Raw genomic sequence first — 144,179 nt, forward strand, 5'->3', positions numbered from 1 at the left:
ATAGTTTAGATGAGATACAGAGAAGACAAGAGGATTTGCATGGAGCAAGTACTGAACAGGAAGGGAATGTCAAAATCTAATGTAGAGGGAAGAATGCTTGGGAGGCAGGGGGAGGAAAGGAAGAGGATAGAATTAATGGATGGAATGAAAGGTAGTAGGCCATATTGTGAATTGCAGAACCTCCATGATGGAGGGGGAACCGGCAGGAATGACTCACAAATTCTCCATGCAAATCTATTTTCATCCATAGAATACTTTAGTTATAATTAAAATAGCAATAATAGAAATGTTTATTTATTAAAGCCTTGAGAATTCCTAATATTGTAACATGCCTTGCATCCTTCCATGCAGTTGATACACTAATATATTTCATATCCTTGGTTGTTTACAGCATGAAATTCTAAATACTTCAACTGTCTGAGCCCTGAAAATACCAGTACATATGAAGATTATGATGATATGGTGATGCTTTCTGAGGTATTCACCATTATTCTCCATCCTTCCTAGGGCTCAAAGTAGGAGCTTTACATCTAGAGAATATCATCCTCAAATTTACAGAGATAAGAGAGCAAAGGAGTGGAATAAATTTGGCACATATTCCAGGATTTGCACAGTAAATGAGTAAGGGTGAAGGGTAGGAGGGTGACATTGAGATAACATAGAAAATGATAGCACGAGAAGGAAGACGGGAGAGTTAAATAGGACATAAATTTTAAAGGATATCAAATGTACCACCATTCAATTGACCAGCACACATTTTGCTTGGGGAAGGTAGGCAGGGGATATTCCTTCATAACTTTGGTTACGGAAAAATTACCATACATATTTGAATCTCCCTCTTCTCATTTTTAAGTGAGATATACCGTCAGAGAGGAAATCAATTTTCCAGCAGAGAAATTGTGGCAGTACTTGTTTTGTTGGGATACTTTTTCCCCATAGTACATGTATCCAATTTTATCCATTTATCCAATTCAACTATTTGTGCAACATACTAGTGAAAAAAAGTTACAGCCGTAAGGACATATGGAGAGAATTGTGTAAGCAAAGAAAGCATTCATGAATAAGAAATAGCTGATGAAAGGATCATAATGTGAGAGCTTAAATGAAAAGCTAGTGAAGAGTCTGATCTGGAGTGTAGCTTCCTTTGTGCAGAAATATGGAGACTTAATAAGGAGGATGAGATAAGGCTGGAGGCCTTTGAGATACGGGTGTGTATAGGCAGCTTCTAGATGAGATAAGGAGGAGGGAAGAGGTTTGCAAGGAGCAAATACTGACAATGAGTGGGAAGGACATGTTGAAAACTCTGTTTGGGGAAAGGACATTGGGCAAGCAAGGGAGAGAATAGGATTTTTTGAACAATTGAAGGGGAGTCGGCTTTGTTGTGAAATGTATAGGGAAGTCCATTATGTGAGGGGAGACTGCTGGAATTATTCGTAAATACTCCATGCAAGCATGCATAAATCAGTAAAATACTTATACAGTAGAACCTCTTACAGTGGCGGCTTGCCCATAAGGACTCTCGGACGCAGCCCCTCCCAAGTATTTGAAAAAGGAAAAAAAATTATATACCCATTCAATTTTAATAATGGGGCAAAATGGTCTGACATGTAAACAATTACCCTTACTTGAGATTAAAACAAGTTACGACAATTACAGCACGAAATGTTCTATTCATTTTAATTAAAGTTATTGATATGAAATTAAATGAATGAGGCTCCGTAATACACAAAATAAACGAACTTTGTGATAACCATACTAAAAATGTTGTCTGTTTTTTAAGCGTATGCGGGGGGGGAGGGCACGTGCCCCCCTGCCCTCCCCGCCTTTGGCTACCATGGAAATATACCATCCATGGCATCCATTTGAATTCAATCCATATTCCATGATGCAATTTTGCCGAAGTCTAAGGAGATTTTCGTAAACACTTTAATGATGGGTAATTTCTTTGTAAATTTTAAATTATTTAAAAAAATATGGACTAATTTCATTTTAAATTTAGCTTTTTCCCGAATTCCACGTTTTGAACAAAAATGGTTTCAACCCGATGACTATTCTTTTCCGTTTGGGTTTTGGCAGAAAATTTTGTCCACTTCCGTCCTAATCTTCATAAGTTCGTGAGCGTGTGCTGATGGCGTTGGTTGATTTGAAGTTCTACTGCATAATCTGCAATATCTATCTTTCAAAGAGTATGCGAGTATTGGTAATGATATCAGGGGCACAGCCAGGAAATAGGGGGGAGGGGGGGTTTAGGTGCAACTGATACCGGGGTGTGTGGGGGTTGGAATACCCACCAGGATAAGCGGTAGGTGCGAGATTATTAAATTGCGGAATTTTAAGATAAATGGTTCAAAATGGTGAGTTTTACGGCTTTCTGAGGGATATTTTATTAATCCTTACACTATTCTATTAGTAATATCAATCCAATTAAGTAAAATGGATTAAACTTATATATTTCTCTGACCTCTGGAGGGGGGGGTTTAACCCCCAAAACCTCCCCCCTCGCTGCGTCACTGAATGATATCACTGTATTTGCCGACAATTAGGATCCTGAAATGTCGATGGAGACACAAGATGTGAGCGATAAAAAGAGAGAAGAGTTCAGCAATAGCACAGTGCGCTCCGGTTGGAAGGAAGTGGTGATGCTTTGGAGTGAGTTTTTTAAATGTCAGATGATGGAGTAACGGATTTAAAAATTCTGCGGTAGGTTGAGCAAGCAGCCAGAAAAGAAATAAGGAAAAGTATGAGACGTACAGCATCAGAAAACTACTTTTAAATAGAATATTTTGAATTAAAATGACTGAAAAACTGCAACACTTTCTTATTCATTAAAAAAATGTATTTTCTTGAAATTTTTTTTAACTTCCTGAAATATAATTAATTTCAAGAATTATGGAATGTTTCGGCCGAGGTAAGCCGCGGGACAGATCACAGTGTACGGCAAGGATGGTAGATGGAGGCTGGTAGATGGTCCTGTATACGTATATATTTGCAAGGAGGTTAGTGAAGGAGGGGGAAGTAGGTCAAAAACCGGATTAAATATTGAAGGAAATATTTGTACTTCTTCTGGGTGAGTGCATAACTAGGTGGGCTGTTTGAAGAGCGGTACCCCACTGGGCCTCGTTCTATCGGAAAGATATGAGCTTTCGGTTAAAGGTAAAGAAAGGAATAGGTGAGTTAGGTCTTCCCGAAGGAACATGGGAATTGAAGAGGGGAGATAAGGACAGCTTTGAAGAGAACAACATAAAGTCAATAACATATACTTTTACGAATTTAAGTATACCGGGACTAGCCACGGTGATAACTTTTACGGGAGTCACCCGCAATGCACAATTGTGCGAAAAATCCACAGAGAGGGGAGAAAAAAAAAAATCATTCGCCTTGACCGGGATTCGAACCCGGATCCCTCGATTTCCGGCCGAGTGCTTTAGCCAGTTAAGCTACCGAGGCGATAACAATTTTTCAATGGGATTCCAAAAATGCGTTTTAATTGGTTAGTTTCAAGTTTCCGTCCCCGTCTTTCAACCAAAATTGTTGCATAAAACTGCTAACTGATATTGACTTAAATTGTTGCACACCAAGAATAAAATCGACTAGATGCCCAGGAAAATTACGGAGGAATTTAAAAGTATGTAAACCACAGGCATTAATTTTGGCATTTCTTTCATTTCAGACAGCAAATAAAGTAAGTGATGAGACATAGAGCAGAATGGACGATAAAAACAATAATTTTATTTAGAAACACGCAGATAAAAAATCATAGGGAGAAAGCCACAGTAATTGATGTTAAGTAATAAAAATTGTTTATCATCACTATAGGAAAGGTTTTTATGGTGAATAAACAAAGATTGAGAAATTTACTCGACCTGTAAACGGAACACTTGGATGCCCCTGCGACGATGCAGCCCCCACATCACCTCCATAAGAAGAGACCCCCAGCAGCTAAGTCATGATTTTTCTGGTCCCAACAAATTCGTTGTACGTAGGTTTTACTTCAGGTAGGAGAGGTTACTGGGCACATTGTTAGGGGGAAGGATGTTAGGTAAGCCAGGGATAAAAAGAAAAAGAATGCAGTTTATGCATTGGAAGATCCTAACTGTGCATTAAAGAGGGAAGAAATGTTATTGAGCTAGAAACAAGCTTATCTGGCAGAAAATATTTAATAGTTATGTTATCATACTCATAACGCTTTAAAGTAAACATTTAATCAATAACCACAATAATTCCCCTTCTTCAAAACTTCAATTTAGTAAGACCTTGATTGGGATCTCATTTCCCCTTTGAGGTACATATAACCAGAGATGGGCAAAATACACGTCAAATGTATTTTAGATACAAAATACAAATTACTTTTAAAATCTGTATTTCAAATACAAAATACAAATTACTTCTAAAAATTGTATTTTCGATACTAAATACAAATGTAATTTCAAAATACATTCTTAAAATACAAAATACATACCTTCACCGAAGTTCTTATCTAATAAAAAATTTAAATCAATTCAAATATGAACTATTTTTAGAATGAGAGGCTCAAACATTCTTACAACGTATTTATAAGTAACTGGCAATCAGACCATTATCCAGGGCAAAATCTCTTAAATAACATGGGGAATATATGGTAATAATTTGTTTATTTCACTAGTCTCACTTACTCCTCCTTTCCCTTCAAAAGCAATAATGTTTCAAACATAGAGACTGCTAAATTACTTCTTTTGCAATTGTGAATAAATCCTGCAAAAGAAAATAACCTTTCCACAGGAGCACTGGATGTGAGGCCAGAGTTATAAAGTACAAACAACTTTTTTACAGCCGGATATGCACTTGCACATATCGATTTGTCACCTAGAAATTGCAATACTTCAATTTCATTTCTATTTAAAACATTGAATGAGGAATGTCCCGGGTCATTTGAAAAGGTATTTACAGAAGTAAATTAAGGGGCAATTTATTGTCCCATAGATGGCAGGCTAATACCGATTCGGTATCCCTGCCATATCGTCGTGCGCTCTTACAAATTACACACAAAAAATTATATGTATTTTGATTTTGAATGTATTTAAAAAATACAAATTACTCTTTAAATGTATTTTCATTACAAAATACAAAATACTCTCAGAAAATGTATTTCCGATACAAATTACAAATGTATCGAAAATACGTATTTCAAATACAAGTATTTTCGATACTGCCCATCTCTGCATATAACGACACAAAAAAACCTCCATACTGTGCCACTATTAAAATCACGTACTAATGCACATTCCCTGAAGCACTTAGCTTTTTTTACTTCTCCAGGAAAAATGCAATGAAACATGAATATTAGACAAATAGGTAGATAAACCCATTTTTCATTCTCTCCCCCAAATTAATACATATTTATCCTTCAATGGTAATAGCATAAAAGTAGAGCTACATACTACACTCAGCAAAGAAGAATACTCCTATGAAAATGGTTGATGGAAAATTGATGTGTTCCAGGCAGTTATGTTTGGGAAGCTTTACTATCAAATTTATCTGATTTATATATCTTTCCATTTATAATGTTGAATTTCAAAGCTAACTCACGTGGCTTGTACATTTTTATAAGTACAATAAAGCAACTTCTTAAACTCTGGAAATTTAAGACAGAATCCTATTATACAATTACCAAGTAGGACAATTGAAAGCATTCGTACCCTGGGCAGAGAAAAATCTATATAGGTGGGATTCAAACCTGAGACTTCTCAGATAAGGACTTAACCCTACTCAAAGCCTGCATAGTAAAACAAAAATTTATAAAGAAATAATATGGATACTGGCTATTCCTGAACTCCCAGAGGACTATACAAATTTTATAAATCTCCCTTCAAAAATTAATCAATCCACAACAAAATGCAGAAGCTTCTCATTAGAAGAGAAAACCAGAGGGTGTTTTTTCATTAACTGATTTAACACGTTGCGTACCAGGGTATTTAAATTCCTAGGAACGCCGATTCTGGAAATATGTGCCTATTAGGGCGTAATGCCTTTGGTTTAAACATGGTTAAAAAGCTAATGTTTACAATATAACTTTACCCAATCAAACGTTATGATGTATCAATTCATTATGAATAACGAACAACAACTGAAAACGTACTAACGAATACGTATAGTACCCTTTAAAATTGTTTAGGTTGACGCGCCTAAGCGACGAGAATCTTCGTCATCTGTCCGGAATGTTCGGGAAAAAAATGACGAGAATTCTCGCCATCCGTATGCAACGTGTTAAGTTGAGAGACCAATCAAATATAACATTGTCATTTACAGATATTAAATTGTTTAATGTGACAAATTTTTCAAAACAATTACAAAAATAAATACATCACTTATTCATACAAAAATACGGCTCGATAAATTTACTCAAATGCAATAATAAATGCTGAATACATTTTATGATACAGATTCTATGTACAGACCTTGCTTCCTCTTTGTACCACTACCAATGCTTGACTGGAAAATATTTTGTTAAAATTGGAGGTCATGAAGTCAGCATAGATGTACTGACTATTGAATTTTCATTATCAAAATATAACTTCACGGCAGACACATGGATATCTTCATTTAATACCATCAAGAACACATGACAAACTTGGTAGCCTTTATTTTCACCAAATTTCTGTCAGTAGCACTAAGTTTTGAGAAACTTACATCACACTTCAGAGTGAAAAATTCCTACCAAAAGAACTGCATATTTTCATTACTTTAAAAAAATTACTTCACATATAAAATTTGAGCATCACACAACGTCATGGAAATAAATATGTGCTTGAATCATCAGTTCAATTTCTCATGGACATGAGAAATATACAGAGCTTGAATAAACATAACGGTTTCCATGACATTTACAAGAAAAAATCCTCTTATTACACATTATTGCACTTACATCTGAAATATTGGTAAACGAAAGATGACATGAATTAACATAAAAAGATAAGTAAATACGCCTCAGGTACACTTATTCTGCCAGAGAGGTGGGATTTCACAGTTCTACGAAAGTATCGTAGAGCCTTAACATCATGATGTCTTTCCAAATAATCAACATACTTCCTAGCAGGGGACTTGGAAAAGCCAGACTTTCTAAAGATTTTCTTGAATTTTTCTGTGATTCCATAGAGGCAATGCACCTCAAGGTAGCAAGTCAACAACATACAACGCAAGCTAAAACAGCTTAGATCACTTGGCATGAAAGGAATGTGTGTGGCACTTAATTTCATCTCTGATAACCATTTCTTTTCTACTTTTTGGCCTTCAAGTTTCCTGTCCTTCAGAAGATACTTCATCCGCTCATCACTAGCCAGATCAAGGGCAGTAAGGCCAGCGTTTGTTGTGTCATTCAACAAGGAGGGCCCTGGAAAAATAATCAGATTTCGGGATGTCAAGACAGTGGAAGCATTCCCATTACATAAAGCAAACAAGGACTACTTATTCATCATTAGTAGCCATGACTGAGAGTTTGAATTGTTCCTTACTGGATATGGGCTCTGGCATCATTTTTTTTTAATTTTTGATTGTAGAGAACCATATTTTTTTGTTTTTGATGCACCTACTAACCCTCTACATTTCTTACCTCCATATTTCAGAAGTATACTAGCAATTTGTAAGTTGTTTCGCATTACCGCTTCATGCAATGGCGTAATTCCCATTTCTCCTCCTTTTGCATGCAAATTCACAGCCAACCTGTTTTTTTTGCTTGATTCATCTGGTAACAGGGAAGAAAGCAAAAAGAAATTGAAAAACAAGTTTTAAAAAGAATATTGGTAGCATCTTATGGTTGAAAACACCCTGAAATTTCCATAGCACCTCTATGGTTGATTTAATGGTTATTTCAAAGCAAATGAACATTCTTCCCTCTTAATAACTATTGAAATTTACAACTGCTCTCGGATATCCAGCTGTGTCCCTGCGGCATCTCTGGCAATACATATAATGCCGTATCACAAGCAGGAAAACCAGGCCGATTTCACTCCTGCGTTGCTGCACAGAGTGAAGAAACTCCCCACCCATAGATGGATTAAGAGGATGGGGGAAGGGGGTAAAAAAAAAATAGACAAGATTTTAAATATGGCCATCATCAATGACTGTTTTGTTTTGTGCATTACGGAGCCTCAATCATTTAATATTAATAACTTTCATATTAAAATAAATAGCAGTTCATACAGTTATTGTGCCCCCCCCCCCTGAAAAAATCCTGGATTCGCCCTTGCCCTCATCTGACCACAACCACCACATGACCTAGTACATAACCAGGGCCAGTGTTTTGTATCACTCGTCTTGAAAATAGTACAGTGTTTCAAACTAGCCCATGAGTAAAAGTTAAACTGTAGAAAGTAGTTTTTTTTATTTTTCCTAGCTCAAAATGAATCCTACAAGAAAAGGTCTCAACTATTCACTGCATCAAATTGACTCATGATGGAAGCTTACATAACATATAACCCAAACGTACAATTCTCATTACCGTCATAAAAGTAAAATACAATGCTATTTTATGGTGCTCCATTTCAGAGGACTTGATCACTATGCATGCCCTCACAAACTACAGACACAGAGAGATACAGTAAACTCTTGATTTTACGAAGCAGGATTTTACGAAGTTTTCGATTATACGAAGTGATATTGCGGTCCCGGTGAAAAGCCTATGCTAAATACATGGCGCTATTCGATTATACGAAGTTTCGATTATACGAAATTTTTTGAATTTACGAACCTCGGCTCGGTCCCTAGGAGCAAATGGCATTCGTTTATACGAACTACGGCGAAAAATTTGTCAACAAAACTAGTTACGCCGGCGTAAGTAGCTAAAAAATCAGCGCTTCCAACTGTGGTCCATCAAAAGTGCGAAATCGTAAATGATAATGCAACTTTGGAGAGAAATGGGTCGCCAAAAACCTCACTAGGAATTTAGGGGGAGTAGGAGTTCAGTTAAAATATCGCGGCTGACATTATGCCCCTATTTACGTGCCTGTTCGTAAACATAGCATCGACAATAATTCGTAGTTTAACATGTCAGGAAGGTCGCGCGGAGTATTTCGAACACCCCTAATTAACCCTTTACACTGCTGTGAACGTACTTCGAAGACTACTTGACTACTTTTCGCCGAAGCACTTCGAAGGGTCCCTAATCCGGGACCCTTTCCTCGACCAGCTCACCCTCGCTGGCCCCTGAAACTGAGCTATTTTTTAATGCATTACCTGACGCAACCCTGGGTTTCAAAGGGCAAAGGTGCCATGGGGGGAAAAAGAGTAAAGTGCGTGTTACTGTGGGGCTGTGCGTCAACCAAACGGGCACGGACAAAATAAGCCCGTTGTCATTGGGAAATTTGAAAGGCCACGGTGCTTAAAACATGTAAAATTGGAAGCCCTCCCCGTTTTTTACCATGCAAATAAAAACAGCTGGATGACCCGAGAAATTTTCCAGCAAACGGTTATACGTCTACACAGAAAAATTGCTGGAGAGAACAGCAAAATTGTTTTAATAATGGATAATGCCACCGTTCATAAATACGTGGAAGATCTAAAATTGGCTAATGTTCGAGTCCTCTTTTTACCCCCGAACTCGACTAGCAAGTCCCAGCCCTTGGACCAAGGCATTATCCAGGATTTTAAAGTCCTATACCGGAAGAAGCTTGAGCGGTATTACTTGCGATGGATCGGTATGTATACATTCATCTATTTTGCTCATGTGCGTTTGGATATCGATTTAGATATTTTTATTAATGATTATCATTCTTTCAAATCTATTTGCTACTTTTATAAATGGGAACAGAAATTAATAACATCCCGAAATGGACGTTGATACATGCAATCCGCGCCATAATATCTTTTCGTGTATATATTGGCCTTTGTGAATGAACAACTTAAATATCTTAAGTACTGGGCTCTATTTACCGCCAATTTATATTTCAGGCTTCTCGTAATGAAGACGCACTTCCAAGTCTAACCATGAACTTTCTTCTCACGCGCTTCCCTGTTCTCCCATGCTGGGGTTCTATCTTTCCAAAGCCGTCCCTTCCCTCCTGCCGCCTTTGGCTGATCTTGCTGACACCCACCTTACGCATCCCAAACCCCTCCTTCCCCAGCATTTCCCATTCACTCCCTCCCTAAGGAGACTGAGCTTGTGTGCGTCGCAAAAAAATACGGCCCCCAAAAGTAGACTGAGGCAGAGCTGAAGGCCATTTCCCCACCCTTCTTTGTCCTGCCCCCTTCACCAGTCCTTGTGCTGACCACACTTCTTCCCTCAGGCAATCCCCATCCCACTCTTATTCACCCCACCCACTGGGAACGTTCCCCGATTGTGGAGAAGGGCATGGTTCATCTTTACCTGCAACGGGGGGAAGTTATTAACCGGAGAGAGGCGGAAGAAGTATCTTCCACTATCGGGAAAATGGTGCCGCGCTTATAATTGTCTCTCTTCTTCTCAGCTGACTTTTCAATTGAAATTAATTTCTTTGCTCTTTCCACACTATATTTATTTACGATTATGGCGCGACTATTTTTTAGTGCTAAAACTAAGAAAATCTTTTCTCTATGTCAATGATCCTTTGCCTAACTTTCAATACGGCGGAGAAAGGAACACGAAAACTAAATGAGGTGACGGTACAGGTTTTTGCGTGTCATTTTTTGGGAATTCACGCTAGCGAACCAATACTTAACCACGTTGAGAAATGATAAAACGTCTCTTGTAGGAAAACAATCAATGTGGATAATAACGTTTCTATCTATATTTCTCCGATACTGTAAGATGTTTCTCCTGTCGTTTTCCGGTTGGAACCTTGCTCCTGTCGGCATAAAAGGAGAGAAACATACTACAGTAAACTCTTGATTTTACGAAGCAGGATTTTACGAAGTTTTCGATTATACGAAGTGATATTGCGGTCCCGGTGAAAAGCCTATGCTAAATACATGGCGCTATTCGATTATACGAAGTTTCAATTATACGAAATTTTTTGAATTTACGAACCTCGGCTCGGTCCCTAGGAGCAAATGGCATTCGTTTATGCGAACTACGGCAAAAAATTTGTCAACAAAACTAGTTACGACGGCGTAAGTAGCTAAAAAATCAGCGCTTCCAACTGTGGTCCATCAAGAGTGCGAAATCGTAAATGATAATGCAACTTTGGAGAGAAATGGGTCGCCAAAAACCTCACTGTGGGAATTTAGGGGGAGTAGGAGTTCAGTTAAAATATCGCGGCTGACATTATGCCCCTATTTACGTGCCTGTTCGTAAACATAGCATCGACAATAATTCGTAGTTTAACATGTCAGGAAGGTCGCGCGGAGTATTTCGTACACCCCTAATTAACCCTTTGCACTGCTGTGAAAGTACTTCGAAGACTACTTGACTACTTTTCGCCGAAGCACTTCGGAGGGTCCCTAATCCGGGACCCTTTCCTCGACGAGCTCACCCTCGCTGGCCCCTGAAACTGGGCTATTTTTTAATGCATTACCTGACGCAACCCTGGGTTTCAAAGGGCAAAGGTGCCATGGGGGGAAAAAGAGTAAAGTGCGTGTTACTGTGGGGCTGTGCGTCAACCAAACGGGCACGGACAAAATAAGCCCGGTGTCATTGGGAAATTTGAAAGGCCACGGTGCTTAAAACATGTAAAATTGGAAGCCCTCCCCGTTTTTTACCATGCAAATAAAAACAGCTGGATGACCCGAGAAATTTTCCAGCAAACGGTTATACGTCTACAGAGAAAAATTGCTGGAGAGAACAGCAAAATTGTTTTAATAATGGATAATGCCACCGTTCATAAATACGTGGAAGATCTAAAATTGGCTAATGTTCGAGTCCTCTTTTTACCCCCGAACTCGACTAGCAAGTCCCAGCCCTTGGACCAAGGCATTATCCAGAATTTTAAAGTCCTATACCGGAAGAAGCTTGAGCGGTATTACTTGCGATGGATCGGTATGTATACATTCATCTATTTTGCTCATGTGCGTTTGGATATCGATTTAGATATTTTTATTCATGATTATCATTCTTTCAAATCTATTTGCTACTTTTATAAATGGGAACAGAAATTAATAACATCCCGAAATGGACGTTGATACATGCAATCCGCGCCATAATATCTTTTCGTGTATATATTGGCCTTTGTGAATGAACAACTTAAATATCTTAAGTACTGGGCTCTATTTACCGCCAATTTATATTTCAGGCTTCTCGTAATGAAGACGCACTTCCAAGTCTAACCATGAACTTTCTTCTCACGCGCTTCCCCGTTCTCCCATGCTGGGGTTCTGTCTTTCCAAAGCCGTCCCTTCCCTCCTGCCGCCTTTGGCTGATCTTGCTGACACCCACCTTACGCATCCCAAACCCCTCCTTCCCCAGCATTTCCCATTCACTCCCTCCCTAAGGAGACTGAGCTTGTGTGCGTCGCAAAAAAATACGGCCCCCAAAAGTAGACTGAGGCAGAGCTGAAGGCCATTTCCCCACCCTTCTTTGTCCTGCCCCCTTCACCAGTCCTTGTGTTGACCACACTTCTTCCCTCAGGCAATCCCCATCCCACTCTTATTCACCCCACCCACTGGGAACGTTCCCCGATTGTGGAGAAGGGCATGGTCCATCTTTACCTGCAACGCGGGGAAGTTATTAACCGGAGAGAGGCGGAAGAAGTATCTTCCACTATCGGGAAAATGGTGCCGCGCTTATAATTGTCTCTCTTCTTCTCTGCTGACTTTTCAATTGAAATTAATTTCTTTGCTCTTTCCACACTATATTTATTTACGATTATGGCGCGACTATTTTTTAGTGCTAAAACTAAGAAAATCTTTTCTCTATGTCAATGATCCTTTGCCTAACTTTCAATACGGCGGAGAAAGGAACACGAAAACTAAATGAGGTGACGGTACAGGTTTTTGCGTGTCATTTTTTGGGAATTCACGCCAGCGAACCAATACTTAACCACGTTGAGAAATGATAAAACGTCTCTTGTAGGAAAACAATCAATGTGGATAATAACGTTTCTATCTATATTTCTCCGATACTGTAAGATGTTTCTCCTGTCGTTTTCCGGTTGGAACCTTGCTCCTGTCGGCATAAAAGGAGAGAAACATACTATATGAACAGGTCACCTCACACCCGGTATGAAGAATACAGTCCTGATGAAGAATTAAGTCTTTTATGGCAACGTCTGCGAAGATGATGGAACACAGTAGTCGGACGGAGAACTCAAACAGAATTTAATTCAAATATTCGCCAGAAGATAATCACATCCTACGTTATTTATGATCGTAATTGAATCTCAGTGAAAATAGAGCACATTCTGCTGAAAATACGAAGTAACTCGAAATATTAACTTACGAAGGTTATTTTGGAAACGGGCTAAGACCCTTGTTTTTCTTTTTTTCTCGTCACTGAGCGATAGAGGGCGACATAAATGGCGGTTAGGCCGGCTGCCGCTAAAATTCCGTGGGTGTCAGAAACAAAAATCTATCTTTTGCATACTTAATAGTAGCTATTGGCTCCTAACCACAAATTTATTACTGTTAATTCTTATAATAAACATTGCAATTCATTATTTGATTACGTTTTCTAAACTGGTCGGGAATTTCTTCAGCGATCGTTGACGTTGAAGTATGAACAAGAAATGGGAATTTTATGGTGGTATAATTATTATACGTGACTTGGTATAATTATTTAACGATTTTTCACATCATAAATCGATAGCAAAAAGCCTTTTCTATGAATTATACCGAGAATAACCACCGAAAACATTTAAATAAGACCACTAAAGACAAAAAACGGCGGAAGAAACAAAAGCGAACATTTTTTTCGTGACTTACGAAAAAGGTTTGAATTTACGAAACTCGATTTTACGAAGTGCCAATTTTCCGGTCCCACTGACTTCGTAAAATCAAGAGTTTACTGTATAGCCTATTACACTAATTGTAAGAGAAACCTAAAAAAATGAATCAATAGTTTGTTCACTTCATCAGCGCAGTGATTGTGCAATTACATACCACTTCTTGTCTGAACCTGAAATGATATTTTGTTAAAATAGGTATAATGTTTTAGACTCAAAGCAACTCAGTGGGTCAAATGATAGTTTTTCAATTGAATTGGAGTGGTGGTTAAGAAGATAAATGCCGCTTCTCGTCTGAACTGGAAGTGATACTTAAGTTACATATAGCCTTTGGAACTTATGGAAATTCAAGGAGTTGAATGATAATGTGCTCACTTAAAACAGTACAGCAGTTGGACTGATACATGCATGTATGCCTCTTATGTACCCAGCCAGCACAAACCATCAAATTTTTCGTTGGCAGCTGGATGTCATCCAGATGCAAAGAGTATGAGTGCATCCTTTCTCATGGATGCCATCCATATGCCGAACCGCTGCCGAGGGGATGCGGAAGAGAGATACCGCCGCATGTAGAGAAATGCCGGGAGGAGAAGGTCCGTAAAGGACGAATGTGCTGCCATCTAACGGCCGAAAACTGAATTTGGTCGAAATAATATTTCTATACAGCTTGTTTGGTTCTCTTTATCTCATGATTGTTTTGTTGATGCCAGCGTGACGCTGGCATAGGATAGCCAGCAAAACTGTTGTCCGCAAACAAGCTGACGAGGAAGAAAACCCTGAAGAAATGCAGAGATCATTGCATCCACTTCACATATAGATGCAGTATGGGCTGTGCTGGCTGGGTAGAACCTTTGATAAAATACGTCCTTTGCTACTCTCCCAAAAGCAACATTTCCAGGGACAATTTGTTTATTTATACTGCTGAAAACACTTTGCAGCCAAAGTAGGAAATCATACACATACATATACATGCATGCCCAGTTGCTAAAGAAATACACTCTTTCTTCCTTGGGCAGTTGAGTTAAAAAGTCTTAACAATAGAGAAATACAATAAAACAAAGAATCACAATTCACTTGTCATGACATGGATTCTCCAAGATGCTTGGGATAAAATTCCCTGACTTTTCCCAGGTTCCATTGACCCATTTCAAATCCCCTGAGTTTTACCTAACAACACTGATTTTAACACCCCTTCTAATGCAACCAGCAAAGTAAAGCTCACCTGATTTTCTACGCTGATTCCGAAGTTTTCTTCTGCCTTCATCTGGTTTGTACCGGCATAAAACTTTCACACATTCCACTTGCTCATGGGAAACTGCCTCGTGCATAGCAGTCCATCCAGCATTATCAGCAAGATTGATATTCTTTCCTTCCTTGGCAAGAATCTGGGACAGTTTTTCGCTGTTACCACATCGAGCCTGTACATGGATTTGAGTTTCCCCTGCAAAAAATTAGCCAATGGAAAATTAGCACTAAATATTTACTTTTTCACAACCTAGGCGCTTTGATATCTATGGAATAATTATGGAAATTTCTATGAGAAATTCCAATGCTGCTACAACATTACATATATCTATGCACAGATTATAAAGGCTATATGTCTTGTAAAAGATGTCAACATTATGGATGCAATGAAAATGCTTTGCCATGTTCTTTTTATCTTTTGTGTCATATTGCACTATCACCAACATAGATCTGATCAACAGTTGATTGCATGTCAGAGAAAATACCCATGTTCTACACATTGATGAAGATTATTTCAAGTACGCGATTGATGTGCATTAGTTTTATTCAAATTGGTTCACGAATGAACATACTTCATTAGGACCCTTGACACCTTGCCATAAATGATAAAAATAGAGAGTGACTTCTCCACTTTCCAGGTTGAATTAGAATCAGAAAAAAACAATAGTTGCCAATAAAAAAATACAGTAAAACCTCTTTACATCGTAATGGAGGGGACCAAAATTTGGGCAATTTGATGTATGGAGGTTCACTATAGAGAGGTTTTAGTGGAAGGCACCATTTTTTCATATCCTTGGGAAATGAAAGGTGCTACTGTCTTTTTAATCATTAAATAACTATATTTAAACATATATGCATGCATAAGTGAACATATATTTACAGTTATACATTAGGAAAAGGATTACACAAAGGTAAAGTAACTAGTTAAAGAGGCCTTTTTAGAAAATAAATTAGTTATTCGTTTTGCTTAAAATTTTTTTCAAACTCTTTCGAAATAATGTTTTCAATTACATGAGCACTTTTTAATGTCATTTTCACGATGAATAAATCACTAGCTGTTTTCGTTAATGCCTTTTGACCTAAGAAATTATTCAATTTACTAATAGTGTTCGGAGGAAAGTACAATAGTTTTATATTTCTCAACATAATTTCTTCATCCTCGAATTTCACTTCCTGATTGTTTTAATTGTGCAGCCTAGATAGACAGTTTCTTATGTTTTTCCTTGGTTGTTTAAAATAGATATCAGGGTGAATGATGGCTTTCCAAAGGTCACTGCTACATCTTCCTTCTGCCAGCCCTCGTTGATGGCTAGAGAAATTGCTAATTATGTGGTAATGCCAAGTAGTCGCCTTCTTTTATTTCTCGAATCCATCATCAGCCTATGATTAATTAAGTAATTTTTATATTTTATGGGCAATAATTGAAAATACTCCTGATAATATCTGTCAGAGAACTTATTTATCATTCTTATAACATGTGACTTGTTAAAAATTATAAAAATATTAATAAACATGTGACTACTGCAAAAAATAGACAAGAAATTGAGCACAATTTTGAAAATTTCATTGAATTCTCTCTCTCCAAAATATAATGCAAGTAGTGTTCCGAAGAAAAAATCTGTCAGGGGCACACAAAAATGCTAGGTCTGCGAAAGGACGTGATTTCCCGGCGAGAATGCTGGGCGAACTACTTTAGAATGCGGCGGCGACGGTAAGAAATTTCATTGCCCTACCTCATATCAGCTAATTAGCTGTGTCCTTCACCTAACATTGTCGTGCATGGATTGATGTTCGTCAGTATTGCTAGAAATTGACATCCCGGACTCCCGATGGAAGAGTCAGATTTTGCGGCATAAATACGCAGGCAAGACATATGTCGCTAAGCGCAATAAATTATAAACTACGATCGTTCACGAAAGCATCGAAAAAATTACCAAGGCGGTAGTAAGAAAGTGCTACACTGGGAAATGTGGGAATGAAATAATTGCAAAATTGTATTTGATTTATTTCGAGTCGCAGTATATTCATGAAATATTTTCATTTTAGAAGCAGAAGTAGCAATGCGGTCGAGTATTTCTGTCTCCATGGATGGGAGTGAAGTTGGTTGAAATATTTTCGCCAGCAAGTGATTATAAGCTGCGCTGGTCGCCTCTTTTATTAACTGAACATTGTATGTAGGCACTTACAAGAAAATAAAGCCATAAGTAAATGAAAGCGATTGCTATCGCAAGATTTTGACCATGATTTGAGAGAAAACAATGTCTTCTGTCATCATCATCATTAACTACCACTTAATATGATTAGGAGAGTTGGATGCCTTTTTCTTATTTACTGTTAGGTATGCTCTCATATGGAACAAAATGGCCCAAACTAATGGTTAACGTGAAAATTATTAAAGGTGTATAAGAAAAAAATAAGCGTGAAATATTTATCGCTGATAATGTCATTCCATGTTCGTTATCGCGGCTGCATTGATGGTCTCTAGTTGTCTCGGTACGAAATGCGGAGGTAATTAGGCCGTCTCGGGGGTGTCTCGTTGCTATGATATATAGAGGTTTTACGATATAAAGAGGTTCACTATAGAGAGGTTTGCCTATAAATTTACATGTAAAACTGACGGGACCAGAGGGTTGGTATGATGTATAGAGGTTTTCGATGTAGAGAGGTTCACTACATAGAGGTTTTACTGTACTTGTTTACAAGAATATCTGGCACTGGAACCTTAATCATACACAATGTTTGATGGAATCTATAGTTAAAGCTGCCACAATTTCTTTGATTTTGCAGTGATCTTTTATAATGTATTTTTTTGGAACATTTCTTTGCCCGAGCCTTGTTCCGCTGCAGACACCCTTCAGTTTCATTCAAATGAGCTTTTCAATTTCACAGAAAGCTCTTCACATTTTGGGCAAACACCTATAGTCACCGGGGTCATGACCCCCCACAATGTTATCAACATTTTTTAAATTATTATTAGTTTAATAGTTTTTGTATCCTTATGTGCCAAAAAGTGTTCAATTTCATCAATTGTAAAGAATAAAAATGAAATTTTAGGCCCCATAAATGTGCAAAAGAAATGAGTATTTTTTTTAAATTTGCACCTGAGAACGCCTCTCTCTTCTAGGGGAATTCCATACTTTCCGGACCCAGGTCATTACCCCCCCACCCAAATTTGTAGCTGAATCCATCCCTGCTTCCGTTTCAATATTTCCAGTGAACACTGCCATTGATGTATGGGTACTAGAAACTCATACTAAGTATTCCCCACTGAAAATTTACCACTAACTTTTTTCCATACAGCAACCTATATGATGATACATTACGACTCTGACATCACTATTTTGTTATCTTAATGCATGTGTCTTTGGTACTGACAAGAAATGCATTTATAAGGAAGTTCGAATAAACCCCAGGCTACTATGAAGCATTTTGTAACCAACAGAACTAAAGCGAAGAAGATATGAGGGCTAAATCACCTTTGGCATTCCTTTTGACACTCTTCTTTTTTCGTCCTTTCTTCTCTGGGCTGGGATCCTCCTAAGGATGAGATGATGGAAAATTAAAATCAGCAAGTGATCACAAAGCTGATTTAGAGGTAGGTAATTAATATACAGCACTTACTCAGAAAATATCAAGACCAAATTCAAGAATAGAAAGTAATAAAAGTAAAAAATGAAACAATCTGAATATTTATCAATTTAATGATGAACACTCAGTGTAATATTTGAAGTTTTTGAAATGTAGGTACCTAATTTTACATTTCAATTCCAAAGAGATAAATTTAATAAAAAATATTCACACTTAATCTTTACATGATGCAATCCAGACGTAAGAAAGGCTTTAAATATTATGCAGGTCCACTTGATAAAATATATTTACATCTACCTACGAACCCACCAGCCAATTGAGGTAGTTTGCAGGTAGTGCATAGCTAGGACACCAGCCATTTGAATGTTTTAGTTAGAGATGGGTCGAATAGCAGATTTCTCAAACTCGAATATCGAATTCGAATATTAAATCATTGCTCCAATATTCGAATACCTCGAATGCTAGAATTGCGCAAAGCATATCAAACACGTTTTTTCTTCTTTTTCACTTGATGAATGTATAAATAAAAAGGTATACAGTGGAACCTCGATCTATCGTTTTTCAGAGGGGCCGAAAAAAACGATGAATGCAGAAATGCTTGACTAGGTTGCCTATGCAGCAGGAAACCCAGGATTTTGGCGAGTAATTGAGATTTCCTTTAAAGGATTCATACAGGAATTTAGCTGATTAATGGAATACTTCAATTTTATGGAAATAATTTGGGCATATAGTTGATTCAACTAACATCTCTTTCAAATATCCTAAGGGGACACACCACCTCCCAAAAAAATGATTGCATGCCGTCTTGGCTTTTACAGGTGCACTGCTACGATGGATTTCTGTCTGATGTATGTATTCTTATCTACCAAACGCCATTTCAGCGGCACGCCGATCTGACATCGGATTCATCCAACTTCTTATTTTCAACAGGTAGCTCGCTTTACCCTCACTCCTTCTGTCAAGTGCTAGCGGACAATCCGAGGCGTTTTGCAAAATACACTCGCTTCTCCACTGGATATTCTTTTTGAAATTACGCGCAAATTACTAATATTTCAATCCAATAAAGGTGTAATATCAATTGCCGAAAGTCATTGTTAGACACCTTTTGTGCTAATAGATGACTCATGCAGTGGTTGACCTCCAGAAATGGGGAACTTCGAAGCAGGTAGGCAGAAAAAGGTCGGTGGGGGAGAAAGAAGGAAGGGTGAAAGGATATTCTATTATTCTCCTGTAACTTGATATTTTCTTTTGAAGCTTTTGATTTATGGTCTTCGTAATATGAACCCTGCGCGAGCTGGGGCCTTTTGTTTGATTTCGGAGAGGAGGAAAGCGTCGGAGGAGGGGCCGAGGATTGATGGATGGAGGGGTTAACAGCACGAAAACTAATGTTGCGCTATGCACTTATTAAAAATTGCATCCTATTGTAGAAAGAGATGCTGCATTCATTGGTTCCAATAGTTTTTCGATAAAAATTATAACAAAAGCTATAAAAATATTTCCTTAAATTTCCGTTAGAAACGTTTATTTTTTTACTTTATCTTCTTCTCGCAATTGTTACCTGACCGTTGATGTATTGAATTGAATCTTCTGCACAAAATTCTTTATACTCTTTTCCCTTTGAAGGTCTTCAGCTATTTTACAATGATCGAGTAAAAATGTTGTTATGCCGACCTAACACCCTTTAGGACAAGAGAAATTTGATTTTTGCAAGGTAAAAAGTAGTCCCTTACTAACTTACGTTTCTTACGTTGTAGGTCCCCATATGCTGCATGTAAAATTGGAAGAAAACTACAAAGTTATTTTTAGTGAAAAAATTATTAACTTACATCAACTCTGAAGGGAGTTACAATGTTTTGATCTTAAGAAAAAATATTACGGCGCCGCTGGGCCGGGCTTCTTGCTTTTTCTTGCGCGCAGAGGGAAAATTCTCCGGCGGAAAAGGAGCTTTTTGTCAATGAAATGAAATATATATCTATTCGTTTGATATCCTGAACAGAGTATACTCATACGTCGTAACAGCAGTGTTTTCATTTAAATACATTGATATACGAAAGCAAGCAAATTTCAACGTCTTGGAAATAAGACGCAAATTTCGCCTTGGGTGTTTCGGCCCCGCCGCAGAATCCGAGAAAGAGATTATCTCATTGTCTGTGCGAAACACTATCCATTCCAGAGCATGGCTTTTACAAAAGGGAGCTTGTGTTTTTCCTCAAGTTCCGTTCATAGGGTACCATAAAACATCTGCGTCATAAGCGACCCTAGCGGAAGGGGCCGTGGTAAGAACTTACCGAGGCATTCAGTTTGTCGTTGCATTTTTTGGAGTGAACAAGTGTTGTGTAGTCTGCTGAATTTGAGAGCTGTGAAGTGTGTTTTACACTTAACTCTGCTGTAACGCACCTAATCACCATGTCCGATACAGAGAAGAGAAGGTGAGAAGCTCAGAAGCCGTGAAAGACAGCTGGAAGTCTTCTCGCACTTCAGGAAATCTCCAGCATTAGTGAGGCCTGCCGAGAAACTTCGAAGGCTACTGGGTGCTCGGAGTCTGAGACTGTTTACAGAGTGAGAAAGGAAAGCTCCCGTGGTCCATTGGTAACTCCTTCAAAAACTAAAGAAATTAGACAGCCTTACAAAAATTCGAGAGCGGTGATTTTAAACGATTTTGTGAGATCGGGAATTAGAAGGAAGGTACATGAATTCTTCGTGAAAAATATTCCTCCGACTTTAAAATCCATCTTAAACTCGGTAAATATGGAAAGTGATCTCCCAGATTACAAAAGGACAACACTATATCGTCTTCTTTTGGACATAGGCTTCGTGTACGAACGCAGGGGGAAAAGAAACATCCCTATTGAAAGGGATGATATTATTCGTTGGCGGTACAATTATTTAAGAAGCTAAAAAATATCGTCGCGAACACAGGACGATTGTATTCAAAGACGAAACTTGGATTAATGTTGGAGAAACAGTGAACATGACTCGGCGAGACAAACAAATAGAAACTCCGCGTCAAGCTTTCTTTTGCTGGGACGGAAAAAAGGTTCATAAAAGGAGCATCGCATGTGTTTCTGTGCAAAAAGAACTCAATGGATGAGCATGACGAAGTGAATGGCGAGTGTTACGATATATGGTTTGAGCACTCACTTCTTGCAAACCTACCCGAAGGATCAATTATAGTGGTAGGTAATGCCTCTTATCACTCAAGGAAATAGGAATCCTACATTGGATCTTGCCTACTACAAGATAATGCCTCTTATCACTCAAGGAACTAAAATTGGAATCCTTGCCTACCACAAGCTGGAGGAAAGAGAACATTAAGGAATGGTTGGCTGGTAAAGAAATTAGCTTTGATTATGACACCTTGAAAAGAGATCTTTTATGTACAGTAAACCAAGTACGAGAAAAATTTGAAAAATTTAAGATTGATGAATTAGCAAAGGAATACGGCTGTACAGTTCTAAGATTACCACCATATCAATTGCGAATTAAATCCAATTGAGATGGTTTGGGCTCAAGTGAAACATTACGACGGCATGAAGAATTCAACGTTCAAGAAGACTGAAGTGGAATTACTGATATCAGAAAGCTTTGATACTATTACTTCGGAGAACTGGAAAAACTGAAGAAGACATGTGGCATGCAGACAATTTGCAGGATGATATAGAGGAGTTGATTGTTCGTCTGACATCGTTTTCATCATCTCAGTCGACATTGTCTTCAACCGAGGAGCCAGGGCCACAGCCGAGCACATCACGCTAAATGGAGGGAGTGGAAAGTCTGTCGGACTCCTAAACGAGAAGGTATGGAGGGACTATTACCATTTATTACATTTTTTGTGTTTCTGCTGATTACGACGCTCTTGTACTATTAATCCTCAGGCAAGTAGTATTTATTGAGATTTGAAAGATTATTGCTATTCATAATTTACCTGCGTAACAAATTGCATCATAATGCTGGCCAAACGATAGCCAATAAATTTAAGAAGAGAACTAAGCTTAAAAAACATGAGCACTAGCCCTAAAAGGTGCGTGAGTAGGCAATGCGTTACAATACTTGTATTAAATATTATCAGTAATGTTATTTACTTGCCTCGTCCTAAAATTTTGCTGGGTGAAAATAATTCTGGTGGTAGTGAATTATTTTACTAACATAATTACGCATACATTTATTATCGTTTCGTTTTCATCGAGGTTTTATCTCCTTGCATGAGTCGATAATGTTTGGATACCTATATGAGAGAAAATTTCAATTAGATTATGGATGGTTTTTCAAGTTGGACGTTCCATGGTTAATCTTTGGAGTTAATAAGAAGAGTAGTAATAAGAATCGGCTACTACTTATTCCTGACGGTCTGTTCGATTTATCCTTGAGTTTTTATTGACGCTCTCCGAAAATTAAGGCAAGAATGAATGCTTAGAAGCAAGGTATCAATACGGTCATCTATCTTACGGCACACGTCTTACAGCCTACGTCAGACGAAATTATAGACGTTTCGCATACAGTAAATTTTCATGATATCATTGAAAAGCCAATTATCCGTCTGATATAACCATCTTTGTCTTACACAACATCGCCTTTCACGTAATAGCTCGTAACTAGCCAAAGCCAAAATATTGTATAATGTGGAAGGAATGGATATTTGTCGCATCCACAAGTGGCGAAAAATTTTATTATCCTTCACTTGTTATTTTTTACATTACAGATTATTCATTATTCAGCTTGTGCATTGAATAAGTACATACATAAAAGACTTTTCCTTTTATATAGCAGCAAAGGTATTTTAGTTACGCTAAAAAATTTCTTGATTTACGCCGTCTTTCGTGCGATCCCAAACTCCTTTCTGAACTACACCATTTTGGCGCTCAATTAAGTGTGGTTGCATACACTGTCAGGATGCCTGCCGGCAGAGCGGAAGCTTGGCAACATTGTTCTCCATGAGGCCCGTACTATCAACTAAATGTGGAACGCTCTATAGTAGTTACTGTAGCGCCGGTTCGCTGGAGAAGGATATTCAAAATAACGTTCGCTCACTTCGAGGTTCAAACCACAACTCCTTTATTCTCTCTCTTTTACAACGGGCCCCAAAAGCCCTTCTCCCGTCGAGGGCTTCACGCCCCCACCTCCTGGGTTTCCCCCAAGAGTCCATGTCCTGAGTAGCGGACAGCGCTCCGCTACACTGCCCCCTCCTTTCAAAGGCGTCGCGCCCTCGCGACGGTCAGCATAGCTGGAACCTTCGCTGTCCTCGGATCTCGGAAAGTTGGCGCCTTTATCTCCCTACCTCTGAAACGAAAAGAAAAGAGACCACCCCCCCGGAATTACTCCTTCCTCAGAGCCCGGCTTGAAACCTTTCTGGCTCCCTTGTCACCCGTCTGGGATATCGCATGTTCGGCTCAATAACCGCTTCAGCTGGTGGCTCCTCTCTCGCTGCCGGAGTCGCTTGGCCCTCCTGTGTTGGTGGAATGGAGAAAAACTTCCATCCACCCCCTCCGCGGACGACCGGTTTTTCCCTCGCTGTCTCGGCCTCTCTTGGCCCATCTTTTGTCTCTTCAACTCCGTCCGTATTCTCACATTCCTTTTCCGTGTCTCCTCCCGGTCTTTCCTCCCACCTTTTGAGTCGGTTGAAGTGTACCACTAGGCGGCGGCGAGGATTATCCACCTTCTTCACTCGGTACGTGACCTCGGACAATTTCCGTATGATTTGGAAAGGACCCGTCCAGGGGCGATGGAATTTGCGACACTTCCCTCTTGCCGTAGCGGGATCGTGGAGCCATACCCTTTCCCCTTCCTCAAAGGGTGCACCGTGACAACGGCGGTCGTATTGTTCTTTTTGCCGGAGGTGGGCCGACCCAAGCCTCTGCCGTGCGAGATCATGGGCTTTCTCGAGGCTCTCTCGCAAGCGTCTCACAAAGTCGCCTTCTTTCGCCACCCCCCTCTGCACGTCAGGGATCCCCCACTCTAACTCAATGGGAAGGCGCACTTCTCTGCCAAACATAAGAAAATAAGGTGTAAATCCTGTGCTGCTGTGTTTGGCCGACCGATAGGCTAGCATGACGGAATCCAAATGCTCATCCCATTCGGATTCCATATCCGTCCACTGGCTCAACATAGCTAATAATGTTCTATTGAACCGCTCGACTTGGCCGTCCGACTGTGGGTGGTAGGGTGATGTTCTTGTTTTTACCGCCCCAATCACTTTACACATCTCTTGGAAGAGGCGGGATTCGAATTGGCGTCCTTGATCAGTATGGATTTCCCGTGGCACTCCCCACCTGCACACGAAGCCCTTAACATGATGCGCCACTGTTTCCGCCTCTTGGTTATGCATGGCATACGCTTCGGTCCACTTGGTGAACTCATCAGCGACCACCAATATATATTTATTTCCCAACTTTGTTTGAGGAAGTGGTCCTAAAATGTCCATGGAAATCCTTTCCATCGGTCCTCCCGTCGGGCAATGACCCAGTGGTGCTCGTTGCTGGTGAGGCGGGGATTTCCGACGCGAACAATCTTCACACGTGCGGCACCAAATTTCCACGTCTTTTGTGTATCCGGGCCAATAGTAGCGCTCTCTCACTTTACCTAGAGTTTTCTCATACCCTAAATGGCCTCCGACGGGCGAATCGTGCAAAGCCCGAAGAATTTCGTCCCTAGCCTCCGCAGGCACAATTATCTGGAGACGGAAGGCGTCCCTTCCTTCTTCTTCCCACCTTCGAAAGAGAGCCCCATCCTTAAACACTAGTCTATCCCATTGTGTCCACAAAGCCTTCGCCCTCGGGCAGTCACCCCTCCTCTCTCCCTCGGACGGCCGAATTCCTGCTTCGAGTGCTTCCATTACCCTTCTCAGCACGGGGTCTTTGCTTTGTCTGTCTCTCACGCTTTCACTGGGGGCCTCTAAGACGGCGTCGATTTCCGCTGAAATCAGCTCCCCCTCTCCCCGAGCGCACTGTTTACAAACAGACCGGGATAAACCGTCGGCATTTCCATGTTTGTTTCCCGGCCGATGCACCACTAAAAAGTCATACTCCGACAATTGCTCAAGCCAGCGAGCAACTTGTCCTTCCGGTTCTCGAAACGATCTCAACCACTGTAGGGAATTATGATCGGTGCGCACCACAAACCGTTTGCCTAATAAATATTGGCGAAAATGGCGGGTAGAATTTACTACCGCCAAAAGTTCACGCCTCGTCACACAATATTGTTTTTCGGCACGTGAGAGCGTCCGACTATAATAGGCCACAACCCTTTCCTCGCCTTCCTGTCTCTGGCTGAGTACGGCCCCGATACCCATCCCGCTAGCGTCACAGTCGAGCGTAAATTCGCAGTCCATCCGCGGGAAGGCCAAAATCGGTGAACACGTTAGCTTTCGCTTAAGAGTCTGAAAGGCGTCTTCACATTCTGCACTCCATTTAAATAAGGCATGCTTTTCGGTCAACCTGTGAAGGGGGCAGGCTATCTGTGAAAAGTCTCTAATAAACCGCCTGTAGTAAGACACAGTTCCTAGGAACGCCCTAAGCTCCTCAAGGGATGCTGGAGATCGCCATTGTGTGATCGCGGCAATTTTATTAGGATCCGTCGCGACACCATTTTTGGAGACTATATGGCCTAAAAATTTCACAGATGGTTTCATGATTTGGCACTTCTCAGGCTTAATTTTCAGTCCCGCCTTCCTTAGGCGTATCAACACATCTGTTAGCCTTTCTACGTGCTCCCTAAAATCCCTTCCAAAAATTATGACGTCATCCAAGTACACCAAACAAGACCTCCACTGTGCACCCGCGAGCACTAGGTCCATTAGTCTTTGGAATGTACTGGGTCCGTTGCACAATCCGAAAGGCAGCACTTTAAACTGATATAGACCGTCACCAGTGGTAAAGGCTGTCTTTTCTCGATCAGCTTCCGCGACCTCGCACTGCCAGTATCCTGACGCCATATCTATTGTGGAGAAAGCTGTTGCGCCGGCGAGCGAATCGAGAATGTCGTCCATGCGGGGGAGGGGATAAGCATCTTTGTGAGTCACGGAATTCAGACGCCTATAATCAACACAAAATCGCGTCGATCCGTCTTTCTTTGTCACAAGAACGATCGGTGAACTCCAAGGAGATGATGATTCTTCGATTATATCGTCCCTCATCATTTCCTCTACGATTCGTCGCACTTCTCCGCGTCTGTGGATTGGCAATCTCCTGGGAGGTTGCCGAATCGGGGACACATCCCTAGTCTCTATTGTGTGCTTAAGAATGTTTGTACGCCCTAAGTCGTAGGGTCCTCGAGAGCACACATCTGAAAACTCATTCAACACTGTTTTGAGTTCCTCTATTTCCGCTTCACTAATATCGGCACAGTTTAAGTCAAAGAGGGAAGATGCTGGGGGGAGATGCGCGTTCTCCAGACTAAAAACGGGCTTTTGACATGTTTCCACTTGTTCTCCACAACACTCGTGCAATACGCCCACTTTCGTGTCTTTGTATAGAGTCACTGTCTCTCCCAAGGGATTCAGGAAAAGCATATTCACCGTATCCTTCACGTTATGCAAAATCCGCGCACCGAAAACGCCATAACGCTCTAAAAGTTTTGGGTTTGGCTCGATTATCCCCACTTTTTCTTTGAACCCCGGGTCCGAGCTCACCAAACACTCCACTACCACTTCGTGGTGAGGAGGAAGAACAACGTTCTCCTTCAACGTCACTGCGCAGCCCCACTCGCACTTTCCCTCACTTGAGAGAAAAGGCACCGCTTTTCCGCGGAGAAGAATGCAATTCCGGGAAAAAGCCACGTCACACTGATGTGCTCGCAGAAAATCGGCACCCAGGAGGCATCCCTTCGATAGGCGCGGGGCGATGAGCACATCATGAGAGAACTCTTCCCCTCCGATCTGAAGTATCACTTCACCCTTCCCAAGCACCCGTAATGGCTCCCCATTCGCCGTTATTAGTGTCACATTGTCTGTTATGATTTTCCCCGAATTTTCGGTGCGGCTCCATATTTCTTCCGATATCAGTGACACTGCCGCTCCCGTGTCTATTAGTATCTCGACGGGGATCCCCGAAACGGATCCGCGCACCAGGGGCACTGACTCGGACAAAATTGTCCAAATTTCCTTTACTCCGCGTCCTCCGACGCCCTCGAGCGGTGAAGTAGTGTCTCGGTTTCCTTTTCCGTCTGCGGCCGAGAAGGTTACCGTCTCCTCGGCCTCCCATCGTTTCCCGAGAAGGAAAGCCGTGGGCATTCGGCCCTCAGATGGCCCTCCTCGCCGCACATCCAACAGCGCGGCCGATCTCTGCGCCTCACACTGGAATTAGGGCGCCGCCTCTCCGGAGCGGGAGCGGGGTCGTGGTCCTCACCACTCGACATAACCATCCCTCGTAGAAATTGCAACACCTCTCTCATTGTCTCTGAGTTCTGAGTCAACGCGGCCTCCACTCTGTCCTCGCGACCACACCCTCGACTCCCCACACCGATATCCTGTGACCTGACGAGCGTCGCCGGCGCCAACGCATTCACTCCCCTGGTGGATGACTCGGCGAAATGGATTGCCTCCATCTCGATTGCAACGCCGATTGCTTCCTCGAGGCTAGCAGGTCTCGCCTGCTTCACCCACACCCGAATGTTCCCGTCGAGCCCATCGAGGAAGCGGTCGCGCACTACGGCCTTTCTCGCATCCTCGGGCCAGGAAGGGTATGCGCGCCGAGCAAGGCGCCCGAGGTCCGTGGCAAAGGCGGCGATGTCTTCTCCGGGGTTGCGCGCCCTTTGGACGAATCGCGCCTTCTCCTTCTCGCTCGCTTCCCTTGGGTTGAAGCGCCGCCCCAACGCCTCCCGCGCCTTTTCATAGCTCCCTCTGTTTTCCTCCGGCAGATCACGAAACGCCGAGAGAGCGTTTCCTGTGAGGCAGAGTCTCAGGTAGAGCGTCTTCTGCTCCTCAGGCCATTTATTTATTTCCGCCACTGTCTCAAATTGGAAGACCCAGTCTTCCCACTCCTCCGCACCACTAAACTTCTCCGGCATCACCATACCCGCCATGGCTGCCGCCGCCGAACCGCACGCAAAATCTCAGGAACGAGAACACAATCCTACCGACTGCGCCAATGTAGCGCCGGTTCGCTGGAGAAGGATATTCAAAATAACGTTCGCTCACTTCGAGGTTCAAACCACAACTCCTTTATTCTCTCTCTTTTACAACGGGCCCCAAAAGCCCTTCTCCCGTCGAGGGCTTCACGCCCCCACCTCCTGGGTTTCCCCCAAGAGTCCATGTCCTGAGTAGCGGACAGCGCTCCGCTACAGTTACTATCCCACGGCATTGAGGTTCTCCTGGTGGGGGGAATCGGATATTTTCGGATTTTTTCACCCGATAATTTTCGGTTCACCACGTCGAACTCTTTTCACCGGTCTAATCCGTGAATTTGATGTAATTCGTCAACTTGCCTAAAACGGCGCTGCATGCACTAAACGACTACAGTTTTCTACATTTTTCCGAGTCAACTACCAACGACGTGCGTACGACAGTGCATGACGTGAAATTCAAAGTATTTGAGGTATTCGAGACGGTACCTTTATCATAACTATTCGAGATCTCGAATATCGAATACTTTCTAGTATTCGAGGTATTCGCGTATTCACAGATACTATTCGCACCTCTCTAGTTTTAATATATGATAGCCCTTTAAAAATGATTAATTTATTTACCATTTATAAGGTTTTAAGAAGATGTTTGACATGAAGTTTATTAGAAGACCATTAAAAAAACACCAAAAATTGCATTTCTGGGACAACAATTATTTTAAAAATGCCAATAATCTGGCAATAGCCATTCCATTCAAATTCATGCAGGAGGTGCAGGTTCACCATCTGGGATCATTACCATAAAATATATGTTTTAGACACATAAGATTTACAAGTTTGCCACTTTTAATTTACTTTTTTTAATGAAGTTACACCCATTAAAAAAAACACTAAAAACCTTTTTATCTGGCAAGCCTCGCCTTTCTGGCAAGCTAAGGGAAAACAGATTAAAACGTAGTTTGAAAACAGCTTAAATTAACTAGCTAAAATAAAATTTAAAAAACAGAGGAAATAGCATGAAATAGAAAGTAATCCCTGCATTAATTCTAACAACATTACTTGCAATATGTATTATCCTTCCATTTCGATAACATAAGGTGGCCAAATTTTTGGATTGTGCTGAACAAAAGATTAAAAAATACCTCTGAGGAATTTGGGATTTATGCATGAAGAACTCTTCATGCAACGTAAAGAGTCGCTAGGATAGCCAGATTATTTCCTGAAGTCATTACAATCGAGATGGGTCGAATTGCAGATTTCTCGAACTCGAAAATTCAAATACCTCGAATACTAAAATTGTACAAAGCATATTAAATGCACGTTTTTTCTTCTATTTCACTTGATGAAAGTATAAATAAAAAAGTATACATCAAATACATTTTTAAAATAAACTTTTTTACTATGAATAAATTCCTCACATTGATTGTTGTTGATTTACATCAGCTGTTTTCGGTTGCATTTTTCCTAAGGTATCTGTTTTTGTTGGGTGGCTTCGTTTAGACAGACTTGTCAATTCCAAAGCCAACTGATTTTATATCACCTCAACTTTATTTGAATCTTCGAAATCACTGATTTCGAATCGTACATCAAGAATTTTGGCAAAAGTGAATAATTGTTCCTTTTCCAGAAATTCATTCCAACTTTTACTGGAAAACAGCAAATCATTGATGAAACCTTGAAGAAGACTATGGGAAAATACTTAGTTCCTAGGAAATTAATAATGCTATTTACAAGGGGGATAACTTAAGAAACTGCGACTGCACTTCCACTATTGAGAAATGTTGCTCCTTCAAAAACATCTAGAACATCCACCAATTGCTTGATAGCATCGTACTGTGGTGGAGCAATGTCTACATTAAACTCAGGTTAGAGGCAGCTAATGTTATTGGTTGCTTCTGTTCCAGAAGACGTCTCATCATTTGAAAAAGGGAGTTCCATCTCGTGGGTTCATCCTGGATGTGCATAGAATGAGAAGTGGTGAAAATAATTTTTTGAATGTTGGTGTATAGATGTACATTGGTGGATTGTATGCATCCAGCAAGGGGCCCGCCCATATGCATTTTTTTAATATTATTTTAACAAAAATTTCGATCCTTTATCAACTTTGACGTGTCATTGCGGAGCCGTCGTTCGGCATAAAGAAACAAAACTGACGTCAGGGGAAACCCGCATCCTTGCAGTCTTTGCATTCGTGATCCAATCTTTCCGATGAGTACAACAGTTTGGGAGCAGTAGCTCAATGCGTGATGGAAGGCACTCCAAATGTCGATATTTTTTCCCCAACATTTTAAATTTTTTTGAGGGGTTTTGTGGGGGAAACCAGGGATTTTCGGATTTTTCCCCCAATCATTTTCAGTTCCCCACATCAAACGATATCTTTTCACCACTCTAATCCATGAATTTGATGTAGTTCGTCAACTTGCCTAAAATGGCGCAGCATGCACTAAATAACTAGTCCTCTACGTTTTTTCGAGTCAGCTACCAACAACATGCGTGCAACAGCTTATGGCGCAAAATTCAAAGTATTCAAGATCGTACTTTGAGCATAATCATTCAAGATCTCAAATATTGAACACTTACTTCGAATATTCGCGGTCACTATTCGTGCATCTCTACATTACAACAGTAAGTGAAATCCCATGTTTTCAATGACCAAGCCCAGTTAAACTGCTGAAAGGCTCTTTGCAAAAAAATGCCATCTGCTGTAGTCATAAAATTATGTTTTGAGAGAGTTTTTGTGTGATAGATTAAGAGTTGTGGCACCCTATTGTATCTCCCGGTAGAGAAGAAAAAAAGTGCTGGGATAAATAGATTGGTGATTACCATGGCACTGACCATAGTGATGCAAGTCCCATAGTGTTTAGATATTGACTATAGTTGATACATTCAAATATCAATCTACAAAAATCAGCTGGAATGAGAATTGACTTTCCCAACTGAGCATGTTATTTTCGAGAACTGTTGCGTTGTTTACATATTACGTTCACTTCTCCTGCCTTTTAGAGGCTGTTACTTCACACGTTACATCAAAGTGGAGCAAGACACCCCATTCAGATATTGAGGCTATTATAAAGGATTGATAATACCAAATTCAGGCATGAATCTAGAATACAAAATAAATAAACTATTTATAAATGCATATCTTCTTTCATTTACTACTATTCTTAAAAACAAATTAAGAATTACTGGCAAGAATTCAAAATATCTAAACTGTAACCTCTATTTGTACATTCAATAGATATCTAAAGGTGGGAACTAGTGATAGGTCGATTCCAAAATTTTAGACATTCAAATATGTACCGATTCTGGTTCAGAAATATAGATTTCGATTCTACAAATAGGGATTCTGTCGATTCTGATGCCATAGCCATCAAGAAAAATATCACTAAATTCCAGGCAACAAGGCAACCACATGAAAAATTATTACTCTGGGAAAGAATTACATAGTTAAAAAGGCATCACTTGCAACATCGCTATGTAATTAAACTTTAATTGCTATATCTTAAGAACCAAAGTTATGTATTTTTAACATCACAATAGGACTACAGCATGGAAGAAACAATCATTACTCTGAATACAATTTTTACGATTACATGGCGCAAAATTTCAAATGATTGTTAGAAGCACGATCACAAACAAAATTTGTGTTTTGTAGTACTGCTGGAATCAAAATCGATTTAGGGCACTGAGTACTCATTTTCAATTCCAATTCTTGGAATTGATTTGAGGAATCAAATCATCCCATCACTATGGGGAACTTTGAATGTCTTGTGGATATTATGGGAACCAACAAATACTAGTCCAGTGAATATTTTACCAAATATCTATTAGATATTATATACATATATGACTGCTACTTGGACAACAACATTGGATTACTCACCTCATCAGAACACTCACTAGAATCAAATTGGTAGGCATCTTCATCCCCCCAAGATAAACCCTGGATGATCATTTTTGCCTGAAATTGGGAAAAGAGAGTATTCATACACAGACTTTTCTAATACATTACACTCACGATTATCTGGGCTAATGATGGGGCGAGATGGCACGAACAATTGGAAAACACAGATAACTTTCACTTAAATGTCTTGTAATATTCATAATTTACGTAAAAAAAACAATACATTATTATTTATGCAGTAATTCTATTATTTTAGAGTGCTTCCCAGACTCATTGAGAGCTTTCTTCGTCAGTTTGTGATCTTTTTAGCGGGGATAACATGGTTTTACTCATATTATTAATGCTCCATGTAAGGCCTGGTTTAGAAAACCACACATCCATAGCTTAGCGATCACGGATACAGAAAAGTGGTTTGCACGAACGCTTTAAAACAACTGCTCGACGTCGGAAACTACACTGTCAGGCACCACGCCACATAGTCACCTCTCGCACAAGCTGCCCAGGTAGCAACTGCCGCGCTGCGAGGCTTGGAAAACAGGAATGAGGAAAATATTGAGCGAGAGTGAAAATCATGCACGGATCATCCGCCACACGGATACACCGCAGCCGGATAGTCGGGAGTCTGCTGAATGTTATTTTATAATTTAGAGGAAAAGAAAATGAATATTACCCATATAAAAGGAATCACACCAAAACTTGATACATACACAGTCAAAGATGTAATACTAACGGCTGCCATGATTGACTTTTGAGGAAAATATGCAATTCTACAGAATAATTTAGAGGGATTGATAATTACCGTATTTCTCCGAATATAGTCCCACCCCCTAATATTGAGGCTTCAGTTTCGGGAAAATTAAAAAAAATGTAGAGTGCCCTTTCTCTTTACTCTTGCTCAATTGCCCTTTACTTTTAACACAGGCATTTTTGGAAAAAAAGGGGGGGCTATATTCAGACACATGTACGGCAAAAACTGAATTCACATCAATATCTGAAATCCATGAGTTTACATATGATTTACCACATATGTATTGCCAAGCTTATGCATTTTCTCATAATAGCATAATAATTAATCTGCTAGTAATAATTAATCTGAATACCTAGATCTTGTAATTAATTTACAGAAATTTTAGAGCCACCAACTTAAATTTCCTTTGAGTACAACATATTGAATGGTACATACCGACTCAAATAAAAATAAACCATAGGGAGTATGTACCACCCACAGCAGTAAGTATTTATGCACAGAAAGGAGCCACGACAATTACATATTTATGAATATGGAGGTTTATTTAAAATTTCATTACATGGACTTTAGGCTGGCACTTATCTTTCAGAATTTGGAAAAATTATGTTTTCCTAATTTCAAAATGATCAAAATGAAGTTTATGTCAACATGATAAAGTTTGGCTACTTTAAAATAACAAGAACCCAGCCCCAAGGGCCTGAGGTACTGCGGACAAAAAATTGAGTTTTATGGGGCTGAAAAAAAAACTCCATTGTGATGAAAATTTGAAATAAAAGCCCATTAGAGTAAAAATTTCGTTCATGTTTGATGTACCTCTCACCATTAACCCTTTCAGTGCGGATGGCATAGCATTGATGCCCAGCGTAGGTCCTGCCAACGGGCGGGTGGCATCACATTGATGCCACGCCGGCCTATGTCCTTCAATCGCTCCCTACGCTCCTCCGCTCTGTTCCATCTACTCTCATGATGGTTTCCCGCACACAAAATGGATTAGGCTACCTTCATATGCCTTCCGTTTTTGAAAAATAGTTTATATTTTTTGAGTAAATTTTTTTTACATTTATGGAGTACTTTTTTATTTGTAAGATTTTTCGCCATTACAAAAAATTTAAATGTTATATTTTCTTTACTTTTCTGAATATTTATACTAAGTGTTGCCACATTTGAAGGTTATTATTTTCGTTTTAGTCCTATTAAAATTTTTCAAACAATATTTCCTTTCATCTTATTGACGAAAAATATTTTCGTATTTCAAATTACGGTCACTATACCTACACACGCTAAACACAGTTGAATAATCTGTTGCTGTTTTTATTAATGTTTAAACTTAACATTTACATAATGCCGTTATAACTCCTAACATTCTTCCATAATATATTTGCCACTCATTTTCTGAACGATCCTTTCAATAGGGGTCTGATTATGTTGGCTACGGAAGAAGAAATAGAGTTTTCGACTTTTTCTCATTTATTTCGTATGAGTTAGTTAAAGTTACTAGGTGGGAATAATTACGACCACCAATTCGTTATTCACGGGAAATAATGAAGGTTCTAGGGAAACTTTTATATTTTTTCCATTTTGAAGGAGAAATTAGAATTGGGGAAATCCTTGGGGAAAAAATTATCGAATTTCGGGGCTCAAATAAAAAAGTAGTTTTCCGTCACCGCGGAATAGACTACAAGTCGCTCTGTGTCGCCGGTTATCTCTATTTTTAGAAGTATTTTTGCCATTCTTATTAGAAATCCATGCAACTATTCTGTTGTGTGCATGTCGTAGAAAAGGTCAGCTCTTCCTTCTCAGTTTTTGCGACTCTCGTTATTAGTAAAGTCTCTCCTTCGGACATCTTTCGATTGCGTGCATTTTCACTCTTCTGTAGAGATTTTTTTTTCTAATATGTATTACCGTATGGCCTTTTTCCATTGGACATTTTGGTATTTTACATATATTTAGCCACTTACGTGGAATATGGGAGACATCTTCATTTTTAACTTTATTCCTATTTTCAAACCCCAAAGACCGTTTATGTATCAGCCTTTGGTCAACTAGGCTTATAATATCTCCTCGCAATAAAACTACCTCTGGCACAATTTACTCAAGTGTATGCATGGAACACTGCATTGGGTCTTCTCTGCGAAGGTTTTTTTTTAACTTTGAAGCAATTTACATATTTTACTTCGACCAAATAGAGACATTATAATCAGAAAAGAAAGTCAGCAAAATTTCTATGCGCAAAGAAACAATTATTTTTGGATTATTAAACGTTGCCGTTTTATCTGGAGCATTCACGTTTAGATATTTCTTGTACGTCGGTTCTAAACTTTAACGCTTACATCTCTTTCTGACTGCAAAAGAGCAACCTCATCAGTCTTGTGCATTTTGTAAGTGTAATGTATTTTATTGTAGTATATTTTATAGGTGTTAACTGAGGTTTACGTTGAGGATGCAAGTATGTGGAGCTGGAGGAAATATTGTCGTCTGAAAGGCTTTGGTACATATTGCCAATGCCTCTCAACATGCAGTTCTTCAAGGATAACCGAGCATAGGAATCTTACTCGTGGGGTATGGGAGACATATTTGGTCCGATATACATAATGTATGATTGTATGAAGTATTGTAAGATGGCCATCCATTACAGATTATTGGAAAAGGTAGGAAAATATGATTTTTCCCTCCTTCACACCACTTTTTCCCGAGACCGATTTCAACTAATTTTCCGTTGCATGCAGTTTGGCAGGATCCCTTGAGTAGATAGTCCGATACCGAGAGACCCCTTGCATAAAATTCGACCCCTTTTGAAATTATTCACTCAAAGAATGAAAGAAATTTATTACACGTTTAAAGAACTCTGCTTCATTAGTCCATGTTGCTTTGGCGTCACAAACGCGGCATAACATTAAATATGCTTTCTGAGCCTAATGACCTCGTGCAAGATGCTATAATTTACACTGGGGCGAAGGATCCTGATGTTGGAGGCAGGGGACATGCCAACAAAGTCATGCGAAAATTAATTGATAGATTTCTCCTCAGTGGGCACAGTTTATACAGTCGCGTAGGCACGATTTTGAAATGGGGGTTTTTGCCGGAGGTTTGTGGGCCATTCTGGAGGGTGCGGGGGCCATTTTACCCGTTTTTGGCACCTCAACGGGGGTTGTTACCCATAACCCTCCCTCCCGTGGCTACTCTACATGGAAAATTATAATCATCATAAAATTATAATAATCTGTTCAAATATCTATTGAGTTACTCAAAAAGACACCCCACTGAAACTCTAAGGACAAACAGAAGAAATAATCCTCCTCACGTCCTTAGAACGACCAAAGTGGCGTATCAGTATAACACTGATGGTGTATGATGTGCAGATGTTCCAGGGCTGTGTTTGAACCCTTTTCCAAAGAATTTCACAATTATTAGTTAATATTTTCAGCATTAACGCAAAAGAAAATGGCAAAAAGACAAAATAACTTTCATATGTTTGCATCCAAATCTAAGTTGCTAGTAAATTTAAAAATTTAGATGTGAAAATTAAAATTCGAAAACTTTTATTTACCCAAAATTTGATGCATGGATAGTGGATGACATCTGAAAAATTATTTATCTTATTTTATAATTCAATTCCGCCATCATTTCAGAAATTATTTAAAGCTTCTTAGTTGCTATGTAAAAATATGTTGTCCGTCGTTTCTAATGTTTGTGTAACGGGTTGCATAAATATCCGGAGCATTTATCACATGGGTGCGGATGGCATCACTGTGATGCCATTAACAAATTGTTTAATAAATTGTCAAATTAATATAAAAATCCCTTTTTTATTGAAATTGTTTTCATATTTTCGAAAAACAAAGTGAATGCAGTGAAAAAAAATTCTCCGCCAATGCGAAACAACTCTGAGAAAATGCTACGCAATGAAAGGGTTAATGAGATATGGTCACCCATTACATGTTTTACCCCTCCGGAGCACTGTCTTCTAGAGTGGCACCACTGAGGCACACCACTTACTTCTGCTGCTAGAGACTTCCCCTTCAACTCTCCGAAAAATAAATAACCGGTAAATAAAAACGAAATTTCGCCTTTTTTTTTAGGTGTATTAGCGAAAAAATCATATCTGATGAGTCATAATTCATTGTTTAATGCTGCCGACGTTCATTTGCTCTATCTCATTACGATTCCAAGGTCAATTGGCTCGTTTAGTCTCGTGCATAACGCATTCGCATAATATCACGTACTGTACTGATTTCTCCGCCAGAATTTGCCGTTAAATTTATCACAGCCTCTCTCTTTGATTCCCATGTATCAATCCTGAAATATTTAGAATGAGGCGCTTTCTCACCTGAAGAATTAGATATTATGAATTAAAAATGTGCGGAAAGAAATTTAACGCGGCCGCGGAAGAGCGGAAATACAAGCTCACGCGCCCGGTACGCGTCAATGCCGAAAAGTAATTCCGGTGACTCACTGCGACGTATTAGAAGCGTTATTGGATAACTCGTTGCAGGAAAACCTTGAGTGTGGGTCTAATGTAACAATTTCGTTGACTTAAACACGGCCGCTGGCTGGGATCGTGCCGCCGTTCACGGCACGGCCCACAGCGTTGCTTAAAGTCTGAAAGCGGCCTGAATTTCACGGCGTCGTGACGTGAACAGCGGCCGGCGAAAAGTCGTTTCGTCAGAAAGCGGCCGCAATGCAGCACTGACTGTATTTCACACCTTAGACGGCGCACCGCCAGGCCGGATTGAAATGGGCGCCGTGGTGACGGCCGTCAACGGCGCCGTGCCGTCAACGGCGCCGTGCCGTCAACTGTGCGATTCGATTCGTTTAAAGACATCCAAAGAAATGTATGGTTATTTAAAAGCATGAAGCGCTAGCAGTTGGGGGAAGGGAAGGAAGGAACAGAAAGGATAGGAGGAGATGGGGTTCTCCTTATTAGCAGACGGATCGTCGAATATTCAGCTCTCCACTGAGCTACAATGCAAAAAAATCATTTCGACATTGGCCAAATCTAATATCTAATTCTTTACGTGAGAAAGCGTTTCATTCTAGATGTTTCAGGATTGATAAATGGGAAATAATTTTTCAAGTTTCTTTGAATTCGATTATGTTTTGTTGTGTGTGCTTCTTTCACTGCCTTTCCTGACCGATTGACAACAGCTGTGATCAAAACTAAGCGATTTTGTTGTATCTGGCTGCTGTCCTACCTTCCCTCAACACTTGGGTGAGGGGCATCGAAAGGGAACCCACAACATGAAACATTTCGGTCAATCTGTAAGTTATACAGTACTATGGTTATACCGTAGCTACCCAGCACTCAGTTTGAAAACACCATCATGTTAGGTTGTGTTTTGCGGTTGCACTGTTTTTTTATCGTAGTTCCAGCTTTAAATATCGAACGAAGGATAGGAATTTTAAAATGCCAAAAGCTAGTGATACCGTTCATACCAGGGCAAGTGAATTCAGCTCAGAAGGATTTTATGTGAAAGACAGAGTATTACTGTGCAAAGTTTATGATAAAAGATTTGAATTTGAAAGATGTGACACTTTGAGAAAGCGCATCAGTAGCGATACACATATACATGCCAAAGAAAGTGAACCCGCAAAACGACAGCTATCATTTGAACATACAATCACTCAGTCAAAGAAAGCGAAGGAAGACCTTGTTGTTGCTACTACTGTAGCTTTTTAAAGCCTTTATTTAGTGTAGAGGAACTTGACAATCCAAAAATTCTGGAATGGCTCTCGAAGTATACACATATAAGGTAGTGGGAATTTGCTGTTTGTCGATCGTATTCACCAAGACTACATACTTGAACCATTCATATACCTTGAAACATTTCTTTCATTAATTTTATCAGAAATTTTGTACAATCGAAATTGTGTTAAATGTTATGTAAAATGCTTCGTAAAAGTATAAGTATTCATGAAACGTGTAGCATAAAATAATACCATTTTTCTTATTTACAGTTAGATATACTCTCATATAGAACAAAATGGCAGTAACTAATGGCTAACATGAAAATTACAGTATATTAAAAGTGCATAAGAAAAAAACTAAGCGTGCAATATTTATCGCTGAAAATGTCATTCATGTATGCAATAGCGGCTGCATTAATGATCTCTAGTTGTCTTGGTACAATTTGCGGAGGTAGTGAGGCTGTCTCGCGGGTGTCTCCTTGGTATGATAAGTGGAGGTTTTACGAGATAAAGAGGTTCACTGCATAGAAGTTTGCCTGCAAATTTACATGTAAATTTGACGGGACCGTAGGGGTGGTATGAAGTATGGAGGTTAATGATGTAAAGAGGTTCACTACATAGAGGTTTTACTAAATTAGCAGAAGCTTAACGCGAGATGTCACATTTAAAATAACACTATTTTGACACAAATAATGCTCCTAGATGTCTCCAATTAGCGAGCAAAAGTTGCATTGACTGGAATTCACCTCGTAATACAAGCACAGGCAGTCCTAAACGACAAATTCTCTGGTACATAAGAATAAATGGATGAAGATATTGTATATAGAAGCATAGCAGACATTAGTAAACATCAAAATTGTTCTAATTACATACTTAATGAATGATATGCCGTTGATAACATCAAGTTACAATTAACGTATCCCCCTTCCAATGGCCGTGGCTCAGACTCCTACAACTATGTTATTTAGGTACCGTATATGTCTGAATAGAGTCCCCCCTTTTTTCCATAAATGTCCATGGTAAAAGTAAAGGGGAGACTATATTCAAACGCATCTTTTTTAACTTTTCCCAAAACTGAAGCCTCAAAATTAGGGGGGGGGGGATTATATTCAGAGGGAGTATTGGGAGAAATACGGTATTAAAATTTTTTTGGTTTAACTGCTCCAGTTTTATATTTTATGCACTTACTCAGATATTAATATTATAAAAAATACAAAATATGAGGGCTTCTGAGCCTCTATCGTCGGATATTTATCTTTAAATTGAAAATAATCAACATGTCTCACAAACGAAGCTCTCACAACTGCTGGCAACTATTACAAACAATCACAACAATTGCTTTGTGTGATGTTAAGGCACCTTTGATGTCATCTAGGCTTCGTCGGCAGTGGCTTGGGGGGTGAGTGAGTTTTTCGCTCACTTTAAATTCGTTATATTTATCATTGAATATCTTGCGAAGGAAAACTCAGATTTACATGCGGTTTTCTTTGTTGAATTCAGAAAATAATTTTCTGTCCGCCAGTGAAATAAAAGAAATTCATGCAAGTTCCCCATTGCCGAAATTTTGGTCCCCTCAATAACGATGTAAAGACCTTTTACCATACATGCATTGAAGTGAAACTATGTAGAGCTTGCATACTTACCAGTTGGACCACATTCAATGGTAAATCCCCATGAGATTGCTCTGAGCGATGATTATGAACTTTGGTGCTGACCAGCAGCCTGAACCAATCAGGAGACAGCCGAGCAAGGGCTGCTTCCACCCTATTATCACTGAGACCACTATCTGCAATTAAGATCATGTGGATTCTTTAAGAGGATAAACAGCGAGAAATACAGGGTTTGCCAGTGAAACCGGACGATTGTAGGTGGCCTTAGGGAGGAGTTGGAAGTAGTGGGAGGGAAAGGTAATGATACATCACCAATAGGGTGGTTTCCTATTATTTTTTTATTGCCAAAATCGAAAGATTATTACTCCTGGAGTACGTATTTCACTCTTTTAGATTTTTAAATGACGATATCTATTTTTTGCGATTAAATGAAAAGGGAAAATTTTCAAGCGCGCGAAAACGCGACGCGTAAGTATGAATGCCGGGAAAGCACTGATATGACGCAGGCTGCTAATGGGTAGCTGAGTACCCTGCTGGCTGGTAGCGCTTGGCTTAAATAAGGATTATTAATACCTTATCAAATGAAGAAAACTTTCCGACCTTAGCCAGTTTTAATAAGTGATTATTAAGACACGTTTCCCTGAGCTCTGTGCCTCATGCATGCATTGGTAACCTCAGACGATGTATAACTCCCATCTTCTCCTAAAGAAACTAGGTCCCTGTGACGTCACGTGGAGTGGCATCGCATGGGCGCCAATCTGGCCCTTTTCAAATGAGGATAAAAATGGACCATTGCCTTTCGTCTAAACCGGTATTTCTAAAACGAAATAATTCGTATATTATGAATACACTAGTGGTGGGTAACGAATCGCAATCAATACCTTTCATTTTATTTGATGAAGGAAACTACCCTATTGCACAGTATGCCATTTCTGTTGCCATGGATAGTTGGACTGAAGAACATCGCCGCTTTGCATTTTATCAGAATGGTGGAAGCTTTGTGAAAGTGCGACAAGTTTTTTGTCATTTTAAAATTTCACGTAAATGGTTTGTTTTGAAGGTTTTTCAAACCGATCAACCCAGAACCATCCAAGTTCTCAAAAACAGACTCACAGATGAGATAGCAGCAATACCTGTCAACATTTTACGTGAGTTTGTGCAAAATTTCCAGGCCAGTTTTCAAGAATGCCTGGGATGGTGGACATTTAGTGGACATGATATTCAGAAAATATTTCAAAAGTCATTATTCAACAACCAATTACTTTGCATAATCATCCTGTTTCATTGGCGGACCCTGAAAATATTCCTAAATATATCTGCCTGCACAATTAACTAACGAAGGAATGGGCCACCAAGCTGCCACACTTTAGAAAATATTAAAACTGCTACACATTAAGTTAAAAAGTAGTTTTAAAAACATTTTCACTGAGCAGACTAATTTTTTCAGACTAATTATATTTATGTTGCTTCATAGCGAATGATCAAAATTCTATTATGCCCTAAGAGATTTTATTTTCAACACGCACAATGGGCTTAAATAAAATTTGTGTGGATATAAAAAAGCCTTGATTATTGATTATCATAATCACATACCAACAAGTTACTCCCAAAGTAATCAATTTCATAAAATTTTTAATATGAAGGATTTATGCCATACTTATGTACTCATATGTACTCATGAATACTTTATTATTGTAAGTATGTACTGAAAAAGTAAACAATACATTGGTGAAAAATGCATCATACATGATGTTTAAGCATACAGTGAACAAATTGTTATCTTACACTCTCTGAAGCTGGATTAACAACAGCAAGGTTTTTGGGCATGACATTCCAGCAAGAATTTTCCAAAGAAAGGGACAAGCCGACAGAAAATGTTTCAGATGTTATTATTAATAGATTGCTGGTAACTAGAAACACTACTCTTCCATTTACGCGAAGCAGATATCATGAATTTCCACTGTTTACGACAGAAGTCCCTTGCAGAAGGTAACTTGCATAAAAAAATGTCAGAGAAAAACAGCTTAAAAGCACATTGGATAACAGTTCAGTACTCATTACAGTGAGTCCTCGTTCTACATCACCCCGTTTAACGTCATTTCGCGATAACGTCACGAACATTTTGAGACCATCATTGGTTTATCGCACCTTCGCTTCGCGATAACGTCAAGGCTTTTAAATTTCGCGCGAGAAAAAAACGCAAAGCAGCGGGCGTTTCAGGTTGTTCGTTTTGTGGGCAGTAATACAGTCAGTCAAAACGAAGTGTAAAACGGTGTGTTTATTGTTATTTGCGATTACGGTTTTAGCAAATTTTCTGCAAAATGAATTATTAGGTAGGTGCGCAAGGTTTTACTTGACATAATGGTTTTCAGGAACCTAAAAAGTGATTTCAAGGATTTTTTCCGTGTAGAACTTGGAGTTTTTGTCGTCACTTTTTTCGCCGTGTTCACAATAATTTTGGTTCCTGTAACTGCGACGATGTTTCAGCGATGATGATGCCCAGGCGACACTCGCCCGGGCGACCACCATAGCAGGGCCGAAAAGCAAATGCGGGAAGATACAAAAATGGAGAAGGATTTATGTCAGTGCTGCTATTGTCGTCGATGAAGACAGGAACTTTATTTATGCCATAGCTTGGCATTACCATCGTAAAAAATGCCCCAAATATGATACGCTATATTTTTTTTGCGTAGGAATTGTGAGGTCTAGGAGCCGATATTCACTTTTTACATTGTTTCTTATGGGAAATTATGCTTCGATTAACGTCATTTCGTTTATCGTCACATTTTTCAGGAATGGTAAGTGACGTTAAACGAGGACTCACTGTATACAGAAATATATATGCACATAAGCATCACTCATAACCTCAAAATATTTTCATCCCTGACTTTGAAGAATAAATCCAAAAGAAAAATATTCCTATGAGAACCTTACAGTTAAAACTTCCGGAACTGCACCCATTCCAGAAATTTATATTAACTATCCCATTCAATATTAATAATAAGAATAAATTTTTTTCCAATAAACCAAATGATATTCATTTTGTGCTCCAAAGGCACATTAACCTAACCCTAGGTTAAAATAACAATCAGCCTATAAATTACTTAATCAAGTGCAACATAAGAAAATGTAACATCAGCCAGTTATAGAGGCCTCAGAACAAAATGTTAATGACCACATAAAATGGAAGTTGTGGTGGTCAGTTCCTGTCAGTTGGCTTAGATGTTGAAAGTTTGAATCTAGGCTTGGTGGGTTTGTCACTAACAATGCCGTGGATGATTACAACTGAGGGGGTGAGAAGCCAAGGGTTACAGTGATTTTTTCCTAAACGGAGATACATACAATTAGTTGTTAGAAGAAATATACAAAAACTCGGTTGCTGAGGGATAATAGGGAGTCTCCATTCTGTGCTGATATCTAATGGAAAATCAAATGCACTACTAAATATCTAGTTGCTCTCGTTTCTTTTCTTTGCCTAATTTTTGTACTTCACTCTGTTTAGAAAAAAGAAATCACTTGTACCCCTTGGCTTCTAATATCCTCAATTGTTAGCCTTGTTTTTAGTTATAGGGGATCATCATAAATTGATGTGTCCAAAGAAGCAGCTATCTAATAAAAAAAAGCAAAAAAATCAGGTAAACTAAAACAGTAGGTCCAGTGCTGAATTATGTCACATGCTAATGTAGAGATTTCACTTTCTATCACAATGGCAAGTAAGAACCAGATTTGTAGATGACACTTGCATATCTACCATAGTTTATAGTATTGAGTAAACTCACCAATTAATGCTGTAGCAACATACTGGGCAAACACTCTTCTTTGATGAGAATCAGGAGGAAAGCCCTCCCCTTCGTCCCATGGACTAGACGGTAAAGTCAAAGCAATGAAGTTCAACAGACGCTGTAATAAGCCAGAAATTTTTAAGCTTTAACTTGGGTGATGAATAAAAAGCATACAAAAGCAGTGACAAGGGCAAGATAAAGATTTACATAATGAGAAAAAATCATCCCAATAGAGGGAGCAGCTTCAACAATTACTGAAACAGTGACTGACTGAGTGACAATGTTTGAAAATGCTACAGTGTAGAAGTCTATCAGGTCTGCGAATTACTTTTGACAATGTTTTCCAAGGCCACCAAAGTGCGTCATAGAAGACCAAGCCCCTCCCCCCTCTTCTCTATCATTCCCCTCTGTCCACGTATACAAACAGTTTAGGTGCTGAATGGTTCAAACGCCTTAATATATAGAGCAGGTGTTCAAAATACATATTTGGTTAGTTTCCCCAGGGCATTCATTTTTCGGAGGATGTTCGTTTCCTCTGGCTGTTCATTTGGGATCTCTCGTTCATTTTGATTTTGCGTTCATTTGAACATAAGCATTTGATGAACAGGATGCGATGGTTCAGGTTCCCTGTCAATTTACGGGTCAGTTATCCGTTTGTAATTTTTGCTTTGGTTCAAAGTTAATTTAAACATTGGGATAAAACTTTATTTTGAATTGTTATTTGAATATCTGTTTCAGCAAGCAGAGAAGTTAAACAGAAATTGTTATTTTATATCCACTATATTCTTTGTAAATAAATTATTTGTGGTGAGATTAACTTTTTAACTGGGTTACTCTATATTTTACCCTACGTTGCTTTAAGAGGCCTGAACTGATGATTTTGTGAAACAAATTTGGCTCCAATTTCCCTCAAATTACTTGTTTGTAGGGTAATTAGACATCAAAGTGGAAGGACTTCGTTCTCTTCCGGAGAAAGTCTACAGAGGCATATATCCATCATTTTCAAAGGAGAGAAAAATATATTTTATCTACGGCGATTTTATTTGATGACATTAGGTTTTTCACATTGCGACATTTTATGTATTGCATTGCGACCACTTAGCTTAATTGCACATAAATACACCCAAAGCATTAACTCCTCTTTTGTTTTCCATGTTTAGATTTTAAATATGTTACAGATTTCCATGGCTTTTACTGTTTTTTTTTACATTCTACCAAAACTACTATGGCAATGAAACTGATTACTTCTCACTGTCTCACGCGTGCTATTATTGCCTATTAATCGCATTGCTAGAGTGGATAGATACCCAACATAGGCTGTAATGAGGAGAAAAAAATGATATCTTACCAAGGAGTCTAAAAAAGATTCACAAATGACATTAATACCCAAAATATTTATAAAGAACAGTTACAGTAGACTCTCGTTAATATGAACAACTTTGTTACTAAGTTCTCGTTATTAAAAAGCAAATAGGCCTATCCAATCTATAGTAAAAGAAATGTTATTGTGAAAATTTCGTTTTCATGAAATTACAAACCTCAGTCCCGGTCCTGGCAGTTACAAAATGAACTTTATTACAAAGTTCCACCAATAAGCAAAGGCATTTAGGTGGATATACTCAACGCAAAGTTTTAATAATTTGAGTTTTCCTCGTGTACTGTGCCCGAGAAAATGAATTATGGTTCTTTCTTCAGTATATGCTTGCCTCGGTGGCGGCGGGGTAACGTTCTCGCCTGCCAAACAAGAGGTCGTGGGTTCGAGTCCCGCTTGGGTAGGTTTACCCGGTCCAGGGCATGGTTTTTTGTGTACGTTTACTTGTTATGTTACATTTGTTGAATACCCCGGTGTAAAATGGCCAATAAGAGCTGTATCCGGTGGTTTGAGAATAAAATAAATAAATAAAATAAAAAATACATGAAACATCATATAATAAGCTTCATTCCTGTGGAATCATGATTACCCCCTCATAGCTGCTCGTAAATTGGATGTACAGTTAGTCCTCTTCCTATGCACATTCAATTCAATGAACTGTTAAACCCGTCAAATCATTACTTTGGCAATTACTGGTGATGTAATAATTACTTTAAAGTACAGTAAAATTAGCATACAATGAATTCCATGGGGCCATCGTTCTATTTTGTTATAAATGGGATTTTGTTACATCCATATTAGAGGATTTTGCTCAATATATCACAGGATTGCAGGCTAATATTCCGTAAATCGTCTTTACTAAAGCAACAGTTCTGTAACATTTAACCATCGCCCCACCCTTTCCATCAAACAGATGTCAAGGGAAGGATTTTAGATATCAACAGTAGAACTATGTGGTAATGGTCACACGCAAGAACATCTAATGATAAGGTAAGAAAAAGTTAAGAGTGAGGATGGCTGTAATTTCTTTATAAAAGACGATATAGTAATGCCCCAAGGGACCAAAGAATAGTTCATAATAGCAGGGTTTTCTTATCACCTGAACTCGTAACATGTGGGGAAATTAACATAGGCGATAATAGCGAGTTTTAGTGTATTTCATAACTGAGCTCAGAAAACTATGCCCATACACATAAAGTTTTAAAAAGAAGAAAATGCTAGGCATAGAACTAAGACCCCAAACAGGCATATTTAAAGGGAGTTATTATTATTAGAGACTGAGCTCAGAACTTATTTTGTCAGATACGTTCCATCATCCAGGATGGTTTACCAATTATCAATTAGAAATAGAAAAATGGTAATTAAATAAAAAGAAATTAAAAATTAATACCTCCATCTGTTTCATGCAATCAAAGAGATCATTCTTGTGGCAAATAGCATACATGCTGATGATCATCCTCACAATCATCGCTGATGGGTTTATATCATTCCTTTGCCATATTAGACGGCTAATTATCGGCCGGGCTAAGGGATGTTTCTGAGCCTCGGGTGACCTAGAATTAGAACACAAAAAGTAAAACAGGGTTCCAAAACCATTTCCTATCCATTCACAGGAAATGGGATCATGTAAATAAACCTTTGCCAAATTTCAGAAATGGCTACTTCTAGATATGTACACGGGCCACAATTTTAGTTCCAGTGTATGTAAATCAGTTAGGTTCAATGCCATGACCATTCAAATAAACTTTAATTCTATTGCTTGGTTTAAATAAGCATCTTTAGAGAATCAAATTGGAGTTAATAAGAAAAGCAAATTAATAAGAATTAGTGATGGGTCGATTCCAAAATTTTATCGATTCCGATCCTGATTCCGATTCTGACATTTCGATTCCGATTCTACCGATACCGATTCCATCGATTCTGATGCCATAGGCTCCAAGAAAAATATCATTTAATTTCAGGCAACAAGAAAACCACTTTTAAAAATATTACTCTATGAAAGAGTCAGTTGACAAAAGCATCTTTCATATCATTACTATGTAATTAAAATATAATAGCTAAATTTCAAAACAGAACATACCTGAAAAGTGGTGTTACATTATAGGTATTACTTTAGAATATTGGCACTCATAATATGTCGACTATATATATATCCAAACTACAAGGGAGATCCCTGAGTACAGAAATTTTCATAGCTGTAATAAAGATTACCTACTACGTATATGAATCATGTAATATTTGGCCCTTTCAAATTCTCAAGCAGAAAAACCAATTATTCTACATGCTCAGCCAGCAGGTTTTGACGTCTCCATGTTACAGTATTACTGCCTGCAGAAAATTGCCTTTTGCTACACATATGTGTTATTGGGCCAGTACTTTCCCACCGAAATTGCAAGATTTCGGAGACTTTGGAATTTTTATTAAAAATAATTCAACGATTTTTTTGATCTTGAATCTTCATGGATTTCAAGTGGACGAAGCGAACAACTATAAAACTAAACTTTAGTTTTGTAGAGCCAAAAAAAATGCTATACTTCTCACGTCATTAAATCAACCTTAAGATCTCTTGCTTTTTTTAAGTTCAAGAAAGAAACTAAACGCTTCAAATGAATAGCACATCGGACGGACGCAGTAATAAAAAAGCTCACCTCGGCGAAGGTGGAAAGGAAAAAAGGGTATCGGTTGATGCCTTTCATGGAAACAGTTCATTTCTCTCTCTCTCTTAAGCATGATGACATAATCTCTTCACTTTACTTCAATACCCGAGGCATATTTCTTACTCGTGGGATGGTTCCGAAAAATATCCAATCCTTAGTATTTTCACTCGAGTAATGCGCTAAATGGTCAAGTCGATCTCAACATAATCCTTTTTAACATCCTCATTTTAGTGTTTTAAGTCAACGAAGACGATTATCCATGCTTTAAATGACGATTTTCAAGACTAATGTTTTTAAAAACTTGAAAAATCGGCCTCAGTTACCGAGCCTTAAAGTTCCGCAGCGTGCAGCTCAGCCTTGACGTGCGATTGAAAAATCGCTCTTATTTCCTTCGTCGCAAACTTTTTTTTTCAAGATTTCTACTAAGTACTCTTTAGAAATCCCTACTTTATGTTGTGGTTCAAATTTTCCGAGTTATATTTTTCGTAAACGAAAGATAATGTCTACTTTACGTCAAATTTCACGTGAAAAACGGGTCGGCCATTTTGCGTTGTAAAACCAGACAAATGAGAGCCAAAATCTTCAAAAGTCATTGAAAGTACAGGCAAAGCACCAGATCAAAGGAATATTGCGTTTTTTATTCCACAAAACTCATACCAACGCAAAACCACTTGGATAAATTCAAAGATTTTTTGAGGAAAAACGATATCTCGCGTGGCATTGAAAAATTGGTCATATTTGGGCCTCTGTATCTCACTAAAGGTTCGTATGTATGTAAAATGGCATATAAATCAATATTTGGTAATGATTTATGAGTATTTACGCTGAGTTTCAAGTCTCTATCCCCAAAAAGGTAATTTTGGACTTTATTCCAGCTTTTTCCGATTTCGGACCAGAGTGCGCGGGGTAGGAAGACGATCGGCCGCCGCGGCTGGCGTAAAGGTATTCGGCGCCCACGTCGACAACTATAGTGTATTCGGCAAGCTGAAACTACCAGGCCAAGGCATTATAATGACTTATCGGCTTTAAAAACTGCATTATTACATGAGTTCATGATAGCGCTTCCTGTCGGCAGATTGCTGGACCTACTACCTCGAAAGCTCTGTAACCTTAACTACTCGACTCGACATTCGTAATGCTACTCGAAACGCTCGAGTCGAGTACCAACTAGTCGATCGACTTGAATTTTCGAGTACTCGCGCATCCCAAGAAGATATGTGTTTTGTTATTACAATTACGTGGCGCGAAAATTCAAATGACTGTTGGAAACGCGGTCGTGTATTTTGTTGTTTGAAGTACTACTGGAATCGGAATCGATTTTTCGCCTTGGCAAGTACTCGTTTTCGATTCCGGTTCTTGGCCGAGAATCGAGGAATCGAAGAATCGAGGAATCGAACCGACCCATCACTAATAAGAATCATTTGAGGACTTATGTGAGTGCAGAGTATGGGATGAATAGAAACGACTTTAGGGATACGGATTAGATGGTCCAGCTTATTTTTTTTTAAAGAAAACACTAAGAAAAGATGTAAAATGGGGCTGGCGATATAATGATACTTTGGAAAGTCTTGTCCAGCGGACAAGAAAAGGGAGTGATATCTCTTCTTCATCCTCATCACTTGTGATTATTTGATCTCTTCTTAAAGAGAGGTAGGTTTTATCGATGAAGCATTTCCGTAGAATTAAAGTAATGAAAATGATTTTAACTACTGGATTGAAAATCTCCAAATGTAATGACTGAAGTGCTCATTGAACAGTGAATAATCAGAACTCTAATTTCCAGGAGTAGAAGATCCTCTGACCACATTAATAATTTCTTGTGATACATGAGTTGTTTGTTGAAAGCATTGTGAAGTCAGGGATTTAGCTTCCAACCACAAGACAGACACAAAAAGTCGGTGAGAAAATAAAATCATCGCAGAGCTAAGCAAATGGAACAATAGAAAAATGCTGCACTTTCTGCTTAAACCAAGAACAGATACTATAATCTGAGACAGAGGTAAACAGGACTTCCTCTAACCACATCAATGGCAATGAACCTAAATGATAAACCATCCAGTATTGTCAAAATATTGAATAATGCTACACTCACCTACTTTTCCACACATTGATATCTAATTGCATTATCTCATTCATGATGGAAAGCACATAAAGAAGGCGATGTACTCTTTCTTCACAAGATGCATTATCCCACCAAAATTTCAAATACTTTCCAGTGAGCAAAGTTGCATCACACAACTGCAGTATTTCTTCATTGTGTTCAAGAGCATTCTCATCTTCATCATCTTCTCTATCGTCATTAGTTTCTCCAGTATTCTTGTGAATATCAAGACAACGGACACTAATTGCAAGGCTGCAACCACTAATATTTTTCTGGTCAATATTGTTCAGCTCTGTTTCAAGCTGATGTAATACGTTGATGAAAGAGCCACAGGGATCTACAGGAGAGGACACCTATAATTGGAAACATAAACATGCTCTGATGAAATCTATAAACCATCTATAAAAGACAAAAGCCTTAAGCAAATCCTATTCCACATCATAACAGGGAACTTCATTTAAACTTGTGGTCAGAGATTATAAAATTAATAAATGAATGAACATGTATTCATGCTCTGGATTTCCCCATAAGAACAAATACAAAATACAATGTTTGCACTAAAAAAAATTAAAAAAATGATTTATGTATAACATACAAATATAAGTAACACTATAAAAATAAATTCACCCGGCACATTACTACTTGCAGAAAAAAGCAAAAACAATACATCGAGAGCAAACATTAATATGTACTAGGTAAACAATGAGAACAAACAGAAATGAACAAGAGGAAGAGAAAAATCAGGAAAAAAAACTTCAAATAACTTGTGATTGGACACCATAAAAATAAATACAATTTACTAACACAAGTTTTCTCTGAGGTAATAAATACGGTAAAACCTCTATGTAGTGAACCTCTTTGCATCATAAACCTCCATACTTCATACCACCCCTGCCGTCCCATCAGATTTACATGTAAATTTATAGGCAAACCTCTATGTAAGGAACCTCTTTATCTCATAAAACCTCCACTTATCATACCAAGGAGACACCCCCGAGACAGCCTAACTACCTACACAAATCGTACCGAGACAACTAGAGACCATTAACGCTGTTGCGATTACGTGCATGGAATGACATTTACAGAGATAAATATTACAAGAAAAAAGGTATCCAACTATCCTGATCATTTTAGCGACTGTTGAATTAAGAGAGATAACATCGTTTTTTCCCAAATCATGGCAAAAATCATACGATAGCGCTCGCTTTCTGTAATTATTAAATAATAAACACATGTTCACTAATGCATGCATGTTTGTTTAAACAAATAAATATAATGGTTTGAAAGACAGCAGTGCCTTCATTTCCTAAGGATATGAAAAAATGGTGCATATCACTGAAACCTCTCTACATATAGTGAACCTCCATACATCAAATTGCCCAAATTTTGGTCCCCTCCATTACTATGTAAAGAGGTTTTACTGTATAAAGCTTTTCTTTTAAAATGGAGAGACAAAAGGAATCTTTTATAAATGACAACAACGAATTCCAGAGATTACAACTAGATATGAGAAAAGAATTGAGATAAGTGCTTGCCCAGGGCATTGGATGCAGGAGGTGGGAAGGGTCAGTTTCAGTAGTCCTAGAATCAGAGTCTGAGTTTGTTTTCAACAAGGAAAAAAGATATGCTGAGTATTCAGTCTTGAAGAGAGTGAAAAGGAATAACCCTTTCAAATATTTCCTATGAGACGATTTCCAAGCCGTGACAAATTGTGGAGATATTGGGAGATATGACCATCTTAAGGAAGGCCAAGGTCAAAATTAGCACAGGAATTTTATGAGCCACTGAAGTTTATTTTCCAGTTCCAATGGAAGGTCATTGTAGGCCAAGGAGGAATAATCAAATAAGGGGAAAACAAGCGCTGAAATTAAAATTTTACGAGAAGTAACAGGAAGAAGGGATTTGTGCAACTTCAGCTGATGTAAGGTTCTATTCAACTAATTAGAGATTTCATGTATGTGATGATTACAAGAGGGATTACGGGTAAGAGTAATATCAATATCAGAGAAGGTGTTTAGAAATGACTAACAATAAGATAAGCCATCAATGTCTTAAATACATTAAGAATACGAACCTATTTACTTCATCTTTTTTAATTAGTAAAAATATTCTTTTAGATTCACCCACTCACTCAGCATTTCCACATAGAGCTTAGTTTAGGTAAATGAGGGTAGAGCTCACCCCACACCAGATTACAAGTAAGTGAATTTCATTCATTCAAGGTTAAGGGGGCAGTTAATTTTTATTGACCACCTCATACCGAGAGGATATGTATTTGTTTGGGGGAGTTCAAAGGGTTTACATTTTGGCACCGTACAAGGTTACGGCTTAACTTTGTGGAACCACATTTTAGGGAAATAAAATTCACTTTGTACATTTAATACTAAATATTTATTAAGAGCCCACTCTGGTTTCTGCACTACTAGTATTCCACTTTTAATGAGCAACATTTTTCAAAGCTATTAACCCTTTGGCTGGGAGAGTTGATGATTTTAGCTACCAGCCAGTGCAGGAGAGAACCAGGAAATATTTTTCCCTCTAGTCTAGCCGAGTGCCTCGCAAGGAGTGAGTCCTTATAATCCGGGGAAACCCCACTCTCTTTCTCACCTGTGGATGGGCCTACATTTGGGCACTTGGCGTCGGCATATTAACAGCATGCAGTGGGAAGGATACAATACGAAATGGGCTGTGTGAAGGGAAATGCTGGGAGGCACCCGCTGCCGATAGGGATGGCTGGGGAGAAAAACGCTGCATTAGCGATCCCTGTGGTGAGGGAAAGTGCACGTGGGTTCTCCCCGGGAGGCAAAAAAAATTTTGGGACAATGCTATAGGTAGTCGTTCAATGGTTGAACATTAAATAACTTTTTACCGCAGTAAGCTTACAAAATGTTGAAAAACATTCCCGGGTCATTCCATGTCAAATCAACACAGCTCCCAACCTGACCATCATAGATTTTCTTCGAATTTGGTAGGAAGTTAAAGCACGTGAAATTGTACTCATACACAAAATTTTAGCCCTCAGCTATATGTGAAAATCATACAGCAGAGTTGCAAACATGACAAAAAATGCAAAATTTTCTCTCACAAGCTATACAAAAAGAAATCATTTCATAGCTAATAATTAGAGATATATGAAAATCGCACTTTCATTTTAATTTTATCGCACTTTCAAAAAACAGTTTATCGCATTTTGTAGCATCGATTTTTTTATTTTCATAATGAGGTTGATGACGATAAAATGTAGTGAAATGCAGCTATATGACAAAATACAGAATATTTTAAATAATTATGTTGTATAACAATAATAAATTAAGGAATAAGACATATAGTGGCGGAGGTGTAACTTGCCCGCGCCCACTTGTAGTTCGCGGCCACATAGAGTCCCAGCCAACTAGCAGCTGGCCAGTTGCTCACATGCTTTAAGCGATTAGTGTTGGCGGAGCATTCAAACTGCGCTCGGCACAAAATGAAAGAACGAATTTTGCCGTCGAAAAGGCAAATTTGCGCAAAAATATCATAAAAGTCCAGTCATCGCATCTATGTCGCATTTATTTGGGCACATCGCATTTATATCGCATTTGCGATTTTCACGCATCTCTACTAACAATTGTGGTAGAATCTGCCTGTTGGTCTTATTTTAAAGCTTAAGGAACGTAGTTTCAATAAAAAATGTTAGATTTTAAAATACTGATTGTTTTTACACTGTATGACCTTTGATCTCAAGTATCTAAAAAACTCTTAATTAAATTTTATTGGGAAAAAAATATGTTAAACAATTAAATGCAGTCTTTGGTATAAATTCTATTTTGGGATGACTTTGGTATTTGGCTCTCATATTCTGGGATAATTAAATAAAGTCTTGTATTTTCACTCGTTTGACTGCTCTGTTATCATTTAAATATTTCGATGAAAATTTTTATTACATAGTGGTTTGTGTTATTTGATGTAGTAACCATTGTACTGTGTTGTATTACTGTCAATCTTTAATACAAAACAAATTTCTCAAAGTGCTGGTACATATTTGTTTTTTATACATATATCCACGAAGTAAATAATAATGTAAGGTAATGTACTGGATTGTTTGAGTCTTAACCGCAAGCTTAATAAGAGTGAAGTCGCACGGGAAGATGAACAGTGTGCACAGAAATCAGTCCAGTTTAGATCCCTAAACGAGTCTGGTACAACAACTGCTCCAATGGAAGTCTCTTAACATTTTCGCTGCGGCGGACGCACCGGTGCATCCTGGGCAAACTATTGTGCTGAGCGGAGGACGCACCCGTGCGTCCTGCTCCGACCCGTTTTCAAATGGCCATAGAATCAGCCGAGAACGTCTTGGGCGCTCCAAATTACCTCTCGCTGCTCTATTACAAACCGTACTATTCAGCGTTGGCCGTCGTTTCTAGGAATCGCCTCTCTCTTTTTAGCTAACTACTTTTTCATTTTTTCCATTTTTTCGTAATTGTTATGATATTTTACTTTTTCTGAACTTAATCGTCTCGGAACCGGAGATAAATTGGTCTCGTATGCATTCAAAACTCTTCTAAATATTATTTACGTCATATAAAATGTTATATGTATTTAGTTTATTCGAATATGTGGAAATGTGTAGATATATCTGAAGATAGCAAAAATATGTGAACACATTGGTTTCAACAATTGTCATGGTTGCTGCTTTGAAACATAATAGATATTACGTTTAGCGACGATAAATCCCTTGAAAAAGTAATACGCGTAGTTGACCCAGGTTCGATGCCAGAATTTTATATATATTTTTATCGTGCATAACGCGGAAAAAGTTAGCTCTAAGAAGTTATTACCATAAGGCATATCGAGGGACATTAGGTAATCCCCCTCGATAATAATGAATTATAATCAATTTCACTCTTCTTTTATTCTCCCATATGGCCTATTGATTATGTAAACATGCCATAATGTTGCCGAATTTTGCTTAAATATAATGAAAAATGTTGCTGAACATTCAATCACTTGTTCCACAAAACCCATAAATATGATAGACAAGTGTCTCGTTATATTACGGTTCAATTGCAAAGGGTTATATACTTTGTTAAACTGACAGATAGGAATATAATTACCACTCTGCGTATACATTACACACGGAACTGAAATCGACCACCATTTCAAGATAAAATATTTTACACAGGATCCATTAGCATTGACCTTGAGAATGAAATTCAATGCCGATATGACGGAAATGTAATACCGGGAATTCCAAGACGTACAATAATGTATGAAATAAAAGGGTAACATTTCGTCTCATTTCATGCGGATATCGTTTCGTATGGCCTATAAAAACAAAGTCGTCGAGGCATTCCTTTCACTCTCATCCCTCCACGCCCTCTGGCCAAAATATCATTGCAAGTACGACGCTGCCACAGGAAAGTACTAGGCGCGGAGCCTTCGGAATAGATTGATATGCTCGATTTTCGGAGATATCTATCCTCTGAAGCATCATTATGAGGAGAAGATAAAATGAGGAGATGATTAGCAAGGAAGATAATGCATCCCAGAAAGGAATTCCAAAGGAGTCGTCCGAAGAGAGTCAGGAAGAAAATGCCCATGCACCTTCATCAAAACTTTTCCGAAAGCATTCAAATAACTTCGATTTATGTTACTAAGCTGAACTCCAAGTAACAAATATCCCTTTTTCTGGCACCTCAGGACTAAAATTAAATGTTTCGAAATATTACTTCTCCAAATGCGAATAGTGTCTTGGAATAAGTCTTGAGTCCAAGATAATTGAAAATTTTTTTGGCCTTCTATTTCTGATGGGAAATATTTCTCTTAGTAGATTATAATATTATTGGAAAAAATCTGAAATATATAATCTCCCTATTTTTTCCAAATGCATATATCGAGATAGCTTTTGCAAATATTGCGCACTATGCACTTAGAAATGTGGTTGAAGGCGAACACTTACCCAGTGATCCATTCTACAAAATACGACCCTTGCATGATATGTACATTCCATGCAAGTATGAGTGATGTGTACTACGCGGAAAGGGCTGTGAGTCTAGACGAATCCATGGTTCTATGTAGTTGACGTTATCCACGGTTACTATTAAAACAATTCATTCCTAACAAACGTCACAAATACGAAATAAAATTATACGTGATTGCTGATACATGCGGTTTGGTTTTGGATTGCTTGATACATTGTGGCACTGAGGGTAAAGAAGTGAAGGGAGTAGGGAACGCAGAGAAAGTGACTCAGAAATTGTAGGCAAATTTAAAAAATAAGGGGTACACTGTGACCATGGATAACTTTTACGACAGCGTGAACCTTTTCCATTGTCTGCAAAAACATACTGTACAGAGAAAGCATACTGTAGTGTCATTCTGCTAATGAAGAGAAAAAATAACCCAGATATATTATTAAAAAATTAGAGAATGGTGAATGTGTGGCTCGCTACAATATAATGGGGGTGCGTTTTGAAATGGAGGGATAAAAGAGATGTGAAGATGATTTCGTCCGAGTATGGACACGATTTTGCGAGCAGGCGGGGAAGGGTTTCAACTAAGACCAGTATGGTGGATGCTTACAATACACATATTGGAGGCTAAGACAAGACCGATCAATTGCTGTCATATTGTCTTTGCCTAACAAAAAACTCTCCGTTGGTACCTTAAGTTGAGAATATACTTTATTCAGATAATAATTATTCAGTCTTTCATTCTATACCAAAAATTTTGTGGGATACGTGATGTTAGAATTTTTAGAATACCGTGATGAACTAATAAAATCATTGCTAAATGTCTATCCTGAGGCAATGCCTTCAATTAGTTCCCCTGAACATATTCACTCACCACATAACATGGAAATGAAAAGAAAAGGAAGAAAAAAGTGCAGAGTATGTGCCAAAAATAGAGTGAGGAAATCTGTTAGCACTTACGATCCTGATTGCCCATAAAAAAAAAACTATTTTATGCTTTAGGATATTTTCGTAAGTCTAAAATTTATCGCTGACTTAAATAGCACTCTTCATTCTAGTGTTTTTTTTCTGTTTGATTCTTGAAAGTTATCCCAAAACAATGAGTAAATTATGAGTTTGTAATTATTTTACGAGAAAAATATTATTTCATTAAAAATAAATAATTATATCATTAAAAATAAATAAAATTTTATCCTTTTCGAATGCTCTAAATTTTTAAATATATCTAATATTCTATAAGTCGAAATACATGAACGTTAGATGAGAATTAAGGTAGATAAAATTTTTCGTAGAGCGGGTTGCATAACGCATGTGGCACGGGTTGCATAGCTTTGCCAATGCTGTGAGCGGAGGACGCACCGGTGCGTCCTTCATATTATTTGTTTAAAACAATCATAGGACTATTATTATCATTTTTTACGGTATCCATAGAGATATATCTACTTGGTTATGAACAAAAACCACTGCCGCTCATGGTGATATTTTTCATCAAAATGGCCAGCAGTGAAAGTGTTAACACTGTTCACCTGTAAGAACAGTTCCGAAAAAACTCCCTGTTCTGGCACATCTCTACCTCTCAGGCCTCCCTCTCTGATCCTGAAGTACAGTATAATTTGGATATAATGTCACTCAAGGGACCACACAGTTATTGAAGCTATATCAGAGTGACACTATAAAAGGGCTATTAAACTATTTGATCAAAAACACAGGAGAAATAAAAAGTTACCATTTTCATGAAATACATGGCACATACTTTTATGAGATTATTGGTGTAAATACAACTGAATTTAAGAATAATAGTATTGTGCTATTGATATTTTATGTGAAAAAGTCATCAAAATGAAGTGTTTTACTGCAACAGTACTATGCATATATATTCAATCGTGTCAGGTGAAACATGATGAAACTTCATGATGTATAAGAAAGGAAAGAAAATGGCAGTTTCCACAATTTATTAATTACTGCGACCGGTTTAGATTACATGATTTTGGAGCCTGATGATGATACTATATAATGGAAACCGGTTGCAGTAATTAATAAATTTGGGACCTACCATTGTCTTTCCTTTCTGATACACAGAACTACTATATTGTAGTAGAGGTACAATACAGTATTGCTAATACCAATTCTAAACTAACAAGCACATTTAAATGAAGTCCTACTGCTGAAATAAATCTGTAATTTTCTTTTTGACAGTCCTTTGTTGCTTGGAACTGGATATTGTCAATGTCATTACAAGGTTTGGGATCTATTAATGATAAATCCGAGGTTTAATCAATGCTTTCACTGTAAGTTTGGTGGGACTTAAGGAGCAAATAACGTCATATCCATGCTGATGTAAAGGCCGAGGCCATAATAACCAAGTTACACTGTATTTACAGAATTTCATTCAAGTATTCCACAGATTACGGTAGGTTAGCTAGAAAGATTTACCAAGTATTCTGGGAGTCACCCCTTCTTCACGCACCTCACTCTACAATGAACAAAAAGGCTGGACACGTTTTCATTTTATCTAAAAATCCAATTCTCTTCCTTCCTCTCCCTCGTACAGCAGGTATTCTTCCCTTTAGAACAGTTTTCAATATTCCCTCCCCACTCAGTGCTCGCTCCATGCAAACCCTGTCTTTTCCATATCTCAACAGGTAAATCGAATTTATAAATTCCACATTGCAGTGTTCTAATTTTATCTCCTTATTTCTCAGCCTTAAACATATTTTCACAGAATAATACGACAGTATTTTTAAAATGGTAGATACACATATTTTTAGTTTAACATTTAACACCTGCTGTTAGCCACTGGAAGATGATAAACCAAACTTCCAAAATGCATCCAAGAATGGATAAAAAATTCAGAGTTATGTAAGTGGAACTTAGGTGAATTGTTTGGAGAATATTTTCTTGCAAATTTTATAAACACAAAGGGAAAATTAAAGAAAGAAAGAAACTAATTGAAAAGAAGTAATTTTCAGCTACTTGAGCACTGGAAACCTGCATGAATTAAGAAGAAACTGATTCTAAAAAAAAACTCAGGTAAATAAATAGAGCCAAGATTATGGCATCAGTGGTCTTTAACACAAAATGAAGAAAGAGAAATAAATGTACCACACCAATTTTTACATAAAACCTTAGAAAGGAAGAGATACATCTGAAAAGGAGTCACCATTAATTCTGCATACATATACATATTATGTAGTATTGTTTGAGAATTAGGTAATTACTGATATTATAGAATACAAATTTATTACTACTGTAAAATATAGCACATTGAACCAAATCCCAAAGGAAATGAAAAAAATTAAAGTGTAGCCACAATACTCACTCTCTTTTGGGCTAATTCCTCTTCCTTGAGTACCTCCCAGTAAAACATGGCCATATCATCAGTCCTTGGAGGGTAATATATAAGCAATTGGTGGAGGTACAATTGTGCTTCAACAACTAAACTTTCAGCATCAATCAGCTAAACGTCATAAGTTATAGAGAAGAAACAGAGAAATTATTTATTAAAAATAAATCAAAATCATAACTATGAGTCAGACCAATCTGCAAAGAATAACTTGTACATTCATGCATACAAGCTAAAACACCATAAGGCTATATTACATACATAAGTATTGAGAAAATCGATTTGGGAACTTGTGGTTAATTACATTTTGCCTTCTCACCTAAGAGAATATTTAGCAATTCTTTATCAAACTTGTTTTTAACCCTTGAATGCTACAGTAGCAGTCAGATCAGACCCAATCATTTAATTTTTTCCTCCTCATTGCAGGCTACAAAATTGGCCAGCAATGCAATCAGCTAGTAACCTAGAGAGATTCGAGTGGCTGTAGCTACATAGTACACCCTATTGCACTGTTAACATTATGAATTATGCACCATACTACCATATCTGAATATAGTCCCCCCTTTTTTCCAAAAATGCCTGTGGGAAAAGTAAAGAGAGGGCAATATTCAAGCATATTTTTTAAATATTTTTCTCAAAACTGTGGCCTCAAAATTAGGTGGGGAACTATATTCAGAAGGGGACTATATTCGGATAAATACGGTATTTATGCAGGTCTTAGCACTTACATGGATTCAAAGAAATAGATATTTTGAGCTACTGAAAATTTTATTTCCAATAAAAAAAATAACTTAGCAGTTTCTACTACCAAAAACACTTTCGGTCTGATCCGACCTGACTGTACCATTTACTTCATCGATTGCAACCATAATGGACCAGGGTCAAGTATCTAATGTGAAATATACTCACCAGCATTGTATCCAAAATATTTTGTAACACTGGAACAGGTGGTAAGAAATATTCTACACAATTCAAAAGGAAGGTAATCGCTTGGTGCCAATGGTTTGCTTTAGCCAGATCATGGAAAATACGAGAAAAACTTCGAGAGCGATTATATTCTTCAATATCCTGGAACAAAGAGAAGATTTTTTCTGTTACAAATAAGAAGATGAAGCAATGACAATACATGCTGAAAAAATATGGAAATCATGATTGAGTCAAGAATGATTTCCTTCAAAAGTAATACAAAAGAACTTACGGCCACTATACATGGCGAATGATCAAGCAGAATGATCATGCCATCATTCACAGGATCATGCGAGCAAAATAGAACATGTTCTAATTTTGAATGAATGATCATTCGCATGATGGTTCACTCGTGAATTTTTCCGCTATACATGGCAAATGATTTAATTTGCACGATCAATCAGCATGATCATTCAGGGGGGGGAGGGTAATGCATATAACTTCGAGTCTCTGAGTACTATAATGTGCTTGCTTGGGTTCAGCCACTCTTATGCTGTATCAGAGTATAGTACCCCTTGTGCTGTTAACGCAGTTATACTTGTATGTATTGCAAGTGAAATTGCAACTTCAGCAATTTCTATAACTCAATTATTCCTAACTTTTATGTCAATATTTGACAGTTGCCAGGTGGTCTCTGAAGTGGACAATCTTACAAGAAGTAATGGTAAAATTACAGATTACTTTATAAAATTAGTAATTTGTACTCGTAACTGATTACTTTTTTACAAAGTAACAGTGACTGAGCCGTTACTTTTTCTCCGTACTTTCACCAACATTGTTAATTTTGGGCCCAACAATGGTCTTAAAGGAAACAATATGTTAAAACTAGAATGCCCAGATGGGTCAATTTGACCCAAAAGATAATATTTATGTTGATTATTTTGAAAGGAAGAAAAATTTTAGACTCATATTCCATGACTCTTAATTATTTAGTTCGGTTTACTTACCACTGTGCAAAATTTAGGCCTGATATTATTATCACTTTCTATTTTTTCTCATCACTTATACCTGCCATGCCCCGATGGCTCATTTTGACCCAGACTATCAAATCCATTTGAAGCCTATCTACTCTTCCTTTGTATTCAATGTAATGGTGTGTTTTATACCAATTTTTTGTCAAAATATTACTGTAACTTTTTATTTAACCCGATACCATTGAAATTCATTGCACCTCCCAAAACCCAGCATAGGAAAAGTGATAGGTGTTCACAAATTTGTGGAAGGTAGTTTCCCAAACCACAATAGAAATTGTTGAACAACTACAATTTTAATATATTTTCATCCTAATTAAATTTTCTTCTACCCTCCCAAATGCTTTATAAACAGTATTAATAAATAAACTGAGAAGGAATTAAGTATTTCGAGAAAAATATGCAAACATGGTCATATTGGATCAAATTGACCCACTCGGGCATAATAGGGTGTAAGGATAGGTCTGGCATGCTTGTGTTAATGGGCACATTCTGCTGCATTTTTCTCAGTCATCAGTTGACGCTATCTAAAGAAGAATCTCCATATCATTCTCTTAATGGGATGGTCTACCACTACCCTGGAACAATAAATTCGGTTTTGCTAGTGGTAGCCCATGTTGCCCAAATGAGAGGGTTGGGATTCTCCATCCTTTCTCCTCCACTCCAAACCCTACCCAGACAGGCGTTCACGGGTTCCTTATTGCAGAGATGCCTCCTTTTTTTCTTCCCATCCTTTTCCTCTCTTGGGTGCCTGAGAATGAGTCTCCAACTAATGAGTTTGGCCCAAGGAGTGTATCCCCACAGGTCCACCCAGGGTTCCAGGTCAGTTTCAGTCGTGATGCCATTATCACGGGGTGAGAGAGCAGCTAATACAAAGGTATACAATGTGACTATGACCTGTTTCCCTCCCTTCTGCTCTGTGGTGAGAAAAGGGAGCAAAGATTTCCTCACTCACTCGCTAAACCAGTGGCGTGGCATCACATCAATCAGTTCCATGATGCTCATTTGCTCACTGATCAGAGGTGATCACTAGGAACAGCTCAATTGAGTTAACTATTAGAGTGAGGGGATGAAGAAAACTGATTCTGATGTGAGAAACGTGTGGGGAACAGGGAGAGGAGTGTTCATAGATGGAATGAGCAAAACAAGGAATTAATTTTTTATCAAAGAAGGAGGTATGACGCAATGTGAGAAAGGTGACAGGCCTGGATGATGAGTGAAAAGTTTCATGTGAATCTACCTTAACAGATTAAATGCTAAACATTAATAAGAATAATAATCTATGAATTATCTTTGAAAACTCCAAGAACGCCAAGGATAAAATTCTATAGAAAAATTATGATCGAAGAAACAGAAAAGCCATGACTCCAGCAAATGAAAAATTGTGAGTCACGGCACACACATTTAATTTCATCAACTAAGATAAATCTTGGCAGCGTTCACAACTGACTAGAATGAGTTGACAGAACACTAGGCAGATGACTACTGAAATAGAATCATAGTACAATGCAAAGCCAAAAGAAAGCTTTGATTCGAAAATAAAACCAGAGAAGAGCGAGGTATATTTTTCTACCAAAATATGACCATTCCTGAATTCCTCAGCGATGGTAACTTACGTCCTTTTTATCCTTCTCAAACCATCCAAGTTCCTTAAACCAAACCGCGAGCGATACATTTGTCACCGCGAGATCTCAATTATAACGAAAGAGAGAGTTCCGAAACTACCAACAGGCAGACGAAAAATTCAAGTTTCAGAGATTGAATGTTCAAACCGAAGGCTAGAGAACCAATTTCATGTAGTCAGAGGTAAATACCACTAGCAGTTACACTGGATGTTCACATACCTTTTTGTTGAATATCCTTCCTTGAAAAAATGTAGCAGGGTATGAAAGAGCGCCAAAACTTGATCTTGGCTCACGGTAGTACTCATTCAAGCATCTATTAACTATGTGGATGAAACTACTCGTTAGCATCGCAGATGTATTTACACTGCTGCCACTTTGTTCCATTGCCGGTGTATTCTTTAAAAACAATAGCACGAGATTTAAGACATCCTTCACAAAAACAAACCGATGGTGCTCGTAAACATGAGCACATGGATTAGTTTCTAGGGTTGCTATCCAGCAGAATTTGTCCGCATGTCGCAACAGATCACTGTGGTAAACACAATGTCAAACGGACTCGTGCGTGAAAACATTGAAAATAATTATTTATTTTTCTTTCACCACTTCCTCGAATTTTACCTTAACAGCAATAAATCGGGGGATAAATCACGAGTCCATGGCCCTGCACGAGTATAGATAACATTTTCAACAACCGCGTCCGCGTTTCATAAATACGCACTTCATCTGTTTGTAACTAGTGCACAAATTGGCTTCATTTCTTTCATATAATTAGAAACATTTCTGTGAATAACGAATCGATGAATAAAGAATGCGCCTGAGTCAACATTTCAATTATTTTTTAAGCAAAAGGTGGCATGTAATATGTCTAAGACCGCGACAACTAGATTAACTTTTCGCGGTTTGCGGCGGTTTGTTCTACTCTGAGGTTGAGAAGCTTGACTTTTCTCATACTTATGATAAGCCGCTGACCAATTAAACTTTTCATCACAATACCACATTACATCAGATTTGCAACTCATTTCAGTGATTTCAGGCGCACAAGAGGGACTTAAAGCTTATAGTAACTCATTATCTCTCTTGACTGTTCCAAGGTTACTTGTCAATCGCTTACGTGTATTCATTCAATGTGTAGGTGATGAAAGCTTGATTCCAAATCAAATGGAATCTTGAAAGAATTAACCGTGCTCGAAACTTGGAGACCAAGAAGGTTGTTGTCCTCAGAAGATTGGCTTTCCTTACAATTCAGGTATTATTAGTGTATGAATTTTGGAAATCGCGTTGACGAGGTTGATATTGTGGCTGAAATATTGATCTGCATACATCCAAACGAAAAGTTTTTTAGTCTTGCTTTCCATAAAATGTATGTTAAGGTACTTGTACACTTCATGTTTTTTGCTATGGCTTCATGTTTGGTCTAATGAGAGCAGTCTACCAGGAAAGTATAAAATGTAAACACCTCTGAGAGCACTCCGGAGCGCTCTCTTAAATTAGTTTAGCTGCTCTCGTGCTTGACGGGCAGTGTGAACAGAAAAGTTGGAGTGTCTCTCCGCGGACCGTGGCTTAGTTTCAGTTTTGAACTTGGGGTCTGTGATTCTATCCTGGATTTACGAAAAGAATGGGTTTTAATGGTGGCTTTTGGTATGATTTCGTACAGTATTAGTCACTAATTATTATTACAATTAGTCACAATTAGTATTACATTCTGTTTTTATCCTTTATATTTCGATGTTAATTAGCTGATGCTAAGACTGAGAAGGCAAAATACGGATAATTTTGGAATGGCAAATGCCGCCCTCAAGTTGTACTATAAGAGTAGGATTCTTATGTACTGCTTTTTGATTAATATTTCAGAGTCGCCGTACGGAGAGAAATGGCTTATAATATTATACTTTCGGAAGTTTCCAAACTCTATGAACTAGAGCAGGTGCAAGTTAACGTCCAAAGCTCGCTCAAGGGTGGTATGGCTGTTGGAGGTGCTGCCACAGTTGGAAGTCTTTTCATGGGTCCTGTTGGCCTTTTAATTGGTATGTAGCATACCGTTCGAATAGCTGTATGCCTTTTTATGTTCTTGTAGAAGTGCATTTTTCTTAAAATACACATGGCTTCCATGAGGTGGTTGCTGAATCCATGTCTATTCCATTTTGTCTAAAGTTTTCACATACATTTAATCTCCATGAATGATCTCATACCCACCTCACCCACTCCGTAAACATTTTTGCTTATTGTTGATACAATCTGAACCCTATTGGAAATATTCAATTCCGTTCAAATGAAAAGTGACAAATTTCAATTGAATGGAATTGAGTATTTCCTGTAGGGAACTCACCAAGCTTGTCATCACTGTAACTAGATTGTTATTGATTATCAAAACCAATCAATTTCGTTGCTATGTTCACGAGTACATTATTATTTTACACACAAAAATGCATTCATTTTGATAATTAGTGTGAGACGTCTTTCAAATGCCTTGCCATAAGGTGTAGTTTTTTTGGCAACCTTGCTATTTGTTGATACTTCTTGCAAATACATATCTTGATACCCCTTGTCACCCCTAGCAATCACCTTGATACATTGCATCTACCGTGACACATCCTACATTCTAATGATGTAGGTCCTTGCTGCAAAATAGTTCTGTTGATAATAATGATACAAACAGCTGTGGTATAATATAGTTCTGTTGATTCCATTAGCATTGAAAATTCTTACACACACTCCAATATAATCTCATTTTTGACAGGGTCCATCTTAATATCACAAGGTAGATGCAAAATTAGGACTAAATGTAATATTGTATCAAGTTATGATAAGATGTAACACACTTGCCTCCTGAACTTAGCCTGAGAGGGCAAGTACTGATATTCTCTATTAGTCCTCCATGAAGAACGTACAGATGACTTCTTCCCTATCAATCTCAATGTCTCAATAAACGTGCTATTGCTTATCCACAGTCATTTTTTTCTTAATATTTATTGCTACTTTTTATGATTTCCTCCTGGGCTTCCTTTTGGATTATCTTCTTTATCTCATTAGAGACATGGAAAACCTATGACAGTAACATCTTTAGAAAAGTTTAAATATCATGTCTAATTACGAAGTGTCTGTATGCCTCTCAGCTTTCACCTATTAATTTTCTGCTCCATTGTTTTGTTTATTTATTCTCTGCATGGAGATGTTCTCATCCCGTTGCAATGAGAAATAATGGTATAATTCAAGCAAGTATTTTGGTCTTCTTCACTTACAGTTAATTGTTTTTCTTTTCCTATGTTTCACCTTGCCCTTCACAAGTTTGTTCCTCTAAGGACACTCAAATCTTTTCCACAATATTAGCACATTATAGGTGCATAGAATCAACTAATCTGAAATAAAGTCATCAGATAAACTAAGGGTCCGATGATTTTTTTAAGTAATACCTTGTTTTGAAGAATTATGTGAGTTACTAATAGGCTAAAGTTAATAAGGGAAAAGGTAGGAAATCGAAATGCCAATTAAAGTATGCAGGATTAAATATATCTGAAACCGGTTTTTTGATTGTCATAGGCAGTTGAAATACTGGTTTCTGGGAGATTTTTTTCTTCAAAATATAATTGGCATTGGGATTCCTGTCTTTGGACTTATTCAGTGCCTTTTTTGTTGAGTGTTGATGATTATTTGATTTCGTTCATTTAGGTGGTGTTGTGGGCTCTGCGTTAACATCATGGGGATATTGGGGGACTTACAGGTCATTGGTGTCAATCATTTCTGAGGACCTAACACCAAAGCAACAGGAGCAACTAGTCAATGCCCTTCAGAGAGCTCTGGAACAAGCTAGCCCGGAAGACTTATTGAAACTGCTAGTATTAATGAGTGCAGGTGGAGCTCAAGCAGCTCTTAGGGAGGTTGCTGTCGGTACAGTTAAGAATTTTGCTGCAAAGGAACTGGGTCTCCATTTGTGCTGAAGTTTGCTGTGAATTAGCATGTACATATTAAAGTTCCTCATGTGATTTTAAGGAAGTTAATTGTGCCTTACCAGCTGCAAGTTCAATTCTAAAAAAAATCTTTTATTCAAAATGATATTTTCAGGGATACATGCCATAAGGCTTTTCGTAGCCTGTATTTGTGTTAAAGTGAATAGCATTGAATTGTGATGAAGAGAAACTATTCTTGTGATATATTTTCGTTTGAAAAACATTTCCCTTTATATTACCACAGAGTAAATTTTTATCACTGTAACTTCTTGCATGTGGATGGTGTGATCTCAATGAATACTAATTTCTATTTTATGTGTAACTTTGGAATTGAAAAAAAATGAATTATGGTAAGCCTGTGCAAGATGTGAATAACAAAAGGTAAAACTTTATAGAAGAGAGGAGAGTTATTTCGATGCTCCTACTTAGCAGAACTACTTGTCTGTAATTGACAGTTAGTTGAAGTTACATATCAATTTGGAGAAGTGCATACTAACTACTGTTTTCATTCTCTGAAATTGTGATATCATTTAGGATGAAACTGATGAAAACACGAATTTTAAAAGCTCCATGCGTGTAAAAATGAGTTATGATTTTTATCAGTAATTTAAAGGGCATACTTATCTTCAGCAGTCAAATTCTTAGCTGCTATTTTCATGGTTCAAAATAGTTATTTATTAAAGTGTACGCACAATGACTTATTTTTAACCAATAATTATGAACATGTGTGAACATGATGATATAGTTTTAAGTGTAATGATGTATTTGTAACAGATTTATAAGATTGAAATGTAAAAGTGAATAATGCAGAGAAAATCTAACTTCTTTCAATTTCCCTTTCATTAATGCAGGGTATGAGGTGGCATTTATGAATGGGTTGTCATTTTTATGACTGGTAAGTTCGTTTTGAATGATGCATATTTAATTTAATAATTTAAATCAATTTTGAATTGAATTTAACTTTAATTTAATAATGCATAGCTTCAAAGACAGTTTCTTTTTGAGGGTGCTTCATGGTTAGCTATTTCCTAAGTAATTTTTATCCTACTCCTGTTGAGGAAACTACAAGTTAGGATTTCAGCTTCCCTAACTCACCATGTAATATATGTGTTACAGCAAAATGAACAATTACCAGCAAATAGGTATTCTCCTTATCATCCTCATTGATCAACAATTATGAGACTGGTTTGGCACAGCTCTCCTCTCCAATTTCATGTCGCTTAACTTTATCATATTAACGAAACTTGAGCTGATGGAACATTAATATTAGGACAAGACTAACTTTATGCTTGGCTGGCTCTTTTTAAATAAGGACATTCTAAGAGATTTTTAATTAAATATTTGAATGATTTATACACGATAGAGTATAAGCGCTTTCTGGTGCCATGCCCTCATGATTGATTCATGTAAATAATGCAGACAACAATGTGCATATGATTTTTTTCCTCATTTCAGAGGGTGTGGCGCAGATCCTCTGGATCCCCTATATTTTATATAATCACTTAAGTATTTTATGATTGTTCTAACAACTTCAGGGTACTAGCTATTCTAGCACGTTTCTAATCCTATAATCAAGGAGAGTAAAATGATGAATATATATGGTTGTGTATCCATCATTAAGCGAGGAACAGACCTGTAGTTGGGCCTGTACGGCGTACCCCCTAAAATCCAAACTCATTATGAGTGTACCGGTTGAAATACCTTCGCAGCCGGGTGTATAATACATGTTCAGCTGTTGGAATTTTTGGAGAGTACCGCCTAAATTTTTTTTCCAACTGCAGCACTGGCGAAGAATGCTGAAGAAGTGGAATGTAGAAGCTTAGAAAAAAACTAAAATGAGAGAATATGATTAACAAATGAATAGCAGAACAGTCTAGCTTTATCTGTGATCATTTTAGGGAACAGCTCAAATGGATTAAAAAGAGTTGGTCGATAAATTTCCAATGTTTTTTTAGCAATTTTTATCTTCCATCATTTGCACCCATTCCTACAAAAACAACCAACCTGTTTTGGAATGGGGGAGGGTAGGAATTGAAGAACAGGGGAGAATAGAAATGTAAAATGGAGGAAAATAGGAATGGGAGATTAGACAAGAGCAGGAGAGGGAAAGTCGGGTAGTGTTTGGGAGGACTGGGAAGTGATACGTGGATATTCAACAAATGGTGAAACTTCAGATTATAATTAAGGCGCCACTGTACACTTGCAGAAGGAGGGGATATGGAGTATGAAAAACAGGGTGGGAAAAGTGACACGCACAATTAACGAAGGAGAAGTTGATTTAATATTCATGGTGAAACAAAAACCAAGTACTGTTCCACAAACTTTTTATTTGCTGTTTTAGAGGTCTTTAAGGGTTGTCTCCACAGGCGGCGATATAACTACGCCCTCTATAAATAATGAATTAATCCGTTTATTTGCGGGATAAAATTACAGGCACACGTGCGATTGTTTCGCTCGGATGTTCGCAGATTGAAATCACGGTTGCGGGATCGACAGGTCTCACTCCTCAAACTGTCGGGACGCTACTCTCCGTGCTAGGGCGCCAAATCCCCAGGGTCCCGTTACCCTTCTGGCACCAAGGGCCTTCCGCCTGTCTCCCTCCAGGCGGTGCTGCCTTCCGGCAGTGGCGCGCTACGATTTGAACGTCCGCCACAGCTGTGGACTAGTTTCAATGGCTATAGTGTCATTATCAAGACAAACAGAACAATTAGGTACAATATCCAGCCTTATATATCCAACAACAGTATCAGGGAGGGGGGGAACCCAAATGAGGAAGGGGGGGCAGGTTGGATGGAGGGTCAACACATAAAAGTATAAAAGCAGTTGCTTCCATTAATGGAAGATCCTTTCCAAATATTGAGCTCAAACTCTGATGACATCACCAATTCAGGCAAATTTTGCTTCTTTTCTGTTTAAAATACTGAGTAAGTGGCTGCAAGAGGAAGATTATTTGACTCGTTATAAATACTCTATCAAATTCCTTAAATTAGTTCTGTTTTTGGGTCTGGGGAATGATCCCACTCTGAAAATTGCGCAAGAGGGAAGGATGTGGAGGAGAGGAGAAAGAGGGGAGGGTGGCCACCCCCTCCATCAACCCTGCAATTTATGGAAGAATCGGAAAGATGGCAATCTTTGACATGGCTCTCCGAAGAATGTTTTTATTTCACCAGCTTAAAATAGCAGTGCTTAAAAATACCTATGTAGTTGATGAAAAAATCTTAACCCTTTCGCGCCGAATGCCACACCTGTGCGGCGACGATTTTCTTCCATATACAATGAATGCCACACCTGTGCGGCGTCAATTTTCCTAACCTAAGCAACGAATGCCACGCCTGTGCGGCACAGGTCGAAAAAGGTGACCGTGGCGGACACAATAGACCCACGGACGCGGTCACCCCTCGTGATCCGCCTTAGCGCGAGCCCAGTCCCATCTTCGGCCGCTCAGGTCGACCCTTTCTTATCCTCTCCATGCGGTCAACTACTGTTATTTGCAGTGTCTTTTCCAAAACTATATTTGTTGCTTACTTTTGATATTTATTGCTATAAATGAATTCATCTTTTTTTGCTGACCACATGGAAATTTCAAACAAAATTCTAACGTTAATATCAACGGAGTTATAGACCAACTAGTAAATTACTAAATCCGTCTATATCAACGTTAGAACTTCGTTTAAAATTTCTGCACGCTCAGAAAAAAAACACAAAATTCATTTTTGAGTGTAAAAAATCGATGCGAACAACAAATATTTGCATATATTTTGCATTAATATTTTAGCCAGTTGACCGCGGACTTGTCCTAGGAAGGGGCTTTTAATCCCTCTACGGTCTGGGACAGAGGCCGAGGAAAGGGATCGGTGCCCCACTGAGTTGGGTCCAAAAATGGTTCGGGAGGGAACCACTGCCTTCGGTCGCCGCGAAAAAGCTTCGTACAGGGGAGTAAAGAAAACTTTCAAGGGACTCGTATTGAGGAAGAATTTCCCTCAACGAAGGTCCGGCGCTAAAGGGTTAAAGCCACTTGCATTCACATATCAGACCTCAGGCACATTATCACTGACAAGTATTGCTTACTACCAAGGTGCTGGGGAAAGTGATGAACCCCAATGCCACCACAAAATAATATTAATCCACTGTTTACACCGCTGAAGGATAGAATAAAGAATAACAGACCCTATCAAAATTGAAGGAGCATATTGAATGTGGGATAGAGGACGTGCTGATACGTTAAGTGCTTTGGAGGCGTTGGCAATTTGGGTGTCTAGCTGCCCGAATGACCAAAAGGTGTATGCTTAATCCCCCATCTGCTTCCACATGCTTGCATCTGAATGAAGGTGGATGCTGAGCACCAAGAATGAATGCTTCTGAGTCTTGATGAATGGCACAGAGAGCGCAGTTTTGGGTGGAGAAATGCAATGAGGCTGAATCCAGACATATGATGAAGCATTGCTGACAATCATTGGATTAAAGAGTAAAAAAGCACATCATTATAAATAAGTAGCTATTTTTTACCTATTTCCTCATCCCGTTTATGGGTTATTTTTAAAGGGTTGATGGGCTTGAATTACTTCCTACAATATTTAATTTTAGTCCCTAAGTGAATCAAGGTCATGAATGAAGAAACCCATCTGATAGAGGACCTGTGGTTAAACTTATTGTTAAGCAGAATTTACTCATATTGCAATTCATATAATACTTTGTTTGTAATACCTACTATTTTGCAATTTACATGGCAGGATTGCATTAAATGGCAAAGAATTCAGCAGGGTACCTTGTTTTTCCACTCTACTTCAAACAGGAATTGTTCCCTATGGCAAATGTTGCCAATATGAATTGATATTCAAAATATTTTTTTCCCAAAGCGGTATTCTTTTTGAAGCACATGAATACATGCAGAGTGAACTTTATGTTTCATTCAAATAAATAGCCATCAAAATGCCATAACAGTCACCTTCAAGTGCATATTATTTAAGACATTTACAATATTAGGCCTCCCCCTTCAAATTGAACTTCCCTCTTCAATTCACAATCAGGTATTGATTCCATTAATCCCATCCCCTTCCTCACCCTTCTCTGCTTATCTAATTTGCTTCCTTATCAGTGTCCTCCACCCACTTAAGTGGGAATATAAAGGGAGTACTAATTAGTTTGACCCATTGTCTATCTCATATCTCCTCCAGAAGTTCCCTCATCTCATCCACCATATCTTGAACCAAGTCTGGGGTTTTGTATGATATATACTTCAAGGACCTTGCCAACCCCGTAGCCATGAACATCACACTAAGAGGAAGGGTGGGGAAAGACGTGACACCAATATTAGTGTCGGTAAAAGGTTCAAAGGTGATGAAGGCTCAATCTTCTACCACATTGTAATAATTGTTCGAAATAATTGTTTTTTTTTAATCTTTTTATAGTGAGTTTGTACTGATTGATATTTGCTTAAAATGAATTATTTTACTTCTCCATTCTTCTGTATATGACCTTGATTGTGTGTACATATTGTGAGTTTGTAGTATTTTGTATTCTTGACTTGCCCTATATCCAATTTCTTGGATCAACAGGGCTAATAAAAAATTATTATTATTATTATTACATGAGCAGAGTGCTGGACTTCGGTGTTGCTTACAGCATTCAAGTAGTAATTAAAATTCTCTTGGATTCTCCCTTGGGTGAGTTCTTCCATCACTGCCAACATTTTAACAACTGAATTGAGAATTATAATCAGGGCTGACATTTGGCATTTCTGAAGGCTGTGTGGCCTTTACACCGTAATATACATTCCAGTTTTGCATCCATTACATCTGATTTATTAAGGTGCGAGCAGTCCCTCAGTCAAAGATGGTTGTTCTAACCAAGTAGAGGAATCTGACAGAATTTTATTCTCTGTGAGACCTGAAAAAGCTCCAGATTTTTTTATAACTCAAATAGGAATAAGGAATTCCAGAAAAAATCTATACCGCTGCCAAAATTTGAACTATGACGTTTAGGGTGGGGTAATGGTTGGATTGAGGGAGAGGCTGGTTTTATTACCATTGTCTGGGTGGTTAATGTAAGAAAATGAAACATGTTATCATTGATGTGGTTCTCCTCTAAAATAGGACATGTTTTCTATGTTACCCTGATAAAAATAAACTCCTCCATTGTGGGGAGGTCTACCCTCTAATGAGCGTAAGGGAAGGGTAGGACTATCCTTCCTATACCCTTCAGCTAGGGTAGCAAGGAGCGTATTTTAGAACATTTGTGGGTAGGCCTTATCCTTCCTGGAGTGTAGGGGAAGGGTAGAAGAAGGGTTTGGCAAGCCTCAAAGAAGGGTAGGACTATCCTTCCTCTACCTTTCAGCAAGGGTAGACAGAGCATATTTTAGAACATTGGTGGGTAGGTCCTATCCTTTGTGGAGTGTAAGGGAAGGGTAGAAGAAGGGTTTGGCAAGCCTCAAAGAAGGGTAGGACTATCCTTCCTATACCCTTCAGCAAGGGTAGACAGAGCATATTTTAGAACATTGGCGGGTAGGCATTATTCTTCATGGAGTGAAGGGCAAGGGTAGAGGAAGGGTAGGACCAATATAAAAACTACAAATCCATAAATTAACATGAAAATTGAAAAAAGAAATCGCGAAGCAACTAAATTAAATGAATGGGGATGAGTTGTAACAGTGATTTCTAAAATTATAAGACAGAAAAAAAATTATCCTTCACATGGTCTTGAACCCAGGACTCACATATTGGGGGATGATGAAGTAGCACCTTAAAAATCTCGGCTATCAAGCTTGTAAGTTGGTGCTTCTCAACGGGACTTATACTACAAAATCTTTAGATGAGAATATCTTTTGCACCTGGGCCTATGTGGAAGAAAGCTGTGACTTTTTTCTACCACACCTATTTCGTTTCAGAAAATAACATCGGCATTCAAATACCGAACATCACTCTCGCGATGTCTCATATTGTCAGCCACACAGATAGGTAACATCCTAAAAATGTGAGTGAAAGATCTTCTAAATGAGCTTTTTCACACAATTGTAGAAACTATTGTGTACACATGTAGTACTGCAGTGGGGTAGCCAGGAATTTTGTTCGCGGGGGTCCAAAACCAGGGGGGGGGGGAAATGTTTTGAAAAACAGGATACTAAGTAATGGGTTTTAAACTAATTTTAACATTTTTCATGATTGAAAAAACTTGAATTGTTAAAGAAATATTTTTTTAATTCATTATTTTTCAATATTTTGTTTTCTTATATGAAGGAAAATGATTGTGTTTTTATATTTGGGGGGGGGGGGGGTCCGGACACTCCAGACCACACCCCTGGCTATGCCACTGATTGTGTATATTATTGCTTTCCTTAGGGGATTTTTAAAGATTAGTTGTGCAGCCCGTCCATCTTTGCTTTCAAAGACTACTTATGTACTTGTATAGAACTCAATAGTCTTTAGCAGGTGAAAGTAGCTGAGGAGACACTTTCAGGATATGTTTTCCTCAGCAATAAATGCCAAGTCCCAAGGAAGGGTAGACGAAGGATATTCCTACACTTGCCATACCATTAATTGAGTTAGAGGAAGGGTAGATGGTAAGGGAAGGAGTTTCAAGGAAGGGTAGACGGATGGTAAGGGAAGGAGTTCCAAGGAAGAGTAGCCGAAGGATAGCCCTATACTTCCCTTATCCTTAATGTCATGCAGAAGAAGGGTAGACGGATGGTAAGGGAAGGAGTTCATGATATATCATAGTGGTATGGGCTGAGACCAAAAATTTATTGTTGAATTGACTGTCCATAGTAATTTAATGGCAATTATTGTGCATTTTACCACCATTAATGCAACTATTGAAATATAAGTACATACTACATTTATCACAAGAATTGGAACAAAGTTATTGCAAGTATGAGGACCACCACTGGCAATGATTTCTTCGAATCTGATTCTTCATGGCATTGCCATTCCATATGGACTGTGTGGGCATAAAACCTTGACCCTCAGTAATATTGCTATGGGAATTGAGGAACTTGGATAGCTTCATAGTCTGTGCAGAGGCACAGAAAGCCAAAGATCAGTGATTAGATCCACAACCAAAGAGGATTTTTTCCCATGATTATTAATTTTATGATTATATACCACAAATTAAAATTAATAATGCATGAATTTCTTTTAAATTTCCCATATAGATACTTCTGATTCTCCATTTCCTTGAGAGATATTGCTTAACCCCTATCTCTTTGAAAAGTAAAAACTAGCCCTCCAAAACAACTGCCTCAATCATCCACTACTACAGGTTAGGCCACAAGATAGCTACCACATCAATTTAATCCCTATGAGTTTACTTCCCAATAAATTTTGTAGACATTCCCTAGAGGAGGACAATGCTGACTCAAGAACTGGAATTTGATCATTGAACTCCTCTGTATGAGGATTCTGCACCATCAAAATTCAGGGCCTCCCCTCCAGTCAATAGGGTGGTTTCCTTCATCAAAGAAAACGAAAGGCATTGATTGCGATTCGTTACCCACCATTAGTGTATTCATAATATACAAATTAATTTGTTTTAGAAATACCGGGTTAGACGAATGGCAATGGTCCATTTTTATCCTCATTTGAAAGGGCCAGATTGGCGCCCATGCGATGCCACTCCACGTGACGTCACAGGGACCCAGTTTCTATAGGAGAAGATAGGAGTTATACATTGTCTGAGGTTACCAATGCATGCATGAGGTGCAGAGCTCAGGGAAAAAAGTCTTAACAATCACTTATTAAAACTGGCTAAGGTCGGAAAGTTTTCCTCGTTTGATAAGTTATTAATAATCCTTATTTAAGCCAAGCGCTACCAGCCAGCAGGGTACTAGGCTACCCACTAGCAGCCTGCGTTGTATCAGCGCTAAGCCTCGCCTCAAAGTCACCTCGCAGGGCGGCAATGGGAACCAGAAATACGTCACGCGGAGAGATTTCCCGGCATTCATACTTACGCGTCGCTTTTTCGCGTGCTTGAAAATTTTCACTTTTCATTTAATCGCGAAAAATAGATATCGTCATTTAAAAATCTAAAAGCGTGCAATACGTACTCCAGGAGTAATAATCTTTCGATTTAGGCAATAAAAAAATATTAGGAAACCACCCTATTGCAAAAAAGTCCTTTAATTGACTTGGTACTCTTTTATGTCATATTGATTGCACTAGCCAAGGACTTCCATGAATTTTAAATCTAAACTAAACAAACATAAGTAGTTAATATCTAACAGAATGAGACAACAAAAGTGATTTCCTACCCTAGGTCAGTGTGTCACATGGTCACAGACTGGGCCTTCTGATCAGAAACCTATCCCTAAGCATTTACCTATCCCACACCTCAAATTTTCAAGGTAATTCCCTCCTTCCCACGACCCGACCACCATATGTTACTCTAACTGTCACATGTGCTCTTAACTTACAACTACTATACTCTGTTCATTTTATCTCTGCGGGTGAGCTGGTGTGGCCAAAGCAAGTGGAGATGAGGGGAGGGAAAGTTTTTCGACATGTGACTATACCTTTTCCAATCAGTAAACAGTAGGCATGGCCTCAGTGATTCGCTCTCAGACCTCCGCCGAGTGAACATCGTGAATCTGCTCGATGAGCAGTGAGTTCTGGATGATAATGTTCCACGTCAAAACCATAATTGCAATCATGGTTAAATAAATGATGTGGAATTATAAAGTCATAGCTGTTAATTCAGAATAAACTAAACATGTCTGCACAGAAGGAAATCTTAGCCACCACTGGGGTATGATATGGTTCAATTGAAGAAAAAAACAAGGGGACCAACATTGCACTTCCCTAAGTAACACTCAAGAGTATCTAAGATGCTCCCAACTAAGAAAATCATCTGCTCACAACTGTTTATGAAATCATTAATACATAGTATTTCATGGCAATGTATTATATAATTTATTATTTTATCATTATTAATCATAGGCGGATCTAGGTGGGGGCACGTACCTCCGTGGATTATATATCTATTCATTTGGAAGGCAAAAAATATGGAAGATTTTAATAAAGTCCCATTATTATTGCGTTCGTTTTTATTACGAGATAACCCTCGAATTAAATCCTTGACACGGCCTTGGGTATGCCCCCCCAGAAAGAAATCCTGGATCCGTCCCTGTCATTAATGCATCAATAGAGGCAGATTAAGGTCATTTGTCACTTTCTGCAGCACCTTGGTGATATCAATGCCTCTCAGCCAGTGGCGCAGTGAGGGGGGAGGGGGGGTTGGGGGATAAACCCCCTCCCCCCCCAGAGCTGAGAGAAACTTTTAAGATTAATCCATTTTACTTCATTTGACTAAGTTACTTTTAGAAGAGTGTAAGGATTAATAAAATATCCCTCAGAAAGCCATAAAACTCACTATTATGAACCATTTATCTTAAAAGTTTCCTGGGGGAGGGCCCCCGCACCGCCCACTTATCCTGGTGGGTATACCACACACCTCGGATCTTGTGGCGCCTAAAACCTCCCTAGCCTTAATTCCTGGCTGAGCCCCTGCTCTCAGCAATAATGCGCATGAGGTGGTCCGATATGCATGCACAATTCGCTTTTAGATATTCAATTATTTTTTTGCATTTTTGCTAAGCTGGTGAAATAAAAATTTTCCATCGAGAGCTTACCGTGAAGACTGACATCTTTTTGATTTTCCCGAAATTACAGGGACGAAAAACTCCGTAAACCTAATTAGAGAAGACTGATATCCGCTAGCTTCATCATTTATATGTCTCTTCCGATCATGGGAGTAGCTAGGAATTAAGGCTGGGGGGGTTAGGTGCAACTAACACCGGATTGTGTGGGGGTATGGTATACCCACCAGGATAAGCGGTAGGTACTAGATTAATAAATTGCGGAATTTTAAAGACAAATGGTTCCAAATGGTGAGTTTTACGGCTTTCTGAGGGATATTTTATTCATCCTTACAATATTCTATTAGTCATGTCAATCCAATTATGTAAAATGGATTAAGCTTAAAAATTTCTCTGAGCTCTGGTGGGGGGGGGGAGGGTTTATCCCCCAAACCCCCACCCCCCTCGCTGCGCCACTGCTTCCGATAATCGAGTCCAAATTCCTGGTCGGCCAATGAGCCTGACTAAAAATCACGCGAAGAAATGATGTGCATTTCATTCAGAACGCCAGCTGGATGGCAGACGAAACTGTCGTCCCCCAAAATGAGTCAACAAGGCCAAAGCCCGAAGAAAATACGGTCATTAAATAACCGCGGAAGCTTACGTATCAACTTCTATAGTTATGATTTACTGACTGTTCTGCCAGGAATCGGTCCGCCATCCTTTGCCCTTGCCCTCGCACGCATGCAGGTTAATCCTCCTCATCCAATCGCTGTGTGGGACGTCATAGCTTTGGGAAGAAGAGGGTATTAAAGCCTCCGCGGAGATAAATAAGGAGGATTTACCTTCCCTCCCGCGCGTCTCCCGGCTTTCCCCCCAAAATCTCCCTACCCGTGAGTCACTAGCCACCTGGGGAGAGGGGAGGGGCAGCCAGAGGAGGAGAGAGGGGTAGAGGTTTGGGGGGGAGGTCCAAAATAGATCAGAAGAGTCCAACGGTGTGGGTTCGAAAGGGTGGGGGAGAAGTCATCTCTGCGCGCCCTCTATCTCTAAAAACTAGGAACGGGCTGATAGCAATGCCGATATGAAGCATCGGCAGCATCGGCATCGTAAAATTTATCCTATATAATAATCATGCGGAGATATGTAATCATGTATAACCTACATAATCATCATCTTCCACCTGGGGAGAAAGAAATTTGCCATTAGTTTTCTATTTCGTATTCTAAATAGTCATATTAAAAGCTCAATTTTGTTAATATCTATTCAGTACATCTATCCCTCAGAGTTCCAATAGTTTCATCCTGTAGGACATGAATCTTCACAATTCCATTTTTAAGAAACAACTATTCCTTTTTTTTCTCTTCTATTTTTCGTGTACTGAGATATACCAAAACAAATTGTGACTTGTATTTTTTTTGCTACGCCAATAAATAACTACAAGAACTCTGTTAAAACAACAGTTAGGTAAATTTAGAACAGTATAATAATTATTGCCTTTTTTCAAAATTATTTTCTGGTGAGTCTGAGTGAATTTGTATTTACATCACGTCTCTGTTTATTTATATGGTCTTTCTTATTGAGCTATGATTGCGTTTTTTTGTGTAGTAAAGTATACTTGGCCTTTGGCTTTCTCATTTATCTATGATTGTACACTTCTTTTGTAATTTTGTTTATCTTGTTTTTCTTTTGCATTAGTTTATTTTTGATGTATTTTAATCATGTATTGTATTGTAATCAATATACATTGGGTTTTATTTCCCGTTAATAAATCATCATCAACAGACATCAATGCTATGATTGGTTTGTCGCAGCTCTCTACTCAATACTCCTATCGGCTAATCAACGCCTACATAATATCCTTCATCACCTGCCCTATGTATTTCATCAGTGGCCAACCTTTGCAGTTCGCCCCTTCCATCTATCCTTCAAGGATACTTATCATTAGACCATCCTGTCTCACGTCTAGTTTCTCATTTTCGCCGTCAGCTCAGCCAATGAAATAAATGCCGCTTTTTTCACAAGTATGCTCTGGAATTTCACTCAATGCACAACGGAAGCGTTTCTTTCAATTACGAAAACATTAATATTTCATATTAATATTAGAAAAAATATTATTTCTAGCAAACACTTAGAAGGCGAATGAACTTGCGACTAAATAATTAGATATATATGCTCAATGCACGACGTAAGCGTTTCTTTCGATTGTCAATGTAATATTTTGTCTAATAATAATAATAATAATAATAGTTTATTTACGGGAAAAACCTCCCAATTACAAAAATGCACAAATTAACACAAGATTGAAAACATTTCCAAGCTCCCAAAAATATAGGAACAATCGCACAAACTTGCTGCAAAAACCAACAATAGAAAAAAAAACAAACACAGCAGTCAAGAATAACAGATTGACCAGTCACACATCTCTCAAACAGTGGAAACAGACACTATCACCATACACAAGAATAAATCATCCAAGTCATTGCACAAACAAAGGCAGCTCCCTCCTTAAATTCTTTGGATTTAAATTAAAAAGGTCAATGTTACTACATTTGTAGTTAATGCTCCGCATAGTTCTGGTTAAGGGTGAGTGGAAGGCGTAATTTCTATTAGAATGAGGGAGTGAAAACATGAATGTTTGCCTAGTGTTTAAAAAGGGGACATGGAAAGGGATCATTTCTACCAGATGAACAGAGTCAATGTCTCCATGCAGTAGACGGTGAAGGAATGTTATGTCCAGGTGTAATCGACGGGTTGCCAAAGGTAACAGATTAAGAAGGGATAGTGTTAAGTCATAAATAATAGGGAGGATGTTAAATCTGTAGGATACTAATCTAATGAATCTGCGTTGCACACTCTCAATAATTACTAATAATAATTACTAATAAAATTTCAGCAAAAAGGTAAACACATTCACGGCTATATGCTATGGTAGCCTAGGTAATTTGGTTTCCAAGTCGATAGAGCCAGGCTAAATTTTTCTGTGGTGAAATATCGATCTTGTAATATATCTCAGGTGATTTAAAATTCACATTGGCAGCCCTAGATGACTCGCAAAATACTCCAATAATACCCTAATACCTTCCAATAACTTCGCTGTAATAATAACTACATTAAGAATGAAGTAGTAAAAGGTAACGAACAGGTGTCCTAACATTTACCGTCACGTGCCTACAGAAGAAGCATGGGAGGTGGTATATAGATAAAAATGGCTAGTGGTGGATAAAAGGACAAATAAAAGGCCGCCTCCCCGTAATTTCTGGTAAAAATTTACAAGATGGCAATCCGTAAAGTGACTCACCAGTAATTCACCAGCTTATTAACCTAAGTTTCAAAATAATTGACGAATGACAAACAAGCATTTGTCTACGCATAATTATTACAGACAAATAATCGCCGAGAAGTATTGCACACCACCAAGGGGACGCAGACATTTATGAACCCTTCCCAACTTGGGTGTACCCAGCGAGGGTAGCTGTCCCAACCCCCCCCCCCCCCTCCTCGAAGCAAAAATCGCAGAAGTCTTTGAGCAAAATCAGTACTGAATTGAAACGAAAGTATTCAACAAATTTTCTTTAAACCCACGAAACAATGATATGTATTAGTATAAGATATGTAACTAAAATAAAACTATTTTTTTCAAGGAAATAATCTCATAAACTAATAAGGCGCTGTTATAACTTTCTTAAAATTTTGGTTTCATTAACCTTTTCCTTTCTGAAATGTCATAACTTGGCTTGCCCCCCCCCCCTCCTTAAGCCTGAATCACACGATCATTTTTTTTCGTCGCGAAAGTGATCACTATCGCGAGCTCTGCGCAAAATGATCGTCGGCGGCAATTGTTTTTCGCGATCGCGATCGCGATGTGGATTCCCATCGCTATTTTTCATCACTCGTCCGGTCGCTTTTTCCGTCGCTAAAACCGTCACTAAAACCCCATATCAGCCAATCGGAACGCATGCCCGTATGGAGCGATTGCAGCGCAACGTTTGACAATCGTGGGAACGACATCGATAAACAAACACGCTATATATTTTCGTGATGCGGGTCCTATGACAACGAGCTGTGATAACGGAAATGATGCGAAAAGCGACGGCAGGAGTGACCGTGTGATTCAGAAAAATGATCACTGGAGCGATCGCTTTTCGCGACGAGAAAAGTGATCGCGATAGTGATTACTTTCGCGACGAAAAAAAATGATCGTGTGATTCAGGCTTTAGTTATGATCCTGGGTACGCCCTTGCTTCCCAAAACAACGAACTTACTCCGTCCCTGGGGCCTAAGTCTGTAACTTCGTTTTCTCCCGAGTTGGGAGACAAGAGACTCGTGAAGCTCCAGTTTCATCCAACTGAAGTCTGTAACGGTAACGGAGAAAACTTTCTCCCAGTAACGGAGACTCTGACTCTCCTGGAGAGTATCATTCTCCCGACTGAAGTCCGTAACGCGATTTGGAGACTCTGACGCGCCCTGGACGGGAGCTTGGGAGTCACCCGCCCGGGACCCGGCGATTCATTTTCTCCATAGGAGAAACGAGGAAAATACCAATGGCGGACCGTTGTGGGCGATCGTACTGCAGTTCTAATTGTATTCTAATATGGTTTTTTACGTATTTGTGACAAAATAGAACACGAAAATGCATTCTTCAAGTTAGGCAGGCAACTTATGTAGTGTAATTTGTGACAAGAATAGAAATTTTTGAATGGCTGCATTTGCAAGGAAACTACGTGCAGTGAACTTTCATTGTGCCTCTAGTATAAGTGAACAAAATTTGTGTCCTTAGTGTACCCCTTAGTGAATTGAATGTAACATCTTCGACGAAATTATTTCGCACGTATATAATTTAGGCTACGAATCAACTGTATACATTACGATGAAAGGTATCTAACTATGTATTGCGAAGGGGATATGTTTCATATTTGAACTAGTCTTACTTTAGGGATACATCGAACGCCTGTTAATTTTCATTCGTTTGTTCGCTTCTAAGTTCTGTTTGATTTTATTACGTATTGCATCTATTTCCAATTCCCGTTGTGAGATGTGAGGTTTTGGCAATGTTTACATTTCACGCATTTCGTTGTGTTGTTGTTTGTTTTTGTTTTGGTCATGTTACGGTGAGAGTGATAGTGAAATTCGAAGTTTGTTGGTGTCACAATAACTGGTTTAGCAATTTGTTTCAACCTATTCATTTAATTGTCTTCGCAATGTTAATGTGAAATAACGCAATCTGATTCTAAGTCGTTAGTGATGAGTAGGAAGTGAGGTGTAAAGAATCCTTTCGAACTTCAAGGAGTGCAAATTCTTTTAGTGTGTGCAAAGTGATTGGAAAACCGATTATCATGTTTTATTAGTGTTACATAATAGTGTTTTATATTTATTGTGAGCCAAGATATTTATTGAAACAGTTGATTCCGAATATAATGATTATAAGTATTAAAAAGATAGAAATGTGTGCGTTGTAGTGCTGTATGTGATATGATGAGCAATAAATATGTACAAGTAAGGGTAATTTTGCTTTGTTTTCTCTATATATACCTCTAGTAAACCATTTTCCCCATGTTTTCGCTATTCTACGCTGTCAGTATTTGAAATTTTTAAAAGTAGCGAGGCAGGTTGTTGTGTTTCCTAAACTATAACATTTTGGGAGATTGTAACATATGCTACTAATTGCTGGCACGTAGGTATTTGCAAGAATAACTATGTACCATTCACACATTTATCTTAACGTTATTTTCTTTACGATTCTTTTCTGCATAGTAAAGTTTTTCAATTTTCTTTTTCCACTCCCACATTGTGTATTTCAGCTTTTTGAGGATAAATGCACGTAATACTGACGTTGATAGTTATGTTTTTCCATACTCATCATGCATTCACCAATGAAAGTAAGCATCCGAAGTGCAAAAAAATATGCCATATATATCATCAATGAATACAGCGGCCGTTTGTATACAAGATTACCTCCATCTAAAACATAAAAATGCTTTGGTGTTACGCATTAGTCTCTTCTTTTTCAATGGTATAATATACTCTTTTGTGTGTACTAATGAAGAAATATATCTGCGATGGATTTCAATCGATTTATCCACTATCAATTATAATTTCGATGCATCAATTTCTTTTATTTGAAAGTTTAACTTTAATGATGAACGAGTAGCCCTTATTACAGGTGAGAATCGTTTGATTTCCCTCTCGTTTTTTTATTTGAAACAAAGCTTTTCTATTGGTTCTTCACGGTATCGCCGGCTTCGGATTCAATATTTTTCATACCTATCTGCTCTTCCTATCCGATACCGAGAATTAGAGTTTTCTCCGGTAGCGGCCAGGAACTGATGTTTTCTCCGCCGAGTTACGGACTACAGTCAGGAGGAAACTACGGGAGAGTACACTTTCTCCGGAGAAAGGAGAATTCAAGTTACGGACTTAGGCCCCTGGTATTTGTAGCGCCGGCAGGAGGAATAGTATCGATATCGGTAATTTCTGGTATCGATTCATCCCTTCCTTTTCTCCATCCCCTCGCAGGCGAGCAAAACGTCCCCGTCTGGCTGGTCACAACCTTCGCACAGTCTGCGTCGCAACTTCTCGGGAGGGGTAACGAAAATAAAGGACGAAATTCCGCAATTAGCGTTTCCGATTCGGTTCCACGGCAGAGACGTCGCGATGGGGGTTGCGGGAGCGCCGCACTGTCTCTTAAAAACGAAAGCGCGTGTGTGAACGCCCGATAGGATGTCGCCACAGTCGACGCGGAGAGACAGGGTTCTCTTCAAACACATCTCGGTTGTATAGATGCGCCCTGGGCGGAGAAAGTTGACTTCGAGGCAACTAACCGACCAGTGGCGTTAGGCATATTACTGATCATCCATGTATCGTTGTTTTAATTGATCGTCAATAAATTGGGCTGCCTATTATGTGGTGTAAAAAAAGACGGTACAATTAAATCGGCTACATCGTGGGACACAATATAATAATCAAAATTATTATTGAAGGAAAGGAGGAAGGGAATAACTGTCGAGGTAGGCCTCGGATGAATTACGTAGAACATGCGATGAAAGGTGTTAAGCAGATGAATCATGTTAGCGTTGAAAGATTAGCCGATGGGAGCAGTGGCGCAGCGAGGGGGGGGGGTTTGGGGGATTAAACCCCCCCCCCTAGAGCTCAGAGAAATTTTTCAGTTTAATCCATTTTCCTTCATTGAATTCTTATTAATACTATAATAGTAAAAGGATTAATGAAATATCCCTCATAAAGCCGTAAAACTCACCATTTTCAACCATTTATCCTAAAATTCCTCAATTTATTAATCTCGCACCTACCGCTTATCCTGGTGGGTATTCCATACCCCCACACACCCCGGTATTAGTTGCACCTAAACCCCCCCAGCCCTAATTCCTAGCTGCGCCCCAGGATTGGAGGATTGAGTGGAGGACTGTCTTTTTAAGTTGGTCAATGGAGGCATTGATTCTGATAATTTGCAACAAATGTTTAACTTCCTTGTACTCAGAGAAACTAAATGCACGCATATGTTCTCAAACTCATACCGACCAACGAACTATGCCTACAATAGTGGACTGGCCAGGTTGCAGAGCGTAGGGAACGAAGTTGCCCCTCACATTGGCTTTTACAGAGAATTGTTGCCGTCCTTCAGAAGAAAGGACATCAAACTTGCTTTTTAGGCTGCATTGGTTGCCAGTGTTACTTAATGTGAGTATTAAGAGCTATCTTCACTAGCGTTACTATCTCCATTTAGTCATAACTGTTTCTAGTTTATATGGTTGAATTTATTGCTTAACAGTTTATCCCTGTTATACTTTTTTCCTTAACCCAATTGTTCACAATTAATTACTGTTATCGTTCTGGTTAACAATTTTTTCCTACTATTTTTGTTGTTAAATTATCGACTCGTTGTAATTATTGTTATTAGCATAAATTATTATGCTCAATTTACATGCACTAATAGTGTATCCGTTGGAATAATAAATAAATTAAAAAGATCAATTTTAGGATTGATGACTGTTGATGATGTCCACTATTTAGCGACCACAAAAATCCCTGAAATTTACTGGTTTACCATTGGAATTGTTTTGTTTTCCAGGATGTTATCCTATCTTAAACATAAGATTTTTGGTTAAATATTGTTCATGGGGTAAAAATAATTGACCATAGGAATAGCTGCCTACATATTATACTGCTATGAGTGACACCTTGAGGTGATAGAAAAACAAGCAAGTTAGCCCAATTGCATGAAGTTCAGTTCACCATATGTATTCCACTAAACTTCAGTTAACATACTGACACATACGGAAAAATAGCTTAAAAATTATCATAAAATCCTCATCTTTACAAATATTGGTCTTTTCCAACTTAAATGTTATCAACATCGCAATGCATTTATCACCGCGAAATAATCTAGACTGAAACTGCAGAAATCAGGAACTGACGTCCAGTACGTAAACAGTTCAGCTGAATATTTTTCAAATATTAGCTTCTTATTTGTGAATAAGAGAAGTATGCTAGGTGAGCAACTTCTCTGACAAAAATTCTTGCCGTAGAAAGGTATTGGAAAAGGAACTTCGCTGTATGCATAAAGGCCGTTTTACACGGTATACGGAATTGCGCAATCTGACGTACGTGCGAAGGCGCAATCAAAATTGCGTCGTGTAAAGCGGTGAATTGCTAGAACACATGCGAGAATGCGTGGATGCGAGACGGCAAAAATAGTCCCTGTTCTAATTTCGTTCATGCATTTGCGCAATTCCACGCCATTTTAGAAATTAATGCAGCTCTAACCTGCGCAATTCCGTGCCTCGTGTAAAACAGCCTTTAGAAAATCTTCCAGGATACTCGCTCAATTTTTTCTATAAAGAACGATGTTCCTAATGCAGCATCCGATGAAGTCGGTTAAATGATAACAATGCTAAACCCAGAAACTTCGATCGGTCTTCCCCACGATGCGTAGATGCTCCTGAAAATTCTTTCCTTGCATCCTGGTGAGGGTGGATCAGGGGAGGCAGCGAGTGGGAGGAGATGGCGGGGATGACATTTCTTGAGCTCATCGCCCGCGAATTTAGTCCTCGCGGTGGCGTGTGACATAAGCCGCCGTCTAGGGGGGGAGGTCGGTCTGGGGGATTTTTCGGAGTGAGGGTGGGAGAAATTGGGGGAGGGTGGAGGGGGAGAGAGGGTAGGGTGGGAGGGAGCGCGTGGGGGGAAGAGTGAGTGGGTGGGGAAGGACAATTGGGGAAGGAGAGCGACGAGTAGTGTCACCTGGCGGCTATCGCGGGAAGGTTCTCCGCGGGTAGTGTCTCCCGCCAAATCTTTTAATGCGGCGAATCATCTCCCAGAAAGATTAGAAAATGCAATGAATTTGCAATCAGGACGACCACAGGAGGGAGGGGCACTGAGATTTGGAGAGGGATCAAAAACTATACTTGAGGGGTAAAAAAATTAAATAATAAAAAATAGACAAAACTGTACGGAGCAAATAATGTATCCATTATACATGACAGCCGAGAGAAATACGCATACAAACAAGGGCGAATCCAGGAATTATTTTCTGGGGGGACCCAAGGGTCCTAGAGGCTAACGCTCTTCTCATTCTTGATATTTAAAACAAGATATGCTCAATTACTGTACGAAGTACTATATTTACTTTAATATAAAAGTTATTAATATGAAATTAAATGATTGAGGCTCCGTAATACACAAAACGAAACAAACGAAATGATAACCGTATTGAACTTTTTTTAGGAATCTGTGGGGGGGGGGGGGGCACGTGCCCCCGCGCCCCCCCTAAATCCACCTATGGATACAAATAGTGAGTCATCTGTTTTTAGATGGGTTTTGTCGTCAGGTAAGTGGAGAGATGTTGAGTCCAGGGGAGTATAAGGGCACCCCGATGTAGAATAATTATAAATTTTACTAACGGTTTAGGTAGTGTATTGCAGTGGCGCAGCGAGGGGGGAGTTTTGGGGGATAAAACCCCCCCCCCCCAGAGCTCAGAGAAATTTTTAGATTAATCCATTTTACTTCATTGGATTGAAATTACTAATAGAATAATGTAAGGATTAATAAAATATCCCTCAGAAAGCCGTAAAACTCACCATTTTGAGTCATTTATCTTAAAATTCCGCAATTTATTAATCACGCACCTACCGCTTATCCTGGTGGGTATTCCATACCCCCACACAACCCGGTATTAGTTGCACCTAAACCCCCCCCCCCCCCCCTTCCAGTCTTAATTCCTCGCTGCGCCCCTGGTGTATTGCGGATTATCAAGGCCTGTATCCCCTCCTAAATTAGAACTCCTGTTTCAATCACAACGAGGCCTACTCGATTTAATTTAATGTATTAACCATATTCACCTCCTTCTCCTCCTCCTCCCCCGCTTACTTAGCAGTTTTCCCGGTGACATTGGTCAGTAGGTATTCGCTCCATGCAAACCCCCTACCTTTTACGCCTATCCTCTGTTCAGTTTTCTTTCCTCGGTCACCATGTCCCGCAATTCGTCGCTCATCTTCCTCTACGTCCACTTCTTCATCGCCATTCTCCTTCCGACCGACATCTCGAAAGCTTCCAGTCTTCTATCGTCCTTTTTCCACAGCCTCCCGGTGTCGCACCCTAAACAGGAGCGGCCGCTGTTTTGGAGGCGGTTTACTCTCCGCTTCGCCATGGGGGTATGCAATACATCTCAGCGATAATGCGTCCGAGATCTGACAAGTAGATTTAGGTATCTTTGAAACATTGGATGAAATAAAAATTTCACTGGGGACCCATTTCAAGCCGATCCGACAGTGGGAAGTGGGTTAAAAATCAACTTAAAGGTTCTATCGATGAAACAGACAAACAAACGAAGAGAGTTAAGAAAAAGCGGGTAAAACGTGAAATTCGCGGGAGTAGCTTGTAACGTTAGTCTGCATTTTACGGTAATATTTCGAAATTTTAAAGCCACGATGTGGCGTCTTTTGTAATTAGCACCACGAAATGGTCTATAAATTGCAGGGATGGCAATAGAAACTAAACGAAAGTCAAAACCAGTAAAGTTTCAATAGTTTCGTTCCCGGGAGTGAAATGTAGGAACGAAACGAAATGGATTAAACCCGGGGAGCTAAACTCGGGGTCGAAACGAAATCGGAGTCAAAACTACTTCGGGTCGAAACTAAACTAAAACTCCGGGACGAAATGAATCGCAGATTATGATTCGCACCGGAGGGATCACGTGATTCACCTTCGAACAGTTTAGTTTCGACCCACACACCGAGTACGAAGTATGGTTGAATGAAGTAGAGGTTCGGCCTACCGCCATTAGATGCATGGGGAACTCATATTTTTACCACTAACAGGAGAACGGTGAACGCAAACTGGCCATCCGATTTTTAATAACAACGTTTTAACCTCTCTACACGCACGTCAAACTTAATGGGTCGAATCTATACCCCTCTTATACCCCTCCACTCAACTTCTGGGATCGAAACTTAACTATGGGCAGCGGAGTTTCCTTTAATATAGTTCGGTTCCTGGGAGTAAAGTTTCGTCCCGGGTCGAAACTAAACTCCTTGGTGATTGTAATTTTATTTTCCTTTCGAACGAAACTAAACCTAGAACTCGTATTTTCGTTTCCATCCGGGTCGAGAAGAAACATTTTCATTTCGTTTCACTTGCCATCACTGATAAATTGCCGTTTGCATATACGAAAGGGATTCATGAAAAACCACACGCCGCTCCCAAGAAAAAAAATTTATGTCCCACAGTGGCATGCACTTTTTGAATTAAGTTCTAAGTCTGTCCTCAAAAGCTTTCTTCACCTCTCCACTGCAGTCACAAAATACAAAAAAAATGCACAGACAATGAATATTTTCATTATCTTGTCGCCGTTTCTCAACACTTCAGGTAAGTACATCGCGATGGTCTTGAAACCAAAAAATGGAAATTTGCTTCTTAAAGAAAGATGAAATCCAGTCAAGTGGAGTCATTACATGCCTACAAACGGTCTTTAAAAGTTTCTTCTGAAGCTCAGGAGATATGGCTATTACAAACGAGGGAGTAAAAACGTCGCACAAAAACCAATGCGTAAAAACCGATAACTGTGCGTTAAGCTTATATTGAAGGTCATGCGAAGTGAAAAAGGATGTCAATGAAATTTCTCAAGGCCGGACGATATTAGGGTTCTACAGAACATGTTTTTAGACTATTAGTCCAGGAAATGAAGCATTTTGGCTTGCAATTTTTTCAAACTGAATCGATTTTCTTGAAATTTTCACAATAAGTAGGGAATATACCAAGAATCAAAATCTATATCATGCCGACGGGCGCTTTTACCCTGGGGGTGGTTTCCAATTTTTTTTTAAATTAATACTTTTTTATTAATTAAATATTAAGTAGTGATGGGTCGATTCCAAAATTTTATCGATTCCGATCCCGATTCCGATTCTGACATTTCGATTCCGATTCTACCGATACCGATTCCATCGATTCTGATGCCAAGGGCTCCATGAGAAATATCACTTAATTCCAGGCAACAAGATAGCCACTTAAAAAATTATTACTCTGTGAAAGAGTCAGTTGACAAAAGCACCTTTCATATCATCACTATGTAATTAAGATATAATACCTAAATTTCAAAACAGAACATACCTGAAAAGTGGTGTTACCTCATAGGTATTACTTTAGAATATTGGCTCTCATGTTTAAATTTAAAATAAAAGTAACTCCCTTAATATCTATTTTTTTATTGAAAATATCTTATCATTATCAATAATGTCTCACAAATTTAGTCTCCTTTTACAGACTTTAAATTTTGCTCAGAAAGCAAAGCATCTTCACTCTGTCAGGATAAAGCCTGTTGCGTTTTACATCACATATTTTTCCTGCCGAACTAAAAAGTCTTTCACTGAACACAGTGGATGGCGGTAAAGCAAGAAACATTTTTGCTAATACTTTCTGCCTTGGGTACGATATGCAAGTCTTCCAGTATTTCCCAGGGAAGGAATTTGGTGGTGCATTCATCTCTGATAAATAAGCTTCCACTTCAGCTTCAACAGTGTTTGCTATGGTAACATAGGGTATTTTTCCAAATGCATCACTCTATCTTGACCATATACCTGTCACAGGCTCCCTAGTCTGAATTTTCTCCTTCGGAAGATAATAGGAAAGTCTGAGTAGCACTTTTTGATCTTGAGTCGAGTTAAGAATTACTTGCGAGTAACGAGTCGAGTATGATAATTTCTGAACCAGGCATTACAGCAATGCATACTTCAATATATTCTACTCCAATTTTCTACGATGAATGTCTAGCCTAACGTAAGAAGGAAAATATAATGAGGATCTTTGATGGTTATTGCCAGAAGTAGGAGATGAGTGAAAATTAATTTGTCTTCAATAGTTCCATAGGCACAGTTGAAATTAATTAACCCCATGTAATATGTTGACCATTTAAGTCATATATGTATCCAAACTACAAGGGAGAGCCCTGAGTATAGTAATTTTCACAGCTATGATAAAGATTACATACAACGTATATGAGTCATGTAATATTTGGTCCTTTCAAATTCTCAAGCAGAAAAACCAATTATTCTACGGGTTCCAACTATTCAGGTTTTGACGTCTCCATGTTACAGTATTACTGCCTGCAGAAAATTGCCTTTTGCTACACACTTGTGTGACGTGGTAAGTACTTTCCAACCAAAATTGCAAGATTTCGAAAACTTTGGAATTTCTATTAAAATTTATATCAACGTTTTAATGGATCTTAAATATTCATGGAATTCAAGTTCTTCAAGAATTCCATTCATTTTTCTCTCTCTTAAGCAAGCTGACTTAATCTCTTCACTTTTCTTCAATACCCGAGCTATATTTCTTATGTATAGGATGGTTCTGAAAAATATCCGATCCTTAGTAATTTCACTCGAGTAATGCGCTAAATGATCAAGTCAATCCATGCATAATCCTTATTAACATCCTCAGTTTAGTGAGTTAGGTCAATGAAGACGATTATCCGTGCTTTAAATGACGATTTTCCAGACTAAAGTTTTAAAAAACTTGAAAAATCGGCCTCAAGAGTTCCGCGGCGTGTAGCTCAACCTAAACGCGCGATTGAAAAATCGCTCTTATTTCTCTCGTCGCAAGCGTTTTTTTTCCCAAGATTTCTACTTAGTACTCTTTAAAAATCTCTACTTTATATTGTGGTTCAAATTTTCCGAGTTATATTTTTCGTAAACGAAAGGTAATGTCTACTTTCTGTTAAATTTCATGTGAAAAACGGGTCGGCCATTTTGCAATGTAAAACCAGAAAGATGAGAGCCAAAATCTTCAAAAGTCATTGAAAGTATAGGCAAAGCACCAGGTCAAAGGAATATTGCGTTTTTTATTCCATAAAAATCATACCAATGCAACACCACCTCGATAAATTCAAAGATTATCGTGGAAAAATGAGATCGCGCGTTGTTTTGAAAAGTTGGTCATGTTTGGGGCACTGTATCATCACTAAGGGCCTTATTTATGCAAAATAGCATATGAATTTATATCTGGTATAATTTATGAGTATTTACGCCAAGTTTCAAGTCTCTATCGCCAAAAAGGTCATTTTGGACTTCATTCCAGCTTTTTTCGATTTCGGACCAGTGTGCGCCGGGTCGGAAGACGATCGATCGCCGCGGCTGGCGTAAAGGTATTCGTCGCCCACGTCGACAGCTATAGTGTATTCGGCAAGCTGAAACTACCAGGCCAAGGCATTAGAATGACTTATCGGCTTTAAAAATTGTATTATTACATGAGTTTCATGATAGCGCTTCCTGTCAGCAGACTGCTGGACCTACTAGCCTCGAAAGCTCTGTAACCTTAACTACTCGACTCGACATTAGTAATGCTTCTAGAAACGCTCGAGTCGAGTACCAAATACTCGACTCGAACTTTCGAGTACTCGCACATCCCTAGAAGATAACGTGTTTTGTTGTTACGATTACGTGGCGCGAACATTCAAATGACTGTTGGAAACGCGGTCGTATATAAATTTGTGGTTTGAAGTACCACTGGAATCGGAATCGATTTTTCACCTTGGCAAGTACTCATTTTCGATTCCGGTTCTTGGCCGAGAATCGAGGAATCGAAGAATCGAGGAATCGAAGAATCGAGGAATCGAACCGACCCATCACTAATATTAAGTATTAATTTTATTAGGATATTGTGAATTACAAAACTGTAGCTTGTAAAAAATTAAATAAAAATCTCATTTTATATTTCCTTTATGACCAATTCGGACCGAGCTATAACTTGTTGATGGTTCTCTATTGTTTGTCCTACGCTAAATTTGAAAGATTCAACACCAAATAGCGGGAAAAATGTAATTTTCGAGGAAAAATTATGTAATCTGTTTAAAAGTGTTTTTAAAATAACTTTATTATAATGAGAAAAAATATTTTTTATCATGAAATTTGAGCGAGTTATGATTAAAAATAAGACCAGTCCCTACTTTTTTGTACGAAAAAATCAGTGGAAAACAACTCCTTATTACCACACTAGACTAAATTGATCAATGCCCTTCAGTATATCTCTTTATTAAAGTATTGTTAATTGATCCTAGAAGTTTTTTTAATTTACAACTCTAAATTTTGAAGAAATTGGAGGAAAAAGTGAAAAGTCATTTTCTACAATTTCGTTAAAAATGCTCTTTTTTTTCAAAATAACTCCAAAAAAACTGGAGATATGAAAAAAATGCAAGAGTAATAAATTGTAGCTTCTTTATTTTTAAATATTTTGATGTGTTTTAATTTTCTATACAATAAATGTTTTGTGAGATATTGATATTTAAACCCTCTATTTCCAAGGGAGCTCCACCTTATTTAAACCCTTAAATCCCTCCCCTTTCAAAATTAATGACTCGGAAAAAAATTTAATTCACATGACCTTGTAGTCAGTAAAAACCCTACAAAATACAATTTAAATGAACTTTCTATCATAAAAAATAAAGGAGGTATGTTTGAAATACCAATCAAATTTATTTTCGAAAAATTCGAAATCCACAATTCAGAGGATAATATTCCTCATAATTAGCATATACTTTGTGTACTTTACGTTAGAATCTAACGATACACTCAAATTTGCTACAAAATAAACACACATACCCATAAGACGTGTATATATATATACACACATATGTGAGTATGTGTGCTCTCGCTCACAGTGACCTGTGAGCATGCATGTGGTGGGAAGACTGGAAGCCATACAGTCTCCGTTTGATTGTGTTTCATGTAATGTCTACATAAATTTACATTTATTTGTTTATGTTACCATGACGAAGTTCGTTCAGTTTATCCTGTTGTTATATCTTTTCTGTGCTGTGATTAAAATCACGAGAGAAAAAAGTGAATACATAATAAAAGGAGTAAGAAAGTGAATAAGAAGATACAATGCGATAAATAATTTTTATTTTTAGGGCAAATAATTTTTTTTTACATTAACCTCCAATAAGGGTTGATTATTATAGGTTGAAACGCCTTAAAATTATTTAAAAAAAATTATACAAATAATTAAAACTAAATTTTACTCGTATTTAGCTTTAAAAAATATTTTTTTAAGTTTCAGCTTTTAGGGGTAGTTTTCACCCCTAAATAATAAAAAGCGCCCTTCGGCATAATATAAATTTTGAAGAAGGGGGGGTATGATTAGTCAAGTCCCAAATATTTATGCAAATCGATTCGGTTTGAAAAAAGTTTTTAAAGGAGGTATGATTAGTATAAACACAAATTTTTATGCAAATCGATTCAGTTTGAAAATTCTTTTTTACATTAACCCCAATAAGGGTTGATTATTATGGGTTGAAACGCCTTAAAATTATTTTCCAAACAAAAAAATAATTATACATATAATTTAAACTAAATTTTACCCTATTTAGCTTTAAAAAATATTTTTTTAAGTTTTTAGGGGTAGTTTGCACCCCTAAATAATAAAAAGCGCCCTTCTGCATAGTATAGATTTTGAAGTAGGGGGTATAATTAGTCTAATCCGAAATTTTGGTGCAAATCGATTCAGTTTGAAAAAATTGCAAGGTTTTTCACTTTTATGAGCTTCATTTCCTGGACTATATGTAAACATGTTTTTTTTACTAGATCACAACTCAAATATATTTTATTTATCGATGCAATTGGATGGAAACACTCGTTAACTTAATAAATAATGCCACTCTGAAATGCTTCCAAACATCAAATTTGGTAGCAGGAATATGCTAAGAGTGGTCAAGTGCTTTTCTTGTGTAATTATTTGGCTTTAATTTCCTCAGCACGCTCGCAGTAATTCTCTTACTTATCCTCACCATAGGCTGCCGCCAATACCAACATTTTTATAAAATGTCTTCAAATGATATTGCACGAGTTTCATAAAGGAATTAAATAATTAGTATTATTATTACTTTGCCTCTTCTATTCTTGACCTTGTTTAATAACTTTTTATGATATTTCATGGAGTATAGGTCAATGTAAATCAAGTTATAGCCAACGCTTCGATTCATTTAAAATCATCCTCAGGACTATGAAAGAGAAAACATGAACAATATAAAATACAAAAATGACAACGATATACAATATTTTTACATAAAAATGTTACGATCGCGTTTTTTATATAGTAATATAATTTAAAGTATACACACATATATATATATATATATTGTGACGGAACAGGCCCGTTTGGCTGCCAGCCCGTCGACCCGTCTCAGCCCTCACGCCCCCGAGTGTTACCCCCTCCTTCTTTCCTTCCCCGACAGCTCGCCACTCCGAAATCTGGTTTCGGTAGAATGTGATTTTGGGAAAAATATTGCAGAAGAATACGATCTTAGATCGTTTATTAGGGCGCCACCCAAAACCGCGGCCCACGAACTAGCTTTGCCGGTAGAAGCAAGGACGTTCCAAACTCCCAGGATTAAATAATTGTTAATACGGGTGGACAATATGACAATGCGGACACTGGTTGTTTGACTCACGCACGGACAAGGGTTTGAGGATCCGACGAATGAACACTGACCTTTTACATTATGCACAAAAATCACCATTTATTGTTGAGACTTTGGCGAAAACAACGAAAAACCATCAACGCACTGATGAAAAATCACCCTTGAACAATACTAAGCCTAATCTACAAACTAATGATGGATGAATGAACACAAGCAAAAAGATGAAATACCCTTGATGACACAAAGAAATAAGAATTGAAAAGCCATTACATGTTCCTCGTCTGCCTCCTGGAAAGACGGGAAATTATGATACATTAAATTGCCCTTATTTACGGGCGTAAGACGTGCAATCAATAGTCCTTTTCTGTTCAATTAACTATTTAAAAACTCGGTGCAGTTATTGACTTTTTGCAGTCTCGCATGAACTCTTGCGAAAGTGACTTGATTGGTCTTTACATGAATCACCGGTATTTGGATGAAGTAGACGGACTTTAGAGTGGTAATCTTTACCCTCTTGGTACTGCTTGAAGCACTTGGGAATGTGATAATACGGGAATAATTACTGGAGATTGATACTTATGGGCATGGCAGTCTGTGGTTCCCGACGACTCCGTCGCCAGCGATTCGGGGAGCTTTTTGGCTGCTCCGGATGAAAACGGCCCACAAGCGCAGCGACGGCCTCACTTTCGGCACAGATGTCGCCTTCTCAAACGCCTGGGCCAGCACCTTTATCCGTGCTCCGGAATCAGAAACTGCTCCACTTCCCCCGGTCGCTCTCCGTCACACACCTCTGCAATCACAGCCGTTGCCTTTCTTGGGTCTCCTTCCCTCTCACAGCTGAGCATTGACTGCCAGCTCCCAATTATGTGCTCTCTCTCTGCTGGTACCTCGAGACAGGCTTGTCTCCCTCTCCACCAACAGACCAGTACCGTGTCCGTTCACCAACTGACTTCATCCCCACTTCTCCTCCTACCACGTAACCTCGCTATTCCCGATTTTTCCGTTACGGAAAGCTGACACACGTCACTCACTTTGAATTTTAGCCAATCACGTCACTGCACAAGTGGCGTGATCGCCTTACATCCTATGGGTACAATTGAATGGGAACTAAAACCATGGTATTTTACCGTCTTATACTACATGAAGGTCAGAGTCACTTCGCCCGATCCACGTAATCTTCCACGGGGAAGATCGTAGCCGCGTGAGGCGCGCTGACATGGGACGAAAAGAAAAATATCGTGACCACCCGTCACAAAGCCCCCCAGCGTGAATGAGTTTTTTTTCCGAAAAAAAAAAAAACGAGTTCACGTCTCAGAAACGAAAAAAAAATACCCAATGAACAATTTTCAAGCACGAATGATAATAAAAATACAGACAAAGAAAAATTCACTTGGCATGGGCTGCTCAAATTAAATTTTATGCCCGATAAGGAATTAAAGAATATGCATCGAACGTTCCTAGTCTGGATCCGTTCTCTCTTTCCAACATATAAGCATTGTGGCCTGCCTGGCCTGAGATCCTGAAGGGTCCCGTAAATAAATGAAAAAATTTATGAAAAAGTCCCAATTTCGTATCAGACACCGTTACTGCACCCTCTCGACTGTATCTACCAGTCATTACTCTGGCACGGTAATTATACTGCGTGTCCGCATCCCCGAAATTTGACAAAAACTTCTGTTCAAATTCTTGATAGGATTGAGGCAATGGAAATAGCGCGTTTCCCCAAACTTTCGCGTTACCAGATAGCATTTGGTAAAACAATTGTGGCTTTAATGCCTCCGGAACTGCTGCTAACGAGAAATAATTTTTTACGTCTCGCAAAAATGCTATGGGATGTTCATTATCTCGCGCGGAGAAGCGGGGTTTGTTCACAGCTAGAATATGATTCGAGAACTCTGTGGAAATAGCCCCCCTTCCCTCTATGGCCGCGATCTTAGCCTCAATCGCACTGACCCTCTCATCATTCCTTTCGTCGGGTTCGCGACGAACATGCTCTAATGCGTCCGTACGCGCGTTAATCTGCCTTACTTCTGCCTCAATTATTTTATGACACTCATCATGAACATCTTTCAATTTTACTTCGACGGTTCCCACTCTATCATTGACTTGGGCTATCTCTCTCCTGAGACGACCATTATCAGTTTCTGCCTCTCGTTGTAGGTTGGCAATATCGCGGGATATAGTTCCTATCTTCTCACTACATTGATTGAACGCTAACCTACATTCTGATCGCATTTCACCGACGGTATCGCGCATCCTATCTTCAAAACACTGTAGTTTACGCTCAAAACTAATTTGGATAGCTTCTTGGCCTTTTTGCATAGTTTCATGGTTATTTTGTATTTTACTTTCTAAACTAATTTGGCCTTTTTGTGTAGTTTCATGGTTTTTTTGTATTGCCTGCATTATGGACATCAATATATCATTATTACATGATCTAACCTGCGGCTGTATCACTTCTAAGGATTCGTCCTTATGATCGGCACGCTGTTCCTCTTCCCGATACTCCGATTTATCCAAAACCATTCCCTGTATACAATTCGCTAAATCATCGGTGTCTGAATTCTCACTTCGTTCTTCCGATTCCTCGTCTTGAATCACCCCACTCTCCCTATACTGGGTAAAAGCTGACCCCTTTTTCTCGTCCGCCATTCCGTATCTTTCGCAAAACACAACTGACTCTCCTCTAAAGGCATGTGTCACTGCCTCTACCCCGTCAATCTCACCATCCGCGTCAAAAACTGTGGCCAAACTCTCCACCTAGTTGAATGCCAAAAATTGTCGTGATCGCCAAAATCTGTGGCGGATCGGGCCCACCGCGTTGGTACGCCAATTAAACTGTGACGGAACAGGCCCGTTTGGCTGCCAGCCCGTCGACCCGTCTCAGCCCTCACGCCCCCGAGTGTTACCCCCTCCTTCTTTCCTTCCCCGACAGCTCGCCACTCCGAAATCTGGTTTCGGTAGAATGTGATTTTGGGAAAAATATTGCAGAAGAATACGATCTTAGATCGTTTATTAGGGCGCCACCCAAAACCGCGGCCCACGAACTAGCTTTGCCGGTAGAAGCAAGGACGTTCCAAACTCCCAGGATTAAATAATTGTTAATACGGGTGGACAATATGACAATGCGGACACTGGTTGTTTGACTCACGCACGGACAAGGGTTTGAGGATCCGACGAATGAACACTGACCTTTTACATTATGCACAAAAATCACCATTTATTGTTGAGACTTTGGCGAAAACAACGAAAAACCATCAACGCACTGATGAAAAATCACCCTTGAACAATACTAAGCCTAATCTACAAACTAATGATGGATGAATGAACACAAGCAAAAAGATGAAATACCCTTGATGACACAAAGAAATAAGAATTGAAAAGCCATTACATGTTCCTCGTCTGCCTCCTGGAAAGACGGGAAATTATGATACATTAAATTGCCCTTATTTACGGGCGTAAGACGTGCAATCAATAGTCCTTTTCTGTTCAATTAACTATTTAAAAACTCGGTGCAGTTATTGACTTTTTGCAGTCTCGCATGAACTCTTGCGAAAGTGACTTGATTGGTCTTTACATGAATCACCGGTATTTGGATGAAGTAGACGGACTTTAGAGTGGTAATCTTTACCCTCTTGGTACTGCTTGAAGCACTTGGGAATGTGATAATACGGGAATAATTACTGGAGATTGATACTTATGGGCATGGCAGTCTGTGGTTCCCGACGACTCCGTCGCCAGCGATTCGGGGAGCTTTTTGGCTGCTCCGGATGAAAACGGCCCACAAGCGCAGCGACGGCCTCACTTTCGGCACAGATGTCGCCTTCTCAAACGCCTGGGCCAGCACCTTTATCCGTGCTCCGGAATCAGAAACTGCTCCACTTCCCCCGGTCGCTCTCCGTCACACACCTCTGCAATCACAGCCGTTGCCTTTCTTGGGTCTCCTTCCCTCTCACAGCTGAGCATTGACTGCCAGCTCCCAATTATGTGCTCTCTCTCTGCTGGTACCTCGAGACAGGCTTGTCTCCCTCTCCACCAACAGACCAGTACCGTGTCCGTTCACCAACTGACTTCATCCCCACTTCTCCTCCTACCACGTAACCTCGCTATTCCCGATTTTTCCGTTACGGAAAGCTGACACACGTCACTCACTTTGAATTTTAGCCAATCACGTCACTGCACAAGTGGCGTGATCGCCTTACATCCTATGGGTACAATTGAATGGGAACTAAAACCATGGTATTTTACCGTCTTATACTACATGAAGGTCAGAGTCACTTCGCCCGATCCACGTAATCTTCCACGGGGAAGATCGTAGCCGCGTGAGGCGCGCTGACATGGGACGAAAAGAAAAATATCGTGACCACCCGTCACAATATATATATATATAAGAACAGAATAGAATACACAAAAAATTTGACATACCTCTTAACTTTGTACAAAGTATTTCTTGATGTTGTGTTAAAGGTATAATGTTATTAAGTTAGTAACACAACATCAATAAATATGTACAAAGTTAAGAGGTATGTCAAAATTTTTTGTGTATTCTATTCTGTTCTTATATATATGTGTATATACTTTAAATTATATTACTGTATAAAAAACGCAATCGTAACATTTTTATGTAAAAATATTGTAAATCGTTGTCATCTTTGTATTTTATATTGTTCATGTTTTCTCTTTCATAGCCCTGAGGATGATTTTAAATGAATCGAAACGTTGGCTATAACTTGATTTACATTGACCTCTACTCCATGAAATATCATAAAAAAAAGGAATTAAAATCATGATTCTAATTCTACTCCATTATAACCAATAAATATACTAAGAAATTTCTGCTATGTTATTTGTTGTAACGAATTAAAAAAACAACCTGAATATCTCTGCGTTTAGCATGCTATCTAGCCTAATAATTTTTCTTACATCCAATTTTCATTTCCATAAATTTGTTAATTCAATTCAGTTATTTTCAAAACTTTATGAGTCCAAGTCCAAGTATATTTCTCGTTGTTGTTTTCCTTAGTTCCCAGCTTTGCGGCTGTCTCCAGCTTCGCCAACCCCTAGAAAAAAACGTTTTTCACTTCCCTAGAAAAAATTGATTCCGTGATTGACTTTGAGCGATACCGATAATTTTCTTTTCATTTACGGGCCTGTTCGTCTTCTGTTTCGCCCATCAAAAATATGGCCTTTTTGCGCTTGGTGAAACACGGGCACAATTACTTTACTTTAAGTACCTAGATATGAAGTTTTTAAAAATTCGATTGTCAATAAGCCTGGATGATAAAAAAGTAAAAAAGGTAATATAAATAAATGCATATTCTTCACCACTAGCTCTATGATGGTATGCAAAATAAATTGCGAAATATTAACTGATATATTTTCGAAACATTCTCCCGATTGCGAAACAAAGATTTTTCTTAAAATAATTTTAAGTCTTTTTTTTTTTAATTAATATTAATATTTTAGCGCTCGAATGACATGATCTAAGTCAAGTCAAACAACATCAAATCAGAGGAAAGTGAAGTTCGCAAAATCAAATAACGTAATTTTCAAAAGCTTGGAAAAGAATTAAAGGAAGAGCACATACAAATCGAAATATTAAGATCCAACAGACAAATGAGGGAATTCGTGAAAGCAGGGGGATCCATTATCACACATCTCTATTGTTTTAACTTACTTTTCTGGCACTATATGAGACCTCTCTGACGAGAAATTATCTACCTGTTTACCGAAAATCAATGCAATTCCACCATCACAATTGAAATCTATCAGTCATTAAATATTTTTTAACCTGTAATGGCACACATACCAAAAAGCTGACTTTCTATTCTCTACATTCTTGCCAGTTAATTTATCAATCATATTTTTGATGGTAATCTCGAAAAAAAGCCAATTAATCATGATACTTTAACAAACTAAATCTTTTAATGATTAACATTAGGTTTCAAAAACATGTGAACCGGTAGTAAACTTAAAGTATTATAATCTCTATAGTCTCCGCCTCAACTTTGTGGAAGTTCATTGTAACAAATGAAAGGAAAAATCTGTATTTATCCAACAATTTATTCTCACGGCACTACTAGTTTTGACACAGCGGCGTCTTCATCAGGTACAAGGGTTACAAGCGTATATATACAAGCATACAAGCAAATAAGTCCTTCTATATCATAAAAATTATGTGATTTCATTATTGATTATGATATAAAAGGACGTCTTATGCTTGCAACACTTGCAGCTGATGATGAAGCCGCCGTGTCAAAACTAGTTGTGCCGTGAGAATAAATTGGTGGATAAATACATAGTTTTCCTTTCATTTGTTACAATGAACTTTCACAAAGTTGAGGCGGAGACTATAGAGATTATGATACTTTAAGTTTACTACCGGTTTATATGTTTATGAAACCTAATCAGAATTTTTATGCGAAAAATGACCATTTCAACTCTTTGCGTGCTATAGGCGTACTCACGTGCAATCCTTCAATTTTTGCTACGGGTGTAGTATCAAGCCATCTGTCTTTTGGTATATCGTAGTTTGCCATTTTTTTAAAGAAAGTGGTTAACCTCTTAATCTAACCTCTAAATAAATAAATAAATAAATAAAAAAGCCGGATTCATTCTTGAAAATTATACCAAACAAGTGTTTTTGCATCAAATGTTGGTTGTTAAGAATGACACAAAAGTTATTACGGAGGTTTCCGCGGTGATTAAATTAATGATTGGTTTTCGGGTCCGTGTCCGCTTCGCGTCGCGGTCCGCGTCGACTCATTTTTTACGGACGACAGTTTCAGGGTGTCGGACCCGAAGACGGGGGTTGGAACGCGCCCGAGACTGTCGTCCGCAAAAAATATGAGCCGACGCGCAATTAACCCGGAAACCAATATCAATGACACAGAAGTATTCAAAATGGGCAGCGCTAGGGTACAGATCTACAGTACTAAAGCCCGCACGGTAGTTTACACGGCAGTTTACACCAACATCTCTGATATCAGCGTAATTTACATTTCCTCAATACTACTACCATACACTTTATTTCAGGGGCGAATAAAGTGGAGGATCCAGGGGGCACGCCCCCCCCTCCTGTTTCCTCGCGTGAAATTAGGTTTTATTACCCACAACGACATCCTACTGCAAGTCGGCCGACAGGTTACGGGTCCAGAAAACCCCAGGTTATCAATCTCAAACTCACGAGTGCCAAGTGTTAGTGGAGAGAAGAACGTTGAGAAGAAAATTTAATAACTTATTATTGGTATTGGCGACCCCAAAAATATTATCTATATTCGCCACTGTTACATTTCAAAGAAGAGATGAGGGCGGTTTAAACTTCTTCCGAAGGGTTATAGGTTGGAGAAATCCTGAATATGAATGTGGACGCACTCCGGAGCCCTATCCATCAAGGCAATCTCTCGGATAGTTCAAGATTGGTTCTCGGAAAGACGTAATAATTTCGGAATGAGCAATCCACTAAGGTCCATCCGAACTTTCCGCCACGGAGACTCGTCCGAGAGCGGCCGAAATGACGAAGGGTCTCGGAATATGACTTTCCGTTTCTCGGAATCGAAAAGTGATGTGCTGGCAGGTAAGTTATGGAATATTTTTACCGTTAAAGAGGTGCTGCAGAAGCTGGTAAGAAATCACTAGTAATTTGTATACTGGCACAGTATATGTACTAAATATTGTGGGAAATAGGTGATTATGTGCGGAGTTGGAATTTGAATATAGTTCCTGGCGAAACCAACAATGCAGTAAATTTAGCATAATTAACAGCATTAAAGCGCTTCCGAGGGACGGAAACGGAATCGTAGACGGAAATGGAAAGTTCGATTCCGAAATCTCGGAAACGAGGAGACGTAGTTACTCGATAGAGATCCAGAAGTCACCATTCCCCCACACTCAAGAAGGACGAACGGACCTTATTCTGTGCGCCGCGCCGAGAGGAGAGACAGAGGAAAGACAAAAGAGACATCCTCGAAGGAGAGGGTTCCTTTTTATCCCGAATCCTCGCTGGTTTTTTTTCGCGAAAACCAGAGTGATCCGTCGGACCGCCCACGAGCAACTATTGGGAGAGAATGCGAAGACAGCTAAGAAAAAAAACACTACTAAAAACGAAAAGAGGAAAGGATCGAGACAAAGAATATAAAAAAATGTATGTATATATTGTATTGTAGTGTATTGTGTGGGAGGGGATTGTTGGCGAAGGTCGTCACCGAAGGGAAAGAAGAAAATGCCCCACGCTTGGGGCTGCATAATGAATTGAATTTCTAAAATTCTTCAACCCAGTCGACATTGCGTGCGTTCCGCCATTTTTTCCGGTGCTATTAGATTGGCGCTGTCGCGCCGGAGGAGGCTTTTGTTTCAGCCACATGCACCTACGACCAATGCCGGGTCTACACTAGTAACTTAAGTGACTACTTAAGTTGGCTCTGTACTTAAGTTGGTAATGTAGGTGTCACCAGCTTCATTTAAGTACACCTCCACTTAAGTCATCTTTGAACCCAACTTAAATTGCGTTGGCAACTGTTTCCGCACGGTTGAAGCTCTTCAAGTGTTGTAAATGGCACATAATACCCATATCTCTCCTGTATCATCCCGTTGATTATGTTCTAAGTTGTGCTGTATTCTATGATGTGGCTATTGAGCGTTCTATTTCGTTAGTTAATTTCTAGTGTTGGGGTTATTAATTCGACGAATTTATTTTGTGGTGTTTCTCATCTTATTGTTGGTTTTATTTCCGTGAAAACTAATTGCTATGCCTGTTGCTCACGGTGAAACTCGATTTATAAAACTTAGAAACGTTTTAAGGAATTTTAAGACTGACAATGAGACGACGGCAGAGGATCCGGTAAAACAGTTTATTTTCCATGGTGTCATAATCGAAAATAACTTAAACGAATGCACTCAGTAACATCCCACACACTTATTGAAACTATTGCATAGGGCTTTAATTTTAGTCCTAGGGATGCCGAGGGAGATAAGATGTGGCGATTTCATTGGACGTGGGAGGAATTAATGGTTGAAATTTAACATCAATGGTTTTAATAAAGCAGTGGAATTTGACTAGCAATAAGTGTTTTTGTTTACGTTATGAATATGTCATTCCACGAAGTCACGCTTAGTAATTCTAAATTCCTCTGGCTCCATCACCTCTCGCCATATAGCGTTCCCTCAGGAACTGAAATCGGTCTTTCCTTTTAACCTTCTAAATCCAAAATGGTTAATTCACGGAGTTTGGAAGTTTATTTCAAATAATAGTCGCTTTGGACCAAGGAATCACTTGGAATCACTAATTGCTCTCCTAGACCTTCATCTGTCAACATAACTGTCTCCCGATATAGACAATCACGGTGCTGAAGTCGACTTAAAGCTCAAGTGTAGCTACCGCACCACATTTAAGATTATATTTAAGTGAAGTCACTTAAGTTAAGTCTGTAGTGTAGACAAGGCACAAGGGGACTACAATTTCCGGAGAGATATCCTGGAACGGCATATCGAATGACAAACAAAAATATCGTTCTGCCCACTAACTTTATTTAACAGCTCACAGCACGTGTTTCGATTGTTTTGCAATCATCACCAAGTACCTATATCTTTGTTAATCATTCGATACAGGGCTACCGACCAAGGGCGCAGCTAGGAATTAAGGCTGGGGGGTGAGGGGGGGTTAAGATGCGACTAATACCGGTGTGTGTGGGGGTTAAGCGGTACCCACCAGGATAAGCGGTAGGTGCGAGTTTAGTAAATGGCGGAATTTAAAGATAAATGGTTCAAAATGGTGAGTTTTACGGCTTTCTGAGGAATATTCTATTAGTAATATCAATACAATTAAGTAAAATGGATTAAACTTAAAAATTTCTCATCCCCCAAAGCCCCCCCTCGCTGCGCCACTGCTGCCGACTAATAAAATATTGGGGGGGCCCATACTGGTGTCTTGCCCCGGGAAATTTTATAAGTAGTGAGTTTTAAATTTTTTAAAGCATTTTAGAAGTCATAGGGTCAACATTAGAATCCTAAAAACTGGTCTCTCGATAACTCAACACCCCGGGGAAAATCGACAAGCCTGACACTTCTTTTCCTCCCCAACATAACGAATTTTTGAGGGGGCTCGGGCATGGAGTCGGTGGCACTGATTCGATATGCTGTTTCACGATATCTCCCCTGAAAAAAATGACCTCTACATGCAGTCCTCAACGACACGAGAGGTGAATCTTGCAAAGCCATTTAAATGCGAGCAGGGTAAAATTTATTTTTGTATGACCTGAAAATTTCAAGATGACAATGTACGTTGTGAACTAGTTACACATCATCATAAAAATAAATAAATACTTCTTTAAAAAAACACGCTTTTATTTCGCTTGGAACAAGTATTAAAAAAATATTTCAAAAAATGGACTAAAAAGTAAAAAATAAATTTTTGTATGAATAGTTCAAAGAACCTGGGTAATCCATAATATTTTCACTAATAAATTTTTGAAATGATAATTCAAAGAACCTGGGGAATCTATAATGTTTTCACTAAAAATAAAAGCGTGGGGGTGGAGTAATATGTTATGGTGAGGCCCCCACGCTTTTATTTTTATTGAAAACATTATAGATTCCCCAGGTTCTTTGAATTATCATTTAAAAATTTATTAGTGAAAATATTATGGATTACCCAGGTTCTTTGAACTATTCGTACAAAAATTTATTTTTTACTTTTTAGTCCATTTTTTGAAATATTTTTTTATTACTTGTTCCAAGCGAAATAAAAGCGTGTTTTTTCATAAGTTTTTTTTAAAGAAGTATTTATTTTCTACTTTTTAGTCTTCTATCTTGCAATCGTATACTTGACCACTTTCATAAGTTTTGTTTAACTGTAAAAGCCCACCTCGTTAGTTACTGATTTATCAGTTAACAGGTCCACCAGCGAGAAGGTGAGGTTTGGCACGTGATGTGAGAGGCTTTGAGCAGCAATGCTGCTTATATGACGCAGACCTTTTAGAATTTTTTTTTGTTGAAAAAATCCGCCATGTTGAAAATTCCATACTTAAAATTAATATGTTTATAATGATCAAAATACACACCTCAGATGTTCGAAAGTGGTAAAATATAGTATTGTCACCGGGAATACGACTTCCTGTAAAGTTTCAGATCGATTGGTAGTCGGAAAGTGGTCGAATTTTCGATTGCAAGATTTGAACTAAACATACAAACAGACAGAGTGAGTTAAATAAAAGCGTGTAAAAATAGAGGGAGCCCAATTCTGTCCAGTAGAAGGCGTCGTTTATGTCGCACTTTACGGAGCATTTTAATCGATTATCAAAAATGTTGCAGCGCAAAGATGTGACCAGAGTGATCGTTTATTCTAAATATTTGGAATAGAGTATTTGTATATACAAGGAATAACGTAAAAAAGTTAAGAATTTCGTAGATTATAGTACCGGGAATAAAACTTTCAGTTAAACAGCTTATTTCCCCGTGAAATAAAGATCGGTTGGCCTCCAGCGACACTAGCGGCGACTTTTGCAAGTCCATATATATGATAGTTGGGTAAAGTTTTGCTATGTGTGACCATAAAATTTCTATATGACAACGTTAGTTACAAACCAGTTCCACGTCACCAAAAAAAAATAAAAAAAATTTACCGGTCGATACTGAGTGATACGCTCTCTTAAGTTACCGTAATTTTTATACTTGTAATCTAGTCCTCGAGAAAGTTCGTCATGTAGCATTCACAGATGGGAGAATCTTTTTTCAATTGGACCACAAGTCAGTGCGCAGTGGACTTCCCAGCATCCCCTATTTCCCCCTCACCCTGTGACGTAATTGCTCAATTACCAAGCCATCGCATTCCTCGCGAATACCCCTCCGTTCTCTTTACGGGCCTTTTGACGGGGCTATTGAGCCCCCCTAGGGGGTAAAACGGGCAAGGAGGGACGGGAAGGCTTAAAAACCAACGCATATAATATATATAAGCGCATCCCTTTTTCAAAACCGGAATCTGTCCAATCAGCGGAGGCCGTGCGAAGAGAAGAAGAGACCATCACCCCGCTGCAGAACTTATGTTCGTTCTAGCCGAGCGGTGCATGCAGCATCCCTTCCACGACTGTTGATCGTATTTCTCGGAAATGCAAGAAAAGCGGCCGGCCGAACAGAGAGCTCCCCCCTTCCCCTCCCCTCGCTTGCAATTCTTTCTCCTCTGTTTCGAAACTCCGCTCCTTCTCTCTCTGCCGTCTCCTCGGTGAAGGACCCTACCTCATCCTCCTTCGTAACGGATTGTTAAATTTGCGGGAAAATAAACAAATGAGGAGGAATCCATGTAAAAAATGTTTGCACCTGGCGTCCAGACGGTCCAATCGGCGATCAGTCGCTCTGATTGTGAGTCGCATCACTCCCGTACGACTGGTCTATTTTTCTTGACGCATTGCTGTCATAATACGTTTTCTGCCGCTCAAGATAGGCTTACATGAAATCTTTTTAAGATAAAGGCCCTAGCACCGATATGAAACGGAAACTAGTATCATACATGAATTAGTTCTTTCCCGGAGAACTAATATGATGAAATCTTCTCCGGTTTCCGATCGCGTCAGGGCTTCTAACAACTCAACACTAGTGTCCTTATAAAACTTTCTGAACCATTTTGACTTATACTAAATGGATACCATGCGAGTTTATTAATGTACCGTTCACAAAACGTTTGCGTTTTGGCTGGGGGAAAAATCACAAAAACAAGATGTTAAAAAAACACCCAATGTTGAATATTTTTTGTCTTTGTTGACTAGTAACTGCTTGTTTGATTTTTAAATTTATTTTATCAAAGTATTCTACCATTTAAGATAGGTTTATATGGGGCACTTTGTAGTTTACACCGGCCTTCCTACTCTCGAACGTACCTAATCTTCCCACTTCAATTCTCAAGGCCTCCCATACCTAATTCAATCTGCCTATGACTTTTTTCTTTTCCTTTAGCCGGTTTCCGAGAATTCTTCCAGCGTGCATGATTTTTAACAACACCTTCTCGTTCCATCCAAATTATCTATCTCCTCCGCACCTCCACTAGAGGTTTCGTCTCCTTGCCTACCATATGTGGCACTTCTCCGTCCGCTACACCTTCTGCATTCTCCACCATTACCACGTCTCAAACGCTTCTCCCTCCAGTCTTCTCTCATCCTTCTTCCTAAGTATCCACGTTTAACACCGTAAAGCGCTACACTCCAGTTATGATTCTTCACTGACCTTTCTCTTCCACACTTAGATAGCGATGCTTTCATCAGCTCTTTCCAATGCACGAACGCCTCTTTTGCTAACATATTTATCCTCCGATGTCCTTAATGCTGTGCCCCTTTTCCTCTGGTTTGCCGCCCTAATAGTTCAACTATATTAATATCACTCACTAAGTCATTAAACCCGAAAGTTGGCTTGGTTATGTGAGGGTAGAGCTCACCACGGAATAGGCCACAGGCGTGTTAACTACACATACTCACGGTAGGGGGCCAAGCCCCTTCCTCTGGGTTACTTCGCACTTCCAGGAATTTCGTTTGAGGAAACCCGGAATCCCTCGATCGACACAAGGGCGTATCCAGGATCAAAACTAGGGGAGGGGGGGGGGGCAAACCATGTTCTAAGGGGGGGGGGGGGGGCAAACCTTGGGATTATGAGATTATTTCCTTGAAAAAAATGTTTATTTTAGTTACATATATTATAATAATATATATCATTTTTCCTGGTTTTAAAGAAAATTTGTTGAATACTTTCGTTTCAATTCAGTACTGATTTTGCTTAAACACTTTTGCGATTTTTGCTTCAAGGGGGGAGGGCAGTTGCCCCCCTGCCCCTTGCTGGGTACGCCCATGGATCGGCAGCCAAAAGATTTACCCACAAGACAAACACGCTCTTCTTTATAGTAGGATGTCATTTGAATAACAACCAATGGATGCCCCTGTAGTGACTTCACAGGATGTCTTTTAAATGGCATCCAATAGACATCCAAAGGATGTCCATAAGAGACGTCTGGATGTCAAATGGACGTCCATTGGACACCTTGCAGTGGCTGGGAACGCCATAAACCTATGAGTTAGTGAGTGTATTAATATGTCCTTCAATAAAATACAATGTCCATGTTTAATATGAGGACAGTTAATTACAAGTTAGATCTCCAACGTCTTGCAGCAATGTAATCCGCACAACGATCCGAAGATTTTTATGACGCAGCTCTCTCATCCGCTCTCCTGTCAGCTTAAGTTTTCATACTTGCGTATTTCTACTCTTTAAAACCTTAAATGTCCTGTTTTATTAAACTCATTCGGTCCCTTCATTTACTTTTCCTCCATTCTTTTCTCCTTTATCTTCACCATTCATCTACAGCACCATATTCCAAATGCTTCCTTAACTTTGTTCCCTTTGCTTTATTCCTTGACTTTGCTGCTGCTTTCAAAATCCACATTTCGCTGCCGTGAAGAAGCATATTCCATAAGGTATTCCACGCCTATATTCCATATTACTTCCACGCCTGCATTTTCGCTTGCAAGTAAATTCTTCTTTACATAGAGTGCCCACATTGCCTGTACTATTCAACTGGCTCTTTCTTGCTTCGTGAATCAATGGTAACTTAGCTTCTCAGATTGCAGAGCTCTTTCACCTCTTCAATCTCACGGTTTTCCAGTTTAATGGTGGTCCTTATCTCCTTTTTTGCTGCACACAAATATCTTTGTTTTCTTTTTACTTATTTTCAACTGAAATCTGGTCACTGTCCTTCCAAGATGTATAAGTTTCTTCTTCAAATCCCGCCCTGTCTTCGCTGCGACTGCAATGCATCCACAAATTCTAAAATACTAACTCTTTTCCCGTGGCTTCCAACTCTTGAAGCTTTATCTTTGATTACATTGATGGCATTCTCCATATGAATAAAAAATATCGGGGGATAGTGCACACTCTTACCTCCCTCCTTCCTTTACTTTTGCTTCTTATCAGTTGGGCCCAGATTTTATTACAGCCACTTGGTTATCCAAAATAACATTATTTTGTACATTTTTTATCTCCTTTTAAGAAAGTTCCGACTCAGTTTTACTAGGCATATTGTCAGCGAAAATATTATTAAATATGTTTTTCGATAATTTTGATCGGATTTTCACTTCATTTTCACATTTCATTATCCTTGATATGCTTTTTGATTGTTTTGTACGTATTATATGTTGCTTAAAATTAAATATAAATAGTTCTATTTGAAATACAGGGTCATTTAAGTTATTCTCCCAAAGAATTCTTGTTAGCACTGCATTGATGAAATGAAATCGGTGACTAAATTGTTTTTACTTTTATCCTACGATATCGCATATTAAATACATATGCAAAGTTTCACCAATATCTGTGCACTTTCTAATAATTGTTCCAGCCGCATTAAAACAATTATATTACGCTTTGAGAAGGTTCATTACCTTGACTATGTACACCGAGCATGCTTATATAAATATATCTCAGTAAAATGCTAGTGTTAGCAGCACACAAATTTGAAAAACGCGACTCCAATGTGCGTACATGTTGCATGAAAATGCGGCCTAGAAATATTGACAAGCCCAAATTCTTAGGATTCTTACAGAAACACATGTGACGAGCATCATTTTTCCATCAATATCTTATTGTTTGGTCGATAAATTTTCGTGCCATACAGAAATATGTCACTTCCAGGTTCCATGTATTCTAAAGAATTCGGCCATTCGGGTTTTCACGAAACATTTCCTTATCATTTATACTAACAGTTCTTATATTGCTGTCCAATAATCTCCAGCTTAAACTACACGGACAAGTACGTAAGAATACGAAGAAAGCCAAAAAATCGAAAATAGTGTTACCAGATTGACGTGAAGTTGAGTAGCTTTCAGTGTTTCTTGTCACCAATGGGAGAGAGGAGACTTGACCTTTTTGACCTTCCTCTTCCCGTAAACTCATGACTTTCCGTAATCAAAAACCACTTAAGTGAGCAAAAAAAAATAGTTTACTTCTCTTTATTGTATATTTTTATGTAAATAGGGAGCATATATTCCCTCCTATGTCTCTTCTAAATGTAATATTACGTTGCAGCATGGGTATAGAATCTGTTTTTTCAGACTTCAATTACGCTTTCTCGGAAAAAAATTATTTTTTTCACGGGTTTAGAGAAAGAAAACTGCACGCTAAGTATTCGTTTACATGCGCATACACAATCATTTTTTTATAAAAATCAATATCAGAGGAATATGAGAAATCAAGGAAATAATAACTCTCATGTTCACCAGTGGCATCACGCTGTATTCGAAACTTTTCCTTTCCATGCCTCTTCCATGTTTTCCAAGTCAAGGTTAACGTATTCTCATGTTCTTAAAAATTATTTTTACATTAATCATTCAAATAAATATTTAAGATTTAACCAATGCCCTATAAACCTATGACTCTCCTAAATGTAATTTTTCCAAAATTTTGGGATTGGCATTAGTATTTCTGGTTGTCAAAAAGTATGTCATTGCAAGTTGTATATTTTCAGTTATTTCATAATTTTTGTTAATTAATTAGTATTTCATTATTATCATTGAAACCTCGGGTTGTGCCGAACTATGTAGAGCAGATTACCTCGCTTTTCATGTCGAAGAGCATCTAAAATGTTTTTCGTATTTTCCAGATCAGTCGGAACCTTGTTTTATGCCTCTGGAACTGAAGCATGAGCACCAATTTTTATACGATTAGTTCGCACAAGTTATGATCAGGAGAATCAAAGCCGCTGTTGTGCTCTGCGTCCAAAATGGGGGAAAAATAAACATTTCAATCTAGAGAGATCTAGTGCGCATGAAGGTACATCAATGGTGACATATTCATGCAGGCTTCAGTCAAGTCTGTCGCAATGGGAGGAGATATGCAGGGATACGTTCGCTGAATTACACGGTTATAGGATGTCACGTAATGGACTCCTGTTTACCTTTAGTCCATAATGGGCCGTCGTGAAAGATATATGGCCCTTTATGATACGATACGATTCCGACACTCAGCCCGGCGAACATATGGTGATTATGCTGCCGTCCCATGGTCATGAAGGTCGAACTCATGCATAAAATTAGCCGCAATGCAGCGACGAGTGCTCATTGTGCCGGCCAAGTGATTTCCTACATCATTAGTGGCAGCTGGAGGGTGATTAAGACCATGCTGACACAGAAGATCAATTGTTTTCAGTTGATTCAATGTTGCGTGATAAGAGCGAGACACGGAGTACCAATTTCCGATTAAGCCAGATAAAAAAATTGTAAACACTCGAAATAAAGAATTTAGCAATGTTTACTGGATAAGCAAGCAATCGGTCAACTGGTTTAAAATCATTCTATTCGAAGAATTACGGCGAATTCGTTTCCAGGATAAAAAAAACTAGATATTTTTCGCAATCTGCAAATTTGGGGAGACAATTACTGTCAGCAGTGAAATGTTAAAGAAAAAATTATACCGCATCTACTAAGATACTAAAAATTGTATCTTCCTATCTTCAAGGAATGTTTTGACAAAAAATAAAAGGATGCGATGTAAGTATGTTATTAAATATACTACTAAATTAACACTCGAGTCATGGTTGAGGAAAATCCACAAGCAAGCGACAAGAAAACAATTTTGAATTAATATTAGGTCATCGCAGATGCCATCCTCGGGGATTCCTACATTTAACTTTTATTACAGCAATTTGACTTAGCTTAAGCTATTTTAGTACTTAAAACTACTCTCAGCATTTACTTATGAGGACCTGAGCCCAGGTAGCAACCATGCAAAAGTCGAAAAAACTCGGAAATTGTAGTTCCAACATGGGAAAACGCAGAGAGCAAGAGTGGGAATTGCAGCTTTGCATTCAAACTTCTCTCGTCGCATGAGTAGCGCTCTACAAACCCATCTTACACAAGTTTTATCATTGCTGTAAAAATTATTTCACGAACAGACAATGCTTCACTTTCAGCAATTTAAGAGAAAGCCTAAGTTATCGGGATGGAATGGAAAGTTTTTAACAGAAAAATCTCACGCAAATAATCAAATCACTCGTTTTCCAACAGAAATCCTTTCCTTTCCATCAATTAAAATGGAGACCGGTAAAGCTTGAAATGATGGCCCTTTAATTATTTTTAAATATTAAATGAAAATTAAATTCAATAAAAATTATATTAATTGCTCCACTCGCAATTACAAAATTAAGCCACAAAATAAAGAAATTACCAATATTCGATATTCACCATATAATTTCTTCCTCAGTTTCCACGTTATTTATTTTTTGACATTTACAACCTTAAAATAAAACTGTGCAGAGAAGAAATTAAATTCATTGCAAAAATAAAATAATATATTATAACTCCACGTGCACCCCATATTTAAGGGCATTGATTTCTATGCCTACCCTTCTTTCTAAGAGTAAATAGTCGTCTCATCTCCAATTCTTTTCGTCCTATAGTTATATGTATGCCCTGTGGAAATTTGAAAATCAATAAATACACAATAAGCTGGTTTTAAATACAAAATTATACATACCACGTGTATTTCCATCAACAAAATGAATACGATATTATCGTAAATCACTCACATTCGCTTTCTGTGTATAGGTTTCTTTCTCCTAAAGGACGTTATTATATTTTGCTAGCATGAGCAATTCATCATTAAATGCATGCAATGGGCAAATAATACAATAAGTAAAGGCATTATAAGGGTTAAAATGTACTGACTTATGAGATGTTTTACAAGTAACCCTGAATGTCTATGTTTTGCAGCGAACTTCCTTCGCTCTCATATTTTCTTGCGTGTGGTTTTAAAATTTATTTATCTATTTTTATTTTGCATGATAACTACCTCAGAGTTCAGGGGTGAGCATTAAATATATGAAAATGTTAACAAAATTTTATTCCACAATTCGACTTACAAGGGGAATACACGACCTTCGCATCGCCGATTGAGCTCAAATTTTGCGATTCGGTAGTTTATGGGTACAAATGTAATATGCCGAAGCGAGACGACGCACTTCTCGTAAAATTCCGAGAAAAAAGCAATTAAAAATCGTAAAAAATGAAGGTACGCTATATAAACTGTTTTGAACGCCAATGTTTAACAAGTAGGCGACAGCCCAATGGATACGTTGTCCGACTGTGGAGGTGAATGTAGCGAGATCGATGCTCCCTCGGGGAATTTTTTTTGTGTTAATTTTTAAGAATTTTATTGTTTAAATTTTTAAAGTTCGTTTTCTTATCTTCGTTACTACTATGGAATACATTTTTAAAAGAGTTCTTTTTTTAATATTTAAATCAGGCATGGATCAGCTTGGGATTAGGAACGGAGGATGAAGGGTGGATAGAAACCCGGCGTCGGCATTAGCCTGCTCTTAACGAAAGACGCCATGGGGACCACGGCTTAACGTCCCATCCGACGGACGGTGTACTGCACAACTAGTGTAATCCACATTACACGCAGGGATTGAATTTAGGAATGCCCCTTAATTCTTTACCGAGATTTGGATGTGGAAGGCCAGTACACTGCCTCACCACTCCAGTTAATCCTTTATTTGAAATTTTCAGGATGGAACTCATCATAAAGACATGCAAAGCAAAGTGATTTGCGGCACCACGAACAAGCAGAAAAGGCGTTTTTTCCACAACCGCTACGACTGTCCATAATTTTTGAAGGAAAACACACGTCATTTACATTTACGAAAAATTGTCTCGTGCCAGCGAGCTTCGAAGCAAACCATGCATATTTTAACATGTTTTGGAAAATCGGAGCACTTAATTGGTTATTGCGTCTTCTCTTGACGCAATATCCCGATTTTCCTCCAATAGAATCGAGGAATTCTGTAAATGTTTTATAAATATTTCCACCTGCCTGAAAAATATACGTCGCATAGCTGGCATAATGGGGTACATTTTGGAGGTATCACTTTCAGAGTGCACGATCCCTCTCCCTTGTCATCCGCAAAAATGTCATCGTAAATTGCGGGGTTCGTCTGCCCTCCCCACGAATCTATTAAAAGTAGAAACTTCCCTCCGTTGACATGTGGTTTCATCACATTTTCTAAAAAGGTCTCATAAATATTTGTCGTCAGTTTTCCCGATTTTGAGCACGTTACAAACACATTTTTAAATCTTTCGGTCAAATGATCGACATTTCTTTTCATTATTCGTCCAAATTTTCCACCAGGTTCTTGAAGGCACAAAAACACCTTGGGTAATAGCTTTCCTGATAGAGTCATGCCATACTGGGCTGTGTACGTGTGTTTTCCTTCAAAAATTATGGACAGTCGTTGCGGTTGTGGAAAAAACGCCTTTTCTGCTTGTTCGTGGTGCCGCAAATCACTTTGCTTTGCATGTCTTTATGATGAGTTCCATCCTGAAAATTTCAAATAAAGGATTAACTGGAGTGATGAGGCAGTGTACTGGCCTTCCACATCCAAATCTCGGTAAAGAATTAAGGGGCATTCCTAAATTCAATCCCTGCGTGTAATGTGGATTACACTGGTTGTGCAGTACACCGTCCGTCGGATGGGACGTTAAGCCGTGATCCCCTTGGCGCCTTTCGTTAAGAGCACGCTAATGCCGACGCCGGGTTTCTATCCACCCTTCATCCTCAGTTCCTAATCCCAAGCTGATCCATTCCTGATTTAAATATTAAAAAAAAACTCTTATAAAAATATATTCCATAGTAGTAACGAAGATAAGAAAACGAACTTTAAAAATTTAAACAATAAAACTCTTAAAAATTAACACAAAAAAAAGTTCCCAGAGCGAGCATCGATCTCGGTACCTTCAACCCCACAGTCGGACACCGTATCCACTGGGCTGGCGGCTACTTTTTAAACATTGGCGTTCAAAACAGTTTATATAGAGTACCTTCATTTTTTACGATTTTTAATTGCTTTTTTCTCGGAATTTTACGAGAAGTGCGTCGTCTCGCTTCGGCATATTACATTTGTACTCATAAACTACCGAATCGCAAAATTTGAGCTCGATCGGTGATGCGAAGGTCGTCCCCTTGTTAGAGATATTTGAATTCGTAAATTAAAAGTAAAATAAAATACATAGAGCTAGAGTTTATTTCAGGTTTATTCTTGTGGAATTGTTACATATTAGTGAATCAAAAGCCGCCTGCAATTTTCCATAAATGCCTTAATATTACTTCACCACCGGCTTCAACACATTTTGTATTATATTCAAATGAATAATACAATATTAACACCCGAAGAACACACAAACGTACTGAAACAGATCGTGGAGTAAAGTTAAAGTATTTCTGGAAAATTACGAGCGGCTTTCAATTTACTAAAATGTTATAATTCCTCTACATTAAATATGAAAAAAATTCTGCATATTTTGTTTGCTTTACTCGTTCAGTTTAATTTGCTACAATCCGAGGTTTGGTCGCTGAGGGTATCGGTGAGTAACGTGACGTGACGAAATGAGGATGCCCTCAAGGATTGGCCGTTTCACTCGGAAAATCCGTGGGGTAGGTAGGTGAGTGAAGTTTAATGGCAGCACATGCAAGTTTGAGGTCAGCGGCCAAAGGGTAGAGCGGAGCGGAGGAGCGTTCGTGATCGTGGTCAGTCACGTCCTATCCCACGGTGCTTTCGCTCAAAAAACCCATCCGACGCCTAGCGGTTGTCTCCGAGGACATTATCCTCAGAGATTTGTGGCCTCGCCGGGCACCTGTTCGACACACTCCCGATAAGATCGAGTGCCGATGCTTGCGAGTCCCCGGAGACGGAACCATGTCATTGTAACGGGGGTAAATTCGGTGGCTGGATAATTACGCTCATGGAATTTGAATATTCCAGTCTCTCACGGACTCAATAGATATCTACGTTACAAATACACGCGCGCCCCATGTTTACGGGCTTAGAATGAAGACATTCAACTTTATTTCAAACTATCTATGGCATGATTAATACCTTTTTTTAAATTTTAATTTGCTCGACCTGTTTCATTGCTTTCATATCTCTTTTGTCTCTTGATCAAGCAGTTCTTAATAATGATGTGAAAACATTGAAACCAATTGAGCAAATTAATAATTTGAAAAATTACTACAGCTGTTTCTGTTATTACTATCGATGAAGTTAGACAAATTGAAGAAGTTACGCAATCAATCTAATCTTTGGTAGTCGAAACTCAATTCTTTGCGTCCTATAATTTTATTTATGCACTTGGTAAGCATTAAAATCAATTAATACAATCTCAACTGAGATCCTGCATTTCCAGTAACAAAATGAATACGATATTATCGTGTATTAATCACATTCTCTTTCCGTACTCAGGTTTTTTCCTCCCAACAGATGTTCTCATATTATGATACGTGCAATTTATGATTAAATATAGGCAATGGGTTTATAATACCTACGATTAATAAATGAATTGTAAGGGTTAAGATAATCAAACTTATGAGATGTTTTACAAATAAACCTGCGCCTAAATAGGACTTACATCTTCCTCTCGAGCGAGGCAGATTACTCCCGTAAAGCTTATAATTTTATATTGAAATTATAGTTGAGTGAATAATTTAAGGTTAAGAGGTCGAATTTCAACATACAGGTACATGATGGTGAGGTTCTAATTCAGGAGCGAGGTGGCTTCCCAGGGGCTCTTGCGGCGACGTGCCCAAAAGGCAATTTCCTCCTTTAAAAAAGTGAGAGAAAACTTTTTCCTGAGCATTTTTTAAACAATTCAAACTAAACAGTTCAATTGAAGAATTAAATTAGCAGTATTTGATTTAACTTTAGCTGTCTACTCTATGTGCCCTTAAATTTTCAAGTTGATAGCGTAAATTTTAAGCGAGTAATTTGTCACTGAATCCTCGTCATATTTGTTAAAAAAAACAAATTTTAGCCTTGTGCAGGATTTTGCAGAGTGATGAAGATTTAGCAGAGACGTTTATGGGATGTGCACCGCGTATGCTCATCTTTGTAGACAACATATCGCTAGAATTGCAGCTGCATTCTTCAGGTCGATGAAGTGTAGAGTGGTGTTATAGAACGTCTTTTATACACATCCGCCATGGTCTTCAAGTGTCTTCTCATTCCGTCATCCGCAAGTGTCTTCTCATTGGCCCACGTAAGGGGCAGGAAACCTGGCAGGAAGATCTGAGGCGAATACCGCTTCTCAGCATCTTCAAGTGCGGGCCGAAAACTTTTGGCATTCGTCTTCCTTCCGTATGTTGCGGGAAAGATCGCTGGTGTTCTATCAAAACATGTAATTATACTCGTAAATAGCGACGAGATTTAATTGTGCAACAAAGACCGCCAGCCTCCAAAGCAAAGGATAAAGTTCCCGGAGGACACCTGTGAGGGTATAACAAGTTGACTGCTGCTGCGGCAGTGTATACAACGGGGAAAAACATGCAAAGCCCTAAAGCTAACGATCCAAGAACATCATAGACCCGCAATAAATTAATAAATGTGCCTCTCAGCCATAAGAAAGCAAACCTGGAGTGGGCCCGCTCACAATGTTGACTACGATAACGCAACAGTAATTGGCAAGGAGAAGAGATACTATCCTTACCATTTCATTCACCCATCCATATCCATTAGGGAAACGATAGAGATTATGAAATCCACGAAAACCTTCAATAAGAAAGATTGACAGTTATATAACTCATGTAAAAGAATGTTCAAACCGACTGGGAAGAAAAAGAAAAATGGAAAATGCCAGGAAAGTAGGAACAATGAGAATTCTCCTGCCTCCTATGTGGACCAATGAGAAGACGCTTGCCCCCGAAGGATATGCATAAAAGACGGTCGATGGCTGAAGAGCTGGAGAAAATATTTTTTTTATTATTATTTAAAAATATATTTTATTTCATAGCTTAAAAAATTAGTTAACTTATTTCACAAATTAAATTACAACGGAAAAAATTGTAGGTATTCTCATAAGAACAAAAAATTTGTTCGCGTATGTATTTTTGTGGCAAATGGGTTTCCCGTGAAATCAGAATAAGTAATAATACTAGCTATGTAACTAATTTTTTGCATTATTAACAATAGCTTACTTATTCCTGCATGAAAATATTACACATATTTTCTTCCATTCAAGTGACCAAGAATCCAATAAATATTATTTGGCACTAGCACTTTTCCAATGGTTCGCGTAAATTGACGGTACGGTAGCATTCTTGTGTTGATGTGTCTGGGATTAGTTGGGCCACAAATCTTATGCATTTAGACCTCACACGAAGTACTTCACTTTGATTTCCGATGAACTGGGCCTCTAGTTGTATAATGTATGCCGAGTCCTTCACGAAACGGTATAGAATAAATCGGCCCACTCAGCGAAGTAATTTTTTTTGCATAATTTCCCGGTGTATGCCTGGAACATTCCTGATAAGTCCGACCTTTAAAAACCGACAAAAAAAAAATGAATAACTATTCCGAAGCATTCCAGGGAAAGGGATTGCGAATGAAAAAAAAACAACAAAAACAGGAGCATCAAGAACGACCCCCCACAATAACGGATAATTCATAAAGACGAGAACCACCCGTGGCGAAAAAGGAACAAAAGACTGTGAAGACAAGAAGGGGAGGTAAAAAAAAAAGAATTAAAAATAAATATATTTACGTGGTTTATAAACCCATCGAGCATCTCGAACAGGAGGAAGAGAAAACCGTTTCGGGAAACAGGAGCAAACAAAATGCCCCGCGAATAAATCTCCCGGAAAACGTGGGGCGGAATCGGTGGGCCCCTTTGAAGAATTTGATAGGATAAGAGGGGGAGGGGAGAAGGGGAAAGGCTGAGCCGATTGGGGGGGGGGGGGGTAACACCGGGAGGGGAGGATGGGGGGAGGGGGGAAGGATACTCTTTTCCTGGAAACAATAAGAGTTCCGAATTCTTTCACCGGGAATGCTCTTCGCATTATGATCGCTAAATGCCACCCCTTGAGGGACTCTCAACCCCAATCTTCTACCCCCTACTCATTCCTCCACTACCTCCCCCCAACACCCCCAACCCTCACCCCCTTTCCCTTCCAAAACTTCCCTGCACATTTTCGAAGAATTCGGCTTGTTGAATAGAAAATAGAAGAAAGGGGGTCAACGATTGGTGGGAAGGCTCTCAGAGGTCATATTTAGTGCATACGTTATGAATTTTAAATACAGGGTTATCATAAAATAATGGCAAGATTTTGAACATGTTTTAAATGAAAACAATTACATACAGTATATGTTTCCTAACTTTCAAATTTTTCGTGTCAAACAGTATTCTTTCCGATTTAATAAATCTCAATACGTGCGCCCTTAGTCGCTCGACAAGAGAGAAACCTGGCGTAGACATTAGCCTGCTCCTAGGCGCCAAGAGGACCACGGCTTGACGTCCCATCCGACGGGCGGAGTACTGCACTTGAAATGCCCACCTCATGGCACTCGAGCAGGGATCGGTCAGCCTCTGAAAAATCTCTGCCACCCTATCCATATTACCTTTCTATGAATTACTGAAACAACACCATTATTTAATGGAAACCCTTTCAAGTTTAAGTCTTATTTTAAATCTAGTAATTTATATACCAGAAGAATTCTCTTGGCTTACAGCTGGCTCCTCATTCTCTCGCAGGACACGTTAGTTTTCCTGCAGTAGGTTTTCGTACGCTTCTAGTTATTAATAACCGGTTTATTTTGAATCAATTATTTTATTTGCAAGCGAATTTTTTTATTGGAATGCATCGCATTTAGAAAACGCTCGACTTCTCTCGTTACTTTTTCGAAGTTTTTTATGCCCCTCATATTGGGCGGACGTTTTCCTGCAATGTTTTTTTTTTCGTTTACGGAGATATACCCACCAACCTGCCTGGTTTTTCTCCAAAAAAGTAAATCTTTTTGCATATAAAAGCAATTTTGATGCAATATTCGATTGCAATTGCAAACCCAAATTAAGATCCGTTTTTTTTAAGTTATAAGTTATAGCTACATAATGTAATAATATAGTTATATAATGATAAAAATTCACAAAAAACTGTGTTTAATTGTATTATCATTATTTATTGCGAATATTTGAACTTAAATATAATTAATTCTTAGATTGACGATGAAATAGCTGGAAGAAGAGACTGTAATATCACCACCTCACCCGAATATAGAAATAACTACTGTTACAACAATGACATGTTTACGAAATTATCCCCGCAACTTATAACTCCACATCTATTCCATGAAAATGCATTTCTTGAAAATGAATGTGTGCCCTACGCATCTTTTCAAACAGTTATTATATTGTAATTCCCCACGCCCAGCCTGAAGTCTTTAATTAATATTGCAAAAATTTCAAACCCCATAATTAGTTAAAGACATTTCGTAAGCTGGTATTCATTTTTGTTTGAATTCCATCGAATGAATGCGCGGAATATCTGCCCTATCGTCTTGAAAATTAACGGATTTATAACGAAGTAAGGAGAAAGATTGATCAGATAGAAGGGAGAGTAATATGAATTTTGCAGTGAAATACCAAGCGCTAAAATGCAAGGAATAGAGTCCCAATATTTTCTCAAACAGATTCAATCTGGCGAGATATTATGGGAATAAAAAATATGATTTCTTATCCATATTTTTCTCCATGACTAAAACATATTTTAACACCAGGGCACACTTTCATACCATCACTTATGAAACTTTGATGCTTTTTAACGCGTATTTTTATCAGAAAAAAATAGTGCATTATAATATTAGTTATCTTCCGAATAAGTAGGCTATCCGAGTCACTTGAAAAAAGCCTAATGAAAAATGAGAAGATATAGATGCAAATCCATTACTGGAGACAATTTTCAAGACGAAGTAGGTCAGTATGAGTATCGTTATGGGGGGTGACAGCTGCCATAGTTGAAAACCTCAACAACGCCTCTAATCCACAATCCTTGGATTGAGGTATGCCTTTGCCGCAACGGCTCTTAAAACATTCTGTTCGGGAACATAAAAAGGAATTGAACACTTAACTGACCTCAATCATCACTAATGAAAGCCACGGTAGCACCTGCTTACTCTTATGACCACCGCTTCGGATACATTCCAGATGCTTCCGGAAATGACGAGATAAAAGAAGTCACTGAGAGAGGTTAGTGACCTCCGGTATCTTCCCCAATAGACGATGGAACTATTTTACTCATGGTTGTAATAGAATATATTCCGCATGAATGTATGCAAATGGATTGATAAACCCAAATTTTTACGGTCGCAGAGAATGTAGAAACAAATATAATGACTAATAATATCAATCAATGGCTAATTAATCATTTTAAAGCAAAGTATAAAAGAATAAAGTAAAATGAACTTCGAAAATTTTACATATTTTATAGAGCCTATATGCCAAAACAAGTTTCCCCACTAAAGCTCATTTCCTTGCCACGCTTAGAGCTATGTGGAGCACATCTTTTAGCAAAATTATTAAATTATTCTTCTCTTCAACTTTCTCCTCACATTAATACTGAAAGTACGACAGCATGGTGTGATTCTACAATTGCGTTAAGCTGGATTCAAACGCCTTCTTACTTCATATAGGCCTATTCCCCGTTCAATACCCGCTCTGTCTACGCCCTCTGCCTGACCATTTACAAGTCTTCCCTCTTCACCCATTATGTAGAGCACTTATTCCATTCTTCCCCGATCAGCTCGCCTTCCTCATTATTCACCGAACCCATATCTCGAATATAGATTTATATTACTCATGGTTGTAACAGACAATATTTAGCTCACATTTATACGAACAGATTGATAACAACAAATTTTAACGCCGGGTTAAGTGTAGCTTCTTATATAAATCTGACGACTTAAAATTATAGATCAAGCCAAACAATTTTTACATCTTAGAAGTTTAACGTATGCACGGAATCTCCTAGAATTCAACGAAACATATACCATAAAACGTATGGAGGTAAATATGATGGATAACCAAAATTTTTTAACGTCCTTTGGATTCAGTCCATTCCCTTTTATCTTTAGAGAAGATCTAATGAATCCACTCGAAATTTCATTTTAAGAATGAGTTCTATTGTGGGAAAATAAAATAAACATATAAAATTGTCTTCGAGCAAATTCAATGGAACGCATAGTCAGTGGTATGAAAACCAGGTCACCCAGAAAAAGAAACAACGATATTTAAGTATAATTTTAATCGCTTCGATGTATTTCTAGCCTTTTACGATCTATGGTATGACTTTTAGCTCCTTTCTAACTTGTGATAACTGCACAGTGGATTATATTCTATTGTTTATTTGAAGATGAAATGCATAATTCAAAGCTTTCAGGAGAGCTTGTAATACAATAGTGAACTACAAACTAGTAAATTTTAACATATTAATTATACACTAATATGAAAGAGTCGCAGTTTTTTCCAATGCTAGTGTAAGAGATAACTTAGCATATAATGTATTCTACATCAGTTATCTGCTACCTCTGATATGAGTTGTACGTCTAGAATTGTCAATAGTCACTACGTTCCTGCTTAGATAACGAATTCTGCATGAATATCAAGTACTATTGTTGTAATACCAAGCTATTATTGAAAATAACCCTACTTTGAAATATTCCAGAACATTTTGTCTCACTTCAAACCAGATTTTACTAAAAAATTATAATTTACAATGATATCACCAAAGTTTAACCCATTATGACCCAATGTTGCTTCAAAGCAACATCAAAACCGTTTAAATTTTCAGCTCTATTTAGGAAATATCTAAGCTACGTATTATTTTGTGGTGTAAATTTTGATAACGAAATATTTATCTCCCTCGATAATTATGATTGAGTGCAAAATTTTCATCTTTTCAGAAAGAAAAATCTTGAAATTTGATTTCTCCCTTAAGCAGCTCTGGGTTATAAAGGGTTAATGGGAGTAACAGTCCCAATAGATCTTATAAACAGGCTAACAAAAGCTTAGCTTTGCTAATCCTTGAAATCCTCGAAGTTAAAGCGTTTTATTCAAATGAGAGAATTAACAAAACATAATATATCCCTCGGTAAGAGTCTAAAGTTTTCTAAAGAGATTAACATCAAAATTCAAAAAATTAACTCAAAAAAATTAACATCGTAAGACATCAATCTGAGTAGGTATTTACTAGAAAGCAATAGGGACAGGATAGGAATTGAAGAAGCTTCTTATAATGAACCAAATGCCCTTATCATGAGAGGAAAAATTAAAAAATATAGCCTCTACTCGAATGGGGCACTAAATTTCTACCCATAGTCGCCATTATTTGCCAAGATAAAATGCGAAAATAAATATTATTCTATGCGAGAACTCATTACACCCTTCATGAACATATTGACGATAAATATAAAGGGAAAATTAGCAGGAATAGCCATGTGACGTTTAGTTCCTAATGATTCTAAGCAGTGGTGATATCTATCCAGAAAGCATTATTGTTATGAAATGATATAAGGTTCTAGATCGTTTTCTAATTGCAAAGTAGTTAGTGGACCATGCAAAGCCATGTATCCCTCCCCCTTGATCACGAAAAACATGCATCCTAGAGGGCCACTCTCGTAAAGGCTTCGAATGAGATCCTGAGGCCGGTCATCCAATCCTCTCGACCGCACAGCGCATCCAAAACATCCATCCAAACTCCCTTCCTCCCGCCAGCGTTTCACACGGGGCACTTTTAGAGGACGCATCGCTCAACAGGTATATTTTTATGGCATATATTACCCTTTTGCCCTCATGAATCTCGGCATATTTTAGGTGGATTTGATTCCCGTTACATTATATGCATTTTGTTTCTTGTTATATATTATTTATTATCTTGTTATTGCGCCACTGTAAATAGGCAACAGTTGCTGTATGTAGGCTTTTGAAACAAATAAATAAATCTAGGTGGTAAGAGAAGCGTGAAATGAGATGGAAGCTGGAATAAAAGTGGGAGGAATGATGATAAAATCAGTGAGGTTCGCGGATGATCAGATGTCGGTTAGCCAGTCACCGAGGGGGCTGCAAACTCTAGTGGATGCATTAGAGTTTTACAGGGTGTAAGAGATGAGGATAAATCACAAGAAGACCAAGGTAATTTGGTTTTGTAAAGCATCGCGAGCGAGGAATGAGAGACTTAAGATAAAAGTGGGTGGTGCAAAACTTGAGCAGGCAGAGCAATTCAACTATTTAGGCAGCAAGTTAAAGGAAAACGGATGCCGTAACAAGGACATCAGGAAGCGAATTGCATTAGCAAAGGAGGCGTTCATGAACAGGAAAGAGCTTCTGAGAGGAACGTTCTGCGAGACTTTAAAGAAAAGGTTAGTGAAAAGTTTGCTCTGGAGTGTAGCTCTCTACGGTGCGGAAATGTGGAATAAAAGGAAGGTGGACAAGAGAAGATTGGAGGAATTCGAAATGTGGGTATAGAGAAGAATGAAGAAGGTGAAATGGTCAGAGAGGAGGAACGACCAAGTGCTGGACATGGTGGGTGAGGAGAGGTAACTTTTAGATGAGATATAGAGACAGACGGTAAGGATGGAGGGAGTACTTAGCGGAGAGTGCATGCTGAAAGCAGTGTTTGAGGGTAGAATGTTGGAGAAGAAGGAACAAAGAGAATAGGATATTTAGATGGAATGAAAGGGAGTAGGCCCAATTGTGAATTGAGGGAATTACTTCAAGGAAGCCAGAATGTTCCTTAAGTACTCCATGGAAACCTACCCTAATCGGTAGAATTCTTTTATTTATAAAAAATAGTCCAAATTATAGGCACTTGAAAATTTACTGAGCTCTTCTATGCTTAAACCTGGCTTCAAATTCTCCCCTGCACGGTGCATAACGACCAGACTTCCTTTGTTTTCAGGTCAGTGTTGCGTAGCAGTATGCATATCGATGGCTAAGTTCTAACAACACGTATCTCAAACATAGCAACTTTTCAGGAGAGAAAAGAAACGATTATTTTTTTACTTGAACAATGAAATTAAAAACTAAAAGTTCATAAAACTGAAAAAGAAGCATTCATTCGTAAAAAAAAGAGTTGTTTTTTGCTTGAATTTTATTTTTTAAATGTTATTACACTTTGTTTAAGATACCTCTCTCAAACCGACCAAATTTGAGATACGTATTGTTAGAACTTAGTCATCGATATGTAGATCCCTGAACTGAAAGGAGAATAATCAGCATTTAGCTATTCAAACAAAAACACACCTTAATATTTTAGTAATGATGTACAGACGGTTGGTGTCCAAACTGCTTTGACAGCTAAAATTTTCGCCGATGATTTCGACCAATCGAATCGAATCGAAACAAGCCTAGCAAAGCATATCCGATGCCCTCTCGTAGAAGACACCGAAATGATCCCGCCTCTCCATCCACCAAAGCGTCGTTGTCGGCGCATCCAAAACATCCATCCCACCTTCCCTCCAATAACCGCCCCCCTCCTTAATCTCCATCCCCTTCCAGAAACCCCAACCCTCCCACCCTATACAACCCGCCCTGGGCCCACTGCACCGTAATTTGAAAGTTAACAATTCAATCGCTCTCTCTCTCTCTCTCTGGAGCGAGCGGTTTGGGAGGAGGGAGGGGAGAGGGGTGGGGGGAACCCTCGTGGGGCGAGGGGAGAGTGGGGTGGGGGAGGGACGGCATGCCATGGCTTTGCGTAGTGCTTGGGTGGTCGAGAGAGAGGAGGGAGCGAAAGCGATGTAGAGAGGAAGAAAACCGGCATTATGTGTGGGTTAAGGCAGTGGGTGAGGGGAAAGGGAGAGGGGCGGGGGGGGGGGGGGAGAAAGAGTGCGAAGGTGGGCAGGTAGGTGGGGAGGGGTTGTTCTTGTAATGATGGCAGAGGAGGGGAACTGGATGAGAACGATAGGGGAGGAGAATTAGAGTGCGTAAACGAAACGAAATTGAAACAATAAAGTTTCCCTCGCAACATAAGAAGTGAAGATTTCTCGTTTTTCACACTGGGTTAGATTTTCTAAACGAGATATGTTCAGATTATTACGGGCACTAAATTTTCAAATTTCTCGCGATTTAGGAGAGTCACATGTACATTGTTTTGGCATACAAACCGCCCCAGATATGATAAAATTTTCAGTTGGATTCATTTTTTACATAATCCGTGGCAGCCGCTAAAGTTAGATATTTTATTTTCGGCTCACACTGCATTCCTTGTTCGTGAATTTTTTGCCCAAGACAATTCTGTATCGATGCCTCGGCCTCCATATTTGCCAGGCATGTGTGACTCTTTTCTATTCACAAAAATACAGAGAACTATTAAGAGCCGTCGTTTGCCAAGCATACTTCGGTGACTTAAAAAAAATCGCAGACAGAACTAAAGGCTATCCCAAAGATCGAGTTTAAGAAGTATTTCGAGGAATAGAAGAAGCGCGGACAGGAGGAGTGCATAATATCTACAGGGATTATTTCGGTGACAACATTAGTGTAGACGAGTAAATAAATATTTAAAAAAGAAAATTCCCGTCATTTCCTTAACACACCTCGTATATCCTTCCAACGTTTTTATGAGCGTTTCCCTCATCTTTCTCAGGTATTAAGGAATCCACCGATTGGTAACAGGTAATCCTACTCGGTGTAAAACCAGAGTAATTCTTATTGCCAATGCTCAGCGTAAAAAACAAGACATAACATCTTACAGAAGGGATTACAACTTTTAATAGGGTATTCTGGATCCTATTTTATTGACGAAATGCAAGAAAATAATTTAACAAGGCGATAATGTCGTACCGCTAAGAAACCGGTATTTATCAATTAATAACGTGAAATCTTCAGTTTTTTTTTATTTCAACATTTACGAATTTCTCTAAGTTCACGCCAAAACCCATTGATCGTTGTCATACACTGGTAATTATTTGCTGTAACTTGGACTTAATGATAGGTATGATTGGGGGGAAAATTAGAGTACGATGAACAATAAAATCGACACTACAAATATTGCCTTACAATCAAAGAGAGGGTTTTTTGAGGCATATGTAGATTTCGAAATAAAATAACCTGCTAAAAAAATATCACCGTGTGATTTTTTAGCAGGTTATTTTATTTCGAAACGGTGATGATTAACCGCGGAAAAACCGGCCATTTATGGTAAAAATTGCGAAATGTATTAGTTTTTTATTTTAGCATGAATAAATTTCACAAAAAACGCAGCAAAGTATTGATCCTAATTAAATATTGTACCGCTAATTATTCGCTCTTACTTGAACTCAGTAGTCGGATAAGGCGCCTATGAGTGATACCTTAGAATGATAAAAACATTGTATTTTACTTTAAAATAGGAAGCATCTTTGAACACGATATTCATATCACTTTAAAGATACGCGCAGAGATTTTTACCTGGTCCTAAAGTTAAATCAATAAAAAATATTGTGAAGACAAGGTTTTGAGGTTTTAAGGTTTGTTCAAAAATAAAAATCTCTTTTTAATGCCATCACTGATGGAAAATTAACATGAAAGAATATATCCAAAGAATAAAACTCTTCCTTTGTAAATGACTATCAAGAGTTTTCCTTTAAGGTTGCTGTATCACAAAGAGTACAACATTGAGCTTTTCAAGCTTGAACGAAATTCAGAAAAATATGGAAGTCAACTGAATGGGACAACATACTATTGAGGTCAACATTGGGAAGTTTGATCCAACATGGAACGAGTTGACTCCTAGTATTCCTCATTATGCTCAACTCTGATGCTACAGATCTTATTGTTAAAGATGACATCATGTCGCATACGTTATTGATGAACGATAAGGCATCATGCTTTCAAAGTGTGGAGTCTTCATTTACATTTACAATGTATAATTGCTAAACATTTAAAATGAACTAAATGACTGCACGTTGACTAGAATTAAACGCGACAAAATATATTAAATTCCAATATGAAACATATACTGCTTTTTTCCGTTTGCACTTCAACTTTCCCAAGTGATAATGCCTCCCACAGGGGCTACGTGTTTCTCTGATAAAAAATGGCATGGCTTTCTTCAAGAATGCACTTTACCGAGACCTGCGAGGAGAGAACATCACTAGCGGTCGCTATTGTCTCCACATGGAAAACAATTTCGTGCTCACGGACCGAGATAGCCATAAATAAACACTCTCGCCTTACTGAAAAGACGCCTGTGACTCAAAAAATCCCCATCCGAACGTGCGAGCGTGGTCACAGGTTACAATGGAAGGTGTTTTGTGGCGTGGGAGAAGATCGCTCAAACGGGATTAGGGAGGAAGACGAAAAAAATATGAAGCGCCATTGGAGCCGAACAGCGGGAATAGCAACAGAGGAGTCCCGCAAGGCACAGTCGTCGTTCCCCTGCCACTTCCTACGCTCATGTCGTGTTCGATACGTTTGTTTACCACGTAGAGGGAGAAAGAGAAGGAGAAAGTATAAGCACACCAAAAGAACTGAAATAAAAAACAGAATTGACAATTAACGAGGATAAACACCCTTTGTAAACTCACACAGATTTTTAAAATAACTTTTTGAATTAAAATATTTCTCTGAAAATTTACAAAGGCTGTTTATCTTCATTCAGCACCAACTTTTACCAAGTCAAAGCTCAATCTATCGACTTTTTTCAGAATATGCAACTCCAGCAGTTATCGGTCCGGCTGAGATCTTTTTAATTTCTACATCTGATACAGTATGTTAACACCAGAAATGAAATGATAAGTTTTCAAATTTTATTCTACCGATCATCGCGGGTGCCAGGTGGTTAATCTTTGGTTACATTTTACCAAGTTTTTTAAGAGCAAGTTTCCTTCGCAAAATACGCATTGCAAATGCACCCGTAATGTGGTATATAATCTCCATTTATTAAGATATGGAATCCTATCCGATATTATTATTATTATTATCCGATATCTCTTGACTATTAATCGAGTATGTCGTTCTATCTATTTCGTTAATTTTTGAACTATTTTTTGAGTTTGATATCTGTTTTCTATCACTTGTTTTGATTTGTTGATTTAAGAAATTCCACCTTTATTGTTACCAAATTGCATACAATATTTCTCGTATTTTTCTTGCGTGATTAATAATGCATGGACTCGAATATCGTTTCATGCATTTTGTCCTCATTACTCTGTATAAGTTAAACCCTGAGATGGGAGAAGAAGGGACCAATCTGACCTCATCTAAACCAGAATAAACAAAACAATACAAGCTACCTTTATTCGCTCTCACAAATTCCTTACAGCATGCAGACTCTTACCAGATCGCACATTACTACAGAAAGACAAAGCAACAGAAGAGTCCCGCAAGGCACAGTCCTCGGTCCTCAACCACTTCCGTACGCTCAAGTCGTGTCCAATACGTTTGTTTACCACGCAGAGTTGGGGGGGGATGGGAGAAGCAGGAGGGAAACTTATTCCACGACAACAGCAACAACAACGGAATTAACGATTCCAGCGCTTACCGGTACGCGCCGAGATCTTTTTAAATGTGACATCTGCCTCTATTCCCTCTCACACATTTCTCCCGCACGCAGACTCTTACAAAATCGCACACACTATAGTGAGAGGATGGCCGTCTGCATCTTGCTTCCTTTTCTGTCCCCTCCTCAGCCCACCTGATAGGGGGGGCCTCGTCCCCCATCCCCTTCAACGCGCTTCCCAGGACGGGCGTGTGATTCGCCATGTGTTCTGGCGTGTGTTCGCGGGAGTATTTCTGCGGCCGATCGTGCTTTGTTCCTTCGCCTCTCCGTCCTCCTTTAAGGACAGGGGGAGGGGGTGGGCGGAAGGGAGAACGAGGGGTTACTACTACGGCAGACGACTACTACCTACCTCATACCCGGCCCCATCTTCCAGTTCCTTTTTCTACCTGTGTCAGCTGACAGCTAAGGAATGTGTATAAGGAGCCCGCTGCTTGTATTGGTGTGCGTGGAGCGTGGACTGAGGAGATATTGGTAGTGGTGGGTGGGGGGGGGGGGTTGAAGGAGAGTGGGGGAGATGATGTAGGGGGATGGGGAGGGAAGGAGAAACGGGGGAGGGAGAGGTTTGAAACAGAAGGGGAGGTTGAAAGATTAGGAAAACGCTGGAGAGGGGGATATAAGCTCCGCGGGGATATAAGCTCATTGGAGCTCCGCGAGTTCAGGAATAAGACTAATCGACACATTTTATTCGGTGTAATCATAGAAATAGACAGATTTGAACTGGTTGTTATAGACGATGTTATACAAGTTGGGACGGATAAAGGTCGTTGATTATTAGGAGTAGTAGTTAATTATCTTAAGAGTTCAGATATGCCAGGAATAATGGCTATAGATAATATTGGAATTTAGATATTCATCAATGATTGTTAGTTAGTCTGGTAAAAAAAAAACTTTCATTGGATAACCACCTCGAGAGATTTTTCGCAGCTGTAAACGGCACTCACCCTTAAGGGTTGGGTCATGTTTGATGATTTTCCGAGGTTAATTTACTTGTGACCCATGCTTTCAGGGAAAAATATTCGACAAATGTATTATATGTACCATTTGACACCATCACATAGACTACCCTCTATCCGATCCTACCCTTCGAGATAACTGGCATGGCTGTCCCTACCGGAAGTAACTGAAAACAATTAGCCATACGGCAGCTCTAGGGACCATTGAAACTTAGCTGCCCTTCTACCAAGACAAGTCTGCAGTCCAAAAGAAAGGTATTAATTAGTGCCAAACTGATAAATTGGTGTATATAATCCACAGTAAGTCACCCAACTGAACAAAGAAATTGCGTAAATCTCTCCCTTTACTGAGGGAATTCGGATGGATAAGGTAGTTTTTAAAAGCTGTAGCATTCGAAACGTGGTAAACCAGGAGAATGAAGAACAAAATTGAATCGACCAAGAAGTAAATGAGGAACACGCAGGTGGCGGAGGAAATGTCGATGATTTCCACTTATCGTCAATCTGGCTTCAATAAACGGCGTTAGCCCATTTCTGAGCGAGATAGTCCGAGGAACTCCCGATAGCAATTAATTTTTAAAGCAAGAACTACTGATGAATTTAGCATTGTAAATTTTCATCTGCATTCAGCTGAAAATTCAAAACACTACGAAAAATGAGAAAGTTTTAGGCACACTGGTATGAAAAAGCCTGCATATTACTTACAGTAGTAGAGAGCCCCTCTAACTATAGCTTTATGGAAGAATACATAGGGCCCATTATTCCCGCATTTCCCAACTAGTGTGTGTGGTAGATCGGTGTGTATAATCTTGTAGGCTACGGAATTCGTTACCACAGGAAAATTAGGCTCTTTGCAAATGGAAATCTATTTATGAAGCAACTCATTGGTTACTTTATGTAATAAACAAAATCAAAATAAACTATAATATAAAATGACAAACATGTAATGTACGAGGGCCGTTTTTTTTTCAACCTCCGATAGCTCAGCAAAAACATCATATAAGCGACAGGCGGGTACTGCGCGAATAGGGCAACTGTGCGTCCTCCTCACCACACGCTCAAATCATTTCCGACCGTAATCTGTTTAGGGTTAGAAGCAATATCATTAACGGCACTGCCTCAATAAATTCTACCGCGAAGAATGCACTGCGGAGCGACAGCCAGAAAACTCGCTGAATGGCTTCATCATTGACATGTCTTGACAATTACGCCGATTAAATAGATTTTTTAATGCACTGTGGGTAGAGTATGAAACAGTGTGAAACTTTATGTCCATTCTCATTCAAAACAATAGAAGAGACATGCTGACTTCTGGCAGTGCTCTGTTCAATGGCAGCGACCGTCATCTCGGCGCTGATGCAGCCCAACTGCTCCTTGAGCAACTTCAATGGAACATTTTCGATCGCCACCGTGCAATGCCAACCTAGTGCCGCGTGGCTTTCATCTTTACGCTGAAATGAAGGTGTGGCTTAGAGGGAAGCGTATTCAAACGAGCTATGAGCTTCGGGACAATGGCAACATTCATTGGAAGTCATAGGCGGCAACATTCTATGAAGAAGGTATAGTAAAGCTTGTCCACAGCCACGACCAATTCCTCGATCGCCGAGGCGATTACGTCGGAAGGACAACACAAGTGTACTTAATATTTACCAATAAAATAATTTTAATCAATCATTTCGTCTTGTTCTGGTCCATCGGAGCTTGAGAAAAAACGGCCCTCATATTTGTAAATCTCATGCATGCGAGCAAATTATTTAAATATTTACCTGCAGAAACCTGCGATTATTACAGTTCTATGGTCCTGTTTTTGTGGCATTCCTACATCGGCGTCAACAATACGCTGTAGTAAATGCGTGGAAAACCGGTGGACATGAAAAGGGGGAGAGGGTCAAGGAACAAGAGGCGAGGGGGAGGTAATGAGGGGAGGGTGGGTACGTATATGCACGAGAGGGAGGGGGGGGAAGTTGTTGGGAAGATGTGTGAGGAGGGGGCGGAGTTTCGCTTCCGAGAAATTGTAGCACAAGCAGGGAGAAGTCGGGGGGAGAGACGCACTTTGTGGAGGGGAGGGATTTTTAAAGCACTGCCGAAGGAGAAGCGAGATTTCTATGTGATTATGCTCGTCAAAACAAAATTTACCTCCGTGGCAAGTCCCGGTATACTTAAATTAAAAGCAAACACCTCTTATTGCTCAAAGTTTGGGCCTTGCTCTCGTGATGAGAGCGCATGACTTGGACTGCTAGTCGCACAATATGCTCAGCGGGCCATACCATCTTTTCCGATATAGTTCACAAATTTCCAAGATGTCAATGATGACTCGGTAGATTAACTGACTAAAGCACTCCACCGGGAATTGGAGGAACTTGATTCCAATCTCGGTCAAAGTGAATGAGTTTTTACTTGGTACATTTATTGCAAAAGACAATTTATTTTATCACATATGCTGATCAGTCGTAAACTAAGAGTTTAAAAAAAGGCTAGTGATGAGTCTAATATAGAGTGCAGCGAATTACGGCGCGGAAACATGGACACTTAAGATGGAGGGCGAGAAAAGCTGGGTGCCATTCCATTTGTTGGTACGGAGAACAATGAAGAAGGTGGGATGGACAGAGAACGAGGAGAAATAACGAAAAAGTGCTTGAAATGTGGGCGAGGAGAACAAACTGAGGATGATGATATACTGAGGAGAAAGAGGGTATGGATAAAGTTAAGAGCGGGGATGAGTTGCTAAACACGGATTCAGAGAAAGAATTTTAGGTGAACGAGGGAAGGAGAAGAGGATAATAGAATTATTTCATATAATGAAACGGAAGAGGGCATCTTATAAACTGATAAGGGCAGTCTAAGTTGGGAAGGGAAACCGGAAGGGTAATCTGCTTAATGCTCCATGCAAACCTATCTCAAGCGGTTGAGTACTTTACTATTATAATAATAAAGCATAATACTGGTGTAAAACGGGGAATCATAGTAGCCTAGTGAGTAGAGCATCTGGCCACTGATTAAAGGGTCCCGGGTTCAGACCCTCGATGAAAACTTCGCATAACCCTGAGAAAAAATGAAGTGTGAGGTGGCACAGGGGAAGGATATAGAAAATCAAAATAGTAGATGGAGAAATAGACTAAACCTTTTAGTTAATTAAAGAGCAGTGTCTTCTTTGACGAAGTTAACAATATCTAACGAAAGCCAACATGCTACGGAAGATCAGATCATGTAAAAAAGAGAGATAGACAGTAGAACAGACTGATTCATAATGTCTTTTTTCCACGATCAATAAGAGATTATAACGGCAGCGTTAGAAATCATAAATAGATTAGATGACTTCGTAGTGTAGCCTACTGACTTATCTATACTTTAATGAATATTTCCGAATTTTATTATTATTTCTGACAGCATGTGGTAGTATAATTTTTAAGTATGCGTAACGTCTTTTGGACCGTGTGGTGTGCATGTGGGAATCCAATTGCATGCTGCATGCTGGTGATTGATCACCCCCTGCCAAACACCCTACAGGTTGCTTGCAGGGTTTTATGTAGATGGAGAATTAGCCTTCTATACCTTGAATGTGTGAAATTCATACGCCCTTGGCTTAGTTTTGGGTAAGCCACACCGTCACGTATTGAAACCAACCTCGAGGTTGAATCACTTAGTAACTGAATGGGTGATAAACAACACCAATATAGCGGGAAAATAGGCAACTGACAACAACGAAGAGGGTACACGCTGAAATTGAAATTAGAGACATTTTTTCGACACCGTTTCACCGAACATTAACAAAATATTCCGCGGTTGATGGGAAAAGGTTAAGACCTTCATTATTTTTGTATTTATACCGTAATTAACTCTAGGACATGAAAAATACAGACTGCTTTTCAGGCTTAATCTCAATGAATTATAATCCAAAAAATTTACCAACAATTATCCTCAAATAGTTTAATCTGACGAGCGGTTTTAATACATTTTACATTATTTTCACGAGTGAAGAAAATACAAAATATATTGAAACCGGTCGTGAGGTTAAAGTATTAGTGGATAATTAACAATAGTTTTTCATTTCTTACTATGAAAAATATATTTTTATCTTCAGCGATCTGTTTTTTCCTTTGTTAAGTATCATTAATCATCACTATTAAAAATGGCGCGACGGCAAAGACAACTCTGAAGGATTACGTGAGGAAAGCCACGACTACGGGGAGAGAGGCTGGGAAGACTAATGTAATCAAACTTCATGCGACAAAATCCAATATCTATTTTATGTCCCCAAAGAGACCGAGGTAATTTCGGGAACGGAAAGACCTATAGAAAGCCTAAAAAAGCTATATCTTAAGTTATCATAATCTTGAAAATCTTAATACAATCTCAAGCCGGCTTAGCAACAACCATTTTGCACGTCTTCCAGTACATTAAGGGAAAATAAAGGCAGGTAACACTTTATAGCAAGAATTAACCCTTATGTACGCAAAAACAACCAGTTTACCTTTTGCATAAGTAAAAACACTGAACAAAAATACTTCTTACTCGCCGTACCTGTAACTGACGAAAGGCGTCACTTCAAGCGGAGATTTCAACGCCTGTCCAAAAATTCACGAGCAGTCTTAAATTTTATCCAGTCCGCAAGAGTAAAAACAGGAAAGAAGCAGCTTTGGCTTATGTGCATACGACCAGATTTCAAAAGAAATCTCCTAATTTATATGACTACCAGGCCACCCCTTTCACCATGCCGTTACAGGTAATTCATTACATTAGCTGACCCATTTGTTTGAATTTAAATGGTGATTTTTTCATCTCGAGTAAAACTTTCATTCAAGCTAATATTTAATAATCACGACGGACCCTTTGAATACAATCAATTCATAAGACTCTTAGATAGAAGATGCAACCGAAATATTTTATTTATTTATATTTTTTTGGTAACATTGCCGGGAGTTGGATGGAGTTCTCGTTAGTAATGTAGAGAACTTTTTGATGGTTCAACGAATCGTGAACAATGTCAATCGTTTATATCACCAACGATGAGCTGATGATTGGTGAATGGAAGAAAAAGAAGTTCATTTCAATAACCAGTGTAAGAAGATTTACGATCAGACATTGAAGAACATGTCGCATAAATGAACATAAAAAATCAATGACCGCCTCGGATTATCCTTAGGTTAAAACCATTTACACGCTAGTTTCTTAATGAAATTTGGCAATCCAGTTTCGATGGAAGAAATAATTCTTACAGATAGCCTACCTGGATATCCCTAGACTTCATACGCACTGTTTGAAAAATGAGGCATTCAAAAATTATTCCTGGGTTCAGTTAACCAATATTAGATAATTTTTATCACGCTCATGCTAAAAACGATATTTTACATGTTTTTACATGACAATACTACATATGTTTTTGTATGCTAATGGAGTGTTCTTTTTTTTGTACCAAAACGATGCCATTTTCCCAAAATGTTTGACTATTACCTCTAGCTACAAATAAAACAACAGCTATTTAGAACCTTGGGAAAACATGATTAAGGAATCTTTTTGCAATTTTGTATATCTACCCTATAATTGTCAATCAGACGTTTTTACTCACAGAGCAGAAGAAGGAATTATCAACCACTACTGAAGATTGCACTTACCTGAGAATAGAAAGAAAGAAAGTAAATTACTAAATGATATTGAATATGCCCCTGAAAAATGTCATTATAACATCTTATTTTACGCATAGAAAATTAATTCATGCGCTAAAAATTTAGTCCTTGGCAGAAGACTCCCTAGTTTCGGAGATAGCTTTACTTATCAAATAGTTTTACGACATAATAACTTTATTTATTTTCATTAGAACAATTTTGAATTCTATAAAAAATTCAACTCTAATTTATGCAAAAGAATATCGTATTATACGAGGCACGAATGAAAATTTTCGTCGCCAAAATGAAAGAATCTGACAGGTTGCTGAAAAATAGGGCTCTTTTCGCAATCTAAATGAAAAACAATTGACAAATATTTCGAGTCGAGCAATATCTATCTTGGATAGCTATTCTCATACTTAGTGAAATAAAATCCGGGAACTTTTGCATGGGAATCCAACGTGAGATTTCCTCTTGAGCATTGAGAAAGTATAAGATATCGCGCTCAGAGTTTGCGAAATAGACTCGCGCAATGGTGAGCAATACCTGCAAATCATTAGGTCTATGCATGTAATATAGGTACCGTGCGGACAAAACAGCGGCGAGATTCTCAAAGACAGTGCACTTGCAACAGGTGAGTCCTATTATACAGCCAAGCGTAAGCTCTACCTCGTTATGAAACGTATTAAAAAAACAAAATGGACGCGATAACTCCTCGAGAGCGCACGGCCCCTGCGCCTCATTAAGATATTTATTGGTGGCTGAATACACTCTAAGCTGCCCCCGATACACGACCTGCTTCCGCGGTAGCCGCCACCATCGGGGTCAAGTTTAATATCAACTTTTGACGAAGACACAACTCCCAATGAATATCCCTCAGCATCCACAATAGAAATAGGTAAATTTTAGTCGATTTCTTCAACCTCACTCAAAGGTTATTTTGAATGGAAAATGGTAGATGTTACAGGAAAATGTGCAGTTTGGTCTATTTCTTGGTTAAATTTTATCTCACCTCTGCCTCAACCTCAACCAAAGGTGACTTTGAGTGGGCAATGGCAGAGCTCGCACAATGCAAAACTATTAGTGTGTGACTCACACGCATTAAATACTGGGACAATTTTCTTACTCTGAGCCCCCACGATTTTTATATAAGGATTTTCCGATCGATTTAATATCAGACATAACATTTAATGCCATGAGTGACGCCACAGCTAACTATTCTTACGGCAGATGTTGTCCCCTACCCTTATGTCCCCTCTTTTTTTACTTCTACATATAAAGAGAAACTTAATTTTTCAAAAAACAACTATGCAAATGTTATCAAGCCAAATTAATGTAGTTATTTTATAGTATGCAAATTTACCGCATTCTTACGTGCCAAAGACGCAAGCCATCTGACATCTGAAAACGCGGTCCTAATTCTCATTCGCGCAACATGACCTTTGTACCATACCAATGACAAGTTTCCGAGCACACATACCTATAACTTTCTCTAATTTATTCAGGGACTGTTTTCGGGTTTCCTCCGATGTCAATATCTCCACCACCTCGAGGAGGCCATGAAGCTTCGTTTGCTTATACACTCATTGTTCGCACATATTAAATGTCATTCATATAATATGTCAGCAAAATATCATAATAAAAAAAGAGAATTTCGCATGTCCCAAAGTCTCATTACTCGTTATCGTCCGTTAAGAAATACAAATGAAAATAAATATAAAAATAGCTTAATGGCATAGTTAGTGGAGCAGTTTTTAAAACACTATTATCTTGAAGGTATTTATAGTAACAGCGGGAAAGGAATTAATAAACCTGGCAGGGAACCAGACAACAGTTCCTGAACATCATTTGCTGGGAAAGCAACAGTCCATATTTAGTTTATCAATTGCTCTCAGTTCCCCGATCTGTAAACTGAGTTCCCTAACTCTACAGCTGCATATCAAACATTGGATTCATCACAGATAAACAGCATCTAGCAGACGAGAGGTAAGTAGTCCTATCGCACGCCTTATATCAATACTTTCACGAGTAGATTACTTTCGATGGGCCTGTAAACCGACTTTCAACCCACGTACCGAGCATGGGATTCATCGCTGAGACTCAGTATCCATAGACGAGTGGTATGTAGTTCGATCCCACGACTTATATTAATACTTTCACGAGTAGATTACTTTTGATGGGCTTTCCAGCAGGATTAGCATTTTAGTATCTCCCTCAACGCGTCTCGCCTAGCGGGAGCGTGGCATGATTAATCCGATGATGATATTCGCCCCGGCTCCATCCCGGCCGTGTAAGCACCCGTGTCGATGGGAGGCGGCGGAGGAGGTTGCCGACATTCCGCGCGATGTTTTCATCCCCCTGCTGCTCCGTCGTCTTCTCACCCACGGGGGAAAGCAGATCGTGGGATAGTATATGGGGAAATGAGTGCCGGGAGAGTACTCGCGACTAGAGAGGGGATGAGGGGGGTTACGTGAGTTGCCCCCACGAGTCCTGTGCGTGAGTCTCACGGAGAGCCTTTCCTACTACTTTTCTGCTCACCTTCTCCGATCAGCTGACTCAGAGGAGGCCTTACCGCCGCAGCGACATTCAAAGCAAATGCACGCTGTGCGGAGGCTGGAATTCGTGCACGTTAACAGAAACAATTATATATATTAACGATTTGTGCATATTTAATGTTGATGTGTAACTATAAAATAATATGTACATACATATATCTAGCAATAATTATTACGCATGAAAATCAATGTTCGGTGAAAGAGCCACGAGTACTTAGAGAGCTGGATAGCAATTTTGTTACCATTCTATCAAGAAAAAAAATAAAACAGAAATGCCAAAGAAACCGTAATAAACGCGCTTTGAAAATTCCGAAAAAAATGAAAAAATAACTACCGATAAGTAAAAGTTATAGAAAGTGTCCGAGAATGATAAGCACATATGCCATCTATATCACCTTTATTATAATTTCATCTGCTTATATAACCACTGTTCGCACATATTAAATATCATTCATGTCGTAAAATCTCATGAAATACGCTCAGAGACACAAATGTAAATTTTAGATATAGTTTCCGTGCTTAGTTACACATTAATGGAGCATGGTTTAGAATATCGTAATTTTGGGGACATTTCTAGTATTAGTAGAATGGGAATTTTAAAATGGCGGTAGTAATCAAGGATCATAGAAAGTTTGTGTCCCATTTAGCATGATGTCACACACGCGTGTTACGTTAAGATTAAGGTAAGTTTACGTATGCTTCATTGTAGAGACGTTCGGACACCTCAAATATGAATAGTATGGTAAGTGAAGGATCGAATAGATAAAGAAACTGATCCCCAATACTGAGTACATGCAATTCACACACTTTCGTCTAGCTCAAAATCCACTCTACCTTCACTGAATCAAACTAATCTTCGGATGAAGCACTGAGCGTTCGAGATATAAAAAGTATTTGGAGAACTCATTAAGATACACCACTCTTTCGCACAGAACACTTCTCGTCCGTTATTACTGATACTTGCTTAGTAAATAGGGTGGATTCCTATTATTTTTTTATTGCCTAAATCGAAAGATTATCACTCCTGGAGTACGTATTTCACGCTTTTAGATTTTTAAATGACGATATCTATTTTTCGCGATTGAATGAAAAGTGAAAATTTTCGAGCGCGCGAAAACGCGACGGCTAAGTATGAATGACGGGAAAAGCCCGTGGTGTTCTGGTTCCCGATGCCGCCGTGTGAGGTGACCTAGGGGCGAGGCTCTGACCGCTGATACGACGCAGGATGCTAGCAGGTAGCAGAGTACCCTGCTAGCTGGTAGCGTTTGGCTAAAATAAGGATTATTAATACCTTATCAAACGAAGAAAACTTTCCGGCCTTAGGCAGTTTTAATAAGTGATTGTTAAGACTTTTTTCCCTGAGCTCTGCACCTCATGCATGCATTGGTAACCTCAGAAGATGTAAAACTCCTGACTACTCGTATAGAATATAGGTCCCTGTGTCGTCACGTGGAGTGGCATCGCATGGCCAATCTGGCCTTTTCCAAATGTGGACAAAATTGACCATTGCCATTCGTCTAAACCGGTATTTCTAAAACCAAATAATTTGTATATTATAAATACACTAACTAATCGCATGGTGGGTAACGAATCGCAATCAATGTCTTTCGTTTTCTTTGATAAAGGAAACTACTTTATTGTTGTATGACTTTCATTTTTTGATCACTCAGTCAGTGATTCAAACCGATGGTTGATCTGGTTAAGTGAGGGTAGAAATCTCCCCAAACTAAATTATAAGCGTGTGAAATACACACATCCAGGTCAATGTGGATAGTTCCAATCCCTGGGCTATCTCGCACCTCAAGTATTTCTCTTGGGGCTATCCAAAGATGCTTTCATCCTGGACCCTCCAACCTCCCAGTCATAGTTATTCCACCACGGCCGACCTCTATGGCGATGGGATAATGCCAGCCTCCCAGCCCAAAGGTCCCGGGTTCGATTCACATCTGAGGTAGGTATTAGGAATCTACGAAGTTCTGCGGTAAAACAATTTCATGTGCAGAGTGATAGAAGACCAACGATGGTGAAAGTGGGAGGAATTGGGATTTATACCGTTATGCATGGGAGTCAATATTTATTGTTTACATAGTGTCACGAAGTGATTGCCTACCACCTGGTTCGATTGCCATCCGTATACATCACCAAGGGCATGGGCGTAAATGTAATAAATATAGCTAAACAAGTAAATTGTAAGAGAGGACTCCATAGTGTTAAATTCGCTTGAGAATAGAGACGACTTTACTATGATCACTATTTCTTGGTTGAAGCTCTCGCTGGCCATTGTAGCTGTTGGTGATGTTTTTCGGGGGCATCCCGAGCATTTGTTCGGTTTTTCCCAGTTTCTTGGCGGCAGCAGGTTTCGTAGCCGTAGCTGGTCATTTTTTTAATGGTAAAAAGGTGAATTTATCCCGAAAAAGATCACCAACAGTTATTATCACTAGTTTCAAAGGGCTCCCAGGCAAGGGCAGGGGGAGCCGGATTGTGGCCTCATCTGGGCAAGGTAAAACAAATAAAGAAATCAAGTCAAATTCCACCCTCCCGTGGGCACCCCTGCCTCGAATACCTCTTCCCGCCCCAGGCTCCTCCTGTTGCATCGCTCGCCGAGAAATTGAGATACGGCCGACATTCCGTGGGAATCAAAGGGTGATCGCCGCTGCTGTAATAAGATGATCTCTTCCCTTCAACCCTCCCCGCCTCACATCTGAATCCATCCCCTTAGTTTTTGCATGCGATTTCGAACAACTTTCGATGGTTCTCTCTTCGTTTCGCTTCCCTCTTGTGAAACCGTGCACTGAACTGGACAACAAAACTGCTGCACGCCTACTTTGAAGAAGAAGGAGTGGGGGGGAAACAAAAAAAAACAGAGAAACATAAACTCTACATTCCGAGAACGTGACTGGCCTGCGCAGGGCCTCATTGAGGCCGATCGCGTAATCGAATAATAACTTTACTGTTATGCCTCACCGTACGCAAGAGCTCCTTGAAGTTTCCATGCTTTCTTCCCCCCTCCTCTCAATCCTTTTGCCTTTTGCCTCCTTATAGCGACGGGCAGACAACCTTAGCGGTGCGATGAACCCGTAGCGTATAAACGAGGGATGAGACCAAGACGGGCTGGTCGGTTGGGAGTAGTATGGGGATGGTGGGGGCAGGGGGGAGGAAGGAGGTTTGCCATTTGGTGGGGTTATGCCTCTTGTACACGAGCGCCTGCACTCAGCGTCCCTGACTCTCGGCCTGGAGGCTTATTCCTCCGGGTGGATATAAACAGAGTGCGGAAAGTGTGGATCAGCAGCAGCCCAAAGATGAGACCGAAATTAAATCCGCATCAAGTCTCGATATTGACGATATATTTACTATAGTACTCTACCGATTAAGGTAGGTTTCCATAGGGAACTTAAGAAGCATTCAGCGGACCAGATATTCAGTCAGGCAGAAGCAGGAACCCAGTGCTCATTGGCAATGCTAATCGAACCCATATCAGATTCAGTGTTTCGTTATAGTCTACTCTTTATGCCTTGAACATGCCAAGGTGATGACATATGTCCTAAAAGATTAATAATTATTAAATTACTCTACCTATTAAGGTAGGCTGCCATAGCATATATAAACCTACCCCGCCATAATTTTTGGTATTAATGTATTTGATAATGGCGTAGCAGCCGAAACCGGTAGTCATTTTTAAATAAATCGTGGAAGTAACGAAGTATTGCTAAAGGTAGGTTTCCATGAAGTACTTAAGAATCATTATGGCAGCCTCCCCTTCCTTAATGTACTTCCCTCTTCTATTCACAATAAAGCCCAATCCCTTACATTCTATTTGAAATCCTATTCTCTTCCTTCCTCTCCCTCGTTTACCAAACATTCAACCTTCTAACTCTGTTTTCAACATCCCGTCCCCGCTAAGTA

General features: G+C 38.8%; 2 protein-coding genes across 3 annotated transcripts; one reads left to right on the forward strand and one right to left on the reverse strand.

Annotated features, from left to right (window-relative positions):
- Window positions 1-6,278: 6,278 nt before the first annotated feature.
- On the reverse strand, window positions 6,279-64,334 carry LOC124161487. The gene is made up of 12 exons (XM_046537808.1): window positions 63,644-64,334; window positions 60,772-60,930; window positions 59,839-59,976; window positions 50,560-50,921; window positions 47,201-47,363; window positions 44,436-44,556; window positions 40,690-40,832; window positions 32,593-32,670; window positions 18,545-18,605; window positions 15,046-15,264; window positions 7,586-7,717; window positions 6,279-7,366 (listed from the first exon to the last, which is right to left on the reverse strand). The coding sequence occupies exons 1-12, from the start codon at window positions 63,806-63,808 to the stop codon at window positions 6,936-6,938; spliced, it is 2,172 nt and encodes a 723-aa protein (XP_046393764.1). The 5' UTR covers window positions 63,809-64,334; the 3' UTR covers window positions 6,279-6,935.
- A 119-nt stretch (window positions 64,335-64,453) lies between these two features.
- On the forward strand, window positions 64,454-68,184 carry LOC124161489. Of its 2 annotated transcripts, none has more exons than XM_046537813.1 (3): window positions 64,454-64,670; window positions 65,276-65,448; window positions 67,091-68,184. In XM_046537813.1, the coding sequence occupies exons 2-3, from the start codon at window positions 65,295-65,297 to the stop codon at window positions 67,357-67,359; spliced, it is 423 nt and encodes a 140-aa protein (XP_046393769.1). In that variant the 5' UTR covers window positions 64,454-64,670; window positions 65,276-65,294; the 3' UTR covers window positions 67,360-68,184. The 2 variants fall into 2 exon arrangements, with proteins under 2 accessions (XP_046393769.1, XP_046393770.1); XM_046537814.1 differs by lacking the exon at window positions 64,454-64,670 and adding an exon at window positions 64,979-65,062.
- Window positions 68,185-144,179: the final 75,995 nt, after the last annotated feature.

The sequence above is a fragment of the Ischnura elegans genome, chromosome 6 (assembly GCF_921293095.1).
Source record: "Ischnura elegans chromosome 6, ioIscEleg1.1, whole genome shotgun sequence".
Lineage (NCBI taxonomy): Eukaryota > Metazoa > Arthropoda > Insecta > Odonata > Coenagrionidae > Ischnura > Ischnura elegans.

Coding starts and splice junctions, on each gene's coding strand:
- LOC124161487 (XM_046537808.1), bottom strand. CDS start 63,808: ATGGAACAAAGTGGCAGCAGTGTAAATACATCTGCGATGCTAACGAGT. Junction 47,364..50,559: donor ATCAATGTGTGGAAAAGTAG/GTGAGTGTAGCA, acceptor TTCTAATTCTAG/GTCACCCGAGGCTCAGAAAC. Junction 7,367..7,585: donor TATACTTCTGAAATATGGAG/GTAAGAAATGTA, acceptor TTATTTTTCCAG/GGCCCTCCTTGTTGAATGAC.
- LOC124161489 (XM_046537813.1), top strand. CDS start 65,295: ATGGCTTATAATATTATACTTTCGGAAGTTTCCAAACTCTATGAACTA. Junction 65,449..67,090: donor TCCTGTTGGCCTTTTAATTG/GTATGTAGCATA, acceptor TCGTTCATTTAG/GTGGTGTTGTGGGCTCTGCG.